The following is a 142,439-nucleotide window of genomic DNA, read 5'->3' as shown; positions in this document are numbered from 1 at the left end:
TATTTTCATTTCTCTTGGAGATACACCTGGGCATGGAATTGTGGGGTCCCCTGATAACTCTATATTTAATCATTTGAGGAATTACCAGACTGTTTTCCAAAATGATTTCATCATTTCACATTCCCACCAGCAGTGTATGACGGTTCTGATTTGTCCAGATCCTGGCCAACACTTGTGTGTGCATGTGTGTGTGTATGTGTGCACGTGTTTATTCTAGTGATCCTAGTGGATGTGAAGGGGTATCTTACTGTGATTTTGATTTGCATTTCCCTACTGACCAATGATGTTAAACGTATCTTTATGTGCTTTTGCTATTTGTCTCAATTTATTTCTTATTGCTATTAATCTTATTAATCTTAGCTATTATCTTATTTAATCCTCTTAACAGTCTTCCTTAGAGCCTCTTAACAGTCAATATCCTCATTTTACAAAGAAGAAACTGATGCACAGAATTAAGTAGCTTGACTAAGTCCCACAGTCAGCAGCAGATCTGCAATGATGTCACTCTTCTTAAAATCCTTCAAAAGTGTCCCAAACCTGCAAAAGTGGAGGGGCTTTGGGCTCTGGTGCCTATATGCTTTTTTCTCTTTTTCTTTTCCAGTAGGCCTCCACAGGTCCCATGTCTGTAGCCATAGCAGCATTTTTATCATCCCCAAAGAAGGCACACTGTTTCATACCTACCTGTGCCTTTGCCCGTGGTGCTGTGCCCTTTGACCTCTGTTTCCTGAATGAAATTCTACTCATGCTTCAAGACCCACTCCACTGGTGCTGCCTTTGGGAACTTCTGGACACTTCTAGACACAGTCATTTACTTCATTGGTTTCAGAGTTCCCTTGTGCTAGGAGTATTTTCTTCATCGTAGTGAAGCTTAAAAGCTTCTATCTTCTCCATTTTGCTCTTTCTCTGACTCTTTCTCCTTACAGATACTGAGGTGTTCCAGAGCACTGACCTTTCCCAGAGCCAGAGAGAGCCTGGCACAGAGTTGGTGCTCAATGATTATGTATTGAGTGGATACATTTCTCCTTTTTTTGAATATATGCCCTTCTCCTAAAAATAGTATAAAAGATCTTTGCTTTAAAAAAGGATAGGAAAAGGAAACATAGATAGCTATGTGGTGTTCAGAACAGTGTAAAAGTAATCATCGAGTCAAAGGTTGAAGTTGCTCTCTTTCCATTGTTTTTCTAACCCTGCAGAAAGGCCTCCAGTGCTGTCGCATGCTTGGCTCTCTGCAGTGTCTGAGCCATCAAGGGTATGACAAACACCTTTGTATCCGCTTCAGTTCCCCCTATCTCACTGGTCCTCTTGGATAAGTTGCAATAAAAGGTTCTTATGGTTTCAGAATATTTGGGGGAAGCTTTTTTTCAAAATCTGCCATGTATTTTCCATCATCAGAAGATACTTACAAACCAAACAAGGCCATAATTTTATCTAAGATCTTCTTAATATGTACATTAGAATAGTATCCTATGCCTAAACACTAAAATTTTAACTTTCAGATAGCAAATCTTGTGGAGTACAGATCCTATTCTCATGAAATCTCCTCTGTAATAACATTATTTTTAAAGATTTATTTATTTGAGGGCACCTGGGTGGCTCAGTGGGTTAAGCCTCTGCCTTCGGCTTAAACAGGTCATGATCTCAGGGTCCTGGGATCGAGTCCCAGATCGGGCTCTCTGCTTGGCAGGGAGCCTGCTTCCTCCTCTCTCTCTCTCTGCCTGCCTCTCTGCCTACTTGTGATTTCTCTCTGTCAAATAAATAAAATCTTTTAAAAAAATAAAGATTTATTTATTTGAGAGAGAGCTCACACACGAGGAGGAGGGGCAGAAGGAGAAGAGAGAGAGAGAATCCCAAGCAGACTCCATCCTGAGCACAGAGCCCAACATGGGGCTCCCTCTCAGGACCCTGAGTTCACTACTCAAGCTGAAACTAAGAGGCAGACACTTAACTGACTGAGCCACCCAGGTGCCCCTGTGATAACATTGAAAAAATCTGAGTAACAGAACAGCCTATGTGTCTGCTAAGGGATGGATGGGTAAAGAAGATGTGAGATGTATGTAATGGATTAATATTCAGCCACGAAAAAGAAAGAAATCCTATAGTTTGCAACAAGAGGGACGGACCCTGAGAGCATTATGCAAAGTCAAATAAGCCAAATAGAGAAAGACCGATAGATACTACAGGTTAACACTTATATGCGGAATCTCAAAAACAAAGCAAAACTCCTAGAAACCAACTAGAAAAGTGGTTGTGAGGGGCTAGAGGATGGAGGAAATAGGAAGAGGCTGGTAAAAAGGCACAAACTTTCAGCTATAAGGTGAGTAAGGCCTGAGGATCTAATGTATAACACGGTGACTATAGTCAATAACACTGTTACTGTATAATTGAAATTTGCTAAGAGAGTAGAGCTTAAGTGTTCTCACAAAAATAAACAAACAACAACAAGAAAACGCACCAAACCCCAATACCGGTGATCAGTGTGAGTGAGATGATGATGTGTTCATTATCTAGATGGAGGGACTTCTTTCACAGTGTATATGTATCAGAGCATCATAATGTACCTTTAAATACCTTACAGTTTTGTCAATTACATCTTAATGAAGCTGGGGGAAAAAATCCGCATAGCAAACACCCTGATTCCTAGAGCATAATTAATGAGGCAGTGTTTGAAATGGTAATGTGGCAACAGTCGTTTCTACAGAATAACTCTTCCTTGGGGTGAGGTCTACAATAGCTAGTTAGAGTAACCTTAACCGCTTGGCCCGCTAGAACAGAGCTTTGCCGACTTCATGTACACTGTGATTTTGAAAAGATCACTCTCTCTGAGCACACGAAAATGAGGGACCCAGTCATGTTTTCTTCTGCGTCCACTTTTGTGTAAGTTAGCATTTTACAGGCTTCAAGAAAATCTGTGGTAGTAAAGTTATAAAATGTTTACGTTTTCTATGCAGTTAAAGAGTTTAAAGGGGTCTGTGTAATTAATAATAGTCATGATGATGATGATGATGATGATTACCATAATAATAACTAGCATCCATCAAGGGCTTGGTATAAGCAAAGCGCTGTTGTAAGCACTTTACTTAGATGATTTTTCTCTTTTACTCTGTCCTGTAGCTCTAGAAGGTATTTCTTTCTTTCTTTCTTTTTTAAGATTTTATTTATTTATTTGACAGAGATTGCAAGTAGGCAGAGAGGCAGGCAGAGAGAGAGGTGGAAGCAGGCAGGTTCCCTGCTGAGCAGAGAGCCTGATGCAGGGCTTGATTCCAGGGCCCTGGGACCGTGACCTGAGCCTTAGGTAGAGGCTTTAACCCACTGAGCCACCCAGGCGCCCTAGAAGATATTTCTATGATTCCATTTTACAGATGGAGAAACTGAGGCTCTAGAAGGTTAACTTCCCATGTTATCTAGTTAATGTGTGGCAGAGCCAGAATTTGCACCTTGACAGTCTGAGTCGAGCCTGTACCCCGGCATACTGACCAGTCCTGCTGTTCACACACTACTCGCCTGTCTGCTTAAAGTTTTAGGTAATTGATGTATTAGTATGTCATCTGGGCCTCGTGGCAGGAAGAAGACACCACTCTAAAGTTTTAGCTGGTTTACTAAAGGGAATTGAGTGCTTACAAAATTACTGGAAAGGCCGGAAGGAATGGGCTCCAGGCGGGGCCTGCAGAAATCATTCCCAGAACCAGACTGCAAGCAGGCCCTCCAGGAGGAGGGAATCAGGAGGCCACCACTGGCCCTGCTGTGTTCCAGATGGCATCACTAGCTGCAGTTCAAGAGTCAAGAGATTGCTTCCCTGGGTGGCTCAGTGGGTTAAAACCTCTGCCTTCAGCTCAGGTCATGATCTCAGGGTCCTGGGATCTAGCCCCGCATCGGGATCTCTGCTCGGCAGGGAGCCTGCTTCCTCGTCTCTCTCTCTTTGCCTGCCTCTCTGCCTCCTTGTGATCTATCTCTCTCTGTCAAATAAATAAATAAAAATCTTAAAAAAAAAAAAAGAGATTGCTTCCCTGAAACTGCCCCTCAGTACCCACCAAATAGGGACGCTTGTCTCTACCAAACTTGTCTCTAAACAGCCATGAAGCTCTGGACCCTGGAAGGCTTTGCAGGAAGATCCAGTGTTTCCATAAATGTACTTGCCAGCATTAATGCCTAAGTAGCAGAAAGATGGCCCCTGCCTCATTTCTGTCTTCCAGATCTCACAGAAGAACATCTGATGGATGAATTCTGTTTCACATGGGGAAACTGAACCATAAAGGAGTCTGGGAAATGTGCTTTTTTATTTTCCAAAAGGAAGTTGGAAAGGATGCTGAAGGTTAATACACAAACCAGCTAACATCTGCTAGGGTAGGGGCGCCTGGCCGGCTCTGTCAGTAGAGCGAGCATGTGACTCTTGATCTCAGGGTGGCAAGTTCAAGCTCCATGTTGGGTGTGGAACCTACTTTAAAAAATTTGTTTTTAAAAAATATCTGCTAGAGTAGAACATGGTGGTTATTCCTAAAAATGATATGTCATCAATGTGTAAAAACTATGCAGGGCATAGCCTATGTCCAGAAATCAGTTTTCTTAAAAGCCACAGAATTAACTTTGCTTGTCACTGCACAGACAGACCCAGTACTAGTTAGTGTGCTGTTAAGAACCATTGTTGAGATAGTAAAGCTATAGTTCTCCCAGTAAGTACTCTTTCCTGAGTGCTCAGTGGGGCTAGGTGATAGATGAGCTTTTAGTGTTGCAAGGAGTTGTTCTCAAAAATTATTAATTTGTTCCCCCGACCAGTTTTCTGCTCAAAAAATTTTGTAAGCCTAAAGGCAACAAAATGTTTTGAATGATTTAAGTTGCCAGAATCCAGACCTCCTACAAGTGGGTAGTTAATGGAATCGTTTTACTAGTTTAAATATATCTGAGCAGCTTTCCTTTCTCTGGGTGTTTTCAGGATACTCATTTAAAAATTAATGGGGCGCCTGGGTGGCTCAGTCGGTTGAGCGACTGCCTTTGGCTCAGGTCATGATCCCAGGGTCCTGGGATCGAGCCCCGCATCCGCTCTCTGCTCAGCAGGGAGCCTGCTTCTCCCTCTCCCTCTGCTGCTCTGCCTGTTTGTGATCTCTCTGACAAAATAAATAAATAAAATCTTAAAAAAAATTATGTCAGTTTAGGGGTGCCTGGGTGACTCCGTCAGCTAAGCGTCTGCCTTTAGCTCAGGTCATGATGCTGGGGTCCTAGGATCGAGCCCCATGTAGGGCTCCCTACTCAGCGGGAAGCCTCTGTCATTCCCCCTACTTGTGTTCTCTCTGTGTCAAATAAATAAATAAAATCTTTAAAAAAATAAAATTATTTCAGTTTGTTTTCTTCTTTCTACTTGCCTGTGTTTTCTAAAACTTTGTGTAAGTATACGGTACTTTTATATTATAATCAGAAAAAAATACATATTGTCTTAAAAAGTGATGCTATTACTTTAGTCAATAAATTTTTGGTGAGCACTCTTAGCTTAATTGATTGGTTTAAAAAGCATCAAATTCATTTTCCACTGCCTATGGACCTAAAGCCTCACACTCTCCTTGATTAACAAAACTTCATGGCCAACAAAGAAAACAATCCAACTTTTTTTTTTTTTTAGTAATTAAAGATGTCTGGAATAGAGTAAAAACTGAAAAATTGTTAACAGGTTGTTACAGCTGAGATTACAAATTGTGGTATACTCGGGTGCAATCTGGCAAACTGAGTAAGTTATAAAAGATCTGGGTGACTCCAGTAGGACTTTCTGAACATATGTGGTAGGATTTGTTTTTCCCCCACTTCCTGCAACCATACAGTCTTTCAGAAATGTTGAATTTTTCAAGTTGAGTCTTTAAAGCTCTTCTGTTTGGTTTTCTTGCAAATCCTATTAATGGCACTTGCAGGAAAAGGGTGATGTGACATATGTTGCTATTGTCATAACCTGATCTGCTGGCCCGCCTTTGAACAGCTGTTATCTTCAGAAGTTTATTTTATTGTCAAAGTTAAAAAGTATGTCTGCTTGCCATTGGCTGTAATCCACTGTAATATTAGAAATCACTTCTTGAAGATTTTCATATTAAGGTTTCTGTTAAAAATAAGCCAATCTGTTTATTTCTGTTCATTCATCATCTGTGCCGATGATCTAGTTCACTGGAACAGTGCTGCCATGTAGTTTTATTTAAATAAGTAGCTATTAAGTACCTTAGCAGATGTTTCTGTCTCTAATTACAAAAGTACATTATAAACAGCTATTTGCTTTCTCTACAGGACAACCCTTCATATACAGAGTGTGTTTGACTTGGAATCTTCCCTTTTTTACTCCACTCAATTGACTTAGCAGGGTTTCAAGAGCAGCGTTCGTAAATTTTCAGGTATGAGCCATTTTAATTCTTGTATTATACCTATCTTAAATATATGGAGAGAAGGTCGGGTTTTGCAATTATAGGTTTTATATAATCAGAGTATGGATTTGTTGCTTGAGCAGTTACTATATAAAACACTCAACGTTCTGGTTTTCTTGGCCAGGTCTCCCTGTTCACTTATTGCTAAATTTTTAATTCATTGCCTCCCTTGTGGGTGTATCTCCTCCATCCTACCTTAATCAAAGATTCATCTGACGTAAGAGCTAGAGATGATCTAGACCAGTAGCCTCAATTTGTAGAGAAGGAAACACAGCCTGGGAAGGTAAAGGTGAAGTCCGTGGACATAGAGCTAATTGAGTGGTAGAGCCAGTGTCAGGTCTCCCGGCCCTTGCCCCGACAGCTGTGCAGGACGGCTCAGCAGTTAGGTCCTGCGGCTTTGGAGTCACTGTCTTGGTTAATATCCTTCTCTGTCCAATGGGGAGAATAGTGGCACCTACCTGATAGGTTGTTGTGTGTGAAGATTAAAGGCAGTATATGTTGCTGCTTTTATTATTGTCTTTGGCCCTTTTTCTCATTGAGTTGATTCCTTCACTGCTTCTTGAAACTTCCCGCCTTGGCTAACGGTCACCAGGCTCTCCCGATTCTCCACGTAAGTCTCTGTAGAACTGGCTCCTCGTCCCCATCTCGCGCCACAGTCAAAGGCAGTCCTTAGGTTCTCATCTCTGCCTCTGCTTCCGGTGATCCCCTCCATCTGTCTTGGCAAATATCTTCTACTTCTCTGTCTTCAGGTCCAACTTATCCCTGAGCTTCGGATCAGCATTTCCAGTGGCCCTTGCTACCTGATTTCCCACTCAAAACCAAAGTACTTGAAACCAAAGCCATTCCTTTCCCCCTAAACCAGTCCTTCCTCCCGACTTCCTAATTTCTGTTAGTGATACTACCAAACACCTAGGCTTTACAAATCACTGCGTTCTCTTTATAGCCTTCTAGCCTTCCACAGCCAGTGACAGGTTGTGGTACCCTCTAGTACAATCTGGCAAATTAAATAAATTACAGAGTATCTGGGTGACTGCCATGAGGCTTTCTGAACATATGTAGTAGAATTTTTCAATCAGCCATCAAGACCCATGGATTTATTTTTCCATTCAGGTATTTTGCATCTTTTCCTTCCTTCCCATTCCTGCTCTCCTCATGGCCTTCACGCCATTAACTGGACTGACAGTTGTAAATAGAGTAGCTGTTCATTTACCTGCAAGTGGCTGGGTTCCTTTTCTCTCTTTCTCTCCCCCAAGAAATACAGCCTCTTGACTTTGCATGATGGAGTGTCTATTTGTCGCTTGTTCATTTAGCACATGAATCTTGACTTAAGTAAAGATGCAGAATATCATTATTCTGGCTGCTTCCAGTATGTCTTAATCTTAAATTACAGCCTCGATCTGGCTAACTGTGAGACTCATTAATATTGTACCCTTGTTTGACAAACTCTAAAAAATTTTTATTTTTGAATATACTTTTATTATTCAGATCTCAAAATATTTAAAAGTATACCATGTAAAGTCCCCATCCTATTCTTTTTTCCTGCCTCCTGAAGCTCATCTCACTTCCGGCTCACAACCACTGTTCTGTTTCTTGTTAATCTGGTTCAGAGTTTCTGATTTTTTTTTTCCCTTGCATATGTGTGTATACATATACATAATATACACACACAGAGATATATATGTGTGTGTGTGTGTATATATATGTGTGTATACACACACACAGAGACATATTTATATGTATATATATAGAGAGAGTATGTGTGTATATATATATATATATATATATATATATATATATATATATATATTCTTTGCTTTCTAAAAAACTTAACTATGTATCATTGCCATCTTTCCATATAACTATACCCTAGTCATGGACTTTTTTCTGACTGTTCACTATCACAAACACTTCTTCAGTGAATAACCATGTACATGTATGTATCATTCTGATCATGTACCAGTGAACCTGTAGGATAAATTCCCAGAAGTGAAATTGCTTGGTCAGAAAATATATGCATTTGTAATTTTGAGAGCTATTGTAAATTTGACCCCATGGGGTCGTACTAATTTATATTAAGTAGTATTAATTTATATTCCTACCAGTAATGATTGAGGGTAACTGTTTTCCCACATTCTTTTTTTTTTTTTTAAGATTTTATTTATTTTTTATTTTTATTTTAGAGAGAGCACATGAGTTGGGGGTGGGGAGGGGCAGAGGGAGAGGGAGAGAAAGAATCTGAAACAGACCCCACACTGAGTGTGAAGTCCCATGCGGGGCTTGATCCCACAACCCATAATATCATGACCCATGAGACTGTGACCTGAGTGGAAACCACGATTTGGATGCCCAACCAACAGAGCCACCCAGGTGCCCCCGTTTTCCCATGTTCTTATCAATATTATCATATTTTTGGATTTTTTGCTGCCTTGAGAGGGGAAAATGATCCATCAGTGTGGTTTTAATGTGCATTTATATTTTTATAACCAAGGTTAATCATACTTTCCATATGATAAGGGACATTTGTGTTTCTTTTCCTGGGAACTGTCCTTTGTCTCATTTTGTCTTAGGGTTATTGTTCTCTGACTTGCCAATTTCTTAGAAGCTCAGTGGAGGTGACCCTTTTCTCTGATAGACTTTTTTGCCACGTTGTCATATGTCTTTTGCCTTTGCTTCTGGTGTGTTTTGGCCATGCAGGATTTTATTTCATCTTTATGTAATCAAGTGTATCAACCTTTTATTTTATGGCTTCTGCATTTTGAGTCCCAGGCCCTTCCCACTCTGAGTTTATCGTCTCCCATATTTCCTCTTAGAACTTCTATGGCTTTGTGTTCACACTTCCAATCTTTGATCCATCCATATGGAATTTATCCTGGTATGAGATGGGAAGTGTAAATCCAGCTTAATTTATTTTTTTCTGGAAAGCTAAAATTGCCTCAGTGCCACTTATTAAACTGCTCATCTTTTTCACCACAAGTTTATCATATATTAAATTCCCACCGATACTGGAGCTTATGTCTGGATTTTCAAATATACTCCACTGGCCTTTTTCTTTATCACCAGCATCACGGCTTTAATTAATGAGGAAGTATAATTAAATAGATGTTGGTGCTAATTCCTTCTCTTTGTTCTTCTTTTATTTATTTATTTTATTTATTTGACAGAGAGAGAGAGATCACAAGTAGGCAGAGAGGCAGACGGGGGTGGGGGGGAGAAGCAGGCTCCCCGCTGAGCAGAAAGCCCAATGTGGGGCTCGATCCCAGGACCCTGAGATCATGACCTGAGCCGAAGACAGAGACTTAACCCACTGAGCCACCCAGTTGCCCCATTTGTTCTTCTTTTTCATAATTCAACTAGCTATTCTCATTTATTTATTTTTCCATAAAACTTTAGCAGCAACTTGTATTGATCTTAAAATAACCTGCTTGGGCGCCTGCGTGGCTCAGTGGGTTAAGCCGCTGCCTTCGGCTCAGGTCATGATCTCAGGATCCTGGGATCGAGCCCCGCATCGGGTTCTCTGCTCGGCGGGGAGCCTGCTTCCCCCTTCTCTCTCTGCCTGCCTCTCTGCCTACTTGTGATTTCTGTCTGTCAAATAAATAAATAAATAATCTTTAAAAAAATAAACAACCTGCTGGTGTTTTTGTTACGGTCATGTTATTATAATATATTTTAGGAAGAACTAACACCCAATATGTCAAATTTTTTAGTTCAAAAGTCTTGACTTTCCATAGTCTCCTCTTATGTCTCTTAGTTTTCTTCTTATGAGTCTTATGCACTTCTTGTTAAATTTATGCCCAGGTATTTTATAATTTTGGTGCTATAGTAAATGAGAGTCTTTTATTCCATGTATCTCTTACCTAATGTGGGGGTTTTTTGTATATATGAAAGTTACTGATTTCTTAAAACTCATTTTATAACCTCTTTCCCCTGCTTCTTGTTTGTGGTCATTTTGCTTTCAAATCTCTTGCATTTTTCATGTACAATCATATTACCTGCAAATGATGATAATTTTACCTCCTACTTTCCAGCGGTCCTTTTTGTTGTTTCTTTCTCAAGTTAATTGCTTTAGCTAAAGCCTCTAGAACAGTGTTAAGTAATAGTGGTATTAGTGGGCATCCTTGTTCTGTTGCTGACTTTACTGGAATGTTCTATTCAGATGCTGGGTTTTAGACTGAAATAAACATATTTTATCACCAACAAGCTTTTATTGAGACCAAATTATAGACCAGACTCTGTACCATAAAATACAGATTAAAAAAAGAAAATGAGTATGCCCCTCCCTGCCTTCAAAGAATTTGCAGGAAAAGACAGATATAAAAATTAGTGTTCTAGATGTCACAGTAATGTTATACAGAGTATCGTGGAGGCGCAAGAAAGATTGATGGCTCATCAGCTCGAGCTCCATGTCAAGATCAAATTCCAAAGAACAAGGTACTAAAGCTTATTATTAGTTTGCATTGTATCGCTTCTCGGCCTTTTGGCTAAGATCAAGTGTAGTTTGCATTGTAATATTTTCATTAAATCCGTTAGAAGCTGTCCTTGACTTTAGAGGCAACATACAGGGAAAGTCATGTAAAGAACCTTTGTTAGGGGTGCCTGGGTGGCTCAGTGGGTTAAAGCCTCTGCCTTTGGCTCTGGTCATGATCCCAGGGTCCTGGGATTGAGCCCCACATTGGGCTCCCTGCTCAGCAGAGAGCCTGCTTCTCCCTCTCCCTCTGCCTGCCTCTCTGCCTACTTGTGATCTCTGTCTGTCAAATAAATAAATAAAATCTTAAAAATAAAAATAAAGAACACTTGTTAGTTCAGTAAGGACACCGGTGAGGATACTGATTGAGTGCCTCCGACATACCAAACATGAAACTAAGGCCAGGTATACATCTAGACGTAGTCTCTACTCGAATGGATATTCCAGTGTCACAGGGAAACATGCGTTACAATGGACAGATGCAGTCCAGCGCTTGTCACGAAGTACATGTGTATGGTACAGTATATAGGAAATCGGAGTTAACATCAGCCCAGGGAAGTCAAGGAAAGCTTCCCAAGGGAGGTGCTGTTTGAGCTGACTCTGAAGAAGGGGCAAGGGCGTCTCGGATGGAGAGGGATGGTTTTACTGTAGCATATGAACAATATGGACAAAAGGTTGGCGGCATGAAGGGTACCGTGTGCCCAGGAACTGCCGTGTAGCCTGAGGACGGGAGGCAAGATAGGTGGTAGGAGATGAGCGAGGAGAGATTGGCAGAAGCAGGGTCCCAGAGAGTATTAAATCCATTCATACAGAGGCGCTTGGGTGGCTCAGTGAATTAAAGCCTCTGCCTTTAGCTCAGGTCATGATCTCAGGACCTTGGGATTGAGCCCCACATCAGGCCCTTTGCTCTGTGGGGAGCCTGCTTCCCCCCTCTTTCTACCTGCCTCTCTGCCTACTTGTGATCTCTGTCTGTCAAATAAATAAATAAAATCTTTTTTTAAAAAATGCATTCATACAAACAGGGACTTTATCCAGTAGGCTATTAAAGAATTAAAGAAGCTATTAAAGAATTTTAAGCAGTAGAATCCAGGAAGATAACATACTTCAGGGTGGACTGAAGGGAGAAAGAAAAAGACAAGGAGACCAATTAGGAAGTTTATTGTATTAGTTCACATACTCTCTCTAATGACATTTAGCATCCTCATATAAGGATTCACATGACAAATTCCTCCTACAAGTTAGTGCCAGAAAAATGCTCATTTTTACTGGGGAAATGATGTGAGCACTGTATAAATTATTCGCTTCCCAGTTTTTTTGGTTTTGCCTTGGGTTCCAGGACAAATGGTGTTAAATGCAAAAGTACAGAAATATCTCACCTCCATTTAAAATTTCTAATTTCTAATTTCTATTTTTAAAAACATTGTATATATGTTTTATTTTAAACTACTTGAGATTGCTTTTGAAAAGATAGGTAATCACCTTGGAAAAGGATGAATATAAAGAAAAAAATATAAATTCCTGAAATCATGCCGTCCCACCTCTCCCCAAGTGCATTCATCCTAAATCAGTAAAATTCTGTCTCCAATACAACAGAAATAGAGGACTCATTCCCCTGCGAGGGGGCAAATTCTGTTGTTGAACAGCTGAACCCGGTACTTCTCAATTTGTTTTACCAAAGCCCACAGTAAGAAATGTATTTTACATCATGACCCAGTACACACGTATTTGTGATTCTGCATGTTAATCTATCTGAAGGAAAAAATTCATAAAAGAATTCTTACTCCTTGCAGGAAGCTCTAATATTTTAAATTCCATTTTGTGTTCCTTAAAGCCTAGTTGTGACCCACTAGATTGATTTCAAAACCCACTAATAGATTGAGACAAGCAGAATGATAACTGCTGACTTAATACTTAGCAAACCTCAGTTTGCCTGCATGGAGGTATGAAAGCGCTAGATGGGGACACCTGAGCTCAAAAAATTCCATTAAGTTCTCATTGTTAAAAAGCTGTTCTTGGGGCGCCTGGGTGGCTCAGTGGGTTAAAGCCTCTGCCCTCTGCCTTTGGCACAGGTCGTGATCTCAGGGTCCTGAGATCGAGCCCTGCATCGGGCTCTCTGCTCGGCAGGGAGCCCGCTTCCCCATCTCTGGGCCTGCCTCTCTGCCTGCTTGTGATTTCTCTCTATCAAATAAATAAATAAAATCTTTAAAAAAAAAATGTTCTTTAGACTGAGCTAGTCTGGCTTCTGAAGCCCCATCCATTGGTCCACTTTGCTTTTTGGAACCACTCTGAACGTCCATTCAGTAAATACTGATTGAGTGCTGTGTGCCAGACATTCTGCTGTGTTCTAGGGCCACGGAGGTGAGCAAACCAGAGTCCTTGCTCTCTGAGGGCTTACAAGCTAGTGATCGTGTCCAGATGACTTGTCTGTTGGAGCAACTGAAAGAAGAATTCTGCTTCTTCTTCATAACTGCCCTTCGGTATTGGAAGACAACTCTCATGTCTTCTTTGAATCCTTTCCCCCAGTTTCGAAACCATGCCTCGTAGGACATAGTTTCTCTGACACTAGCCAGTGAGCTGTAGTGAGCTATAGTGATACAGGGACACTCCTCCCCGCTGCAGATGGGCTTGTCAAGATAACCTCTGAGAACGTGACCCTGAAGGGAAGACTTGTATCTAGTGGGAGGAAGGGAGATTTCCAACTTTTCTGGACCAGGGTTAAGATTTCGGATTCCTTTCCAAGTGGTGGTTTTGAAGAGAGGAATGCCATGCTCTGATTAGGTTTGAGTAGATCCCTCTGGAAAAGTCAGGGACCAGCGAGGAAGTTAATACAGGAGGTCTGTCTACTCAGGTGTTCTTTTATGATCCTCAGTAGGGTTTTGCCATTTTTGTTGCCTACTTCCTGTGGTTATTAAAATATTTCATTTCAACTATTTTTGTGAAAGGGATCTTCCGTTGTATCTGCTACCTACCTATTTATTTTGTGTACTAATTTTATAAGTGGCTGTCTTACCAGATTCTTTTGTTTCTAAGAGTTTTTACTTAATTCAGTTTATTAAGGTATAATTTACATACGATAAAACGCACCCATTTGAAGTGTACAATTCAATGGGTTTTGACATATATTCGTGTGTAACAGTCACCATAAGTAAGATATAGAACATTTCCATCACCCAGAATTTCCCTCCTGTCTTCTTTTTCCCCCTTTTGCCTTTTTGTAGTTAAAACCTCCTATCTGTCTCACTCGCAGCCCCAGGCAACTATTAATCTCCTACTTTTGTCACTCTGGATTAGTCTCGCCTGTTCTAGAATTTCTTATAATGGGGATCTCCCAGTATGTAGTCCTTTGTCCCTGGCTTCTTTTGTTGAGGCTGACACTTTGGAGATTCGTTCAGGTCATTGTGTGTATCCGAGGTTTGTTCCTTTGTATGGCTCAGTACTGTTCCATGGTAGGGATGTACAGCCCTGTAGCTATTCACCAGCTGATAGACATTTTCTTTCCAGTTTGGGGCTAGTATGAATGAAGCAGCTGTGAAAATTCTTGTGCAGGTCTCTTTGTGGACGTACGTGTTCATTTCTCTTGGGTAAATACTTAGGAATGAAATTGTTGGTTCAAAAGCAGGTATAACTTTATTAGAACTGCTCAACAGTTTTCCAGATTGTCTCATTTCATATTCCCACTGACAGTGGTGAGACGTGGTTTCTCTATATTCTTGTCAGTACTTGATCCTGTCCGTCTTTATAGTTTTAGCCATTATAGTATATGGGTAATGGCTTTGAAAAAAAAAAAAAAAAGATTTTATTTATTTATTTATTTATTTATTTGAGAGCGAGAGAAAGTAGAACCCAAGGCAGGGCTCAATCCCATGACCCTGAGATCATGACCTGAGCTGAAATCAGGGTCAGAGGCTTAACCAACTGAGCCTCCCAGGTGCCCCTGTGTGTAATGACATTTAATTGTGGTTTTAATTTTCATCTTCAGTATGAAGTATATGAAGAATGCTGTTAGGGACACCTGGGTGGCAAAGTTGGTTAAGCGCGGGACTGGATTTGGGCTCAGGTCGTGATCTCAGGGTCATATAGTTGAGCCCCTGGTCAAGCTCTGCCCTGGGCATGAAGCCTGTTTAAGATTCTCTCTCTGCCCCTCCTCTCCATGCTTGGGCCTTATGCTTGGCCCACGCAAGCCCCCCGACCTCAAAAAAAAAAAAAAAAAAAAAGATGTTAAGCATCTTTTCATGTGTTAATTTGTATATCTTCTTTTGGGATCCGTCTGTTCAAATTATTCAACAATGTCATATAGTTTGCCCTATTGTTGAATTGTTTGATGTCTATGTATTCTGAATGTAAGTTTTTTGTCAGATACATATATTGCAAACACTATATTCTATTTCATGGTTTGGCTTCTCATTTCCTTAATAGTATCATTCAAAGTGCAAAATTTGACAAATTTTTCTTTATGGCCCATGCTTCCTGTGTGCTAAGAAATCTTTGTCTAGGGGTGCCTGTCTGGCTTGGTTGGAAAAGTATGTCTCTCTTGATCTTGGGGTCATGGGTTGAAGCCCCATGTTGGGTGTAAAGATTACTAAAATATATAAACTTAATTAAAAAGAAGGGGTGCCTATGTGGCGCAGTCTTTTAAGCTTCAGACTCTTGGTTCAGCTCAGGACATGAGCTCAAGGTCATGAGATTGAGCCCTGCCTCAGGTTCTGCGCTGAGTGGAATCTCTTTGGAACTGTCTCTCTATCTCTCCCTCTGTCCCTGCCCCCCAACCCCTGCTCTCTCTCAAATAAATAAATAAATCTTAAAAAAAAAATGAGGGGTGCCTGGGTGGTTCAGTTGGTTATGCAACCAACTCTTGATTTCAGCTCAGGTCATGATCTCGGGGTCGTGGGATTAATCCCCATGTCAGGCTCTGTACTGAGCGTGGATCCTGCTTGTGAGACTCTCTCTCCCTCTCCCACTGCCCTTCTCCCCACTCACACGTTCCCTCTCTCTCAAAAAAAAAAAAAGAAAAAAAGGAAGAAAGAAATCTTTGCCCACCCCAATGTCCTGAAGATTTTCTCCTATGTTTTCTTCTAGAAATTTAACTTTTACATTTAGTTTCGTGATCCATTTTGAGTTTAAAATTTGTCTGCGGTGTAAAGTAAGGGTCAAGGTTCATTTTTATCCCCAATGGATACCCAGTTGTTCTGGCACCATTTGTTTGAAAATATTAGTATTCCCATGTTGAGTTATTGTAGCACCTTTTAAAAAATTTGATAAAATTGATAATATATTTGTGTGTTTATTTCTAGGGGTTTTTTTTCTTGCTTTTTAAAAATTAACATATATTACGTGTTTCAGGAGTACAGGTCTGTGATTCATCAGTCTTATACAATTCACAGTTTTCATCACAACACATACCCTCCCCAGTGCCCATTACCCACCCACCCCATCCCCCCACCCCCTCCACTGCAGCAGCCCTCAGTTTGTTTCCTGAGATTAAGAGTCTCTTATGGTTTGTCTCCCTCTCTAGTTTCGTCTTGTTTCATTTTTTCCTCTCTTCCCCTATGATCCTCTGCCTTGTGTCTCAGATTCTACATATCAGTGAGAGCCTATGATAATTGTCTTTCTCTGATTGACTTACTTCGCTTAGCGTAATACCCTCTACTTCCCCCCCTTGTCGCTGCAAATGGCAAGATTTTGTGCTTTTTTTTTTTTAAAGATTTTATTTATTTATTTGACAGAGATCACAAGTAGGCAGATAGGCAGGCAGAGTGAGAGGAGGAAGCAGGCTCCCTGCCAGGCAGAGAGCCCGATGTGGGGTTCGATCCCAGGACCCTGGGATCATGACCGGAGCTGAAGGCAGAGGCTTTAACCCACTGAGCCACCCAGGCGCCCGATTTTGTGCTTTTTGATGGTTGCATAGTATTCCATTGTATGTATATGCCACATCTTCTTTATCCATTCATCTTTTGACGGACATCTAGGCCCTTTCCGTAGTTTGGCTGTTGTGGACGTTGCTGCTATAAACATTGGAGTGCACATGCCCCTTTGGGTCACTATGTTTGTATCTTAGGGGTAAATACCCAGGAGTGCAATTGCCGAGTTGTAGTGTAGCTCTATTTTTAACTTCTTGAGAAAACTCCATACTGTTTTCCAGAGTGACTACCAGCTTGCATTCCCATGTGTGTATATTTCTGGACTCTTCTATTCCATTGATCCACGTGTCTATCCTAATGTTAATACTGCACTGGTCAGGGAGCCTGGGTGGCTCAGTTGGTTGAGCATCCTACTCTTGATTTCAGCTCAGGTCATGATCTCAAGGTTATAGGATCGAGCCCCAAATAGGGCTCTGCACTCAGCATGGAATCTGCTTGTCCCTCTCCCTCTGCTCCTTCCCTCCCCCATCTCTAAAATAAATAAATAAATAATCTTTTAAAAAATACTGTACTGTCTTGGTCACTGTTGTTATATTAAATCTTAAAACCTTGTAAGACAGGTCCCTTTTTATTCTTTTGAACATTGTTTTGACTATTCTAGGTCCATTGCATATCCTATAAATTTTAGAATCAGCTTGGTAATTTCTACAAAAAGAAGCTTTTTGGATTTTGATTAAGATTACATGGGATTTCGTCGGTTAATCTGAATAGAATTGACATATTAACTGTTTGGTCTTCTGATTCATGTATATGGCCTGTCTCTCCATTTATTTGGATCTTTGACATTTCTCTCAGCCATTTTGTGGTTTTCAGTATACAGAGTTTGCATATATTTTAGTAATTCGATCCCTTAGTGTTTCAATTTTTTTAAAGGCTTTTTTTTTTTAAAGATATTATTTATTTATTTGACAGAGAGAGAGGGAATACAATCGGGGGGGCGGGAGAGGGAGAAGCAGGCATCCCGCCGAGCAGGGAGCCAGATGTGGGCCTCGATCACAGGACCCTGGGATCATGACCTAAACCTAAGGCAGCTGCTTAACGATGGAGCCACCCAGGTGCCCAGTGTTTCATGTTTCTTAATGTTTTTATGAATGTGTTGTTTTTTTTTATTTCATTTTCTAGTTGTTCGTTATTAATTGACACAAGTGGAATTAATTTTTATATGTTGACCCTATATCTTGTGACCTTGTTAAATTCAGTTATTAGTTCTAGGAGAGTCTCTGTAGATCTCTGGGGATTTTTCATGTATATGATTTCTCTTGGGATTTACTTATTTGTACAGTGAGTAAACAGTGATAGACTTTTTTTCTTCCTTTTCACTCACTTTTATTTATTTTTCATTTCTTATTACATTGACCTGGGTCTTGACCCAGGTCAATGTTGAATACAAGTGGTGAGAGCACAGATCTTTGCCCTGTTCCCTATCTTGGAGGGGAAAGCATTCAGTCTTTTGCTTTTTGTACTCTTTACCAGTTCCCTTCTACTCCTATTTTGCTAGAGTTTTTATCATGAATGCGTATGTTTTTAATGAACCCATGTTTAATTTTTCAAATGCTTTTTTAGCATCTATTGATTTTTTTTTAAGGATTTTTATTTATTCATTTGAAAGAGAGAGTGCATGCACGTGCATGGGCGGGGAAGGAGCAGAGGGCAAGGGAGAAGCAGACCCCTTAATGAGCAGGGAGTCTGTTGTGAGGCTCGATCCCAGGACCCTGAGATCATCATGACCTGAGCTAAAGGCAGACACTTAACCGACTGACCCACCCAGGCACCCCTCTGCATCTATTGATAATATTTTTTTTTCTTATTTATTCTGTTAACATTGTTAACATGATGAATTGTGCAGATTGATTTTCAGCGATTAAACTGTCTTGCCGTCCTGGAATTAAACTTAGTTGTTGTTGCCTTTTTATATATTTGATTTACTAATATAATATTGTACATTTTTTGTGTCTGTGTTTACAAAGGGTATTATTCTGTAGTTTTCTTTTGTTAGAGTGTCTTTGGTTTAGGTACAAGTATACTGGCCTCATAAAAAGAGTTGGGAAGTTTTCCTCCTTCCCTATTTCTTGAGTGTTTGTATGGGATGTGTATTATGTCTTCCTTAAATATCTAATATAACTTAACATTGAAGCCACTTGGGCCTGGAGTCTTTTTTTTTTTTTTAAGATTTTATTTACTTATTTGACAGAGAGAGATCACAAATAGGCAGAGAGGCAGGCAGAGAGAGAGGAAGGGAAGCAGGCTTCCTGCTGAGCAGAGAGCCCGATGTGGGGCTCCATCCCAGGACCCTGAGATCATGACCTGAGCCGAAGGCAGCATCTTAACCCACTGAGCCACCCAGGCGCCCCGCCTGGAGTCTTTTTTGTTGGCAGATTTTAAAATTATATTTTTTTCTTTATTATTATATGTTCAGTTTCTTTAATTGGTATATGGCTGTTCAGACTTTTAATTTTTTCTTGTATCAGTTTTGACCATTTATATCTCTTAAGAAATGTGTTCATTTCAGGGTCCCTGGGTGGCTCAGTCAGTTAAGTGTTCTACTTGATTTTGGCGCAGGTCATGTTCTCAGGGTTGTGAGACTTGAGTCCTACGTCGGGCTCTGTGCTGGGTGTAACCTGCTTAAGATTCTCTCTCTCTCTCTCTCTCCCCTTCTCAGTCCTCCCTTCCCTCTCTCAAAAAAAGTGTTGGGGTGCCTGGGTGGCTCAGTCATTAAGCATCTGCCTAAACCTCATGGTCCCAGTGTCCTGGGATCGAGCCCCATGTTGGGCTCCCTGTTCAGCATGGAGCCTGCTTCTCCCTCTCCCACTCCCCCTGCTTGTGTTCCCATTCTCGCTGTGTCTCTCTCTGTCAAATAGGTAAATAAAATATTTTTAAAAAGGGGTCATTTTGTCTAAATTGTTGAATTATTGACAAAGAGTTGTTCATAATATTTTGGGGTTTTTTTTAATGTCTGTAGGATCTGTAATGATGTTTCCCTCTTTTATTCCTGATATTGGTAATTTTGCATTTTTTTCCTCACTCTCTTTTTTTGTTGTTGTTAATTGGCCAAGCTAGAGGCTGATAAATTTCATTGATATTCATATCAGTTTTATTGCTATTGATCAGTTTATTGTTATAGAGAACTAGCTTTTGGTTTCATTGATTTTCTTCTCTCATTTGCTCAGTTTCTATTTCATTTATTTCTGATCTTGTCTTTATTTATTTTCTTCCTTTTCCTTATGTTGGGTATATTTGATCTCCATTTTCTAGCTTCTTATGTAGAAAATTTAACTCACTGAGTTTTAGAACTTTTTTCTTTTCTCTTTTTAAAAATTTTATTTATTTATTTATTTTTAAAGATTTTATTCATTTATTTGACAGAGAGAGAGACCATGCACGCACAAGCAGGGGCAGTGGGTGGTAGAGGGAGAGGGAGAAGCAGACTCCACACCAAGCAGGGAGCCCGATGCAGGACTTGATCCCAGGACCCCAGGATCATGACCTGAGCCAAAGGCAGACACCAAACCAACTGAGCCACTCAGGTGTCCCCTTTTTTCTTTTTTAATATAAGCATTTGAAACTATACATTTCCCCCTAAACACTGCTTTAACTGAAAACAACAAATTTTGATATATTGTTTCATGCAGTTGAAAACACTTTCTAATATTACTTGTGATGTCTTTTATACATAGGTTATTTAGAAGTTTAATCTTCAGTTTCCAAATTTTGGGGGATTTCCATTTGCTATTGATGTCTAATTTAATTCCATATGGTCAGAGAATATACTTTATGTGACTGCAATCCTTTAAATACGTTAAAACTTGTTTTATGGCCAGCCTATAGTCTATCTTGGTAAATGTTTGAAATACACTTAAAAAGAATGTGTATTTTGCTGCTGTTGTGCAAAGTGTTCTATAAACATCAATTTGGTCAAGCTGGTTGATCGTGTTTGTCAAGTGTTTTATACACATCGATTTTTCCATCTATTCCCTCTATCAATTACTGAGGAGTGTTGAATTATACAACAATAAATATAAATTTATTGTATTTCTCTTCACTTCTGTCAGTTTTTGCTGTCTGTATTTTGAACCTCTATTATTAGGTACATAGATACTGTTGGTTCTATTTTCTCAGTGAATTAATACTTTTAGAACTATAAAATCTTTTTAGCTCTGGTATTGGCTTGAGCCTACTTTGATATTAATATAAACTCCATCTCTCTTACAAGTAGTGTTTTCATGGTATCCTTTTTACGTTTATTTACTCTTAATATCTGTATCTTTGTATTTAAAGTGGATTTCTTGTAGATAGCATATATTTGGTCATTTTTCATCCAGTCTGATAATCTTTTTAAGTGGAGTTGTGCATATTTGCATTTAATATAATTATCAATATAGTTGGATTTATATGTACCATCTTCCTGGTTTTTTTTTTTTTTTATGTCCTCTCTTTTTTTTCCTTTCCCAGTCTTTTCCTGCCTTTTCCTTATCCTGCCTCAAAAAAGACTATTGAGGGGCGCCTGAGTGGCTCAGTGGGTTAAAGCCTCTGCCTTCGGCTCCGGTCATGATCTCGGGGTCCTGGGATCGAGCCCCGCATCGGGCTCTCTGCTCAGTGGGGAGCCTGCTTCCTCCTCTCTCTCTCTGCCTGCCTCTCTGCCTACTTGTGATCTCTCTCTCTGTCAAATGAATAAATAAAATCTTAAAAAAAAAAAAGACTATTGAGTGATTTTTGTATTCTCCACTTTATCTCCATTTTATCTCCACTGTTGGCTTATTAGCTTAAACTATTTTTTTTACGTTTAATTGTTGCTCTATGGGTTACAACATGCATTTCCCTCATCACAGTATACATTTATCACTCATCACATATCACACCAGTTCAAGTATAGCAGGAATGGGCAAACTACAGTCTTCAGGTCAAGTCTGGATCCCTGCCTCCTTTCATAAGTAAAATCCCAGCCATTCATTTATGTGTTGTTTATGGTATATTTTGTGCTACAGTGGCAGAGTTGAGTTGTTGCAACAAGACCATTAGCCTGTAAAACCTAAAATATTTACTATCTTGCCTTTTACAGCAAAAGTTTGCAAACCTCTGATGTATAATATAGTTCTGTTTCTCATCTTTTCTTCAAGTGCTTTTTCTGCTTCTGTCTTTTCCAGAACCTCAATTACAAACATATTAGACCATTTAATATCGTCCTACATGTCACTAAGGCTCTGTTCATTTTTTAAATCATTCTTTTTTGTTTTACATGAAATAATCCAGTGTTATATCTTCGCATGCATGGATTATTCTTCTGTAGTTCGTAACCTGCTGTTACTAAGCCCATCTAGTGAGTTTTACATTTCCGCTGTTGTATTTTTGTTTCTAGGAATTTTACTTGTTTTTAATATCTTCTCTTTCTCTATATTCTTCATGTTTTTCTTTAAATTTTGAATGTATGTATAATAACTGTTTTTACGTCTTTGCTTGGTCTAGCATTCATTTCTGGATCTATTGACTAATTTTTCTCCTGATTCTAGCATGACTTTTATTTTTCACGTGTCTAGTACTTTTTGAAGGGATGATGGGCAAGGTAAACATGTGTTTTTGAGTGTCTGAATTTCGTGCCTTTATTTTATTTTATTTTATTTTTTAAAGATTTTATCTATTTATTTATTTAACAGAGAGAGACAGTGAGAGAGGGAACCCAAGCAGGGGTAGAGGGAGAGGGAGAAGCAGGCTTCCCGCTGAGCAGGGAGCCTGATGCGGAGCTTGATCCCAGGACCCTAGATCATGACCTGAGCGGAAGGCAGACGCTTAATGCCTGAGCCACCCAGGCGCCCCAATTTCATGCCTTTAAAGACCTTGAATTTTTGCTTTACTTGCTAGTTAAGTTGCTAAGGGATCAGCTTGATGATTTATGGCCTGTTTTTTAGTTTGGGGGACAGTTCTAGAATGATCTTTACTGTTGAGTTAGGTTAGTCCTTCTACTTAAGTGTTACTGTTTTAGTTTCTCTATTTAATGCCTTAGGTGTTCAGTGAAGAATTCTCACTCTGGCTGGTCAAAACTTAATTGTCTCTTAACTCTCTGTAAGCTCTGGGAATTCTTCTGCTTACACTTCTGTTTACTCAGACTCTGGGAGTTTCACACTATATGTACAGATTAGTGTTTAGGACAGACTTAGAATACGCCTCTACAGATTTATTGACCCCATTGCCTGTGTAGTTATCTCGTCTAGTACTTTACCCTACAACTTCCAGGTACCTCAGCCATGGTGAACTCAGCCCCTGTCCCCCACTTCCGCTTTTTTTAATAGGCTCCACACCGAACATGGAACTTGAACTCACAACCCTGAGATTAAGAGTCACATTCTCCATGGACTGAGCCAGCCTGACGCCCATGTTCAGTACCTTTTGATTTCCCCTTCCAGTATCACAATCTAGAAAGCCAAAATGATTGGCTAACCTCATTTAATTCTCAGAGATCATCACCCTACTTTTTCTGTTTTTTATTGTCCAAAAACAGTTTTTTCATGTATTTTATCCAGTTTTCAAATTGTTTATAGCAGAATGCCAAGTCTAATACCAGTTATTCCAGCATAGCAAAAGCCCAAGAATTTTACTTTGGAAAATAGTTTTCTAATTTGATTTTTGCATTTTTTTTAAAGATATTATTTATTTATTTGACAGACAAAGATCTCAAGTAGGTGGAGAGGCAGGCAGAGAGAGAGAGAGAGAGAGGAGGAAGCAGGCTCCCCACTGAGCAGAGAGCCCAATGCGGGGCTTGATCCCAGGACCCTGAGATCATGACCTGAGCCGAAGGCAGAGGCTTAACCTACTGAGCCACCCAGGCGCCCCGCTTTTTGCATTTTTTTTTTTTAAGATTTTTTTTTTTTTTTTTTTTTGACAGAGAGATCACAAGCAGGCAGAGAGGCAGGCAGAGAGAGAGGAGGAAGCAGGCTCCCTGAGAGAGCAGAGAGCCCGATGCGGGGCTCGATCCCAGGACTCCGAGATCATGACCTGAGCCGAAGGCAGCGGCTTAACCCACTGAGCCACCCAGGCGCCCCTTTGCATTTTTTTTTTAAGTAGGCTCCATGCCCAGCGTGGAGCCCAATGTGGGGCTTGAACTCAAGACCCCGAGATCAAGACCTGAGCTGTGATCAAGAGTCAGACACCCAACTGATTGAGCCACCCAGGTGCCCCTACTTTTGCATTTTAAAGATACATAATATCACCTATAACCAATAGCAGTAACTATTTCATCATTTCCAATATTCGTATTTTATACTTAATCATCTTGCCTAATTCATGGACTAGTACATCCAGGTATTTTTTTGATACTTTCCTGGTATTTTTCCCTAAAGGTAGATGGGAAAGCACATATAGAGATAACATTGGGAGTTAATGTAAGCATTGGAGGAAAAGACGCTGTCCAGTGGTATTGGTGAAGATATAAACTGATATAATGTTTGGGGAAGGTAATCTGTACCCACTCAGCAACTCTACTTCTAGGAATCAGGTTATCTCACAAGTGCTCAAAGATCTGTGTGCAAGGGTGTTTGTTGCAGCATCATTTATAATAGCAAAAAATTGTAAAGTCATAACCCATGACCATGTTTCAGATGAGAATAGAGGAAGTATTAGATTTTAGCTGACAGGATATGATAGTAAAAAATTGGATATTGATTGATGCTTCTCTAGCAGTATTCCCGGGTGTCTTGATTTGGCAGGGGTATGGCATAGCACTGAGAATGTTCTCCTTCTGTTAGCATAGTGTCCTTGTTTGTCTGTGCTTTGGCGATGTACAAGAACACAGAGAAGTCTGGGTCTTTGGGTGTAGGACGAGAATATGAAGGCCCCGATCTCTGACCACATGATTCAGCCTTTTTTATATAATAATTTCTGGATTTTGAAGGAATTTTGAAGCCCACTATTAGCCAGACTCTGGATTACATTAAACATGGAAGAAACTTCATTATAGAAACAGCCCCTTGAACATTAATTAATTAGAGTGCTCTTCAGCTCTAAATATGTTTATATTTGTAAATTTGATACCATACTGAATTGTAGTTAATGCATTCTTAAAAGAACTGCCCAGCCAGTCCAATACAGTTCACCCTGATGAGAGCTGATTTAGCAGCCGGTGTGTTCCTGAGTTTGAGAGGCTACACTAATCTGTGTTCCCAGGTCATGGTTTCCCCTTCTATCATTATTACGTGTTTTGCTAAATGATTTTGGCCCATAATGATTTATCACAGGTATGCAGGTTTTAAGGCTAAAATTACTGTAAGAGTATTAAACAGAAATTTTACTTCGGATTTTATTTTTTATTTTATTTTATTTTTTTTTAAAGATTTTATTTATTTATTTGACAGAGAGAAATCACAAGTAGGCAGAGAGGCAGGCAGAGAGAGAGGAGGAAGCAGGCTCCCTGCTGAGCAGAAAGCCCGATGTGGGGCTTGAACCCAGGACCTGGGATCATGACCTGAGCTGAAGGCAGTGGCTTAACCCACTGAGCCACCCAGGCGCCCCATTTACTTCGGATTTTAAAGTGGGTACTTTAGGGGCGCCTGGGTGGTTCAGTCGGTTAAGCATCTGCCTTCGGCTCAGGTCATGATCCCACGTCCTGGACTGGAGTCCTCCCTCAGGCTCCCTCCTCCTCCTTCTGCCTACCACCCTCCCTGCTTGTGCTCTCTCTCTTTGACAAATAAATAAATACAACCTTAAAAAAAAATAAAGTGGATATTTTACAGTGGCTTGAGCCAGGGAAACACCTTCAAAAGACTTGTCAGCTGTTAATTCGAGATTGGTGGAAGACTTCTGACATCATGGAAATTACCCTAAAGTTATTGTAGCCTGCAAAGAAATGATTCACGACTGTGTACGTGAACAAAACTGAAGGAACTTGGCCCGCAGGCATGCTAGGACTTCAGGGGATATGAAGGAAAAAGATAGCTGCAACAGAGCTTCACCAGAGACCATGCTCTAGTGATATGATAACCTGAATTGCACTGAGGACATTAAATTAATGTTCCCATTTATGAAAATGTGTTCTCTCTGCTAAATAGAGTATTCTTGAATGGGCTACAGGTGCAGCCTTGGAGAGTGGCACAAATTAGAAATAAATGACTCTTGGTCACACATTATAGAAACTCAAATTTCAACACAGAAGGAAATGTGAGTCGCCTGGGTGGCTCATTCGTTAAGTGTCTGCCTTCGGCTCAGGTCATGATCCCAGGGTCCTGGGATTGAGCTCTGCATCAGGCTCCCTGCTCAGTGGGAAGCCTGCTTCTCCCTCTCCCACTCCCCCGCTTCTGTTCCCTCTCTCACTGTGTCTCTCTCTGTCAAAAACAATAAATAAAATCTTTAAAAAAAAAAAAGAAAAAAGAAAAGGAAATGTATTGACCCTTGTAACTACAAACGAGCATTGGCTCTAGGCGCTGCTGCGTCCAGGAATTAGGCTAATGTCATCAGGACTCTCTAGAACAGTTTTGTCTGGCTTTCCTCTGTGTTAACATCACTGTTAGGTGGGTTAATCCCTTGTTGAAGGTACCTTTTTATAGTTCTAGGCTTTTATGTTTCTTAAGGCCCAAGCTCTCATGTTCTCCATGATACACCCTGAAGGAGGACTCAGACTGATCACTCTGGTCCGTGTGCCCATGAGCTCAGCAAGACCAAGGAATAAGCAGCACCACAAGCTGTGGAAGGCAGATCCCAAAAGAAAAATAGGAATCCCTTGCTGCGGAAGAGAAAAGGATGCTCTGTCCATGAAGATGACAGAGGTCTGAGTGTAATAACAGAAACGGAAGGAGGGTCATGTAGAAGTACCCTGGAAGGTTATGAGTGACGTGACTTAATGCCTGTGATCTGATTTTTAAATATTCTGGGGGAAAAAAAGTGTAGGCCAAGAGAAGACAAAATTATCAAAACTGATCGGCATTAAAGCTGGGTAGTAAATACACAAGCATTCCGTATATGTCCTCCTCTGCTTTGTTGTGTGTTTAAAGTTCTACTTAAAGAAGTTAAAGACAAAAATAAGTGCAGTTTCTAGTTGACTACGATTGTTTCTGTTTCTAAGAAAGAAAAGGTAAGAGAGATGCTGAGAGGAAGGATTGTATGTCATTTGCCCAGAAGGGCAAGTCTCAAGATAGATCCTTTTCTTAGCCGATTTATCTATTTTGGTCCTAGAAATGTTATCAGTCAGGGTCTACTCAGGAAAACAGAAACCACTCTGGGTATTTCAAAGAGAGGTAACTGAATATATGAAATTGGTTCTGAAAGTCTGAGAAGGGCTAGAACAGCAAAATGGAAAAGAGGGCCCAGGGAGAGCAAGAAGGATTCTTAATACATCAGAAGCTGCCGTGCCCCTGACCTGAAGCCCACAAGTCTGTGCTGGCCGCTGTGCATTTGAGCTGCTGTCACGGTCAGGTCTGGATCTCCCAAGGACCTGCCACTTCTATCAGAGATGGAAAGTTCAAAGAGTAGAAAGGCCATGGAGTCCAGAATCACCGACCCCTACGCCACTACACCCAACAGCCAGCAGCCACCAGCAACTGCTGCATTTCCACTGTCCCAGGCAGGAAACTTCTTTTCCTTTGACTGACTTCCTATTGGTGCTTCCTATTGACAGACTCGAAAAGGAAGCCAGCTGCAAGGAAGGAAGCCTAAGAAATGTTGTTTGTAGAATTCCATTCCCATCAGTAGAGAGTAGAGCATGACCGGGGTTGAGCGGGGAGACGACATGTAAAGGACTAGCATAGTCCATCCTCTGGGCAACTTGGCATCTGTATCTACCACTCTTCCTATATTTAAAACTTTTTATTTTAAAGATTCATTTATTTTGAGAGAGAGAGAGAGAGAGAGAGTGTGTGTGTGTGTGTGCGCGCGCGCACGTGCACGAGCGGGAGAGCAGAGGGAAAGGGAGAGGGAATCTCAAGCAGACTCCTCGCTGAGCATGAAGTCTGGTGTGGGGCTTGATCTCATGACTCTGAGACCACCATCTGAGCTGAAACCAAGAGTTACAGCCCCAACCGACTGTACCATCTAGGCGCCCCCACCCCCAATATTTATGAGTCTGCTTTACATTATGTAACTATCCTTAGTACAAAAAAAAGATGGCCTCACCCTCTCCCAAAATGGGAGATGTTAATTCCTCTTTTAGGTCAGTCATAATCAAATTTAATGGGATCAGGACACCTAGGTGTCTCAGTCAGTTAAGTGTCTGACTCCTGATTTCTGTTTGGGTCATGATCTCAGGGTTATGAAATGGGGCTCCATGTCAGGCTTGCACTGGGCATGGAGCCTGCTTAAGAGTCTCTCTCTCTCTCTCTCTCCCTCTGCCCTTCCCCCCATAAAAAAGTTTTTTTAATGGAATCATGTGATGATTCCCTGCTGGAAGTGTTCCTATCTTGGGAGCCAAAACCTTAGGAGAGAGAGAAGGCAAAAATTCTGTCAGTGGGTTACTAGAAGTAAAGGTGAAAAAGCTTCCATCTCTTAATTTCTGTGAGAATGATTTCGAATGCATTTACCATTTAAATTGATGGTAAAGCAGATTACTCTCCCTAATGTGGTGAGCCTCATCCAATCAGTTGAAGGCCTGCATGGAACAAAAGGCTGATCCTCCTCCAAATAAGAGAGTATTTACTCCTACCTGACTACCTTGAGCTTGCACATTGGTTTTTCCCTGCCTTTGGACTCAAACTGAAACACTGGCTCTCCCTGGGTCTCAAGTCTGCCAGCCTTGAAGCTGGAACTCACCCCATTGGCTCTCCTGGTTCTCAGGCCTTTAGTCTTGGACTGGAACCACACTGTCAGCTCCTGCTTGCCAACTGCAGATTTTTCGACTTGTTACCCTCTATAATCATTTGAGCCAATTCCTTGTAATAAATCATATATGTATTCTATTGGTTCTGTTTCTCCAGAGAGCCCTAACTAATACAAGAACTGTCGTATTTTCTCTCAAATTCTAAGGGCTATGATTCCCCTGTTGGGGTTGGTCATAGGCTCCATACAGCATCCCTGTTCCCCACAAACCTCTAACACCACTCGAGTTGCTGTGTCTTAAGGCCTACATAGCAGAGCAACCTCCACTATAGCCTGGACCTTATGCAGAATCTTTTCTTGCTCTGGCCACAGTTAAAATTTGTCATCTTGGGCACCTGGGTGGCTCCGTCAGTTAAGCATCTGCCTTCAGCTCAGTTCACGATCCCAGGATCCTGGGATGGAGCCCTGTGTTGGGATCTCTATTCAGCAGAGAGCCTGCTTCTCCTTCTCCCTCTGCCTGCCTCTCTGCCTACTTGTGTGCACTCTCTCTCTCTTTGTCAAATAAATAAAGAAAATCTTTTAAAAATAACTCACCATCTTATGAGTTACTCAGTATAAAGGTTGAAATAGAACCTATATGCGGTATAGTGTTGCTCCCAGACCAGAAGATTCCTACAACTTGTTTTTCTTGATGGGGAGCATAAAGTACAACAGTTTGTCTTTTACCTTATCATGGGCTAATCCCAATTCATCCCAGATCATGTGACCCCTAAACCTTTCAACAAGGAGGCAGGACCCTCAACCTTCATGGTCTTTGTCTCCTACCTTCAGTCATGCATTTGTCTTACTAAGGTATCAAGGATAGTGGCCGTGTTCTGCTCATTGTGTCTAGTCGGCATGGTATCACCAAGTGTGATGTCCCTGGCAGGTAAAAGCAAACTGTTGCTCGTGCCTCTTGCTAATCCATATAGAGACAAAAACATCTCTCCACATCAATGGCTGTCTTCCAGGTGCTGGTTACTATGTTGGTTTTTTCCAGTGGAAAGATCACATCTGGGAAACAGCTACAATTAGAATTACTCATTGATTAAGGACACTGTAATCTACAGTCAGCCTCCGGGACCCATCCACCTTCTACAGAGGCCAAATGGTGAATTAAATGCAGAAGTGATGGAAATCACCACCCTAACATCTTTGAAGCCTTTGCTGCTGGCATTAGTCTCTGCTTATCCCCTAGAGATGTAGTATGGGTTTTAGTTTATCCTGGTAGGGAGGGGAAGTTTGTTCCTTCTTACCGTAATAGCCCTCACATCATGATTAGGGAGCAAATGTGGGGCTTCTGCCAGTTGCTAAGTGGGACTTTTTGGAACTATACTTTAGAAACCAGAGAAATTGCCGTAGGGTGAGATCAACTCAGGCCAGAACCCCATTTATCACTTGACCTCAATGAGTCACTCCCTTGACTGGTGGATCAGATGGTGTTCTGGGTACCTAGGGATTAACACCAGTTCAGAACCAGTATCTGGCAATCCCTGGAAGGCCCAGATATTTCTCTTTCAGAGAAATTTCAGATATTTCTTCAGTCATCCTACTGCATGGTTTCATTTACATTCATTGAGTAATGACTTACTAGGACATTATTTCAGGTCTCTTTGAGGAAGACATGAAGGAAGTGTTCTAGTATGTACTTGTGGTAGTATAGTACTACTTCGATCAAAGGTTCAGTAATGCCAGTTCTATAAATTGGAGTAATTCTGAAGTGTATATGACAGGCTGTCATGCTCCAATATGGCAAACCAGGTCAGCGTCTTCCTCAAGGGACCTAGAGTTTCTAGTTGTTTTTGCTTTTGTTTGTTGGTTGGATTTTTTGGTTATATAGATCAGTTTCATACTTTAGTAAACTGTTCATCTAGATAATTCCTAGAGACAACATGATCAACTAGCCATCACCAAAAATCCACCCCTGCTGTATATATATGGTAATTGTGTACACGTTGTCTGTGGCTTTTAACCACTGTCACTCGGCCTTTGCCACCCTGGGACCTCATCATCCCCATTTCAGTAAAGACATCTCCTTTTGTGCCATTTCCATCCTATAGGTGACAGCCACAATATCTTAGTGAAGGAAGAATCCTCTGGACATCCGGGTTTCTTCCACATTATGCCAGAAGTTCTGGCGTCTCAGCTTCACTGAATATAGTCCACCCTTGAGTTCCAGTTGTGGTCTGCCCATGAAACAAGTTTTTAGAACCATTCCCAAGTGTTTGAACTAACACATAAAATCCACAATCTCTGGTAAGTGTACCCCCAGCAATAAACCCAGCGTGTTGCAACATTGTTATCCCTCAGAATCCATTACTAAACATATTCCCATGTTTGTGCCAAGGTGAATTAGGAAAGTCTTGCAATATTTTATGTATAAATTATCTCCTCCCACGTGATACTTTTTCATTATCCCCTTGGGAAATGCTGATTCTGGTTATGGTCTGGTGACAATGAGGGGTGGTGAGGTGAGTCTGGAGGAAAATTGGCATCCCCTTGCAAGGTCATTGCCTCAGGTGTGTTATTAGAGTCTTCAAGCAAGGGAAAGCTCGTCTCCTTAGACAAAGGATTGGCTGCTTCCTGGCAAGGGGGAGGCTCCTGGGAATGTAGACGCTCAAGTTTCTCAGATCATCGGAATCCATTCACATGTTTCCCTTCCAGGTCTCGGGGTCTCCTTCACCATCAATACCCATCACATAAGAGACTTGGTCAGATGTAAAATCAACTTATGTTGTAATTTTACAACCCACACAATTACATTTAGTGTCTAGGTTTTAGCTCTGTCCGTCCTGTGGCTTCACAGAGGCTCCTTTGGGGCCACCGTCGAAGTTTTCTGGTTTCCTAACTGTGACTTGAGCTGGGTTTAAAGCTTGGAGCTTATCATTTCCTTTCTGTTATTGCCCCAGTACAATCAGAAGCAGCTCACCTGATGAGGATGAGTCCTTGTAGTTGTCATTACTAATTCATGGTCAAATACAGCAGCCTCCAGTCACCCAAAGTGTGTAATCATCATGCCACTACGTGACATGGATTACCAGCATTTCCATTCTTCAGTGGGAATAAGGCCATCATTCTGTTCTGGGTCTGTTCAAGGTCAAAACAGTCAGCGAACCAATCCCCAAACCCTACTTTGGACAGGGACAGTCTATTTCCTCGGACCTTTTCTGTTACCAAGATGATATAATAAGAGTCCCATCAAAGGGCGCCTGGATGGCTCAGTGAATTAAGCCTCTGCCTTCGGCTCAGGTCATGATCCCAGGGTCCTGGGATTGAGCCCTGCATCAGGCTCTCTGCTCGGCAGGGAGCCTGCTTCCTCCTCTCTCTCTCTGCCTGCCTCTCTGCCTACTTGTGATCTCTGTCTGTCAAATAAATAAATAAGATCTTCTTTAAAAAAAAAAAAAAAAGAGTCCCATTGAGAAAACAGAAGCCAATCGAGATATTCCAGGCAAGGATAATTGGGTACTGGAAATTAGACAGGTGTGAGAAGGTGTGGAAGGGCACAGATGAGGATAGGGGCTGGAGGAACAAAAAGAAAGAAGGGATTGAGACTCAGGATCAAAAGCTGCTGACGCCCCTTTAAGCTGGAGCCCACGAGCACGTACCCGCTGCTGCGCTTTGGAGACGCAGCCAGTCCTGGATCCACTAAAGAGGCCCCACTTCGATCTGTGCTGGAACTACCAGAAAGATTCCACATCTGCCTGAGCTGCCGTTGTCCACAGTTACGCCCGCCGACTGCTCTGCGGCAGTCACCTGCAATGGGGAGCACTGGAATGGGAAGTTTCCCTCCTCCTCTGGTCCTCTGAGTCCCATGTTCCATATCCTGCGGGAAGCCAGCTGGTGAGAGATCCTGGGTCATGTAGTTTGCAGCCTTTCATCCCCATCAGAGCAGAGCAGAGAAGCACATAAAAAGGCAGTTTGGGGGCTTAAAAACCATAGGTAAATAACCGGTACAGAACCTAAAATCAGTTGCTTTAGTTAGGAGGGCATTGCTTCCTTATAGGGGCAAAGAAAAACTTATTCACCCATAGATGGGTAGGTTAAGGAAAGACAGCGGCTTCTCCTGCCTGTCAATTGCTATAGTCTACCAATGAAGCAGTTTCCCCGGGAGAAGTCCCCTAAATATTTACTGAGCATCACCATCCTATAAGCTGAGCTCAAGCTGTAACACTTTAATCTTGTGATTTAAGTGGAAAGTCTAAATCAGAGTAGATTAGAAATCAGATACACATTTTTTTAAAGGATTGATTTATTTTGGAGAGAAAGCACAGGAGCGAGAGGCAGAGGGAGAGGGGGAGGAGAACCCCAAGCATTCTCCCTGCTGAGTGTGGACCCAACTTGGGGCTTGATCTCTTGCCGTGAGATCACGACCTGAGCCGAAGTCAAGAGTCAGATGCTTTGGGACACCTGGGTGGCTCAGTTGGTTAAGCAGCTGCCTTCGGCTCAGGTCATGATCCCAGGGTCCTGGGATCGAGTCCCACATCGGGCTCCTTGCTCGTCAGGGAGCCTAATTCTCCCTCTGCCTCTGCCTGCCATTCTGTCTGCCTGTGCTCGCTCTCTCTCCCTCTCTCTCTCTGACAAATAAATAAATAAAATCTTAAAAAAAAAAAAAAGAGTCAGATGCTTAACCGACTGGGCCACCCAGGCGCCCCATCACATACACATTTTTTTTAAGATTTTTATTTATTTATTTGACAGACAGAGATCACAAATAGGCAGAGAGGCAGGCAGAGAGAGAGAGAGAGGAGGAAGCAGGCTCCCCGCTGAGCAGAGAGCCCGATGGAGGACTCGATCCCAGGACCCTGAGACCACGACCGGAGCTGAAGGCAGAGGCTTAACCCACTGAGTCACCCAGGTGCCCCCACATACACATTTTTATAGTAACTACTGTAATTCTATCATACTTCCCATATCCTCATCATTTTCACAGATAATGCTATTTTACTTAGAGATCAAAGGCATCTGAAATGAACTCCGATATCATCCTTTCCAGTGATAACCACTTTAGTGTGTTCTCAGTCTCATTCCTTCCTGCTTTATCTGGGAATTTATTTCTTCAGGGACTTTTTTCTTTCCAAAACATTCACATTCTTCTTCATGTTGACCACACCTCCCCTTACTATCACTGTCTCCCTTATTCTTTCCCTATAGGCAAAATTCCGTGAAAAGAGTTGTGGGTACTTGTTTCTCTCATCCCATTCTCCCTGAAACCCACCTTAACACAGACACACACGCACACAGAACACAGGTGCACACACACAACCGGCCCCCACACACAAACACACCCCCCACTGATACATCCAGTGGTTGACTTAGTCCCCGACTTACCAAAGCAAACACAGCTGATCGCCCCTTCTCCTTGAAACGCTTTCTTCGGGGCGCCTGCGTAGCTCAGTTGTTAAGCATCTGCCTTCAGCTCAAGTCATAATCCCAGGGTCCTGGGATTGAGCCCCGTGTCGGGCTCCCTGCTCAGCGGAAAGCCTGTTTCTTCCTCTCCCACTCCCCCTGCTTGTGTTCCCTCTCTCGCTGTCTCTCTGACAAGTAAATACATAAAATCTTGAAAGAAAGAAAGAAGGAAAGAAAAGGGAGAAGGGAGGGATGGAGGGAGGGAAGAAAGAAAGAAAAGAAAAGAAAACGAAAGAAAGAAAAGAAAAAAGAAAGAAACACTTTCTTCACTTCCAGGGTAGCTTTCTGGTTTTCCTCGGGTATCTTTGTCAGGGCGAGGGGCTCACCTCTGTTCCATGTGGCCTGCCTCCTTTGGTAGACACATCTAGTTTCATGACTTTAAATACCATCCAAATGCTGATTCCCAGTCTCACATCCCCAGCCTGGACCTATTTCCTCAATTCTACTCATGTATTCAACTGCCCACCCTTTATCTTTGTTGGATGGATAACAGGACCCAGGAACCGTGTCCAAACGTGAGCTGCAGAGACTAGTCCCCACAGGTTCCTCTCCTAGTCTTTCCCATTGCAGCAGATGGGACCTCCGCTCGGCCAGTACTCACGCCTGTACACCCTGGGGTCACCCCTGTTGGTTCTCTGGCTCTCCCTGCCGTACGTGTGTTACCTGGTCTTGGTCCTGGTGTGTGTCCACTGGAGTGTGAATTGCCTTTTCCCTTTTATCTATTCAGAGTCTTTTTATTAAGCCTCTTAAACTTATTCTTAATCCTATCTTGGAATTACAGCCTCTTTTTCGGGACTCGGTATCTGGTACTGGGAATTCAGCTGCCAGTGGGCATTTCACTTGAGGTAATAGTCCTGTGACTGCCCTTTGATAAGGTCTGTTCTGCTGGTCATTCCCCCATGCCTCAGCCTTCTTCCGAGTTCCTCTGTTTCTCCTTCCGCTTGTCAAAGGCAGTGCTCAGGTCTCTCCTGTCTTGTTTAACAGCGAAAGCAAATTTCCCACTTCGCTTTCACTGTTAAACATCCTCCCACTATCAACTCTCAGGTGCCTGTTTGAATTTGCACGCAGCGACTACTGTTTGCAACACTGAACAGTACTGATGCTCACTCAAATCGTCTATAAATTGCCTGGAAAGCAAATTCTTATTGAAACTTAAACTAAAAAAAAAAAAAAAAAGTTCCATTTTTTTCCCCCAAGGAATTAACTTTTCGCTAAAACTTTTAAGAATAGAGTTAGTGTTTTTATAACACTTTCTCATTTGAAAAAGAGTGGGCAATGTCTTGGACATCAGTGAATCATTCCTCTGTGAAACCAACTTTGATTCCTTTCAGAGTTAGGAGTAGATTTTAAAGAAAAGTTGCACTAATAATTAGATGAAAGTTATCAAAGAATTCAGAATCTTTAGAAATAACTTATAAATTGGGATTCTCTGGTTACAAACAAAAGGAAAGCCAATTCATATTGGCTTAAGAGAAACGACATTTATTGGGTCAGGTAACTGAAAAGTCCAAGGATAGGTAGATACAGCCGAAGGCATGGCTGGGACTAGGGCTGGTGTTGGCAAAAGGCAACCTGTGGCTGTTTTTGTAAATAAAGCTTTATTGGAACACTGCCACACCCATTGCTTTTCCTATTGTCTGTGGCTGCTTTCGTGCTACAGTGGCAGAATCGAGCAATCTGGTGGTGAGGTTGAGGAGTTATGAGAAGGACCTCTGGCCCACTATGATGTGTGGGTTTTTCCTGCAAATGAAGCAATTCTCCAACACTAATTCAACTCAGTTCTGACACTGTCTACGTGGAGATGGCTTCGATTCACGGGTTAAGGGCTCAGTCCCACTTAGGTGCCCATCGCTGGTCCAGGTTGTCACCACCTATGCACCACTGATGCTGTAAATCAGAGGACCTCCTCCTTGGGTTCGATTAGTTTGCTAGATTAGAGTGGCTCACAGAACTAAGGAAACCCGTTTACTCACTAGATGACCAGTTCATTACGAATGATATTAAAGGATACAGATGAATAGCCAGATGAAGGGATACACAGGGCCAGGTCCTTTCAAATGTAGGAACTTCTGTCCCATGGAGTTTGGGGCCAGCAAGTGGATGTGTTCTGGTTCACCAACCTGGAAGCTCTCAGAACCCTGTCCTTTTGGGGTTTTATGGAGGCTTCATTACATATGCGTGATTGATTAAATTATTGGCCATTGGTAACTGATTCAACCTCCAGTTCCTCTCCTCTCTCCAGAGGTCATGGGGAGGGACTGAAAGTACCAACTCTCAAGTCTAATAAATCCAATCTAATGGTTGGTTTCCCTGCACACCCCACCCCTGCATCTTAGGAGACTTCCAGGAGTCACCTCATTAACATAAATTCAGCTGTGGTCGATTGGGACTTACAGTGAATAGCAAGGCACCCATAGCACCTCTATGGCTCTGAAGTGACTTCAGAAATTGAGGATGAAAGACCAAATATTAGAACAAAAGATGGCTCCTGTTGCTCTTATTGCTTAGGAAATTACAATGGTTTGGGGAGCTCTGAACCAGGAACCATAGGCAAAGTCCAAAATACATATTTATTATACATAATAATCTCATACCTACAAGTCCTAAAATATTTCCTGTCTGGCCCTTTACAGAAAAAAAAAAGACCAACGTAGGGAACAAAATGATGTCAGTGGATCTGGACTTTCTCTCTTCTCTCTGCTTTCCTCAGGGATGGTCCTTTCTCATGAAGTCTCCATCATGGTGGCAGTCCGTCCACAGTAAATAGCTCTAGGAGAGCTCTTCTTTTCCGGTTGCTCCAATAAAGATGCTGGGTTCACTTTAATTGAACCTCCTTTGCTCCCTTTGTTTGGTGCATCCATTCTAAGCCAGTAACTGGCCATGGGAACGCAGTGCTCTGATTTGTCAAGTCTGGGTCCATAGGTTGGTCTCTGGAGTGATGAGTCGAGTCAGTATCTCCCAGACCTAAGTACTAAAAGAGGTGATGGGGTGATCCTCTTAAGAAAAGCTGGGGAGGGGCGCCTGGGTGGCTCAGTGTGTTAAGCCTCTGCCTTCGGCTCAGCTCATGATCTCAGAGTCCTGGGATCGAGCCCCACATCTGGCTCTCTGCTCAGCAGGGAGCCTGTTTCCCCCTCTCTCTCTGCCTGCCTCTCTGCCTACTTGTGATCTCTCTCTCTGTTAAATAAAGAAATTTTTAAAAAATCTAAATTAAAAAAAAGAAGAAGAAAAGCTGGGGAGTGGGGCGCCTGGATGGCTCAGTGAGTTGAGCTTCTGCCTTCGGCTCAGGTCATGATCTCAGGGTCCTGGGATTGAGCCCCACATCGGGCTCTCTGCTCAGTAGGGAGCCTGCTTCCCCCTCTCTCTCTGCCTGCTGCTCTGCCTACTTTGATCTCTCTCTCTCTCTGTGTCAAATAAATAAATAAAATTAAAAAAAAAAAAACAAACAACCCTGGGGAGTAATTACCAGAAAATGGTATTGAGTGAGAAGAGGGAGGAGTCAGAATAGAATAATGAGTAAACAAAAGGGAAATTTTATAATAGCCTGGTAAACAAAAACCTCCACTGAAAGAATGAAAATAACAGCTTTTATTTTTTTTTAATTTTATTTATTTATTTGACAGAGATCACAAGCAGGCAGAGAGGCATACAGAGAGAGAAGAGGAAGCAGGTTCCCTGCTGAGCAGAGAGCCCGATGCGGGACTCGATCCCAGGACCCTGAGATCATGACCTGAGCCGAAGGCAGCGGCTTAACCCACTGAACCACCCAGGCGCCCCGAAAATAACAGCTTTTAAATAGCTACGGATTCTTCTGTTAATACAGAAATACATACTTCTCCCTTTCACCAGTTCATTTGAAATTGAGATTTTAGGTCAACTATATGAAATTACTATTTCTATTGGTCGAAACAGTTGAATATTGGCAATTTCATGCAGTTTGTTTTAGTATCCTAGGGCTGCTACAACAAAGTACCTTAAACTGGTTGCTTAAAACAACTGGAATTTATTCTCTTGGTTCTGGAGGCTAGAAGTCAGAAATCAAGGGGTTGGCAGGGCTGTGTTCCCTTTGAAGGCTCTTGAGGAGACGGCTCCCAGCTTCTGGGGGCATTATGTTTTCTTGGCGAGTGGTTGCATGACTCCAGTCTCCAGCTGTTCTTTCAGAAGGCTTTTGTAATTCTGGGTCCTCTCTTCTTCTTATAAGGACACCAGTCATTGACTACAGGACCCACCTTAGTCAAGTGACCTCATCTTAACTAATTACTTCTGCAAAGACCCTGTTTCCAAATAAGGTTACATTCTGAGATTGCAGGTAAACCTGAATTTTGAGGGGACAGTATTCAATCCACTATTAGTTCAACCTCATATTTTTGGAGAACTGAAAAATTAAAACATTTTATCTTTTCAGTCTCTAGAAAAACAAAAGTAAAGACTGAATTAGAGTATTCTAGGAATGCAAAGATCATTCAGCACCCAAAAAAATGTAACATACCATTTTAACAGATTGTTGTGGGTTGCATTGTGTTCCCCCCAAAAGATACGTTGAAGTGCTAACTTGCAGTACCTTACTTGGAAATAAGGTTGTTGCAAATGTAATTAGTGAAGAGGAGGTCAAATTGGAGTAGGGTGGGCCCTTAATCCAAAATGACCCGTGTCCTGGGGCACCTGGCTGGCTCAATCAATAGAGCATGTGACTCTTGATCTCGGGGTAATGAGCTCAAGTGCCACATTAGGCCTAGAGCTTCCTTTTTAAAAAAAAAAAATGGCTGTACAAGATGACTAGTGTCCTTATAAGAAGAAACTATGAAGATACAAGGAGAGAGTTCCTTGTGAAGACACACACACACACAGAGAAGGCAACCGTAAGAAGATAGAGACAAAGATTGGGGTATTGCTGCCACAAACCAAAGAACGTCTGGGGACACTAGACTCTAGGAATAAGCAAATAAGGGTTCCTCTCTCACAGGTTTCAGAGAGAGGATGGCCCTGCTGACAGCCTGATTTCAGACATCTGTCGTCCAGACTGTGAGACAACAAATTTCTACTGTGTGAATTCACCCAGTTTATGGTACTTTATTACAGTAGCCCCAGGAAATAAATATACAGGTTAAGAAGAAAAAAATATAATACCAAGTAAACATTTAGTAAAGTTTAGCACTCGTTTATGATAAGTATTTTTAGAAAATTGGAAACAAAAGGATATCCATCAAACACACCTGTACTAGACATCATTCTTAATGGTGAAATTTTGGGAGCATTTCCATTCAGCCGATGAGCAGTAGAAATAAATCTAACAAAAATATGCAAGATCTTAATAAAGAAAATAAGGAAACATTGCTAAAGACTATGAAAGAAGGCCTAAATAAGTGGAGAACTATCCCATGTTCGTGTATGGTAAGACTCGCTATCATAAAGATGTGAGTTTTCCCATAAATTAATATATAAATTAAATTCCAAAATAAATGCCTATAAGATATATTTTTTCTCTTTTTAGTGAAACTTGATAAAGTTATCCTAATATTTATATGGAAGAAGAAAGCAACAATTAGAATTTTTTTTAAATGTTATTTGAAGAACTAAGTGGGGGAATTCATTTTAAAGTTTGGTAATTAGGGGCGCCTGGATGGCTCATTGGCTTAAGCCTCTGCCTTCGGCCCGGGTCATGATCTCAGGGTCCTGGGATCAAGTCCCGCATCAGGCTCTCTGCTCAGCAGGGAGCCTACTTCCCCCTCTCTCTCTGCCTGCCTTCCTGCCTACTTGTGATCCATCTCTCTCTCTCTCTCAAATAAATAAATTTTAAAAAAAAGTTTGGTAATTAATAGTTTGCAGTATTGATCCAGAGATAGACAAACAGACCAGCTGAACTGAACAAAAAGCTCAGAAGTAGATCCATGAATTTATGTAAACTAGATGTATGACAGAGACAGTATTACCGATTAATGGGGAAAGGATAGACTGTTCAAAAATAGTGCCAAAGGGGTGCCTGTGTGGCTCAGTGGGTTAAGCCTCTGCCTTCAGATCAGGTCATGATCCTGGGGTCCTGGGATCAAGCCCCGTGTTGGGCTCTCTGCTCGGCAGGGAGCCTGCTTCCCCCTCTCTCTCTGCCTTCCTCTCTGCCTACTTGTGATCTCTGTCAAATAAATAAATAAAATCTTAAAAAAAAAATAGTGCCAGAAAAATTGGGTATCTGCATGAATAAAATTAGAATATGATATGCAAAATAAATAGTGGATTAAAGCCCTAAAAGTGAGAAACAGAACTTTAAAAAATATCTTTATGTCCTTGAGACTAAGGAATTTCTTTTTCTTTTTCTTTTTTTTTTTAAGATTTTATTTACAGGGGCGCCTGGGTGGCTCAGTGGGTTGAGCCTCTGCCTTCGGCTCAGGTCATGATCTCAGGATTGAGCCCTGCATCGGGCTCGCTGCTCAGCGGGGAGCCTGCTTCCCCCTCTCTCTCTGCCTGCCTCTCTGCCTACTTGTGACCTCTCTCTCTCTCTGTCAAATAAATAAATAAAATCTTGGGGGAAAAAAGATTTTATTTATTTATTTGACACAGAGAGAGTGACAGCATGAAAGGGAACACAAGCAGGGGGAGTGGGAGAGGGAGAAGCAGGCTCCCCACTGAGCAGGGATCCCAATGCGGGGCTTGATTCCAGGACCCTGAGATCATGACCTGAGCCGAAGGCAGACGCTTAGTGACTGAGCCACCCAGGCACCCCGAGACTAAGGAATTTCTTTTTTTTTTTTTAACATTTTTATTTATTTATTTGACAGATCACAGGTAGGCAGGGAGACAGGCAGAGAGAGGGGGGGAGGCAGGCTCCCCGCTGAGCAGAGAGCCTGATGTGGGGCTCGATCCCAGGACCCCGGGATCATGACCCGAGCCAAAGGCAGAGGCTTTAACCCACGAGCCACCCAGGCGCCCCAAGACTAAGGAATTTCTTAAACAAGTTATAGAAAACACATTAGTAGATTGATAAATTGGACTGTATTAAAACTAAAATCTTCTTTTTAATGAAAACCACACTAAACAAAGTTTAAAAAAAAATCAAACCATAGACTGGAGAAGATATTTGCAAAGCATATACCTGATGAAGGATTAATATGTTGGATACTTAAAGGATACCTATAAATAAATAAGAAAAAGACAAACAACCCAACTTGAAAAATAAGAAAGGATATTGTGTAGATAGTATCATTGTGACCATTCATCACCTGCTACCAATATTCGCATCCTTTGTTGTGTGACTTCACAGTTCTTCCCACTAACAGGGGAAAAGGTCTTCTTCTCTTTTTTATTTTATTTTATTTTATTTTATTTTTTTAAAGATTTTATTTATTCATTTGACAGAGAGAGAGATCACAAGTAGGCAGGGAGGCAGGCAGAGAGAGAGGAGGAAGCAGGCCCTCCACAGAGCAGAGAGCCCGATGCAGGGCTCGATCCCAGGACCCTGGGATCATGACCCGAGCCAAAGGCAGAGGCTTTAACCCACTGAGTCACCCAGGCACCCCAGGTCTTCTTCTCTTGACTCTACCTTTGGCCATGTGATTTTCTTGAGACTGTTACAGTCGGGTAGATGTGACAGTGTGCCAGTTGCAAGCCTTAAGAGGCTTAAGAGGCTTCACATATCTCCCCTTGGTCTTTTGTACTTTTGGCATCGTCATGAGAAGAAATCAGCCAGGCCAGCCAACTGTTCCCAGGAGGAAGCTATGAGACCATGTAGTAACACAACCACCCTGGAATTGGTTGACTCCTAGGCGTGTGATTGGGCCCAGGCAAGATCAGCAGAGCTCTCCTAACAAGTCCACCCAGATCAGCCAACACACAGGCTTGTGAGCTAAATAGATACTTATAAAATTATTTTTTGTAGTTAATTGTTATACAGTGTTAGTTAACAGTATTGTAAGGTCCATATGTACAATGGAGTATTATGCCTCCATCAGAAAGGAGGAATACCCAACTTTTGTATCAACATGGACTGGAGGAGATTATGCTGAGTGAAACAAGTCAAGCAGAGAAAGTCAATTATCATATGGTTTCACTTACTTGTGGAGCATAAGGAATAACATGGAGGACATTAGGAGAAGGAAAGGGGAAGTGAATTGGGAGAAATCGGAGGGGGAGACGAAGCATGAGAGATTGTGGACTCTGAGAAACAAACTGAGGGTTTGGAGTGGAGGGAGACGAGGGGATGAGTGAGCCTGGTGGTGGGTATTAAGGAGGACATGTATGGCATGGAGCACTGGATGTGGTACATAAACAATGAATCTTGGAACACTGAAAAAAAATAAGATAAAATTAAGATGTTTTTAAAAAATGACAAAGGGCACGGGTGGCTCAGTGGGTTAAGCCTCTGCCTTCAGATCAGGTCATGGTCCCAGGGTCCTGGGATCGAGCCCCGTATTGGGCTCTCTCCTCAGCAGGGAGTCTGCTTCCCACTCTCTCTCTGCCTGTCTCTCTGCCTACTTGTGACCTCTCTCTCTTTCTCTGTCAAATAAATAAATAAAATCTTAAAAAAAAAAACCAACCAACATTGTAACAAGCAAGCAGTTCACCGAATCATAGTACACATTCATTGTTCAGTTCACGCAAATAAAAGCAATGACAAACCACTGCATATTTGTAAGATTGGCAAAATTTAAAAGTCTGATGATATTAAGTACTGACAGGGGCACCTGGGTGGCTCAGTAGGTTAAAGCCTCTGCTTTCAGATCAGGTCATGATCTCAGGGTCCTGGAATTAAGCCCCGCGTCAGGCTCTCTGCTCAGCAGGGAGCCTGCTTCCCTTCCTCTCTCTCTGCCTGCCTCTCTGCCTACTTGTGATCTCTCTCTGTCAAATAAGTAAATAAAAGCTTTAAAAAAATATTAAGGACTGACAAAACCAAGAAGTGGTAATTGATATATATATACATTAATGGGAGATACACTTAAATACTAGGTGATATGGTTCTGGCTATTGAGTTGCAAGTATAAGTCCCCTGGTAAGGCTCCAGAAAACCTTCTTTTCCCTCTGAATTTAAAAAAAAAAAAAAAAAAAGACAGGCTGGGTTGATAATTGTCTTTTGTCCTTTCCTCTTCTTCCTGCCAGGAATGTGGACATCAGGCTGCAGATGGGGCAACCATCTTGTAACGTGAAGTGTCTTAATCTCATTAATGATATTTTTTGTACATTCAATCTATTTGGTTCCTCCTCAAACCTACCTCTTCTCCCCTGCCCCCCGCCGCCCCCAGTTTCTTTTCTTGTGGATAATGACAAAGCAAAAGGAGAATGGCTAACATTCATGAAGTCCTTATTACTCGTAGCTTTGAGTGCCATGTGTGCAACAGCTCATTCTACCCTCACAATAATCCTGTGAAATAAGAGCTATTTCTTGTTCCAATTTACAGATAAGGAAATGGATGCAGAGGTTAAGTAAATTACCCAGGGTCATGCAGCTATTAAGTGGTAGAGCCAGAATTCCAAATCGAGCTCCCTGGCTGTAGTGTCTATGCTCATAACTATATGCTACTCTCGGGGCACCTGGGTGGCTCAGTCAGTTAAGCCTCTGCCTTCGGCTCAGGTCATGATCTCAGGGTCCTGGGATCAAGTCCCACATGGGGCTCTCTGCTCAGCAGGGAGTCTGCTTCTCCCTCGACCTCTGCCCGTCCCCACTGCTTGTGCTGGCTCGGTCTTTCTCTCAAGTAAAGAAAAATAAAATATTTTTAAGAAGCTACATGCTACTCTTTATATCTTTTCTCTCTCTGACCTTCTTAAACATACTTAGTTTATAGTCTATTAGATTTTTATTCTGTTTTCTAAAATTGTGGGTGTTTTGCTTCTCCTGTTTGTTCAACCTGCTGATTCTTCTTTATGAAGAGTCATTTCCTTGTATGTTTTAGCATGTTTGATGCACATTCAGCGACACGGAGCATGTATCATGTGCTCATGGGCTGCTCCAGGAGCTGGGAATAGATAAGTAAAGCAGGCAAAGTGTCTGCTCTCGTACCTTAAATTCTAGTCAGAGAAAACAGACAGCAAACAAATAAAAGGCTAGAGAATGGGTGATTCTATAGGATGGTAAAGGAAGGCTCTCGGATAAGGGTACATTCCAATGGAGACCTGAAAATGTGAGAATGCGAGCTACGTGTATCCCTAGGAGCAGATTCCCAAGCAGAAGGATTGGCAAGGACAAAAGCAGCATGGCAGGAATAGGCCTTGAATGTTAGGAATGAGCAGAGGTCTTTGTGGCTGGAATGCAGCGTAGGAGGGATAGAGCAGAGGAGACTATGAGGGCAGAGAGATACCTGGACCGGGTGGTGCACATCAGGCAGGGCCTTTGAGGTCATGAGAACTTTGAGGCTGGCTGGGGAGCCTCTCAAGGCTTTCTTAGTGGGGTCATAAGCTCAGGGATGGTATTTAAAACTATGAGGCTAGCTGGGCTCACCTAGGGAATGGTGTAAGTAGGCAAGAGGTCTGAGCCCTGAGGCCTGGGGCATTCCAGCAGTAGGGGAGGAAAATTTTTCCTCCACCTTCTTCCTGGCTGGGTCTGGAAATTAAACTGACACAGACACATTAGCGTGAGAAATGCATACAAAATGACTCCATAGAAGTTTCGCATTACTCTGACACCTTTATCGGGAAATGAAGAGCCGAAGTATCAGTTAGGCCTGAGTATATTTTTATGCTAGGTTCCTCGACAAGTGGACTGTCACCGAGGAATATGGTAGGTGAAGGGGTGTGAGATAAATTTAGTAACCAGGGAAGCTCGGCAAAGCCTGTTTGTTCAGATTCTCTTCAGCATCCCTTTATCTTCTGAGATAAGGAGGCTCTTTCCTCTGGGTATAAGGAGGGCACCTCTCACCTGGGGGTTATTTTAGTTGCAGGGAGAAGGGAGGAGGGTTCAGACTGCCCTTTCTGCTTCTGCTGTTTTCTCAAACTCCTACAAAATATTCAGTATGCCAAGGTGCCATAGTTTGCCGTAGCATGTCCTGAGTCCCCTAGCATTCGGAGGCTAGGAAGATGAAGGACCAGCCGAGGACACTGAGAAGGAGTGGCTGGCAGCCAGGGAAGAACAGGGAGCAGAGGTGTCCGGGCATCAAGTCAAGAGAGTGTTTTAGGGTGAAGACAGTGACCCCACTGCCTGCGTAAAATGAGGACAAAGAAATGACCATTGGATTTGACATGCAAGTTACTAGTGATCTTTTTAAAAAATGATTGTGACGGGGCGACTGGGTGGCTCAGTGGGTTAAGCCGCTGCCTTCGGCTCAGGTCATGATCTCGGAGTCCTGGGATCGAGTCCCGCATCGGGCTCTCTGCTCAGCAGGGAGCCTGCTTCCTCCTGTCTCTCTGCCTGCCTCTCTGCCTGCTTGTGATCTCTCTCTGTCAAATAAATAAATAAAATCTTTAAAAAAAAAATGATTGTGACGGATGGGGATGGAGGCTGATCAGAAGAGAACGGGGGAAGTGAAGACAGCAAATGAAGAAGCAAACCAAAAAAGTCTTTCCGGGCTCAGTCGCTGGAGGGTCCAACTCTTGATTTTGGCTCAGATCATGATCTCAGGGTGGTGGGATCCAGCCCCATGTGGGGCTCCCCACTCAGCGTGGCATCTGCCTGAGGTTCTCTCTCTCTCCTTCCTCCTCTACCCCTTACCCCCTCAAATAAAGAAATAGATAAAATCTTAAAACAAACAAACAACCTCTTTCAATGAATTTTGTGTGAAGGGAGCAGAGAAATGAGTAGTAAACTGGGGTACCCGGCTGGCTTAGTGGGTAGAACATGAGACTTTTGATCACAGGGTCTTGAGTTCAAGTCCCCTGGGTGGTGTAGAGTTTACTTAGAATTAAAAAAAAAAAAAAAAAAAAATATATATATATATATATATATATATATATATATATGAAATGAGTTGTAGCCAGAGGTGCATGTGAAATCAAGGGAGGTTTTGTTTGCTTGTTTCTAAGATAGGAAATAATAGACATCGTGATGGTATGATATTGGAAATGATCCACTTTATAGGAAGAGGGGAACGATTTTGAGTTGTGTCTAAGCAGAGATCATTTCCCACCTGGCTTGGGACCTGGGACCACCTGTCCCAAGCGGTTGTGCATTTCCTTCTGCCAAAAGCCCAGGAGCCCCACCAACCCAGGACTAATTTCCACATTAAATTTACACCTTGAGGTTTCTCACACCAAACAGGTAGAATAAATTTGAATTCCAGAACCTCAAAAAGCACAACCTTGGGTCTGCTAGCTCACTTAGGTACTTTTTTTTTTTAATATTTTATTTATTTATTTGACAGAGATCACAAGTAGGCAGAGAGGCAGACAGAGGGAGAGGTTCGGGAAGCAAGCTCCTCGCTGAGCAGAAAGCCCGATGTGGGGCTCGATCCCAGGACCCTGAGATCATGACCTGAGCTGAAAGTGGAGGCTTTAACCCACTGAGCCACCCAGGCACCCCACACCTAGGTACTTTTTTTTTTTTTAATTTCCCCAGTGAAGGCCCTGCAAAGACAAACTTTGTGTGTTTCCGGGATTTATGGGCAAAGTTCACTAGTTTTTCTTCATGAAGGTCGTGGTCCCTAGAGGACGCCAACTTGTTACTGATAAAAACCTGAAGCCACACTGGGGCTCCGGCTCTGCTCCTTCTCCACCACCGGCATCTCGGGATTTCTCATTTTCTTACAAGCCCCACCATACATTTAGAACATTTGGGTATATTTTAAGGGGGGGGAAGAAAAAATAGAGAGAGGGAGACAAGCCATAGGAGACTCTTAACGATAGAGGGCAAACGGAGGGTTGATGGAGGTGGGTGGGGGTTGGGCTAGCTGGGGGATGGGTATCAAGGAGGGAATGGAGCAGAAGGCCTGAATCATAGAAGATGCTCGGTAAAGGTTGGTGACTGAACAAATCACTGTCCAAAAACCACACAACTCGTAGTACAGTACTAAGTGATTTTCTGCATCTTGGAGACTCTGTCCTCTAAGAAGAAAGTGGTTTCCATGGAGACGAGAGAGAGGTTTCTGATGGTTATTTCGGTTGACTCTGCTGGGAAAAGCCATGTCACTTTGGTCTGGTAACCACGTGTCTTTTCCTCTCCAGAATGGAGATCTCCTCTCACCAGTCCCACCTCCTGCAACAACTGAATGAGCAGCGCAGGCAAGACGTTTTCTGTGACTGCAGCATTCTGGTGGAAGGGAAGGTCTTCAAAGCACATCGAAATGTATTATTTGCTAGCAGTGGTTACTTCAAAATGCTCCTTTCTCAGAATTCGAAGGAGACAAGTCAGCCAACTACAGCTACATTTCAGGCCTTCTCCCCTGACACTTTTACGGTCATCCTGGACTTCGTCTATTCTGGCAAACTCTCTCTCACGGGTCAGAACGTTATAGAAGTGATGTCAGCCGCCAGCTTCCTTCAGATGACTGATGTCATTAGCGTATGTAAGACCTTTATTAAATCTTCGCTAGACATCAGTGAGAAAGAAAAAGATCGCTATTTCAGTCTCTCCGATAAAGACGCCAATTCTAATGGTATAGAACGTTCCTCCTTTTATAGCGGCGGCTGGCAAGAAGAAAGCGGTTCTCCGCACTCTCACCTGAGCGCAGATCAAGGAACAGGTGTCATAAGTGGGAAATCTTGGAGTAAGTATAATTACCATCCAACCTCCCAAAGGAATACTCAACAGCCTTTGGCCAAGCATGAACAAAGGAAAGACTCCATTAAAAAGTCCAAACATTTGAGGTTGTCACAGCCTTCTGAAGTCGCTCATTATAAGTCCAGCAAACGAGAAGCACGAACCTCAGATTCTTCCAGCCACATTTCCCAATCTGAAGAACACGCACAGATTGATGCTCACATGGACTCCACGCCTGTTGGCTATCCGTATGGTCCAGGATCTGATGTCACATCCAGAAGCTTTCCAGGTATCAAAAAAAAAAAAAAAAAAATCAGTCCCCTCAGTGAGTCCTAAGGCTCCTGTACTATACAAACCAATCCTATCTCAACATGCCCTTACTTTGAAGTGTTATGGGCAGTTGAGCCAAGTGAAAATTTTTTTTTTTAAAGTCATTCTCCTCTAATCAAATTTATTTCATAAAACATGAATTTAAATTTCTAATTAAAAATAGTATTGGATAGGGGTGCCTGGCTGGCTCAGTTGGTAGAGCACATAACTCCTGATCATAGGGTCATGAGTTCACGCCCCACATTGGGCATGGAGCTTACTTTAAAAAAAAATTTAAAAAAGAATAAATTTAATAACAGTCAAAACAATAGAGTTCTGAATTTCAAAGCCAAAGATTTTCCCAACCTGTGTCATCAGATGATTAGATTACTGTTAAGCCCCTATAGCTCTTTTTTTAAATGGCTCAATCCCTAAGATGCATATCTTTACTTTAAATTACATATTTTTTTTCCAAGTATTTACTCAGGAGGAGCATTTTTATACAGAAAAGTTAAACAGAGCATTCATGCATATTTACAAAGGTTCACAGACCCAAGACTTAAAAAAACTGGACTGCATCTGATTTTATTGAGATATAAAGACATAATTTAAAAACCACACACAACCCATAACATAACACCTGTGTAATCCTGTGTGCAACAACAACCGGAAACATCTCATTTTTATGATAGTAGTAAAATGCAGAAAGACTATGGAGGTGTTGGTTTCAGTAATCCACCCCTTACCATCAGAAGACTGTAGTAGAGAACAGGAATTAGAAATGCATGTCATGGGGCGCCTGGGTGGCTCAGTGGGTTAAGCCTCTGCCTTTGGCTCAGGTCATGATCCTGGGATCCTGGGATCGAGCCCCGCACCCGGCTCTCTGCTCAGCGGGGAGCCTGCTTCTCTCTCTCTCTCTCTCTGCCTGCGTCTCTGCCTACTTGTGATCTCTGTCTGTCAAATAAATAAATAAAATCTTAAAAAAAAAAAAAAAAGAAATGCATGTCATACTGGAGGGCCTGGGTGGCTCAGTCCGTTAAGCAGCCAACTCAGTTTTGGCTCAAGTCGCGATCCACAGTTGTGGGATCGAGCCCTATGTAAGACTCCATGACATCAGACTCTGTGCTCAGAGCTCAAGCTCAGTCTGCTTGAGATTCTCTCTCTCCTTCAGCCCTTCCCCCTACTCATGCTCTCTCTCTCAAAATAAGTAAATTTTTAAAAATTATTTAAAAAAATGCATGTCATATAGTTCTGCCCCAATTAATCAGGTAGCAAACTTGCTTAATAGCTTACGTGTGAATTTAAAGGAAAATTATAAGATGAAACACCTGAAGATTATAAGATTCAGATTATATATTTAAAATTATTTTTATTTTAGGAAAATTTCAAACATACACAAAAGGAAAGAGAATAGTGTAATTCATCTCCATGTATCCCTTACCCAGTTTGTACAACTTCCTACTCACTGCCAATATTGTTTCATCCGTATCGTTACTCCTCACCCCTCCCTTTATTATTTTTAAGCAAATAGCAGACGTCATAAGTTTTCATCTATAAATATTTGAGAATGAATTCCTAAAATGTAGTCTTAAAAAAGGTGGGGTGGGGGCCTCAGTGAGTTAAGCATCCGACTCTGATTTCAGCCCAGGTCATGATCTCAGGGTTGTGAGATCAAACCCCACATCCGATTCCAGTGCTAGGCATGGAGCTTGCTTAAGATTCTTTCTCTCCTTCTGCTCCTCCACTTCCCTAAAAAAATACCAAAACAGAATGGGACATGCGACTCGATCTCAGGGTTGTGAGTTCAAGCCCAATGTTAGGCATGTAGCCTACTTTAAAAAAATAAAAATAAAGTTGTCTTTAAAAAAAATAAATAGGGGCTCCTGGGTAGCTCAGTGTGTTAAGCCTCTGCCTTTGGCTCTGGTCATGATCCCAGGGTCCTGGGATTGAGCCCCACATTGGGCTCCCTGCTCAGCAGGGAGCCTGCTTCTCCCTCTCCCTCTGCCTGCCTCTCTGCCTACTTGTGATCTCTGTCTGCCAAATAAATAAATAAAATCTTTTATAAATAAATAAAGAAAAACACTATAATACCATAATTGTTCCTAAACGAATTAACAGTTCCTTAACATCAGTAAATAGCCAGTCAGTATTCACATTACCTCTGTTGTCATATAAATTTTTAAAAAAATAATTTGGTTGCAGATAACATACTTTAGAATAAGAGGCAACTGTATTTTCCCGTAGTACTAACTGGAAAATACGTGAAATTGTAGCCTGTCACTGAGCTTACTGAAAGTCTTGCCAAGCTCTGACCATTGACCAAAATCATCAGAGCAAAAATGAGAAATCTTTGTTCCACTTTAAAACAGCACAAGAGTGATCTTTTCTCTGTTTGGGTTCTGTATTTTTATAATTCTAGGTTATGCAAACCTAACTTCAACAATGAACCACTGAATTTAACGGCTATTAAATTGATGAAGTTTGCCTCCAAACTAATATCTTGAGTACATGAGTTTTATTTTATTTATTTTTTTCAACTTTATATATATATATTTTTTTACTAATCTCTGCACCCAAAGTACGGCTCAAATCCACACCGCGGAGATCCAGAATCACGTGCTCCAATGACTGAGCCAGCCAGCCAGGCGCCCCTTGAATACATGAGTTTTAAAATAAAAAATTAAATAGCCTTGACAGTTTTTCCCCCTTTTTTTTTTTAAGATTTTATTTATGTATTTGACAGAGGGAGAGAGGGATCAGAAGTAGGCAGAGAGGCAGACAGAGAGAGAGGGGGAAGCAGGCTTCCTGCTGAGCAGAGAGCCTGATGCAGGGCTTGATCCCAGGACCCTGAGATCATGACCTGAGCTGACGGCAGAGGCTTAACCCACTGAGCCACCCAGGCGCCCCAGTTTTTCCCCTTTAAAAGTGTTACAAGTGTACAGGAAGTAGAGGCAAGGGGATAAAAATATGTCAATAAAACACATCACTTAAAAGCTATAATATGAAATACTTTGGGGTTGTACCTCCACTTTTGCTTTTGTTTTTGTCTTTTTTTTTTTAATTTTATTTATTTGACAGAGAGAGAGAAATCGCAAGTAGGCAGAGAGGCAGGCAGAGAGAGAGGGGGGAGGAAGCAGGCTCCCTGCGGAGCAGAGAGCCCGATGTGGGGCTCGATCCCAGGACCCCGGGATCCTGACCTGAGCAGAAGGCAGAGGCTTTAACCCACTGAGCCACCCAGGTGCCCCTTGTCTTTTTTTTTTTTTTTTAAATCTCTAGTTTTAAAGTCCAGCACTCCCTTTTTACATTTCAAATCCAGTGACTCCACAACGCAGAATGAGAGGACAAGGGCAAGAGTCTAAATTTACCCCAACGTTATACATCTCTCAAATGCTCACGTTACTGTTCTGGACTCAGGGGTGCATGGACAATGGAGTCTTTTTTTTTTTTTTTAAAGCTTATTTATTTATTTATTTATTTATTTATTTATTTATTTATTTGCCAGAGATCACAGAGTAGGCAGAGAGGCAGGCAGAGAGAGAGCGAGGGAAGCAGGCTCCCTGCTGAGCAGAGAGCCCGATGTGGGGCTTGATCCCAGAACCCTGGGATCATGACCTGAGCCGAAGGCAGAGGCTTTAACCCCCTGAGCCACCCAGGCACCCCTGGACAATGGAGTCTTGATGACATCTCTTCCTTCTCCTTTCCTCCTGCCTTTGCAAGATCCGACTCACCAACTCCTTTGGGATTCTTGATGTTAGATTAGAACTGTTGTGGTGAACTTTCCAGTGATTTAATCAAACTGTCTCCTGACAGATGATCTGCCCAGGATGCGGTTCAAGTGTCCCTACTGCACCCATGTGGTGAAGCGGAAAGCAGACCTCAAGCGCCATCTTCGCTGCCATACAGGGGAAAGACCCTACCCGTGTCAAGCCTGTGGGAAGAGATTTAGCAGGCTGGACCACCTCAGTAGCCATTTCCGCACAGTACGTACAGGACTTTTCCTCATTTTACTTCTTAAGAAACGTGTGCATTCACCTGCTTTCGGATCATCTTAATTTACTGAGGGAAATCTTTTTCTACAACTCTGCTCTGTTGGAAATGTTTCCAACCTAATGATTTCACTTTGCACATAATGCCTCATTTAATATATATTTTCATTCTCCTTTGAGACCGTGAAGTAGGAGATATTCTTTTGAATATCCATTTTGGTTTCTAAATTTTTTTTAAAGGATTTTATTTATTTGGCAGACGGAGATCATAAGTAGGCAGAGAGGAAGGCAGAGAGAGAGGAGGAAGCAGGCCCCCTGCTGAGGAGAGAGCCCGATGCAGGTTTCGATCCCAGGACCCTGGGATCATGACCCGAGCCGAAGGCAGAGGCTTTAACCCACTGAGCCACCGAGGCACCCCTGTTTTTTAAATTTTTTATTAATTTTTTAAAAATATCCATTTTAGTTCATTTAAAATCGAGTATGTTTTTATATACCGGTCTTGTCAAGAGCCAGAGACAATGTAAACTAAAGATATCTGGATCTCCAGGTCAGAATGACCACTGCGTGTGGCGATTCTGCATGTCCTGGTGGTTCTCTGATGCTTACCTGGTAGGATCTCGGTCCAGTTTCTGCTATCCATCCTCTGTCCCCTGTGTCCCTTTTGAGTCTCTATCTGTAGTCTCCTCAAGGAAGGGAGCAAGGTGGGCAGTAGAGCTACTTCCACTCGAACTAGACTGTCAACAGTCGGGAAAATCTCAGTGAATTTGCTCTTCAGTGCTCTGGCAGGCTACTAAGGCAGGGACGTTGGAATTACTCTGCTGTTCATCTTGCTGCAAGAATGTTTTCTGAAATCTGTGTTCTATTATGCTTCTATTCCCTTTGTATCAGCCCCTTTCAACTTCAAAGGACAATGGGTCACTGAGGGTGATTTCTTCATGCATTGCTCTGGACTTAGTTTTTAGCAAATACAGACTGAGCACCCATGTGCCAGCCCCTTTTTCTCAGAGCTAGGTATCCAGCAGTGGGCAAAACAGACAAAATCTCTGCCTTCTGACATCTGGGTGGCTCAGTCTGTTAAGTGTCTGCCTTTGGCTTGGGTCATGATCCCAGGGTCCTGGGATCGAGCCCCGCATCGGGCTCCCTGCTCCCTCTCCCCATTGCTTGTGCTTTCTGTACCCCCACAAATGAATAAATAAAATCTTTAAACAAATCTGTGACTTCATTAACCTTATGAAGCTAGGATTTTTAAAATTAAAAATAACATTTTATTATTGCAAAAGCAATGAACATGCATTTTAAAAAGTAAAAATAAGAAAATAAAAATATTTTTACCACCAGACACTACCATCCCCCCCCGCTTTTTTTAAAGATTTTATTTATTTATTTATCAGAGAGAGAGAGAGAGAGTACAACCAGGGGGAGCAGCAGGCAGAGGGAGAAGCAGGGCTCTCTGCTAAGCAAGGAACCCGATGCGGGACTTGATCCCAGGACTCTGGGATCATGATGTGAACCGAAGGCAGATGCTTAACACACTGAGCCACCCAGGCATTTTCAGATACCACCGTTCTTAAGACGGTATCACATGCATATAGATGGTTTTTGTTTTTGTTTATTTTTTACCAAATTAGATCGTACTGTTTGTGCCTGCTATCTTTATGAACAAGCTCTACCTTTCCATCTCAATGGAAATTTTGTCTAACATCCAGTTCAATTTCAAACCTCCCTGTAATCCCCCAATACCTTTTAGAGCTTGTTTGTCCAAACCAGTACCCAGTGAAGGATCCTGTACTACATCTCATTAAGCCCCTTAAATATGTTTTTAAGAGAGCATAGTCCTCCCTGCCCCCCTTTTCATTTCTGTAACACTGACTTACTGAAGATGCAGAGATAATTTACCTACCTCTCTATTTCTCTGCTTGCTTTCACAGGTGTCATTTAGCTTGTTCCTCTGTCCCCCTGCATTTTCTATAAACTATATGTTTTTTTCTTTTTTAAAGATTTTTTGAGACAGAAATCTCAAGTTGGCAGGAGGCATGCAGAGAGAGAGGAGGAAGCAGGCTCCCCACCGAGCAGAGAGCCTGATGCGGGGCTCGATCCCAGGACTCTGGGATCATGACCTGAGCCAAAGGCAGAGTCCTCAACCCACTGAGCCACCCAGCCGCCCCTAAACTATATGTTTTATCTAAAGGCTTAATGGAGGGACGCCTAGGTGGCTGAGTCGGTTAAGTGTCTCCCTTCAGCTCCGGTCTTGATCTCAGGGTCCTGCTGGGATTGAGCCCCTCGTCCAGCCCCTCAGTGGGCTCCCTGCTCAGTGGGCAGTCTCCTTCTTCTTCCTCTGCCCCTCCCCCTGCTCACACACATTCTTTCTTTTTCAAATAAATAAAATCTTTAAAAATAAATAAATAGCGGGTGCCTGGGTGGCTCAGTGGGTTAAGCCTCTGCCTTCGGCTTAGGTCATGATCGAGCCCGCATTGGGCTCTCTGCTCAGCGGAGAGCCTGCTTCTCCCTCTCTCTCTGCCTGCTTCTGCCTACTTGTGATCTCTGTCTGTCAAATAAATAAATAAAATCTTTTAAATAAAAAATTAAAAATTAAAAAAAATTTAAATAAATAAAGGCTTAATGGATTCAAGGTAAATACTTTCAGCTAGAACACATCAAGGGTAAAATTATTTAACTCATAATGTGTCACATTAAGAGACACAATATCGGGACGCCTGGGTGGCTCAGTTGGTTAAGCGGCTGCCTTCGGCTCAGGTCATGATCCCAGCGTCCTGGGATCGAGTCCCACATCGGGCTCCTTGCTCAGCGGGGAGCCTGCTTCTCCCTCTGCCTCTGCCTACCACTCTGTCTGCCTGTGCTCATGCTCACTCCCTCTCTCTCTCTCTCTTTCTAACAAATAAATAAATAAAATCTTAAAAAAAAAAAAAAAAGAGAGACACAATATCTGGTGGACCCATCATTCATATTGTTATGATTGGTCACTAAAGTTAAGGTAATGAGACTGTGATCCCACCATTTTTCAGTTAAAGGTGCCACCTTGTGATTAGAAAGGAATATGTGTGGAGCTGTTTTGGCATTATGCTACTATCCATTTCCCTATCAACCATTCATTTCATGGTATTAATATCAGTTGATAAACTCTGTCCAAATTATTAATTTTACTTGGGTTGTAGAATGACTTGCTAATTTTATCATTTCTTCTACCTTATTAGCTAGAATTCTGTAAAGTAAAACTTTCCTTCATCACCTGGGACTATTCAGTTACTTTGAAATACAGTTACTACAGGAGAAACAGGATATTTAATTCTTTCCCTTTAATTATCACTTTTCAGACTAAAGAGTTGATTTAATAGCAATTTCAAATGGCAATATGAATATTTTCTGTTTTTTTTTTTTTTTTTAATAGCATATGGTCTCATGAATTCTCATTGGTTCACTGTGTTTGGATCTACAATTATTATTCTTTTTGATACTCAAATTTTCGGTTTTGTCCAGTGAGGACAACTTGAAGCTATTTCTTGCATCCCTTTGTCATAACTCCGGTAAATATTCAAGGTGGCTTTATTCTCTGGCCCTCAAATTTCTCCAGGCTTACCTTGTATTTTCCCTGGGAAATACAAGTCGCAAACCTGGAATCAGCCATTTCTCAAAAGACGCTTGGTTCCTTTTAATGGGGAGTAAAATTAGAAATCAAACTTTGGATACCTGGAGTGCTCACTACTCATCGTTACTAAGGGGTCATTCCTCTTAGATTATTTCAGTGGATAGAGCTAGAAGATACATGTTTTTAAAATAGTGAGTTTGTGATGATATTTTCAATTTTTTTTTTTGTATTTTCAAGTTTAACATTATAGTGTTTCACTTAATTTCTTTGACTTAGTAAGTATATTGGAATTGAGGGGATGGGGGATAAACACAAATCTGCCAGAACTTTCTAAGAAAACACCACCACATAGAATACCCATAATATTACTATCTCGGCAACAATAAGGGCACATTCAAATTGTGTACTTCTGATATTTACTGATTAATATCTCAACAGTTAAGCAGAAAATAATAACTATACTATACGTTCTTAGGTATTTTACCAGACCGCATTAGTTTTCTTGGTTTTTTTTTCTTTTCGCTATTCGTGTTTGGTGGCCTACTTCCATATTGTTCTAATTTTATCTAAATGAATATGCCATAAATAGTAATTCAACAGTATAAAATTAATTGTAATGGTTTTTGAGTAGAACCCATAATCTGCTCCTGACAGCTGTTAAAAAAGTTGTTTATTAGTAACTGTAATTATGTAATTATCATCAGTTACAAATTTTTCCCAAAGCATTTCACACATAGTAACTCATTTGGTCCTCAAGACCTGAGTTGTATTCTCATTAGTAAGGTGGAAGTAGGCTGAGTTAGTAATAGGCTGATACATGGCAGAAGTACCACAGTTGTTATGACCAGTTTCCATTTTGATTGGCACCCTTCCATTCTGTTTGGGTAGTGTCCATATCTTACTAGTTGTTAAATATTTTGCCTATCGAGGTGACTGGGGGCTCATGGGGCACCTCTGTGGCTTAGTCATTGAGCGTCTGCCTTTGGCTCAGGTCATGATCCCAGGGTCCTCTGATTGAGCCCCGCATTGGGCTCCCTGCTGGGCGGGCAGCCTGCTTCTCCCTCTCCCACTCCCCTTGCTTGTGTTCCTGTTCTCGCTGTTTGTGTCTCTCTCCAATAAATAAATAAAATCTTTAAATAAATAAATAAAGATTTTGCCTGTTACCCTGGAAGCAGGTTTATATTGTTTTCAATTACTTGCTTCGAGATACATGGCTAGTAAATGGCAAAAGCAGGGCTAGAGCCTAAGCCTTCCTGTTCCTACTTTAGTTCTCTTTATACAGGATCTTTCATTAATAGAAGTGGCAAGTAATCCTTCTATCCAAAAATAGGTTCTGATGGGGAACCTGGGTGGTTTAGTCGATTAAGTGTCTGCCTCCGACTAAGGTCATGATCCCAGAGTTCTAGGATCAAGCCCCACATAGGGTTCCCTGCTCAGCAGAAAGCCTGCTACTCCCTCACCCTGTGCCTGCCAATCTGCCTACTTGTGCTCTCTCTCTCTCTCTCTCTCTCTGTCAAATAAATAAATAAATAATCTTTAAAAAAAAAACCCTCAAAAATAGGTTCTGATAAACAAATTTGGGACAATAGATTTTTCTTTCTCTAGCTGGTAGCAATAAATTAACATGAAATGAGGTTTCTCCCTTGCCAGAATAAAGGTATATAAAGTCCTTAGAATAGTACATGTGATATATTTAGTGTTTGCAATTATTATTATTCTGGGACGGTGTCCCTTGTTACCTCAGATATCAAAATACTGTTGGGTTAAAGGATAGGTGAGATTGTTAAGCATGTTTTATTAAACATAAAAATGTTATATCCGTCATATAGAGAAAGGTGGTGTTTTATTTGTGTTGTCAATTCATCATCAAAACCTGTGATCTTTTTCTAATAATTAGAAGTTAATTTAATATTAGCGCTTGGCTTTGGACATCTTAAGTTTGTAAACTGGAACCTAGATATCGAACTGTTCTGCTTTCGAAAAAATCCTTTTTTATAACTATTTCCATCTCTACACAGATTCACCAGGCATGCAAATTAATCTGCAGGAAATGCAAACGCCACGTGACTGATCTAACAGGGCAAGTGGTCCAGGAAGGAACCAGGCGCTACAGACTCTGTAATGAGTGCCTTGCTGAAGTGGGCATAGACAGCCTCCCCATTGATCTGGACGCCGAACAGCATCTTATGTCCCCATCAGATGGAGATAAAGATTCCAGATGGCACTTGAGTGAAGACGAGAACAGATCATATGTGGAGATCGTAGAGGATGGGTCTGCTGATCTGGTCATACAACAGGTTGACGATAGTGAAGAGGAAGAAGAGAAGGAAATAAAGCCCAACATTAGGTAGCTAACATGCGAACCAACAGCGCTGTCATGTCTGCAACTTACGCTGACTTCCTGTATCTCTCTCTTTCCGTGGTCAGAGTCTGGCTCACAAAGGCATCAGACTGACATTAAGGTGATGGCCTAATAGAACTTGCATGCTTTCCGAACAGGTCATGGTACCCATTCTGAACTTTGTTGCCCTAAAATGTGTTGCTGCACTGGAAAGAAAGACCTAGCTTGAGTTGGCATGATGGACAAACAATTAATCCTCTTCCTTTTATTACAGAGATACATTTTTTCTTTTAATATTGAAAGATCTACTTAGCAAACTTTTCTCAAAGAAAATATTTTAAATAAATTTACCACAACCAAACTTTATGTAAGATAATTTCAAGGTGTTTCAAAAACACAAACTACCAATATTGAATCACAGGGAACCAAGGAAGAGCACATTTAAGAGTCTGGCACCCTTACCTGACTGAATTATAAGTCTTTCTATTAATTTCAGATCTAATTTAATTTCAGATCTAAAACAACCTTTCAGTATCCCAATATCCTAGATATTGTTTTAGGATTATGGCAGATGACAAATCTAAAATGTGTGAAACCGTTCATAGTTGAATTTTTTGTCATTAAGGTAAAGATGACTCTTGTGTAGTCAGTATTGTTTAAAAAACAAAAACCTAAAATAGAGGAAGACCAGAGATTACATACAGACATCATCTTCTAAAGCAGGAAACAAATACTGCCTAAAAGTTAAGGTAGTTTGTGAAAATCTGTCAGTATAATTCTCTTCCTCTCTAAAGGAAAACAAGCAAACAAAACAAAAAATGATGAACAAGAAAATTAGAGGTTACAAGTTCTTAAGAGTAATTTCTAACATTTATTGTTCTGCTATATTATTTCTAAAGTGCTCTCTCACACATTTTCTCACTTAATCAGCAAGTGAGATATTACTGTCTCAAATTTACAAGTGAGGAGGTTAATCAGAAAGTTGAAGTGGTGGGACTGGTGATGGACAGGTCTTGATTTTAAACAGCCTTCTTTCAACTGTCCCCATATTGTCTCCTAAAATGGTGAAAACTTGAAGTCAAACCTCACCAATCTGCAGTAATCAGAAAAAAAGCCTATTAGAATTAGAAAGTATGAAAGAACTTAATAAGCTTCAACAACACATAATAACTTGGACAAGAGTTATCCAAGAGTGCTCAGTGATGTCCCTCCAGTGTCTACTGACATGTTTTTAATGTCAAGTTATTTATATGTAAATGTTATATATAACACTCTTTGAACAAGTTATTTCTTACGTTTTAAGCATTTTTCTTATCTTGTTTATATCATTTTTCAAAACAAACTTTTCTCCTAGGGCATAAAGTTGTGTTTAAACCCCACCCCTGTAAGGGGTGCCTGGCTGCAACTCTTATCTTGGGAGTTGTTAAGTTTGAACCCAACTTGGGTATAGAGATTACAAAAAAAACAAAAAACAAAAAACAAAACTTTAAAATAAAATAAACTCCTCCCCTTTATGAATTATGAAACATTCTAAAAGTACAGTTCAATCAGAGAAGCATTGTTTTAGTTCTGAAGTTAAAATCTGAATCCTGGAAAAACCGACTTACTGAAGGTTGCTTCAAATTATTACACTTAAGCTTGATATAATTTAATTTTGATAGAAGCTCCAGGTATTTTACCGTATTTCTAAATGTCATGATGTCCCTCAAAATGATACTTTCCATTTTATTTTTTCTCTGAATTACTGATTGTCCTTGATACTGACTGGAGGGCTAAAATGGTTAATTTCTAAAACCTTTCTTACAAATAGATGAGTAACCATTTGTTTTTGTTTTATGGTACTTAATGCTGAGACCTTTCCAAGATTCCCTGATGGTAAATTTCCAGTTGCTTCAAGACTGGATGGCACGCACCGAGTTCACTGTTCTCCCAACATGACTGGTCCTGAATCAGGAGTCTTCACAATTAAGTTGTATCCAAATGAGGGAGGGAAGCACTTGTCATTCCTTAATCTCACCAAATGGTAACATCTTCTAAAATTGTTATCTAGTGTTTAGTCCTTGGAGCCAATAGGAAAAATGAGTGATTGGAGCTTTATTCATGAGAATGAAGTAGTGCATGTATTAGGCTCTAACGCACTTTAGTCTGTGATCTAAATGTTCTCTTATGCTTCTGCATGCAAACATCAGCATGGATGTCAGCCAAGTCCACGGAACACACTGCCACCAGCACCTGTACAGCCTTACCTGAAATAATGCTTTCTCGTTGTTTATAACAAGCATCAAGCTCTCCCACAAAACAGCTATCAAGTTCATCAGACTAGACAGCTTATCTGTTCTACCATTTTAGTATCATAAAAGAAGAACATTTGTGACATTTGTAAGCTGTAAATAATAACTCCAGTTATCATATCATATGTATCTGAGACATTAGAGACCGATTCTTTACTAGAGTGAGACTGTCCATTAATGGTTTCTGCGAAAACAAAATTCTTTGGCTTTTAAATGTGGGAAACTGTTACATGGGGGTATAATCTGTTAATATAAGCTTTATTTATGCCAAGGATTTTTTTTTTAATATTAGCAAAATAGTGGGAGTTCGTTAGAACAAAGTTTGCTCTTACAGTAATGCTGCTTATCAGCTTCTGAACGCCCTTCTAACCCTGGTCCTCAAGAGTGTGTGGTGATAGGAAGACGTTTTGCAAAATAAAACAACATTGCAATCATGCCTAGCGGCTGCAGAAAACAAAAAGAACAAGATCACTGTTTGAAGAGGGTTTTTTGCCCAAGAAACCCTTTCTTCAAAAGAATGGTTTCAGGGAAAAGCTCACCATTTAAGGGAGAAACTCTAAAATCAGAGCTACTCTAGTTATAGCCTCCAATGAGCTTCACCAGACACCTCTGCAGAGCTCAGGAAGGCAGCACTGAAAACCTTGGAACCGGGGAGCTTTTTGAATTCCCTTTGAGGACTGGGCTCTCGATTCATTACCTCTATTACTGTGCTTATAACCTGGTAATCAGAGGGTCTCCTAGAGGAGCAGGTCACATCTGTAGTCTATACAATGATCATTCTATAGTTATCTTGTCTCAAGACTTTTTCGAAAAACATATTTTTCAACAATGTATTTTTGAGTAATGGAATCAAAACATAGTAACTGCTTTTATGCTACCAAGTTACTGCTTAATGGATGAAGAAAGTTTGGTGTGTCAGTTACTTTAGAGCTCAGAACTGAATTCATCAGAGTTTTTTTGCAAAGTCATGCTAAGATACATTGAAATTTCCACTCGTATTGGATATATATATATATATACATATATATATATATATATCCTAAATTAATTAATACTGTGGAAATTTAATACTATGAAAAATCACTAAAAGCAATATAGTATAAGATGTATTTAACTGGGAAGGGTGATAATAGGTACTGGAGGACCAAACTTTAGATTATAAATGGAAAGTTCTATGTTATTTTATATTAGAGTGGATCAGTATTACTATTTATCATTTATATAGCATTTTATATTTGCAAAGTATTTAATAATTTTTATGTTATTCTTTACATATGTGCGAAATAGGACAGTTATCTCACATGACAGGTAAAGAAACTGAGGCACAGAATGGGAAAGCAACCTCCCTAAGGCAACCCAGTGAAATAATGGCAAATATAGGAATTAGGATGGTCAGATTTTCTGAGTCCTAGAGTATCAGCTGAATTCACTGAGGTGTGTTGTGTGTTACCCTATTTTATAAGATGCCTTTATACAAATAATAGTCAATTGTCTTCAAGTTGACGTCATTGTATGTGGATAAATCCTATACAGAATAAATATTATGTAAAGGATATGACTTTAGTTATAAGAGTTTTAATGATAAAATTCAGGTTATCACAGAAACAGCACTATTTAGCCAGCGACTTTATATATTGTGAAGTATAATTAATGTTTTATTTTGATGTAGGAATTCCTTAACTATTCATGCTAACAGAGCCATGAATAGACCAGAAAAGTGAAATCCACAGAGGATCTATCAACTTCACCTTCTACATGTTAGTCTTTCCCCAGAATTTGTATTCATGCCAACAATAGGTCAAATATATTAATAAGCAATAAACCACACACCAGAGAACCCAGCGGCCTCTTAACTTTTCATGGCTTTTTCATACTGAAATAGCATGATATACACTTTTCTCCATCTTTTTTTTCCCCCCACACCTGTTTCAAAAGCCATTGGAAACTTACCACCTTTAGATTGGAAACCAGTGGCCAAGGTGATGCCAGTCACCTCTACCTTTGGTCTTGATTAGATCACTTACAAACATTATTAAATGGAATACAACTTATAAAGGACATCTAAGAATTTATTATACTTTGCTTTGCTCCTTCAGATTTCTAGATACATGAATTCTTTATATAGTTCCTTGATTTTTCCTATTGGGAAAATCTTTTAATTCCTTGTTGTTATTTACAACTGCTTAGTTTCTTCATTAAAGAGTAACTTATTTTCATTCAGAGGAAACTGGAACATTTCTGCCCAGACCATAGTTCTCAGCCTTGGCTGCACATTAGAATCACTTGTGGAGCTTTTAAAAATACAGATGCCTTGGGGTGCCTGGGTGGCTCAGTTGGTTGGGTGGCTGCCTTAGCCTGGGTCATGATCCCAGAGTCCTAGTATGGCTCCCCTGGTCAGGCTCCCTGCTGGGTGGGTGAGTCTGCTTCCCCTTCTCCCTCTGCCCCTCCCTATCTCATGTTCACTCTCTCTATAAAATAAATAAAAATACAGATGCCTAGGCAAATCACAATCTTTGGCAGATGGGGCCTGGATGAAGTATTTTTTAAAAACCTTCCCAATGTCTTTTGTGCAAAACACGTCCTCTATTCAAGGTTTCCTTCTGTCTTCCTCATACAGATGCTATGAGGGGCATTCAGACCATTTGACCTTCCAGTTTACTGGTCCTCAACCTTAGGAACATATTAATTTTTGTGAAATGTCAAGATACTGTATATGTTCACTTATTTAAAGTTTTTATTGGGATAAATAATGACACTAAATTATTGGGTAGTCTTAAATAGCCCATTTTTACTTTGGGATGCATTTGGATTTTACTTGAGTATGGGTATTGCATCCTGGGAATTCACACAGAACTTCACATTACTAAGACCTGCATCAGGAATAGGTGGCTGAAATATTATATCCTGAAATTTTACAAGCTTTAATGTTTCTTTGTTTTTATTTATTTATTTATTTATTTGACAGACAGATCACAAGTAGGCAGAGAGGCAGGCAGAGAGAGACAGGAGGAGGAGGCAGACTCCCTGCTGAGCAGAGAGCCGGATGCGGGACTCGATCCCAGGACCCTGAGATCATGACCTGAGCCGAAGGCAGAGGCTTTAACCACTGAGCCACCCAGGCACCCCTGTTTCTTTGTTTTTAAAGAAGGAACCAGAACACACTCTAAGCACTATGGAACTTCATTGCCACACATTCGAATTCCATCTATGAATTGAGTTAAATCATTTTTTATTCAAGTTAAATATCATATGGGAGAGGTAGGACTCCATACTAAGATGTGTTATTTAAAGAAGGTGGAGGACAAATTTGGAAATAAAAGTAAATTTCTTCCAAGTTTTGCCATTAAAAAACTTTTTTTTTTTTTTTTTAAATAAAGTGCCTTTGAGTAGAGTACCATCCTCATTCCCACCTTCAAGGTTGGGCTTGCAATTCAAACAGGATAGGCCTACCCCTTCGGCAGTATTGTACACACACAAACATTCCCCAGCTTAGTCTACAAAAGAGTTTCACCCAGTAGCAAAGTGGCACTTTTCTTGCATAGTTCAAAAAGACTAAATGCAGAAATTAAATAAAAATAGATAATGTGCTTTTGTTGGGTATTTGAGTTGACTTAAAACTTTTTTTTATCTCTGGAGGAAAAAAAATCCACGAGGAACACAGCAGTGGAAAGCGGCGCCTCTGAGCACTGGCACTTAGACACTCCAGTATTAGCCCCCCTATAGCCATCCGCGACATTTATTTGAGCTCAGGTGGGTGACCCGCATGGCTTTCTCTCTTCTTTTCAGGAAAGACTACAGGTAGCAGTGAGTAGTAGGAAACTCCCTTTTCCTTTTCAGTCCTGTTTCCCCCCAAAACTACTTCTCCTGGGGGCGCCTGGGTGGCTCAGTGGGTTGAGCCTCTGCCTTCAGCTCAGGCCATGATCTCAGGGTCTTGGGATCGAGCCCCGCATGGGGCTCTCTGCTCAGCGAGGAGCCTGCTTCCCCCTCTCTCTCTGCCTGTCTCTCTGCCTACTTGTGATCTCTGTCTGTCAAATAAATAAATAAGTAAAATCTTAAAAAACAACTACTTTTCCTGGAAAGTAGACCACATCTTGACCCTGAGAGAGGCCCCGACCTACCAGACACCCCAAGGCTACATTCTGGGGGGAGAGGGAGGACAGAAAAGTCTGCCGTGCAAAGTGGGTGCCCAACTGAAGAGCCCACATTTGCTGAGTGTCTAACTGGATCCCAGTCCTCTGAGGTAGGCATTCCCGCCGGACCCATTTGGTGCCTGCAGTCCTGGTGAGGACCCAGAGGGGGTCCTAGGGAACCAGTCAAGAGGGGTCCCTGGCTACTCCCAATCTAGAAATCTAACTGGAGGCAGCAGGAGGTGGAAGAGTTTATTGAAGCTGTAGAGAGAATGCAGGCACAAAGTGTCTGGGAGACTCAGGAGAGGAGAGAGTCCTGGTCTTGGCTTGGGGTCTGGTGTCGGGTCCTCGCAGGCATCCGCGAACCCTGGAACAAAGACGAGGGTCCAGGTGTTACTCCTTAGAGCCAGGGGTCTTGGAGCCGTGCAGCGCCAGTGGGGCTTCCGCGGGGCATTCGCCCCTGCTCCTTCCTTACACGGTGTCTGTTTTAAGGAACTCATTCATTCTTGCCCCTTGCGAGGCGCGCATACGCTATCTGCATGACAAGGCATGTGTAAAGTCGGGGTGCGGGTCTTGGCAAGAACAGAGCCAGGAAAAGGAACAATAGATTTTATGGAGTGCTTCAGTGTCCCGTCAGAGGAGGAAACAGGCTTGAGAAGTTGAATGACCCCGGAGCCACCCTGACAGACGGCGGGGCAGGGATTTGAGTCCATGCGGTAGGACACCCCCAGGTGCCTCAAATCGTGGCCAGGCCAGGGACAGCTAGCCTATTTTATCCCGACTTCCGGCTAGCATGCTGCGGTGTCTGCGACAGAACGCTTCACTGCGTCTGCGTCCCCGACCCTCACACCCAAGCAGCGGACACCCCCACACAGCAGAGCCCGAGGCGCCTCGCCAGCCTCGGAGTTGGAGAGGCGGGCCTTGGCGGCCAATGAGAGTCTCAGGCGCTCCCGGGCGTCCGGACTCCAGCCAATAGGAGCCGGGCAATGACGCCTGGGGCGGGGCCGGGACCCACTGCTGGCCAGACCTCCTGCCACTCCAGAACGTCCCACGGGTCAGACTCCGCCCGGACCCTGCTGCGGTGCTCAAGTTTATCCAGCGACCCTGTCCCTTCTCCTTTCTTTCTTTCTTTGCTCCTCTTCCCTACTCAACCCCTGCTTTCTTTTTAGGAGGTCCAGCTCTTTTAAGAGAAACACTGAGTTGGGTGCCTGGGTGGCTCAGTGGGTTAGGCCTCTGCCTTGGGCGAGCTCGGGTCCTGATCCCAGGGTCTTGGGATCAAGGCCCTCACCCATTGGGCTCTCTGCTCATCAGGGCCTGCTTCCTCCTCTCTCTCTGCCCGCCTCTCTGCCTACTTGTGATCTCTGTCAAATAAATAAATAAAAATCTTTAAAAAGAAACAAACGAACACTGAGCAACAAACGTTTTAACATGCCAGCCCTGTGAGGTAGGGCTATTATGGCAGATGAAGAAAAAGCCTTAGAGTGAAAAGACTTGGCCAAGACCAGAACTGGGAAGTTTCCGGAAGGAAGCTGGAAGCAGAGCTTCACGTTCCTACTTTTTTTTTTTTTTTTTAAGATTTTATTTATTTGACAGAGAGAGAGTAGGCAGAGATGCAGGCAGAGAGAGAGGAGGAAGCAGGCTCCCCACCGAGCAGAGAGCCCCATGCGGGGTACGATCCCAGGACCCTGGGCTCATGACCTCAGCCAAAGGCAGAGGCTTTAACCCACTGAGCCACCCAGGTGCCCCTGTTCCTACTTTTATGTAAATATTGGAAGGTTAGGCATTTAAAATGACTTAGAGAACCCCTGTCACGTGCAAGGCAGAGGAATGAGATGAAATGAGCAGAAAAACTTTACATTTCACGTGGGGAGACCTACCTATGGCCAATAATGATGTGACTGAGGTAGAAAGTACCAAGGGTTAGAAGCACATCCATTTGTTCATCCAATAGATATCTTAATATCTACAATTTGCAGCCACTTCCAAGCACACAGATTCCTAGATGGAATTTAGACAAATAATTTAGGGGGGGGGGTGGAATCACATTTATTTTGTTTTTACACGCAAAAATGAATATATATAACAAAAATCTTCATTCATCCCAACATACAAATAACATCTGCTGATTTAAAAAGAAAAGATTATTTTGAGCGATGCCTTGAATGGAAAGGACATCTAACTAAGAGACACAAGGAAAAAATGGGATTGATCAACATAACTAAGGAATGAGTGCAGGGAATGGAAGTGTAAGAGGAACCCAAGACAGCTGTAGACTGGGGAGGGGGAGGCCAAGGGCTCTATACATAGAAATAAGGAATATGGAATTTGGATATGAAAACATGACATTAAGGATCTCCTCCTAAGGAGCATGGCGCCAGGAGCTTTGGAATCCAGGAAGACTTGGATTAAGTGTCACTGAAACAGACCACTGAAGATAGAAAGTTCAAATAAGGTACATATTATAACCAGAAGCCAGTTCCCTTCCTTAAGGAACAACTTAAAAGAGGAGTTGTGACTTCATATAATGACTTAAGGAGCTTTATGCAGCAATGTATCCAAATACTTAGAACATGGTGTAAGTATTTCTTTGGAATGGAGGGAACCCAGTAAAGCTGGGAACAAGCAGGTGGGATGAGTCCAAATAGCTTCTGAAAGGTAAATTTCCAGCCATTTTGGAAAAGGACACGATTGGGACATCTGGATGGGGACGTCTAGATTGCTCAGTTGTCTGCTTTTGGCTCAGGTCCTGATCCCAGGGTCCTGGGATCAAGTCCTACATCAGGCTCCCTGCTCAGTGGGAAGCCTGGTTCTCCCTCTCCCTCTGCTCCTCCCCCTGTTTGTGTTCCCTCTCTTGCTGTCTCTGTCAAATAAATAAGCAAAATCTTAAAAAAAAAAAAAAAAAAGAGAGAGAGAGAGAGAAAGAAAAGAAAAAGGACAGAATTGGTGGGTAAGAATCTGGGCAACAGAATAGACAGATATAAAGAACAGAAAGTAGTTTAATGGTTGCCTAGGGGTGGGAGGTGGGGACTGAGTGCTTAAGACGGTAGCAGGTTTCTTCTGGAGGCGAAAATGTTTTAAAATTGATTGTGATGATGATTGCACAACTGTGAAAATACACTAAAAACCATTGACATGTACATTTTCAGTGAGTGAATTGTATGGCATATGAATTACATCTCACTGAAGTTGTTATAAAAACAATTAAGGTAAAAAGTCAAAGAACTGGTGAGTTATGTGAACTTAGCTGGTGGTTGATGGCAGGCTGCTCTGGTCCCAAGAGGGCTCTGAAGGGGCCAGGGGAACCAAGATAAAGGCAGAAAGTTGCCCAAACTTCTTCATCTCCCTTCTCATTACACCCTTGAATGTACCTACTGTGAGCTACAAGGAGATCAGGAAGGGACAAAGGGGTGGGAGCTCCTTAGAAGGGCAACCGGTTTGGCATCTAGAGATGGGCGCAGTTGATGGAGGGTTTGGGCTCAGGTCAAGATGGATGCTCAACTCCCATGTGGAAGAAAGAAAATTAGATTAAACAGGAAAAACTTGGAGCAGAGAAGCAGGAAAGGAAAAGAAGTCTAAACGGAAGAGGGAAGAAGTAGAAAGAAGTGGCTTTTTTGCTGTTCTTAATAAATAAACACAGACCTTAGCAGAACAGCACTGGCCAGCAAGGTTGTCTCTCGGCTGGCTGCAGCCCCCACCCGAACACTGTGGACATTTTTTTTTTAATAAGGAGAAAGAGTAAGGGAGCTGTTAGCATTTATGCTTGTCAAAGTGATACTAGCCTTTACCCCTCACTGATAGAGCATTTACTATGTGTCCTGTGCCGTCCTAAGAGCTTCATGTGTATACATTTATTTAATCCTCTCCACAATGCTACAAGTACTATCATCATCACTTAAAATGAAGAAATTAAGGCACAGAGTGGTAAAGCAATGTTTCCAAAGTGGACAGTTAATAAATGGCAGAACCAGGACTTGACCCCAGTGATATGGCTTGTTTGTGCTCTTAACCACTACACACCCCAAGTCCTCAAAATAATGTTAGCACAGTCGTTTAAATTCCACAGCTCCAAGTTTCATTCCAAAGTGACTCCTTTTTCTTCATTTACAAAAGAAGGTTCTTAACTAGCATAGCAATGCCGGAGCGCTGCAGCCTGGTCTGACAGTCGTTGTCCTCCCCATTTCAGAGTTGAGGAGACTAAGCCTCAGAGAGGTTGAGGAAATTTCCCAGAGTCCATTAGTTCATGAATGACAGGGTCAGCATTGGAATCCAACTCTAACGTACTCACCATTTATATTTGGAAGCAGTTTAAAAAACACACATCGGTGGGGGGGGGCGCCTGGGTGGCTCAATGGGTTAAGCCTCTGCCTTCGGCTCAGGTCATGATCTCGGGGTTCTGGGATCGAGCCCCGCATCGGGCTCTCTGCTCAGCGGGGAGCCTGCTTCACCCTCTCTCCCTGCCTGCCTCTCTGCCTACTTGTGATCTCTGTCAAATAGATAAATAAAATCTTAAAAAAAAAAAAATAAAAATAAAATAAAATAAAAATAAAAAACACACACCGGGGAGCCTGGATGGCTCAGTCAGTTAAGCATCAGACTCTTGATCTCAGCTGAGCTCTTGATCTCAGGGTTGTGAGTTCAAGCCCCACATGGAGCCTACTTCAAAACAAACAGACAAACACCACACACACAGAGTTGTGTATTTATTTGGCAGTGGGAAGAAACAACAGAAATCCACTATTCTTTATTGTCTTGTCCTATGAAACTAATGTTTCTACAGTTCAAGTGTTTCTGGGGCACCTGGGTGGCTCAGCTGGTTAAGTGTCCAACTCTTGGTTTTGGTTCAGGTCATGATCTCAGCATCGTGAGATCCAGTCCTGTGTTAGGCCCCATGCTCAGCACAGAGTCTGCTTGTCCCTCCCTACCCCTCTGCTCCTCCCCCTGCCTCAAATAAGTAAATCTTAAAAAAAAAAAAAATGTTTTTGCTAAATAACATTAGCTTTTGAACTTTTAAAAAAAAAAGATTTTATATGACAGAGAGAGAGAGAGATCACAAGTAGGCAGAGAGGCAGGCAGAGAGAGAGGGGGAAGCAGGCTCCCCACTGAGCAGAGAGCCCGATTCGGGGCTTGATCCCAGGACCCTGGGATCATGACCTGAGCCGAAGGCAGAGGCTTTATTTAATCCACTGAGCCACCCAGGTGCCCTAGCTTTTGAACTTTTAGAGTGTCAAACAAAATGGCACAATCTTTGTCAGTCATCCTCTTTTGAGTTGTATCTTACAAATATCACCCAATATATATACACAGTGGAATACTATGCAGCTGTCAAGAGAAACAAAATCTTGCCACTTGCAATGACGTGGATGGAACTAGAGGGTATTACGCTAAGCAAAATAAGTCAATCAGAGAAAGACAATTATGATATGATCTCTCTGATATGAGGCATTTGAGAGGCAGGGCAGGGGGTCGTGGGGGGTAGGGAGGGAAAAAATGAAACAATTTGGGATCGGGAGGGAGACAAACTATTACTCTTCATCTCATGAAACAAACAGGGTTGCTGGGGGGTAGGGGGTTAGGGTAGAGTGGTTGGGTTATGGACATTGGGGAGGATATGTGCTATGGTTAGTGCTGTGAAATGTGTAAGCCTGATTGATTCACAGATCTGTACCCCTGGAGCTAATAACACATTATATGTTTAAAAAAAAAAAAAAAAAACAAAAACAAAGATCACCCAAACATGAAGTGTTTCCTTACATATAAAACATAATAGCTGCTATACTAACCTCACAGGATTTTTACCTGGATCAAAAGAACAACAGAACATAAATGTCATTTGTTACATATTAAAGGATGTTTTATGAAGACAATGAATAAAGTCCCATATCTGCCCCTTAACAGCCAGGTAGTTTTAGGTGTTCCTAACTTCCATATTCATAAAATGCAGGATAAATGCACTACATATAGAAATACTGGAAAGACAAAGAAGAAATAAATACTGGAAGGACAAATGGGCAACACACTGAAAGCAATTGGGAAGTACCGTTGAACCCAGGATATGCGTTTACGACAAAAGGACTATGTTGGCCTTTTTTCTAAGAGTACTTTCTTGTATGTTTGGAATTTGACATTGTTCATTTTATAGGTCACAAAATAAAAACTATTCACAGAACATTCGATGGGAAACATTGACAAAGTACTATAGTCACTAAATTCTGTGGATGTTTGCTCTGGAAGGAGCTTTTGGAGGATATGTTTTCCAGTTTTCTGGTTTCTTAGATGAAGAAATAACTCTCAATTTGGAAATTCTCAAGCCTTCTGAAGCCCAGACTTCAGAAACAGGGAGGGAGGCAGAACTCTAGTTCACTTGGTGCACATGCCCCACTAAATTGCTCTTTTCCCACACTTTTTGAACATTCTCTTCCAAAGCCCAAGTGGTAATAGCAAGATAGAGAATTGGTAAGAGTGGTCGTAGGGACACATAACCACTTACCCCACTTGGAGGGAGAGGCACCAATGAGAAAAGGTCACCTTGTCATGATGACTTTCCTGGAAAGCCACTGCCATCATGGGACACGCTGCCATACTAATGACAAAGGTCGTCTGATTGGAGTGAATGAGAAGATGCTGATGGTGTGATTTGGACCTTTTAGGTTAAAAAACCAAAAACTGTTCCAGTAACAGAAAACTTCTCGTTCTCAGCTCAGTTGTTTATAATTCAGTATTACAGGATCACAGAAACTTAGAATGGAAAGGAATTAAGGAATCACTAGCACTCCTAAATAGATGAGGAAGTAGGTCCAAGGTTAGACAGCAGAGTGAGGACTAGGAAGAAGCTTGCAACGTGTGCTCTTGTAGATCTGCTCAAGGAGCTGACCCGCAGGCTCTGCCTGAACTGATGTAGCTCCAAGATGCTTACTTAGCCCAGGGCCCGTTAGGTAGTGACTGGCCATCTATGCCACATGGGAGCACTCCTTCTATTCAGAGGGACAAGGCTAGCAAACACTTAATAATTATAAAATTAAGATGGCAGATCTTTAAACCTAACTAGGGACATGTAGTTTAAAGACCGTGAAGGTTGGAATGGTTAGGGAAGCTTCGAGAAAATGTGACTTGAGCTGTGCTTTAAAGCAGAGCTTTCTGACCAGCTTTCTGACCTGTGGACAAGATTCAGCCCACCCACAACTTGTTTGTACTCCACTGTGATGACCCATAGTAGTTTTTAGTTTTTTTCCCCTAGCTCAGGAGCCTTCATATAAAAATCCCAATTTTGTATTATCATGTAAACTGCAACACACTAGGCCTATATTCACATTAGCAGTAAGGGCAAGAGTTGAGAGGCAGCTGTCCCCTTAGCCACCGCATAAATGCTCAGCTAAACACCCACGGTTTGTACTCATTACCCCTCTGACTCCTTGGGCAGTGAATGTGCTCTTCATGTTTTGGGAAATGGGAAAGATAGCCCACATAGGAGAATAAGACACAAAAGTGAATATGAGTGCTTATATATGCTTATAGGGTGGGGGAATTGCTTTGCAAAGAGGAAAATGTGTTCCCCAGACCAAGACACATACCTGAAACTAGCAGAAGAGTCTGATGAGAACCTGGTGCCACCATCTCAATAAATAAAAGTAAAGCGTGAGTTGCTGCTAGGTCAAGAATGCCAACTTCACATACAGAGGACAATATACTCATTTTCCTTCTACTCAGTATCTTCGTTTTGGCATATTTAAAAACACAAACATTGGGTGGGGGGTGGGAGGTTGGGGGCACCAGGTGGTGGGTATTGTAGAGGGCACGGATTGCATGGAGCACTGGGTGTGGTGCAAAAATAATGAATACTGTTATGCTGAAAAAAAAAATAAAAATTAAAAAAAATAAATAAAAAAAAATAAAAACACAAACATTTTATTTTTAAAAAAAGATTTTATTTGTCAGAGAGCAAGAGAAAGCACAAGCAGGGGGAGTGGCAGGCAGAGGGAGAAGCAGGCTCCCTGCTGAGCAAGGAACCCAACCCTGGACTCAATCCCAGGATCCTGAGATCGCGACCTGAGCCGAAGGCAGACGGTTAACCGACTGAGCCACCCAGGCGTCCCCAAAACACAAACATTTTAAAATTCACATAAAATTGTTACAAACTATATGTTTATTATCAACTTAAAGAAATATAATTTTATCTCATAATTACAACTGACTTGCTTTTACTGAACCCCATCACATAGCACTGGTGGTTAAGAGGCGTAGCTACTCTTTTTCTCCTGGTCAAGTTTGTACCCTGCATGGCTTAATATATCCCAGGAGCTCCTCCTACCCTGGATTCAGCTCTTCCACCAGACTCACTGTATCCCATCACTCATTTTCACAATTGACACTCCAAATAGCCCATGATGTTCAGAGGAGTCCATGAAAAAAAGACAGCCCCACGCCAGCCTAGAAATTCATCCTAACAAAAGGTAAAGAAGTTCTTCTAGACAGTTTCTGCTTGGAGGACCACAATTCAAATTTACAAAATATGCCTAACAATTAAGAAGGTCAAGAAACAGTACCCCAGCGAGACTGCTCTGTATTATTTGAAGCTACTATTCAGACCATGGTTCTTGGCCTAGTTCCCATTACCTCTACTTTCTGTTAAATACGGAGACAAAAAATACTACAGTGCTCAGAACACTTAGGAAGCTCACAGACAATCTCTTCTTCTTAGGTCAAGTTTAGCGTGCTATAATGATATTTGGCACCACCCAGTGGCAATCTTTTCTCATCGATGTATGAATAAATAACAGCTCTGCAAACTCGTGGCAACAAAGAATACCTCAATCAATGAACAGAGAATAGAATAACACAGCAAATGAAACAAAAACAGTTTCATTTTTTTTTTTTAAAGATTTTATCTATCTGCCAGAGAGAGAATGAGCACAGGCAGACAGAATGGCAGGCAGAGGCTGAGGGAGAAGCAGGCTCCCCGCCGAGCAAGGAGCCCGATGTGGGACCCGATCCCAGGGCGCCGGGATCATGACCCGAGCCGAAGGCAGCCGCCCAACCAACTGAGCCACCCAGGCGTCCCAACAGTTTCATTTTTTTAAAAGTTACCTCCTTTGAAAGGTTCAGATCATTTTTTTTAAATTTTTTTTTTTAAAGATTTTATTTATTTATTTGACAGAGAGAGAGCACAAGCAGGTAGACAGGCAGGCAGAGAGAGAGAGAGGAGAAAGCAGGCTCCCCGCCAAGCAGAGAGGCCGATGTGGGACTCTATCCCAGGACCCTGAGATCATGACCCGAGCCAAAGGCAGAGGCTTAACCCACTTAGCCACCCAGGCGCCCGGTTCAGATCATTTTAACACAGTTTTCCCACAATGAAGAACTTAATTTTAAAAAATTATTTTTTTCTCTAAAATATAAATATATATTTATATTTATATATATATATAGAGAGAGAGAGAGCAGCTTTTTTTTTTTTTAAGATTTTATTTATCTGACAGACAGAGAGAGAGAGCACAAGCAGGAAGAGTGGCAGGCAGAGGAAGAGAGAAAAGCAGGCCCCCCACCAAGCAAGGAGCCCAATGCAGGACTCCATCCCAGGACCCCAGGATCATGACGTGAGCCGAGGGCAGATGCTTAATGACTGAGCCACCCAGGCGTCCCTACACAGAGCAGCTTTAATATAAAATTACCTGTGAGAAGGGCGGGCCTGTTTGTAAGGGTGTTTAAATTTTCTTATGGGAAAACAGTAAAGTATACACAACATTAGTGTTTTAAAAATGTGAGAGAGACTCAGAGCTCTTTCTAGGTAAGTCTCCCAATTTTTAAACTATAATTATTTCTAATAAGAAAAACCAAGTGGAATAGAGGATGGCTCTATCCCGCAGAATGTAAAACACAAGCTCTCAATGCGTATACAGAAGATGTGTGTGTCAGGGGCACCTGGGTGGCTTAGTCGGTTGAGCATCCGACTCCTGATCTTAGCTGAGGTCTTGATCTCAGGGCCGTGAATTCAGGCCTGCATAAAAATGTGTCTCTGTGTGTGTGTGTGAGAGAGAGAGAGAGAGAACCAATGTGGGGGAAAAAGCAAAGCCCTGGTCATAGGATTTTTCAAATTATTATTATTTTTCTCAGACCGGATTCGGTGAGAGTATGTCAGATTCAGAGCCTCTGGGCCGCTGCTTAGATTACTGGTCCTTTTGGGACCAGGCATTCCCCTGGAAGGGGCTGAGTACCTGCTCCTACAGTGCGGAAATAAGACACGAGATGCCACGCTTGCCACCCGAAGAATTCTTTCAAGTCTGAATAGCTGGGTAACACGGACCAAGGCTGCACCTTGCTGTCCCACTTCTGACTTTAAGTTAAAAGTTCCATTCGTAGGGCGCCTGGGTGGCTCATCGGTTAAGCGTCTGCCTTTGGCTCAGGTCATGATCTGGGGGTCCTAGGAGAGCCTGCTTCTCCCCCATCTCTGCTGATCTCCCGCTTGTGTTCTCATTCACTCTCTGACAAATAAAGAAAATCTTTTTTAAAAACTTCTGTTCTGCAAATCTCCATATAGCAACAGATACTGTAGAATTTATATCATAGGATCTTCTGAAAAGGAAGAGGAAAAAAACCAGTTCTTCGTAGAAGGGGGTTCGGTTTTGTTTTGTGTTTTGATATCTTAAATGTCAATGATCACAAAAACTTCTGGCTTCTCTTCATTATAGACCTGCATTGCTGAGTAGGTTATTGCCTTGACTTCAGTTCCCTAAAGCAGGGGTTAGAGAAAAAAAACAAAAAAGAAAAAGTGAACATCAAAATCAGAATCATTAACTCTAATGACAACTGGCAGAAAGGCCAAATTTTACCATTATTCTGAAAACTAAAAACCCACAGGAGACAAGCAGTTACTTGTGTAGCATTCTACACTCATCCAGCAACAAAGCAACATGTGCCCAGGGGAAGTGAGCTGGCTGGACAGTGAAAGCTGCAGCTCCAACCTGGCTGTGTTTCCACAGAGCTCCTCGGGCTGTCTGACCTCCCCAGCACCCTGCTTTCAGTTTACCGAATGGCTTGAGTGGAGGAGCCCAAAGCTCTCCCACTGCCTGGCCCCGGGCTCCTCCTCAAGACCTGCTGCTTGCAGTGGCCCGGGCCCTAGGAACACAGACCCTTCTTTTCTCCCCCGCTGCCCACTCACTCTACATTGTGGAGTTCTCGCTCCCCATGTTTGATACATGACAATCCCCCCTCCCCTGCCCCGGTTCAGAACCACAGGATGAGATGTCCTCTTAGTTCCTTCCTGTTCTAGAAAAGAAAATACAAGAACTAGGTGCAGCACAAAATGTATCAGGCAATAGGTGACTGGCATCCACTGGCTCTGCAGCACAAAGGAAATCTGAAGATTTCACGGACAGATCTGAAAGGCACTGACCTGTGCTCTTCTTCCCTCTGCCATCATTACCTGGTGAGACCATAACCTAAACCCAATTCAAATTTCTGCCTCTGGCAGCACACACCGTGCTCACTGGTATCACCTGAAATCATGTCCACAGTCTACCATCTCTCAAGTCTATACTCACATGAGCTTTGCCTCCTGTTACAATGAACTGTCCGGCCCTGTTCCTATCAGAAGGCTGACCCTTAACCCTGGACGTTCTATCCTCTATCGCTTTCCCAACTTAATGTCTTTGCTCTGAACTTACTCTCTCCCTCTCCAGCATGATCAATTTGCCCCAAGTTCCTAGATCACTTCCACGGAGCCTACACTGGTGTTATAAAACCTCCTTGCTGAAACAAGACAAAACAAAAAAACTTTTCCCTTCCCTACCACATTCCCCTCTGGCTATTACTGTTCTAAGCCATATGTTCCCCTTTTCTCAAACTCTGTCTCAATATACGGCCTCCACTTCCCTATCTCTCATTCATTCGCTCTCTGACCCACACATCTTTCCACTGATTCGTAAATCCATGGTCAATCGTCAAGCCTCAGCCCACTCAGTCTCTGAGCAATCTCAAGGGCATTAGATATCTGGCTTTGGGGCTCCCCTCTTCTTTGGCTCCCTCTTATAAGGCTCTCCTCCTTTCCTTTTTGGCTCCATCTTTTCCAAAGTTAGTGCCCCAGAGCTCAGTCTTCTCTATACTCTCTCTCTTATCTACACCTCCCTCCTTGGTAATCTTATCTAGTCCTATGGCTATAAATATGATGGTTTCCAGACTGAGATTTCCAGATCTACCTATCTCCTGAACAAGTCATCCTACAGACAAGTGCCTATTATGTGACATCTCCATTTAGATATCTAATATACACCTCAAACACAGTATGTTCAAAAGAAAGTTCCACTGTGTCTTGTGTATTATAATTCACATAGCCCCTCTCTTGGTTTCTCTTCTTTAAGGCTTCTCTCCCAAGGTTCCCTCACCAGGCTTCGTTTCATTATGTTGTGCTTGAAGAAATGGTACTGCAGCTCCTAGAAGCAACCAGGAGTCCTCAGTCACCCTCATCTAATTTAGGCCTCCTTGGCCTCAACACAGGAGTCAGCAAACTACAAATCATGGGCCAAATCTAGCCTGATACCTGGTTTCGTACAGCACCCCCACACTAATGGTTTTTTTTTTTTTTTTTTGAAGTACTTATTATTTGACAGAGAGAGACACAGTGAGAGAGGGAACACAAGCAAGGCAAGGGGGAGACGGAGAAGCAGGGTTCCTGCTCAGCAGAGAGCCCAATGCGGGGCTCGATCCCAGGACTCTGGGATCGTGAGAGGAGCCAAAGGCAGAAGCTTAACAACTGGGCCACTGAGGCACCCCAAGAATGGTTTTTATATTTCTAAGTGACTGGGGGGGGGAACCCACAAGAGAATATCTCATGACATTTGAAAATGATATGAAATTCAGATTTCAGCGTCCATGACGTTTATTGGACTACAACCACGGTCGTTCATGTCTGTTGTCCGTGGCGGCCGCAGTGTTACAACAGGGGAGCTGAATACTGCTCTTCTAGCACTCTTGTTCCACGAAGCTTCAAACATGATTCAGCCCTTTACAGAAAGCACGTATACGCCTGCTCCTAGTCCTCCACACACATTGGATTGGGAGAAAGTAAAGCCATACTGGGTGGCAAATACAGAATGTGGAGATGTACAGAAAGTAGAAGGTGAGAACATCCAGTCCAACACCTTCATTAAAGGGAGAGACACCGAAGTTTGAAAAGGCAAAGGGACTTTGAAGTCTCACAAAAGTCTGGAACAAACCTGACCCCAGAACTCAAGCACTGACTCCTAATCTACCAAGTCAGATGTGTGAAGTCCCAGTGTTTAGACATAATAGGGTCAGAGACGTCTGAGGAAAACTTACAACTTTACACCAATTTATTTCTTAGAACTTACTGAGGTTTACCATCATATACTGACTTTATGGTAAGAAGTATAAAATGTTTTTAATGGTTGGATTTAAAAACATACCTGAGGGGCACCTGGGTGGCTCAGTGGGTTAAAACCTCTGCCTTCAGCTCAGGTCATGATCCCAGGGTCCTGGGATCGAGCCCCACATCGGGCTCTCTCCTCAGCAGGGAGCCTGCTTCCCCCCACCCCTCTCTGCCTGCCTCTCTGCCTACTTGTGATCTCTGTCAAATAAATAAATAAATCTTAAAAAAAAAGAATAAATAAATAAATAAAATAAAAACATACCTGAGGGTGCTTGGACAATGAAAATTCTTCTCCCCACCTTGAGAAGGAAAATTAAAACATGATTAAGACTTCCAAGATTTAATATTTATTTATCCTTTACATACTTGAACATAAATCTTATAAATGTGGTTAAGATATGAGAAAGCCACAAGAGCTGGGAGGAGTAAGGAAGCTACAAATTTCAGTTTGATTGCCAGTAAACAGAGCTGCTGAGGGGCATATGTGCTACAGCTATTACAACAAGGTTGATGGTTGCCTTAAAAAAAAAAAAGTGTGGGGGCACCTGGGTGGCTCAGTCATTAAGCATCTGCCTTCGGTTTAGGTCATGATCCAAGGGTCCTGGGATGGAGTCCTGCACTGGGCTCCCTGCTTGTTAGGAAGCCTGCTTCTCCCTCTCCCATTTCCTCTGTTTGTGTTCCCTCTCTCACTGTGCTTCGCTCTATCAAATAAACAAAATCTTTAAAAAAAAAAAAAAGAAAGAAAGAAAGCAAAGGAGGGGAAATAATAAAGACTTCATTTTACAAAGAAACACATCAAATTCGACATAAATTGGAAAAACAGACTTTATATAGAAATAACCTAAAAGATATCCTTAAGTGACTGAAGAGATTTGGGAAACACGAAGTCCAATCAAAGAGATCTAACCAAGTGTTTGCAATCTCTGGAAGGAAAAGTATAATTTGTTAATAGAAGGAACCACTTTGAACAGAGTCCAGGTGTGAGGATCTACGAGAAGAAAGTATCAGTGCTTCATGTCACCAAGCCAGGCTTCACACACACAAAAATTTTTTTAAGATTCTATTTATTTATTTGACAGACAGAGATCACAAGCAGGCAGAAGCAGGCAGAGAGAGAGGAGGAAGCAGGCTCCCTGCTGAGCAGAGAGCCCGATGCAGGGCTCATCCCAGGATGCTGGGATCATGACCTGAGCTGAAGGCAGAGGCTTTAACCCACTGAGCCACCCAGGCGCCCCCACACAGAAAATTTTTATGCTAAAAATCAATAAATTGGGAATCAGGTTCGAGAACCAGTATCAACTTTGTTCTGTCAAAATTCTGGTCCTCCAAAGTTGAGGTCCAAAGCCCTTGCTCCTAGGGCTCACACAGCTTAACCTACAGAGCTCCACTGGGATGAGACTGGACCTCTGATTTTATATTTGTCTTCCTGCCTACTAGGTTCAGTGAAGAATTTTAACAACCTTCACGTCTTGCTACTGAAAAGATCTGCATATATGCGCTGCCAAACTGAGCACAAAAAGATTTTCAAAACATACCCAATTGACCGTAATTTGAAATTTCTTTGATCAATGTGAAGTACTTTCACTTCCTAAAGAGGAAAAAAAATTAATTTAAAAAAATGTTCATAACAGACCATCTACTAAAACATATCTAATAATTGTCAAAACACTATGTTGTACACCTGAAACTAATATAATATTGTATATCAATTATACTTTAAATTTATGAAAATATGTCTAGGTTATCCCTTTTCCTAGAAAATAACAGCATATGACTTCTCTGAAGCAAAGAAAACTAAAATGTTAACTAAAGTAGAACAAATGAAATATATTTCAAGGAAATAAGGGTTTTTTTCTTAAGTATTTGAGGGAAATATTCTTGAAAAAATGTACAATCCAAAAACATGAATCAAGAAATTTCTCTGTAAAACAGAATAGGATGATACAGGATTTCAATCATTCTCAGCCCATTTGTAAGTAATACTGTAGGTTCTTGACCTCTGTAGGACAAGTGACCAGTCAGAAGAGGGTACGTAGTGGGGCTGGGAAGGGACAGAATGGAGGGGTGTGGAAGCAGGGAGGGCCCTGTGTGTTAGGTTAACAATGATGTTGGAGAGGGTTCTCTCTTTGAGGTGGATGGTAACAAGCAATCTCCATTTGGCTGTTTCCTTTGTCATGTTACGAAAAGCTGAGAACAATTTTTAAATTTAGGCCAACATGGCACAGCTACTAAATTTCACATGGGACAAAGGAACATACGGATGGACATAAATATAGTTCAAACTTGGGAGACATAAAAAGTGTAGGTGAAGATAGCAGGTGCATTCTTATTGTATAATCCTGGTTACTGACAAGTATATGGTAACAAATCTAAAAATTAGAAAATGCATATACATAGGCAAAGTCAGGTTAACCAAGAAGTCCCTATTTTCTGCAAATCAATATCATCTTATACATCTGTATGGCTTGGTTTTGCATCACGTGTTCTATTCTCAATCATTTTTCTTTTAAAATCTGAATTAAGAACCCATTTGCTCAGTAAAAAAGAAAAACCCTTGCTTACCCGGGGTATGAAGAATTCGTCAGCACTGAACTTATAAAGCCACTCATCCAAAAAGTGAAATAGTAGGGATTCTAAGTCATCTCCTATAGGATCAAGAAGGATCATGATAGTATGACATTTAATAATTCTAGTCTCTAAAAACTTGCTTGAATTTAGAAGTGCAAGGAATTTCTTAGGCTAGCTGAAAGAGGAAGAACAGGCTCACAATTAATTTTATTGTTCTTATTGTGAAAATGTACTGAAGTTATATAGAACACTGCACATTTGCATGACAATTTCTTCCCTGGAAATAACTGGTTACCTTGGGTTTCTACTTGTACTGTCTGCAGGGGCTCCACAGTCCCAGTATCTGTCATGTAACCGAACATGGCCATTGCACATTGTTCAAATGCTTCCTCCAGAGTATCTCCCCACGCATGTAACCTAAAGAAATACATTCATGCCCTGTGTAATAAAATCTACAGCAAGAGAGAAAACTTGACAGCAAGGTCAAAATAAAATCAGCTGATAAGTACAAATCCAAAGGCCTCAATCAATCTAATGGCACGGAAACTGGGTTCTTTTAAACTACCTTTTTCATATTGTAAAGGAACCAAAATAGGAAGAGAGAATTAAAACTAGGGACATCAAGATTAAAACGTCAGGGGTGCCTGGGTGGCTCAGTGGGTTAAGCCGCTGCCTTCGGCTCGGGTCATGATCTCAGGGTCCTGGGATCGAGCCCCGCGTCGGGCTTTCTGCTCAGCAAGGAGCCTGCTTCCTCCTCTCTCTCTGCCTGCCTCTCTGCCTGCTTGTGATCTCTGTCTGTCAAATAAATAAATAAAATCTTAAAAAAAAAAAAAGATTAAAACGTCAGCCTTCCTATTTAAGAACACGATTTCAAAGGCATAAATTGTAGGTGTACTCACTGGACATCTGCTGTATGATCCAAATCTGAGGGAGAGAGGGAAAAACACATATGTCATTAAACTTAACTTGCAAATCACAAGAAGCTCTAGTTCGTTATTAAGAACATTATCTTTTGGGGCGCCTGGGTGACTCAGTTGGTTGGGTGGCTGCTTTCAGCTCAGATCATAAACCCAGGGTCCTGGGATGGAGCCCCTGCATTGGGCTCCCCACTTAGTGGGGAGCCTGCGTCTCCCCCTCCTTTTGCCCCTCCCCCGCCCCCACTCATTTTCTCTCCCTCTCACATAAATTAAATTAAATTAAATTAAAAAATTGTCCTTCAAAGGCAAGAAAATGTGGGGCAGGGATGCCTGGGTGGCTCAGTCAGTTAAGCATCTGCCTTCGGCTCAGGTTCCTGGGATTGAGTCCCGCACTGGGCCTCCTATAACCAGAGAGCCTGCTTCTCCCTCTGCCTCCTGCTCCCCCTACCTGTGCTTGCTCTCTCTCTAATAAATAAATAAAATCTTTGAAACAAATCACTTAAAGAAAATGTGGCACAAACCTCACCTTTTGCTATCCATTTACATAGGAAAGTTAATTGCTTTGTTAAAGGCTACTTTTTCAAAAGTCAAGATTTGTGTATAAATGACAATTTCTAGAAGGCAGCAGGGCCAGGAGCTTCTAGGTGATCTAAAGTGTCTAATACATTAGTATATCTCAATAATGCCATTTCCTGACATTAGTTACTTTTCCTCAACAAAACAAATCAGTATCTATTCTAAGTATCTGCTCTGTGAAAGATCAAAATTCTAGGAACTACATCATCATCAGAGATATAAAATTCCAGATTTCTCTGTCTTACCTTTTCATGAACAGCTAATCAGATCCTATACAAAATAGGTTTGTCTCTTTGAAATAAGAGCCAAGGGGACACCTGGGTGGCTCAGTCGGCTCAAGTCATGATCCCAGCATTGTGGGATCGAGTCCCACATCGGGCTCCTTGCTCAGCAGGGAGTCTGCTTCTCTCTCCACCTCTGCCTGCCACTCTACCTGCTTGTGCATATTCTCTCTCTCTCTCTCTGACAAATAAATAAATAAATGAAATCTTAAAAAAAAAATAAAATAAAGAGCCAAGTTTTTTATTCGTTAATTTCTTTCATTTAAAGAACTCCTCAATGATCCCGCTGGCTAATAAAGCAGTTTCAGAAAGTAAACTCTATGTTTATGAGCTTTTTCCTGATATCCCCACAGGAATACCCAACCACTCCTATCACAAACTCCCATTGGATCTGTTCTCTCAACATTTCGCAGTCTATTCTTCACTGGTATCATGACTTTAATCAGTTCTTCCCACTTACGATAATAGAATATTCAGGCTAGAAGGAGAGGTGATAAACAAGTTAAAAGAAAATGACAGGTATTAACCCTATAGAAATGAACGCCTGTGTCCAGAATGCTCCCAGCAACTTATTCCCCCAAAGTAAACACCAAATATCAACCAAGAGAAGAACAGATAAACGAAGGCACAAGGGAGTACTGCTCAGTGATAAAACAGTGCAAGCTACGGACTCATGCATTAACATGAATCTCAAAAACGTTAAATGAAAACTGCAGGGGCCCCTGGGTGGCTCAGTGGGTTAAGCCTCTGCCTTTGGCTCAGGACATGATCCTAGGGTCCTGGGATCGAGCCCTACATCGCGCTCTCTGCTCAGTGGGGAGCCTGCTTCCTCCTCTCTCTCTGCCTGCCTCTCTGCCCACTTGTGACCTTTGTCTGTCAAATAAATAAATAAAAATCTTTAAAAAGAAAGAAAGAAAGAAAGAAAAGTGCACAACTCTCAGCACCTAATACCTCTATCCAAAAACCCTGCGCCAAGAGTGATCAAACTTGAGCACAAGTGGGCTTCTAACAGCATAAGTAAGCCTTGTTCTAGAATCACTCCGGCCAGAGCACAGTAGACGACCTGCTGGAGAAAGCGCTACACAGCCAGAATTTACTGTTTGTTCCAGCCAAAACCTGACAATAGGCTCTTCACCTCCCTTTCTTACAGCATTTACTAAAAAGGGCTTACAACAGTGAATATTTATCTCTACAACTCAGCAGGGTCTTTCTTCAGGACTCCACAGCCATTCTTTTAAAAATGTAATCATCGGGTAGGACTCCCAGTCCCCGTGGGAGGATAGAATTGAACTTTGGTAACTGCTTGCTACCAAATACTGGAGGCCTAACTGAATTTACAGCCTAACGGTTTGGAATTTTTCATTTCTCTGACTCTACTGAGCTCTGGCTCTCCCCTCTTCTACATTTGCCCTTTAAAAGGTCCCATCACCTCTGTGCAATTCGGAATGGAGCTCAGCTCTTTCTCCTACTGTAGTTACTGAATAAAACCCCATCCACCACTTTAATGTCCAGCTGAGTTTATTTCTGATACTGAGTGAAGCCGCTAGGCATAAAAGAATCCAAACCATGGGGATCCACTTGCGTGGAACTCTTAAAACAGGCAAAATTAAGTTCTGGTGATAGAAATCCAAACTGTCTGCCTCAAAGTAAGGATGTGGGGGCTTATAGGAAAAAAGTAAAAGGGAATTTTCTAGGGTGATGGAAATGTTCTATAGCCTGACTGGAGTTTGGTTACAGTCCAATGTATAACATACTGGAATGATAAATACATGTACATATCTATTTGCAAAACTTTTTAAAAACATTTTAAATGAATCTCTAGACCCATTGTGGGGTTCGAACTTACAACTCTGAGATCAAGAGAGGCATGCTCTTTGGACTGAGCCAGCCAAGGGCCTCTGCTTATCAAAACCTACTGGACTTTATGCTTAAGATCCAAGCCCTTTTACTATATTTATGTAAACCTTAATTAAAAAAATATAACAACAACAATTGGGATGCCTGGGTGCCTCAGTCAGTTAAGCAACTGCCTTCCGCTCAGGTCATGATAATACCAGAAATTTTAACTGAAAAACTTTCAAATATTTATTCATTTAAAAATAATGCACCTGACTGACTTAGTAAGTAGAACATGCAATTCTTTTTTTTTTTTTTTTAATTTATTCATTTGACAGACAGAGATCACAGGTAGGCAGAGAGGCAGGCAGAGAGAGAGGAGGAAGCAGGCTCCCCGCGGAGGGGAGAGCCCGACGCGGGGCTTGATCCCAAGATCCTGGGATCATGACCTGAGCCGAAGGCAGAGATTTTAACCCACTGAGCCACCCAGGCGCCCCAACAGAACATACAATTCTTGTAAGCTTTTATAAGTTTGAACTCCACGCTGAGGATAGAGATTACTTACAAATAAGACTTTTTAAAAATAAAACTATTTCATATTGCATATCATTATGAAAAATAACCATATTTCCCCCAAAATTTTAGTGAGAAGAGTGCCACTGTTTCTGCAAGTATTTTTAATATTTGACTTCAGTGTATTGATTTAGTTGAAGTACATACATAAAATGAACCTAGGGTGATGGAAATGTCCTATAGCCTGACTGGAGTTTGGTTACAATCCAATGTATAACATACTCCAGTGATAAATACATGTACGTATCTATTTGTGTAAAGAGAGGGGTGTCTTAATAGCTCTTCAAAAAAACTAGATATAGTTTTCCTTGATGTTACACCAAAACTAGAAACATGTTAGTTTTTTATTTCTTTTAATTTTTTCTAAAGATTTATTTATTTGAGAGAGAGAGAGAAAGAGAGTGAGAGCACGGTGGGGAGGGAGAGAGTCTTAAGCAGATGTCATGCTAAGTTCACAGTCCCACTCAGCGCTTTATCTCACAACCCTGAGCCAAAACCAAGAGTTAGACACTTAACCAACTGTGCCACCCAGGTGCCCTTGAAATATGCTGGTTTTTAAAAAGGTTAGTTGCAATGTGGATTTTGAGCTGTGACAATGAACTTTTTGTGCTCTGTAACATGTGCTCTGTAACATTAAAATCCATTGCTCTACCTTGTGCCTAGAATGGCTCTAATTTGTGCCTGACTATGTAACATCAAAGCACTGGTCCTCTGAAAAATACCAGTTCAGGGCACCTGGGTGGCTCAGTTGGTTAAGTGGGTAAGAAGCTGCCTTCAGCTCAGGTCGTTATCCCAGAGTCCCCGGATGGAGTCCTGTATTGGGCTCCCTGCTCGCCAGGGAGTCCGCTTCTCCCTCTCTCTCTACCCCTCCCCCCAGCCCATTCTCTCTCTCTCTCTCTCTCCCCCCGCCACGGTCTCTCAAATAAATAAAATCTTTTTTTTTAAAGATTTTATTTATTCATTAGAGAGAGGAAGAGGGAACACGTACTGGGAGAGACAGAGGGAGAGGGAAAAGCAGACTCCCCACTGAGATGGGAGCCTGATGTTGGCCTCAATCCCAGGCCTTGGAGATCATGACCGGAGCTGAATACAGATGCTCAACCACCTGAGCCACCCAGGCGCCCCTCAATAAATAAAATCTTAAAAAAACAAACAAACAAACAAAAAACAAAACAAGGGCGCCTGGGTGGCTCAGTTGGTTGAGCAGCTGCCTTCGGCTCAGGTCATGATGCCGGACTTCCAGGATCAAGTCCCACATCAGACTCCCAGCTCCTTGGGGAGTCTGCTTCTCCCTCTGACCTTCTCCTCTCTCATGCTCTCTCTCACTCATTCTCCCTCAAATAAATAAATAAAATTAAAAAAAAAAAGTTCGGCACGCCTGGGTGACTCAGTTGTTAAGCATCTGCCTTCAGCTCAGGTCATGGTCTCAGGGTCCTGGGCACTGGGGTCCCCGCTCAGCGGGAAGCCTGCTTCTCCCTCTCCCACTCCCCCTGCTTGTGTTCCCTCTTTCGCAGTCTCTCTCTCTCTGCCAAATAAATAAATAAAATCTTAAAAAAAAAAAGTTCATTGATTTGTACAGATAATGTTGATATATTTAATTATACAGAATGATATTACATATACATATATATTTGTAAATATAACCACCAATTTCATCAGAAAGATCTTTAATTACTGAGAAACTGTCAAGCTCATGATGGTAGATCAAGCTTTTCCAAAATCTGAATTTCACTCAAAACTTTGAATTTTGGGTGCCTGGGTAGCTCAGTTGGTTAAGCGACTACCTTCGGCTCAGGTCATGATCCGGGAGTCCTGGGATCAAGTCCCCCATCAGGCTCCCTGCTCCATGGGGAGTCTGCTTCTCCCTCTGACCTTCTCCCCCCTCACGCTCTCTCTCAAATAAATAAATAAAATCTTAAAAAAAAAAAACTTGAATTTTATCATTGCCAACAAATATTGTGTTATTTTGTGACAGCACTTTATTTAAAGAAATTATCTGCCAAATAGCCCTGTCTGAGCAACAGTACTGTATCTTTCAGTCATTCATTCTTTGGAGAGAGAAACAACAACAAAAGCAACAGGTGTTTCCTGAAAAACAAAAACACACAAAAACCCAGCTCACAACTCAATTACGCAGGTTCTTTTCCTCAAGGTAATCGTCAATATTTGACAACCAGCAGAAATACTTTATGTATAATTTTCATTTTGTTTCACAGAATATTAAAAAGACATATACTCAGTGGTCAATAGAATTGACAGTCCTTACTCATTCAAAGACATCTTTAAGTCAAAATGACTTTTTCTTTTAGTTTTAAGTACACGGTGGTAAAGAATAAAGTGTCCTCCAGCACAGTTCAGTGCGGCGGCTTCAGCCTGTGCTCAAGGGACAGTCTTCCCCCTTCCAAGGCTTCTGCACCATCAGCACAAACAGCAACACAGTAAAAGAGCAACTATCCCAGTATTATTATGAAAGCAGTTTTGACATCACAGATTCTCTGAAAGGGTCTTGGAAACCCCAGGGGTGCAAGGACCACACTTGGAGAACTGAAAACTATGGAAGAGAACAGGAAATAAATTTAACTTGGACCGAGAGGTTCAGGTAAGAATTCCTAAAGGAGGGGCGCCTGGGTGGCTCAGTGGATTAAAGCCTCTGCCTTCAGCTCAGGCCATGATCCCAGGGTCCTGGGATGGAGCCCCACACTGGGCTCTCTCTGCTCAGCGGCAAGCCTGCTTCCCCCCTCTCACTCTGCCTGCCTCTCTGCCTACTTGTGATCTCTGTCAAATAAATAAATAAAATCTTAAAAAAAAAGAATTCCTAAAGGAAATAAGACCTAACAGTGTAAGAGCCAAGAGACTAAGGGTGATCTGAATCTGTTTGCTCATTCTCTTATTCCCCATTTCTGCTCAGTGCCCAATACACAACAGGTGTTCAATCATATTGCTGAATGAATACATGAGATGACAACTATGCTGGGTCTAAAAGGAAAAACAGAGCTACAGGAGAAGCATGTGGGGAGGTCTGGGGGCTGTCTGTGGAAAGAAATGAAACTGGGAGATAACACAGACTAATCTCACATTACATCATTTCAAAGGCTGTACAAAATGCTGGCAAGTGGAATCCACTATGACCAAGTGGGATTTATTCCTGGAATGCCAAGATTCAATTATTAGGAAACAGATTAATGGAACTCATATAAATATATGATCCTCTCCATAGATATAATCATGAAACATACCATAAAAATATTAATAAATAAATAAATAAATAAAAAATCTTTTAAAAAAATAAATAAAAATAATAGGAAAGGAGGTAAAAGGATGCCACTCTGTCACAAAGATTACTTTGAGCAGAAGACTAATGAGAGAAGATACAAGATACAAGAAAAACTCTCTGCCTTTCCCACTATATGCCTAAAACATAAATTTGTAAAGGTGCTCCCCATCACCTATCAGCAAGGAAAGAAATTAGTCATCAGAGAAAATTCTAGACCCTTATCCACCCAGAGTCAGCACCAAAGGAATCTACATAATAAAGTTTCCTAACTAGCCCTCATCTTCCATTAGTTCACCCATATATTTATCTTCCTGCAATTGGCTGCCCCACAATTACAAAGTGCTTTTCCATTGTCTTGTCATTTCTCTACAAAATTACTGTTCCTGTCAAGGTGCTATGTAAGTTCAAGTTCTTCATTGCTAAAGCTGAGTGATGTATACATGGACGTCATTGTACTATCCCCTTAATTTTGTATATATTTATATATAGCTCGTGTTTTATCTACATACAGAAAAAAAAGCAAGATTGGCAAGTAGGGCAGGGGGCACCTGAATGGTTCAGTCAGTTAAGGATCCCATCTTGATTTCGGCTCATGTCATGATCTCAGGGCATGAGATGTGAGATCAAGCCCCATGTTGGGCTCTGTACTGGGTATGGAGCCTGCTGAAGATCTTAGATTCTCAGCTTCTGCCCCTCGCCCATGGTCTCTCTCTCAAAAAAAAAAAAATTAAAAGATGGCAGGAAAGGGGCAAATAGTGAGGGGAGAGTGTCCTACAAGATACTAAAAGATAGAATAAAGCCTCAATAGTTAAAAGTACAGCACTGGCACATAAAAAGAAAAACAGAACAAAGGAATAGAACAGTTAGGTCCAGCTACAGACCTAAATATAGGTAGGGGAATTCTGGATATAATAAAGATGACCCATTCCAATCACAGGAGAAAAGACAGATGCTGAAGAAACAAAGTCAGGTCATCTGGAAAACAATTAAATCAGATACTTAATTTCTACCTTACTCTAATTCTGGTATATTCAAGTTTAAAATGTTTAAAAAAATACTAGAAACAAGAATAATCTATAACTATCAGCAAAAATATGGTTCTCACAAATATGAGCAAGAAAAAGCCAACACAAAGGAAGACATACTGGGTGTGCCTGGCTGACTCAGTCAATAGAGCATGTGACTCTTGATCTCTGGGTTGTGAGTCTGAGCTCCACGTAGGGTATGTTGAGATAGAGAGACAGACAGAAAGAAATGCATACTGTATAATTCCATTTATATAATGTACAAAAACAGGCAAAGCTAATCTATGATGTTAAAAGTCAGGCCAGTAGGGGCAGGGGCCTCCAGACTGGCTCAGGGGTGGAGGGTGAAAGTCTTGATCTAGGAGTTGTGAGTTCAAGTCCCACGTTGGGTGTAGAAATTACTTAAAAATAAAATCTTAGGGGCACCTGGGTGGCTCAGTGGGTTAATCCTCTGCCTTCGGCTTGGGTCATGATCCCGGGGTCCTGGGATTGAGCCCGGTATCGGGCTCTCTGCTCCGTGGGAAGCTGCTTCCCCCTCTCTCTCTGCCTGCCTCTTTGCCTACTTGTGACCTCTCTCTCTCTGTGTCAAATAAATAAATAAGTAAAATTTTTTAAAAATTAAAAAAAAACTTAAAAAAAAAGTCAGGCTAATGGGAATAGGGAGAATGGTGGTGACTGGAAAGGAGCATGAGATGGGCTGCTGGGATGCTACAATTTTTTTTTTAAGATTTTATTTATTAATTTGACAGAGAGAGACACAGCGAAAGAAGGAACACAAGCAGGGGGAGTGGGAAAGGGAGAAGCAGGCCTCTTGCCGAGCAGAGAGCCCAATGCAGCATTCTATCCTAGGACCCTGGGATCATGACCTCAACTGAAGGCAGACGCTTAATGACTGAGCCACCCAGGCGCCACTGCTATAATAATGTTTATCCATCTGGTCACTAGCTATACAGGTGTATTCAGTTTGTGAACATTCACTTATGATATATGCACTCTTAGTACATATATTACTTCAATAAAAGTTTTTATTTCCAGGGGCACCTGGCTGGCTCAGTTCATAGAGCATGCAACTCTTAATCTCAGGACGTTGAGTTCAAGCCCCACACTGGGTGTAGAGCTTACTTTAAAAAAAAAAAAAAAAAAAAAAGGTTCTCATTTCCAAATGTGCTAGGAGAAAACACAGGAGATTATTTTACATTTTCAGGAGGGGCAAAGCCTTCCTAAGTATGACTTCCCACAAGTCATAAAAAGAGTTAATAAATTTCACTACATAAAAATAAATTTCTACAGTGTTAAAAACACACACACACACACACACAACAAAAACAACCCAATAGAAAAAATGGTAAGAATATGAACATATGCATCCCAGAAGGGGACATACAAATACCTCCACACATATAGAAGTATATTCAACCTCACTTATAATTAAAAACAAACAAACAAACAAAAAGCGCTGGGGCGCCTGGATAGCTCAGTGGGTTGAGCCTCTTGACTTCGGCTGAGGCCATGATCTTAGGGTCCTTGGATGGAGCTCTGCATCAGGCTCTCTGCTCAGCAGGGATCCTGCTTCCCCTTCTCTCTCTGCCTGCCTCTCTGCCTACTTGTGATCTCTGTCTGTCAAATAAATAAATAAAATCTTTTTTAAAAATGCAACTAACATGACAAGATATTTAAATTGGAACAGACCAAAAAGTATGGTTATGCAGTAAATGGGTAGAAGTGTGAGGAAAGAGGCATGCTCATACAATGCCAGGGAGAGTATAAATTGGCATAACCTCACTGGAGATCAATTTAACAAAAACCGTTAAAATTAAAAATGTACATATCCTTTGATAAAGCAGTAACTTCTGGAAGTTTACAGATATACTTGCACATGTGCAAACAACAGATGCACAAGCATATTCCCTGCCTCATTGTTTCTAACAATGAAAGACTAGATAGAAATAACATAAAGGTCTATCAACTGGAAATTGATTAAGTAAATGTTGTAACAGCTTTGCCTGTATACATAAAGAAAATGGTAAGGACTGTTGACATTGACATGGAGAGTTAAGACTAGATGGCTGGGGATCAGGGGTGAAAGAAAGACTTACACACTGCATACCTGTTATACTCTTTGCATCAGATACAAGATTTATTAAAAGTAATTTTTAAATACTGTTTTCAAGGGGTGCCTAGGTGGCTAAGTTGGTTAGTCGCTGCTTTTAGCTCAGGTAATGGGATGGAGCCCCCAGTAGGGCTCCCTGCTCAGTGGGGAGTACGCTTCTCCATTTCCCTCTGCCCACCCCCTTCCCGCTCATGCAAGCTCTCTCTCTCTCTCTCTCTCTAATAAATAAAATCTTTAAAGAAACTATTTTTAAGAGAAAAATTAGCTAGATGTGGGTTGAGAACCCAGTATGCCATGGTAACTATACAGAGGCACTGGGGTGGCTCAGTCGGTTAAGCCTCTACCTTCAGTTCAAGTCATGATCTCAGGGTCCTATGATCTAGTCCTGCTTCTCCCTCTCCTTCTCCCACTCCCCTGCTTGTGTTCCCTTTATCACCATCTCTGTCAAATAATAAATAGAATCTTTATTAAAATAAAATAGGACAGAAAAATAAGTCATATTTGTGCTCCCCAAACCATAGCAACCTTTAGGGAGGATAGCTAAACATTTATATAGAAGATCAGAATCTGCACTATAGGGGTGCCTGGGTGGCTCACCGGGTTAAGCCTCTGCCTTCGGCTCAGGTCATGGTCTCAGGGTCCTGGGATCTACCCCCACTTCAGGCTCTCTGCTCAGCAGGGAGCCAGCTTCCTCCTCTCTGCCTGCCTTCTGCCTACTTGCGATCTCTGTGTGTCAGATAAATAAATTAAATTTAAAAAAAAAGGAATCTGCACTATACTTTCAAGTTTATTATCTCATTTACTCCTCAGATGAAGGAACTAAGGTGCAAAGAGAGGTTATGTATTTGCCTTAAATTACTAAGCTGTTCATGCAAAAACCAGATCTTTTGCTAAAACACAATCCAGGTAAAACACTAAGTTGTAAGTTTCCTACTCAACTTTCTAAGTCCTCTAACGTAACCACACTCATCACCCTACAGCTGGAGATACCTACCGGCGACAACCCGGCGAACGCTTGAAAATACTGTTGTCTTTAGAACGAATACGCTGGTAAAATTCCCACAAGGTAATGTGACTAGGTAAATGTGGAAAGAGTTCAAGAGACCATAAATGTGGCAGCCCAGGTTCCCGACTCTCAGACTATTAGGCTTTTTTCCTCAGCATCCCCCCGACAAGGACCTACAATACAGGACGAAACGGCATCAAGCCTGAAGCACCTTATGGGGTAAAACGGATGGCTAGGCCGGAAGACCTGAGCAAGGAGACAGGGGATGACAGAAGTGAGCCACCTACTCACACTCGTACTTCCGAATGACTGGGGGATATTTGGCCTTGATCGCCTTCTGCTCTTCAGTCAAATTGTAATCTCGAATATCTTCCTCTTCCTGCGCCATAATTGCAGCACTGGACACTCTACTTCCGCCCTTCATTAGCCGGACTTCGGCCCTAATTTATAACTTCCGCCCTAGACTCCGCCCCCCCTTGGCACGCCCCCTTAAAGGACCAGGACTCCATTCTCTCAGATGTACTTTATACCCTAAGAATTCTATCCTACGGCCCGCCACTGGGAGCACATCTTTAATAGGCTTAGGCCCTATTTTCTGTGTTTGCTTCATCCGTCCTAAGAACTAAGGAAAAAGAAATTGGAAGACCTGGGAGTATGGAGAGACTTGAACTAGACACCCTGTTTCTGAGTGTTTAGAAGCCTTTTCTTTCCGCCTTACTCCCGGGGTTGTTAACTAGACTCAAAAGCATTCTATATTTCTCATCTGAGCACTTTGACAGTATCTGGAGATGAAAAGCCTTTAAGAAAATGGCTGCCCCCTGGAGAGCGCGGACTAAACCTGTCACGTGACCCGGCGGTCGCACTCCCACCGGCTCCGCGCGCGCGCGATCGAAGGAAGTCGGATCCCGGCCTTGTGGGGGCAGGGGAGGGGCGCCCGCCTCAGATCCGCAGAAAGCGATTCTGCGTGTCTGGATAGGCTGCGAACGCGGATTCCCCGCCCACTCTACCATTCGGGACGCTCCGATTGGCCAGTGTTGGCGCGAAGGTGCGCGAGTCAGCCCTCACGCAGGGGCAGCAGGAAACAATAGAGGCCGCGCGCGCAGAGCTAGCGCCCGTAGCCTCCCCGCCCCTCCCGCAACGCTCGACCCCGGGATCCCCCCGGCTTGCCTGCCCGCCATGGCCGACAAGGAAGGTGAGGGTGCTGGGCCGCCCCAGGAGGGCGGGGGGTGCCGGGCTAGCGCCGCGGCCTCGACAGGGCCTAGCAGTGACTACAAGCCCGACTCTTGAGTGCTGTCCCCACCATCGAAGGCGTGAGGAGAAATCGCCCCCCGGGGCGGGCTAACGGCGCGCCAGTTTCTCCGGCGCGGAGGCCGGTCCCCGTGGCGTGGAGCTGGGGCGGGGGGTGGGGGGAGCCCGGGCCCGGCCGATGTTTGGTATCTCTCCGCGCTCCCTGTCCGTCTGCCCGCCTCTCCCGGTTCTGCCTGAGCCGTTCGCTACCCCAGGGGCCAGGGAGGCCCGCGCCGGTATTCCGTAGACTCGGCGGGGACGGGAGCGTGCTTATGAGGCCCGGCCGCGTCGCGCGAACGGCTAACGGAGTGACGGGCCTGGCTAACCCGAGAGAGTAGTTGCGGGCCCGCTCGGGTGGAGAGCGGTGTGGGTACCTCCGCTGCGAGGAGAATTCCACATACCTCCTCCATTTCAGAATCTGGACTCGAGCAGTGCCGGTAGCTTTGGAAGTGTTGACTCGGTTTCCCTTTGTGTTCGCTAACTTAATTTGTTTTTAACTTTTAGCAGCCTTTGATGACGCAGTAGAAGAACGTGTGATCAACGAAGAGTACAAAATATGGAAGAAGAACACCCCTTTTCTCTACGATTTGGTGATGACCCATGCCCTGGAGTGGCCTAGCCTAACTGCGCAGTGGCTTCCAGATGTAACCAGGTGATGTGAACCTTTTGAACGTTATCTTGTTGTGTCCTCCTCGGTGTAGATTTCTCACGTTGATTTTCCCTGTTTTCCTCCAGTCACCCAAAGAGAGCACGTGATCAAAACCCAGTTGGTGACCTTTTTTCCTAGCCCAAAAAATAAGACAAAAATGTAAAAATAGTTTTGCAATGTACCTGATAAGAGAAAACTTGTTTTCTTTTCCTGATAACGAATTGAATAGTCTGTTGTAACTACAGTTGACGAAATAATGTAAAATGTGTCAGCTTTCAAGAAAATGCTGTGATGAGTTCAGCTTTTTCAGCAACACGTTGGAACCTAGAGGTAGTAGCTGGTTAGTACAAAGATTTATGTGACATGGTACCTGCCTTCAAGGAGCACAGGCATAGTTGAAGAGGCTGATATAAGCTAATAGTTACAGTGATGTGCCAAGAGCAGTTTTACAGAGATACTTAGGGTGTTTAGAACCAACACCTGAGGGGTGCCTAGGTGGCTCAGTGGTTGAGCCTCTGCCTTCTGCTCAGGTCATGATCCCAGGGACCTGGTATGGACACCCCCCCCCCCTTGCCACGCGCGGCATTGCTCAGCCGGGGACCTGCTTCCCCCTCTCTCTCTGCCTCTTTGCCTATGTGTGATCTCTGTCAAATAAATAAATAAAATCTTAAAAAACAGCAACTAGCACCTGAAGGTGGGATGGGTTTTATATAAGGGCATTATGCGTAGTGAGAGATTAATCACTTGTAGGATAGGCCTTACACATGAAAAGCTTACCTCTAACAAGATAAAATAGTACTTAATTTACCCCATTTATTTAGGGTCTGCTAGGTACCACATGTCAGGGTGTGCAAATTTAGATAGACACCTTCCCTGCCTTGACTTTTTGTGTGTATAGTATGGTACATACCACCCCCCTTTAGTTTAGGGAATATGGTTGAGGATCCCCAGTGGATGCCTGAATCTGTGGATAGTGCTGAACTCTATATTGTGTTGCTTTTTTCTCATATATACATAGCTGCAATAAAGCCTCACTTGTAAATTAGACACATAAGAGGGTAATAGTAAAACAGTGTTTATAGTAATATAGCATAATAAAAGCTATTTGATTGTGGTCTCTTGCTGTCAGAATCTCTCACTGTGTACTCACCCTTGTGATGTTGTTGAGAAAAATGCCTGTGTGATGAAATGAAGTGAGGTGAATGACATGGGCTTAGTGATGAAGTATTAGGCGGCTACTGACCTGATGATAAGTCAGAAGGAAGATCCTCTACTTCCGGAGGGATTGTGGTTGACCATGGGTAACTGAAACCACGGGTTGGGGGGCTGCTGTATTACAGTAAAAAATAATTATCCTAAGAGTGGCACAGATCAAATGATCAAGTGATCAGGGGAAGGAAAAATCACCTCAACTTAGGGTATCATGAAAGGCTTCCAGGAGGAAGTGACAATGCAGAAATGAAGGTGAATTTAAATAATACAGGATTTTATCAAGACCAGTATACCTGTTGGGATATTGAGTTTTCTTTTATAAAATTGCCTCACCATTCAGAATAGCATTTTAAAAATGGTATTACAGGGGCACCTGGGTGGCTCAGTGGGTTAAGCCTCTGCCTTCGGCTCAGGTCATGATCTCAGGGTCCTGGGATCGACCCCTGCATCGGGCTCTCTGCTCAGCAGGGAGCCTGCTTCTCCCTCTCTCTCTGCCTGCCTCTCTGCCTACTTGTGATCTCTGTCAAATAAAATCTTTTTTTAAAGATGGTATTATATGCTAAATAACCAAATTTCTTCAGAATTCAAGATCTTGCAGAATGTGGCTATGTTTCAGCTCAACAAGTAATAGAAATTTGATGCAAATTTTACTAATAACTCAGAGGTTACTACCTTCACAGTGGCATTAAAAAATGAGGAAATCTGCCCTAATGATGTTTACAAAACTCCTAATAGATGCCCAGAAGTGTAGAGTTGAAAGCTTTGTCATTCATGACCAGGAGTTCCCATGTTTAGCTGATCGATCAGAATCGATCAGGGTGCCCTGGTGGCAGTTGGTTAATCATCCAACTCTTGGTTTCTGCTCAAGTTGTAATCTATAGAGCCCCACCTTGGGCTCTGCATGGAAGTCTCTTTTCTCTTCCCCTCTACCCCTCCCTCCCCAACCCTCGCTTTCTAAAAAAAAAAAAATATATATATATATATATATATTTTTTTTTTTAAAGAATTACTTGAGTTCAGATTAAGTGGAGTCATTGCTCTCAGAAGTTCTCAGTGATAGTCAAACAATTTAGGAACTGGTGGCAGAGGACTTGTTGAAAAACAGTTGAATGGTGATTCCACAGTCATGAGCTGTATCATGAGCCACCCCAGACCTACTAAATCATCCTGGAGCCATATTTTTAAAAACCTTCTTATATAATGCAGTAATTAGCTCAACTTGGAAAGCAGTGAATGAGACTAAATTCCCCAAGGTTGAAATCTGTGTTATCTTGGTAGTTTCTACTTTAGCAGACGTAGGTAAATAAACCTTTTTGCAATGTTTGACATTGGTCCAAACACCCAGTCTTTACCTTCCTTTTTTTATATTCTACACATATAACAATGCTGATTTTTTTTTTTTTAAGATTTTACTTATTTATTTTGAGTGAGAATGGGGGGGAGGCAAATCTTCAAGCAGCCTCCTGCTGAGCACTAGAACCCCACGCAGGGCTCAATCCCACAACCCATGAGATCATGACCTGAGCTGAAATCATGAGTTGGTCTCTTAAACTGACTGAGCCACTCAGGCATCCCAACAGTACTAATTTTCTTTTTAAGAAGAGGATTACTTAGAAGCAATTATGTAGTGTCAGCTGTTTGATTTTTTTGTGTCTTTTAGCATCGTCATGGCAGGGGGTGGCAGTGGTGGTATTTATTCATACCCTTTTTAAGAAAAATAAAATTGTAGTTCCGTAATGCTCTTCTGCCCTCACTTCCTGTGGTTCCTCTACCCTAAATTCAGGCATTCCCAGTTTTATGTTGACAGCTCTCTTCTTTTTTTTTTTTTTTTTTTTTTTAAGATTTTCTTTATTCATTTGAGAGGGAAAGACAGAGCACAAGCAGAGGGACAGGCAGAAGGAGAGGGAGAAGCAGGCTCCCAGCTGAACAGGGAGCCTGCCGTGGGGTTTCACCCAGGACTCTGGGATCATGACCCTAGCAGAAGGCAGACACTCAACCATCTGAACCACCCAGGCACCCCTTTGCTCTGTTTTCTCTATGTAGGATATAGATATCTATTGCCTCTGTGCAGAGGAATTCCTATTGGCTATCTCTAGACCCAACTTCTGAGCTTTTCTGAATTTTCAGCTGCCTGCTGGTGTCTTCTCTGGAGTATCTTTCTGTCTTCCCCAGCATCACATGTTCCAAACTGAGTATATTCTTCCCATAGAGTCCCACTCCAGCTTTCTTCTCTTGTTCCTATTTCTCTTTATCAGAGTTGACTTTGATTTGACATTCCTAGATTTTTCTCTTTTTTTTTACTTGACAGTTCATTTATAAGCCCCAGTGGATTCTGTGCGGTAATATCTTTCTTTTCTAGACCAGAGATTCTCAAACTTGAACATGCATCATAATCAGTTAAAGGAATTACAAGATAGATCATTGTACCAGCATCTCAAGTTCTTAATTTAGTAGGTCTGGAGTGGATTCTGAGATTTAATTTGCCTTTCTAGCTGACTTCCTAGATGATGCTGATGTTATTGGTCCTGATGCCACACTTGAAGAACCTCTGCTTTACACTGTTAGATTAATCCCTCTATGGTAATTCAGATCAATAAGATCTTTAAAAAAAAAAAAAAAAAGTCAGAAATTGTAGCTTTTTTTTTTTAAAGATTGATTTATTTGACAGAGTGAGCACAAGCAGGGAGAGCAGCAGGGAGAAGGAGAAACAGGGAGCTGGATGCAGGGCTCAATCCCAGGATCCCAGGATCATGACCTGAGCCAAAAGCAGATGCTTAACCAACTGAGCCACCCTGGCACCCCAGAATTGTGGCTCTTAGTTTTTCTTCCCCAAACCTGGTTATAATAGTGCCTTTTGCGTACATGTATATCACTGACTTCATTGTTTCTCTTAGAATTACAAATCTGAATAGTGACCATGTATTGTTGTTACAGACCAGAAGGGAAAGACTTCAGCATTCATCGACTTGTTCTGGGAACACACACGTCCGATGAACAGAACCATCTTGTGATAGCCAGTGTGCAGCTCCCTAACGATGATGCTCAGTTTGATGCTTCACACTACGACAGTGAGAAAGGAGGTAGGAATCTTCAGATTGAAAGGAGGAATGATGTATGGGTTATATCTTTTGTATCTTTGAATTCCCATGGAAAGGGTATAAAGTTTGATTTTAGAAATAAGATAATGAGCTGTGGAAAGCCTGAGTTTGCAATACAGATATTAGATATTAGAAGACATACTTAATGCACACTTGGTTCTGTCTTTTCTAGAAACCTTCCTCTACTAGATTGGGGGGAGTGTTCTAGAATTGAAAGAAGCCAAAATCTGCTATTAATTTCTTTTTTCTTTTTCTTTTTTTTTTTTTAAGTTATATTTATGTAATCTCTACATTCAGCATGGGCTCAACTCAACCCTGAGATCAGGAGTCATAGGCTCTTCTGACTGAGCCAGCCAGTCTTGCCTTTATTGTGGTTTTTTTTTTTTTTTTTTAATTTTTTTTTTTTTAAATCCCAGCTTTATTGAGATATAATTGACGTATAACATTGTTTAAGTTTAAGGTGTTTAAGGTATTGACTCATATATTGCAAATTATTACCATCATGGGTTTTTTGTTTAAGATTTTACTGGGGCTTGAACTCACAACCCCAAGATCAAGAGTCACATTCTCTACCAACTGAGCCAGCCAGGTGCCCCCAAAGTCCACCATTTATTGCTATGCATGCATGGATGCATGTGTGCATTCTCAGCATGGGAGGTAATTGCCCCGAAGGTGAAGAAAATTGGTTCTTGGAAAGAATGGCATGCATGAAAATAATTTTAATTCTTAAATGTATAAAGCACAGATATATGGTATACATAAATACACAGGATATCTGTGGTATTAAAATTTCATCAGGAGTGTCAGAAAAGATGTCTTTTTTGTTTGTTTGTTTTAAAGATTTCATTTACTTAATTGACAGAGAGATCCTAAGCAGGCAGAGAGGCAGGCAGAGAGATGGGGGAAACAGGCTCCCCACTGAGCAGAGAGCCCGATGTGGGGCTTGATCCCAGGACCCTGAGATCATGACCTGAGCCCCCCAGTGCCCCCAGAAAAGACGTATTACAAGGTTTGGGGGGTGGGGGGGGGGTTGAGAAACACTGGCTTAAATTACCCTTTCCATTTTGAAGTGGTAGAAATGACAACCATGGTACTTGATATATATATAAAAATTAAGTGAGCCATTTAATTATATTTTATATGAGGAGATTGCCTAAGGGTTTAGCTATTCATGAAATACTTAACTCTCTCCCTTTTAATAGAGGTGGAAATGGATGAGTTACGTTTGTTGTTGTTCTTAAACTCAAATTATTACCCAGAGATAAAGGACACACTGTCATTGAGATATATGATCTAAAAAATTGATGTTTAATGTTTCTTGAATTTCTCTTCATTAGCAGAATCCATTCTTTTATCTCAGTTCTTTGAGCTCCAGTTACTTGCCAGGATTGTTATGTACAGTTGGTCTTTTGATCACTGCATATTTGCCTTAGGGTGTTACAGAATGCAGAGTAATAAGTTTTTTTTTTTTTTTTTTTAAGATTTTATTTATTTATTTATTTGACAGGTAGAGATCACAAGTAAGCAGAGTCAGGCAGAGTGGGGGGGGAGCAGGCTCCCTGCTGAGCAGAGAACCTGATGTGGGACTTGATCCCAGGACCCCGAGATCATGACCGGAGCCGAAGGCAGCGGCCCAACCCACTGAGCCACCCAGGCGCCCCAGAGTAATAAGTTCTTAAGATAAAGGTCCACAGATACGGTTTGTGTCACTGACCCAGCTGTGCGTGATACAATTACTGGGAAGTTACTCTCTGGGTAGACATTAGTGTTGCGGTGGGGGCGGGTGGTGGACACTGAACTTAAAGAGTCTAAGGAGTTGGGCTTAAGGTCCTGTTATGCCACTCACTAGCTCTGTGGTTTTGGATAAATCATTTAGCCTCTCTGAGCATCAACTTCCTTTTTATTAAATGAAGATAAATTGTTTTTAAATAGTATTTTGGGGGCGCCCTGGGTGACTCAGTGGGTTTAAGCCTCTGCCTTTGGTTCGGGTCATGATCTCAGGGTCCTGGGATTGAACCCCGCATAGGGCTTTCTGCTCAGCGGGGAGCCTGCTTCCCTCTCTCTCTGCCTACTTGTGGTCTCTCTCTCTGTGTCAAATAAATAAAATCTTTACTTAATAAATAAATAAAATTTTTGGTGACAATGTAAATACTTTGATTGGTAATGTAATAATTTTTTTTTAAGAAATCAAATAGGAAACTGGATCCTGGCCACTGCCATAAACCTATCCTCTACATATAGATCACTGTTAAATTGATTGTTTTCTGAATGATTTATCTGTCCCATTTATTAGCTCAGTCATTCAACATATATGTTGAGTACTTACTATACCCCAGGCTTTTTTCTTGGTTCTAAGAATGCAGCATAGAATATGCTTTTCTGGCCGATGTGTCTTGGACATCTTTTTGTTTAAGATGTATCTCCTTTTGATGGTTGTGTACTATGTCATAGTTAACCATCCCTTACTTGATATTTAAGTGGCTTCCAATTTTCTGGCTTGAAAAACAGTTCTTGTACCATATGTCTTGCATATTTTTGCTATAGAGTTATTTTCTAAGTGGACTGCTGATCAGAGGGCAAGAACATTTTCAGGTAAAATTAATACTGCTAAGTTGCCCTTCGAGAAGGATTCCCAGTCCCACCAATAGCAGATGTATTATGTATGTTTTGTGTGTTTATCTTTATGCCTCCGCCAGCATTGGATTTACTTGTCCCAACTTTCCTCTGATACCCTTCAGATTTTGTGTCGTTCTTGGAAACGCCTTTATTATTCCAAGATTTTAAAGTATTTACCTGTTGTTTCTGGTGCCTTTTTATGTTTGGCCATTAAAAACTGTAATATTTCTGGAATTTGTTTTGACATTGGGTATGGAGTAGGAATCCAAACATTTTTTCTTTTTCTTTTTTTAAGATTTTATTTGTTTATTTGACAGAGATCACAAGTAGGCAGAGAGGCAGGCAGAGAGAGAAGAGGAAGCAGGCTCCCTGCTAAGCAGAGATCCCAATTCGGGGCTTGATCCCAGGACCCTGGGATCATGACCTGAGCTGAAGGCAGAGGCTTTAACCCACTAAGCTACCCAGGCTCCCCCAAGCATTTTTTCTAAGTGGTTAACAAATTTTTTTTTTTTTTTAAGTTTTTTTTTTTTTTTTTTTTTTTTTTTTTTTTGGACAGACAGATCACGAGTAGTCAGAGAGGCAGGCAGAGAGAGAGAGGAGGAGGCAGGCTCCCCGCCGAGCAGAGAGCCCGATGCAGGACTCGATCCCAGGACCCTGAGATCATGACCTGAGCTGAAGGCAGAGGCTTTAACCACTGAGCCACCCAGGCACCCCAACAATTTTTTTAAAATACCATTTGCTGGGGCGCCTGGGTGGCTCAGTGGATTAAGCCGCTGCCTTCGGCTCAGGTCATGATCTCAGGGTCCTGGGATCGAGTCCCACATCGGGCTCTCTGCTCAGCAGGGTTCCTGCTTCCCTCTCTCTCTCTCTCTCTGCCTGCCTCTCCGTCTACTTGTGATCTCTCTCTGTCAAATAAATAAATAAAATCTTTAAAAAAATAAATAAAAATAAAATACCATTTGCTGCGAGCACCTCAGTAGCTCAGTCGGTTACACTTAATTAGGACTCTTGTGTGTTTTTTTAAGATTTTATTTATTTATTTGACAGATCACAAGTGGGCAGAGGGGGAGACAGCCTCCCTGCCGAGCAGAGAGTCCAATCGAGGCTCGATCCCAGGACCCTGGGATCATGATCTGAGCTGAAGGCAGAGGTTTTAACCCACTGAGCCACCCAGGCGCCCTTAATTCAGACTCTTGATCAACTCAGGTCTTGATGTCAGGGTGGTGAGTTCAAGCCCTGTGATAGGCTCCATGCTATACATGGAGGCTTCTTTTTAAAAGATGCCATTTGCTGGCAAGTAGTTTCTTCACCGGTTGTTGAGGTGGCATTTTTTTAACATACGTACTTTTTCTGGTAATGGTTTTTTGAACAGCATCAAAGCAACTTTTGCTTTATCCCCCCCTTAATTAATGTAGAGGAACAATTAAAAATACTGGTAATGATGGGTGATACATTTGTAAAACTCTATAAATTACTCTGTTTAATCCCCATAGGGAACTCTGTAGTTGTTTTGTAACTTGCCCTAAGGTTACACAGCTTATCTCCCTCCCTCTCTCTCCTCTTCCTTATACTCCCCTTCCTTTCCCCCCACGCCCCCATCTTCAGATCACTGGATATGTTTGGTGCTTTAAAGAGGGGGCGCCGTACTCTCTTCTGTATGGTCTTAACAATGGTGGAAGCAGATAATACCTAATGTCTCTTGGGTGATTATTAGGTAGATAAGCTTACTAGTCTGTCTTGTTCTCAGATGAAATATCCTGGGCTCTCAAATTGAACTATTGTAATAAGTTACCATCCACTTGACCGCATTTGGTTTTAGGTATTAGATGGCAGATATCTTCAAAAGATTGGTGAACTTTCAAAGTGAAAACTGAAAACTGGCTTCGTCCTGTTTTGACATTTAAAAGAATTTGTGCGGGTGGCTCAGTGGGTTAAAGCCTCTGCCTCTGGCTCAGGTCATGATCCCCGGGGTCCTGGGGTCCTGGGATCTCCTCTGCTCAGCGGGGAGCCTGCTTCCCCCTCTCTCTCTGCCTGCCTCTCCGCCTACTTGTGATCTCTCTCTATGTGTCAAATAAATAAAATTAATTTAAAAAAGAATTTGTGTGTTTATATTAGGGTCATCCTGGCAATAGTCGCATTTTAAGCCCATGTAAAATAGAGTAGATGTAAAATTTTACTTATGACTCTATTACCAAGATCTTTCAATATCAACAAGTTTATTTTTAGCAGCTTATTTGGAGAATATTTTTTTTAAATATCTTTTTAGTCTTTTATCTGAATTGTATAAAATAAACATTAAATCATGATGAGGTAATTGAATATTTGTTGTTAGAGTTTACTCTTTTTAGTAAAAAGGTGTTTATGGACTTAGTGGCTTACAGGTAGAAATCAATGCTGGTTACCTCGTTTGTGGGGGAGGGGTAGATACTAGTTGGGAGGGACATGATAGTACTTTCTGGGAAGCTAGAGATCTTGGTGCTGGTTTTCCTGGTGTATACATTTGTAGAAATTTGTCAAGCTGTGCCCTATAGTTCATAGTGTTTTATATGGAGAGACATAAACAAAATAGGAATACAACTGGACCTTGATGGTCATTTAATTCATTGTACTTGGATAGCTCAGTCTTTGTTTCCTACTTGAGATTTGGCCTTTCGTTTATCAGCTTCCGCTTGGGAGCCCCTAATTATATTTTAGATAGATAAATCCTCATCTTTGTAAAAACTCAATTGTGAATCCTCTAAGCTGACTTATTACTGTGTTTTGTTTTGTTTTTTTAAGATTTTATGTATTTATTTGACAGACAGAGATCACAAGTAGGCAGAGAGACAGGCAGAGAGAGAGAAGAAAGCAGGCTCCCTGTGAGCAGAGAGCCCGATGTGGGGCTCGATCCCAGGACCCTGGGATCATGACCTGAGCCGAAGGCAGAGGTCTTAACCCACTGAGCCACCCAGGCGCCCCATTACTGTGTTTTAACCACAGTTAAGGAGACCCTCTGTTTAGTATGTATTCGATACCAAAATACCCTGCATTATGTAATTAGTACCCTTGCTCTGCAGGCTCACTGCCAGCTTTTGCTCTTCCCTTGTTACTGGGATCTCTTTAATGGCAGTTAGGCTTTTTTGTCATAGTCATCTGTAGTTACAGTTTATCTCTGTGTTTGGACTGAAAGTTCCTTGCAGTCACGTACCTTATCATGCCCTCTTTTTTTTTTTTTTTTTAATTTATTTTAGATTTTATTTACTTATTTGAGAGAGACAGTGAGAGAGAACATGAGAGAGGAGAAGGTCAGAGGGAGAAGCAGACTCCCCGTGGAGCTGGGAGCCTGATGGGGGACTCGATCCTGGAACTCCAGGATCATGACCTGAGCCGAAGCCAGTTGCTAACCAACTGAGCCACCCAGGCGCCTATGCCTTCTTTTTTTACATTGTAGATACTCGTGGTCTAGAGTTCTGGGGTTTTGGGTTTTGTTTTGTTTTTTTAATATATTTTTTAAAGATTTTATTTATTTATTTGACAGAGATCACAAGTAGGCAGAGAGGCAGACAGAGGGGATGGGGGGGAGCAGGCCCCCTGCTGAGCAGAGAGCCAGATTGGGGGGCAGGGGGCAGGACCCTGGGATCATGACCTGAGCTGAAGCAGAGGCTTAACCCACTGAGCCACCCAGGCGCCCCTAATACAGCTTTGCACTGGTTTTCTTTTCTTTTTTTTTTTCTTTTCTTTTTTTTTTTTAAGATTTTTTAAAATTTATTTGACAGAGATCACAAGTAGGCAGAGAGGCAGGCAGAGAGAGAGAGAGGGAAGCAGGCTAGGCTCTCTGTGTTTGGACTGAAAGTTCCTTGCAATCATGTATCTTATCATGAGTTCTTTCCTTTTCTTTTTTTTTTAGACTATTTATTTATTTATTTATTTGAGAGAGGGACAGTGAGAGAGAGCATAAGAGAAGGCAGAGAGCTTTCTGAGCAGAGAGCCTGATGCAGGCTCCATCCCACGACCCTGAGGTCATGACCTGAGCGGAAGGCAGAGGCTTAACCCACTGAGCCACCCAGGCGCCCTGCTAGAGTTCTGGGGTTTTAATGTGAGCTTTTTTTTCTCCTTCAGAGTCTATTCTGCGCTTTTGTTTTTAGATTTTTAGTCTGTGTGAAACATTTGCATTTCAACCATTAAAAGTTATTTAGTGGAAATTGAAAGTTACCTAGTCTGCCAGCCATATTATCTATGTCCTTGCTTTTTAAAAAAAATATTTTATTTATTTATTTGACAGAGATTACAAGTAGGCAGAAAAGCAGGTGGGGTGGGGGGAGCAGACTCCCTGCCGAACAGAGAGCTCGATGTGGGGCTTCATCCACCCCGGGATCATGACCTGAGCCTAAGGCAGAGGCTTAACCCACTGAGCCACCCAGGCGCTGCATGTCCTTTCTTCTTTGGTTTGTTTTGGTTTTGTGGGCTTTTTGTCTTTTTTGTTTGTTTTTGTCCTTGCTTTTTAAAAGATTTTTGTCCTTCAAAGTATAACACTTATATATCGGTGCTATTGACAGTGTTTTCATTTATAAGTTACTGTCACAACTTAGCTTTATGGAGAAGGTGTTTGAGACTCAGAAATTGAAGGCCTTCCTCAAATGACCAAGCTCTGGCAGTCAGTTAGGCCAAGGTCTGACTCTTTCTTAGATATCTTATCATGCTGCCTTCTGTAATTCTTTCGACTAATCATTAACTACCTTTGTTTATATGTTGCTGTGCCAGGATTTACATAACCACAAATTATATTTTTACACATTTTATAATGGCACTTGGGAAAACGAAGTGCATACAGTAGCCAAATGTGAATAAAAAATATTTTTATCTAGTCCTTGCCTGCCTGGTTTATTTCAGCCAAGGATTGTAGTTGGCATGTATAAGTGGGTGGGGGAGGTGGTAAAGGGAAATGGAACTAGCTATTGTGGCTCTGTTTTTCCTCACTGGGCTAAGAGAAATGGTATAGGGAAAAGATAATGGTGTGATGGTATTTCAGGAAGGTCATTCCAAACTATAGCTTCAAATAAATGGTATATAAAGGGGACTCTTTAGTACCTGGTATACTGTGTACTTTAATATTTGTTAAAATAGTAACTTAAAGAGCACATGGGTGGAGTAGACTGTTGAGCTTAAAGGGCCTATGGGTGGAGTAGACTCTTGAGTCTCTGAGTCTTGATTTAGGCTCAAGTTGTGGTCCTAGGATCTGGCCCCATGTGGGGCTCTGCACTCAGTGCAGAGTCTGCTTAGGATTCTCTCTCTCCTCTCCTCCTGCTCATTCTCACATGCGCATGCTCTCTCACTTTCTCTCTCAAATCTTAAATAGTAACTTGGGTTTTACTTATTCAGCACTTTTTTGGTACTTAGATTAGATTTGAAAATTGCTTATTGAGAATCTCCTTTTGAAGTGGAATTGGTAGTGTTCCCTGCTTTTTAGATAGTATTCATATTTTTTAGCTAGGAATCAGGAGAATGAAAATTTTCACTAGGTTCAGTTGTAGTCCTGTCACTAGGAATGGTAATGTAGGTATGCCAGATTTCTATTTTTCTTGGTAAAATTTGGGGGGATACTGTCTTCCCGTCTATGTAGGGTTGTAACAATCAAATGAAATAAGAGATATAAAAACACTGTATACTGTTAACAAATGTCTAGATTATTTCTAGTATTTACCAGTTTGCTGATAAAAAGCTTGCCTGTGTCATAATTTGAGTGACAGAGTAGCTCTTGCTTTGTCCTCATTTGCAATTTCTTATATATTTACAGAATTTGGAGGTTTTGGCTCAGTTAGTGGAAAAATTGAAATAGAAATCAAGATCAACCATGAAGGAGAAGTAAACCGGGCACGTTATATGCCCCAGAACCCTTGCATCATTGCAACAAAGACTCCATCCAGTGATGTTCTTGTTTTTGACTATACAAAACATCCTTCCAAACCAGGTACCTGCCGCCTTCAGTTCAGATACAGATAATGAGTCATTATGGGAATACACTTTTCCACTCAAACTGAGTGTAATTGCTTGTTAAATGTATATTCTAACATCTTGTGATGTATACTGGTATGTGTTGATATTCTTCTTTTGCGTTCTTACCTAGGTGGGAAAAAATGCTTTTTTACACAGAACAGAATCATGGTGCATTTTAAGTGTTAACAATTTGATCATAATGGGTCTCTATTGCTGTACATATGAAGAGCTTCATACCTCTTCCATCAAAATTCCATTATGCTTTGTAGACCCAAAGAGGCAGTAGACTCTGGATAGTTTTGATATGTGTGTTAATTTACAGACCCTTCTGGAGAGTGCAACCCAGACTTGCGTCTCCGTGGACATCAGAAGGAAGGCTATGGACTTTCTTGGAACCCAAATCTCAGTGGGCACTTACTTAGTGCTTCAGACGACCACGTGCGTATCCTCATTTTGAAGCAGATCTGGGCTAGTTATCAGTTGGTTTCTTTTCTGGGGTATGTGGGGAAGTGAGAATCTTCCATTTATATAATAGTTAATTTTACATTTAAGACCATCTGCCTCTGGGACATCAGTGCTGTTCCAAAGGAAGGAAAAGTTGTGGATGCGAAGACCATCTTTACAGGGCATACAGCAGTAGTAGAAGATGTTTCCTGGCATCTGCTCCATGAGTCTCTGTTTGGGTCAGTTGCTGATGATCAAAAACTTATGATGTGAGTAGAATCCATGTTTGAGTTTTTTCCTTGTTGTCTAAGTTTTATGTTACCCATTTTAAGCTTTTTTTCCTGTTTTTTCTTTTTTATTAAAGCTGGGATACTCGTTCAAACAATACTTCCAAACCAAGCCACTCAGTTGATGCTCACACTGCTGAAGTGAACTGCCTATCTTTCAATCCTTACAGTGAGTTCATTCTGGCCACAGGATCAGCCGACAAGGTCAGTTTGGTTCATTTTAAGAGAAAAAAAAAAATTTCTTTTGCTTCCTTTGAGTAAACGAGATCTTTCAGTTGTGGGTTTTCTTTTCATAAAAAACTACTGATTGCTCTTGCTTTCCTTTTTGTATATAGACTGTTGCCTTGTGGGATCTGAGAAATCTGAAACTTAAGTTGCATTCCTTTGAATCACATAAGGATGAAATATTCCAGGTAAGAGAAACTAATGCTACATTTGTTTATTTTAAGGAAAACCTGGATGTGTGAGTAGGCGCACTTGTGCTTTATCCCATTATTACCAGTAATAGAACTCTATGGATCTATGCTCATCTCTATAGGAAATGTGATTGTTAATTCTATACTTCCTCAGACTGGTCATTGGTGACTTACACTCTTGAGGTATTAAGAAAATCAGTGCTTAATAATTCATGTTCCTGACATTGTATCTTGCCTTATTTCCAGAACTTGCCATGTCTGTTGATTTTGCAGTTGAAGCCTAAAGTACTAGCTCCATGTTTTCTGCCTCATCAGTTTAAGCTCCTTTCTTAACACGCAAAAAGCTCTCTGACTCAATTCAAGAAATGTGGCACTATGTTCACCACTTACTGCCAACACACTGTGAGGAATAGGTTATATATAGTCTTTGCTATTAAAGAGCTTACAGTTTTATAGCAAGGGAAGGCCCATTTAGATTCACCGTAGCAGAAGGTTGTTAAGCATTAGAACTTAGGGGTGGGGCACTGGGTGCTTTAGTCAGTTATGGGTCTGCCTTTGATTCAGGTCATGATTCTGGGGTCCTGGGGTTTAACCCCACATTGTTCTCCTTACTCGGTGAGAAGTCTGCTGCTCCCTCTGCATCTCCCCACAGCTTGTGCTCACTCTTTCTCAAGTAAATAAATAAAATCTTTAAAATGGGGAGAGTGGGCGTCTGGGTGGCCCAGTAGATTAAGTGGTGCTTCTCCCTCCGGCTGCTCCTCCCCCTGCTTGTGCACTCTATACTCTCTCTCTCTCTCTCAAATAAGTAAGTAAATCTTAAAAAAAAAAAAAAAAGTGCGGTCAAAGTTAATTTTGGTGTGTGAAAGTGGCCTCTGATTTAGGCTCTAGGTGAGCCATACTCCTCTGCACTTTGTCTCACTTAACCTTATTTTCTACTCTTGGCTTGCTCCAGTGAACATTTTTGTCTTTATCCTCTTTGTCCTTGCTTGTAGTGGTGTTCCTGCCTGGAGAGTATCTAAATTCTTCCCTAAGTATTGGTGACTAATGCCCTTTTATCTATACCATGATGCTAGGACTTTCTTATCAGACAGTGTAACAGTATGTGATTGTTGTATGTGTGGTAGCTAACTTTAATAAAATCATTATCGTAAGGAGTCAGTTTTTTATCAGTTTGGGTTTGTTTTGTTTTGTTTTCTTTTAGTTTTTAATCCGTTTTATATGTAATACTGAATTCATAATAAGTACTTGAGAAAATAGATACTGTATGTATGTGTTCCGTACTTTAGTTCTAAGGTTGGATCACATTTGGCCAGAAGCCAGAATTAGTAAGAGTAGATTAAGATCAGAGCTTCAGAAATATAAAATGAGGGGCACCTGCCTGATTCAGTCAGTAGAACACGTGACTTTTGATCTCAGAGTCACGAGTCCCAGCCCCCAGTTGGCGTGGAGTTTATTTATTTAAAAGTTAAAAATCTTAATATGAAATATTTTACTTTAAAAATCTTGGGCAGGGGTGCCTGGGTGGCTCAGTGGGTTAAAGCCTCTGCCTTCGGCTCAGGTCATGACCCCAGGGTCCTGGGATCGAGCCCCACATCGGGCTCTCTGCTCCACGGGGAGCCTGCTTCCTCCTCTCTCTCTGCCTGCCTCTCTGCCTACTTGTGATCTCTGTCTGTCAAATAAATAAATAAAATCTTTTTAAAAAATAAATAAATAAATAAATAAAAAATAAAAATCTTGGGCACCTGGGTGGCTCAGTTGGTAAGTGTCTGCCTTCCGCTCAGGTCATGATCTCAGGGTCCTGGGATTGAGCCCGGCATCAGACTCCTTGCTCAACGGGAAGCCTGCTTCTCCCTCTCCCACTCCCATGCTTGTGTTCCCTCTCTTGCTGTCTGGCTTCTCTGTCAAAAAAATAAATAAAATACTTTTAAAATTAAATTAAAGGGGTGCCTGGGTGGCTCAGTTGTTAGCCGTCTGCCTTCTGCTCAGGTCACGATCCCAGAGTCCTGGGATCGGGCCCCACATAGGGCTCCCTGCTTGGCAGGAGGCATGCTTCTCCCTCTCCCACTCCCCCTGCTTAGGTTCCTCTCTTGCTGTGTCTCTCTCTGTCAAATAAGTCTTAAAAATTTTTTAAATTAAAAATTTTTACCACACACACACACAAATAGAAATAGAACAAAAGGTTTAGTGATAGGTTATCTTCATAAAAGAAACCATCTTCTCTATCTGTCAGGTTTTTTGTTGTTGTTAAGATTTTATTTCCTGGGGCGCCTGGGTGGCTCAGTGGGTTAAGCCGCTGCCTTCAGCTCAGGTCATGATCTCGGAGTCCTGGGATCGAGCCCCGCATCGGGCTCTCTGCTCAGCAGGGAGCCTGCTTCCTCCTCTCTCTCTGCCTGCCTCTCTGCCTGCTTGTGATCTCTCTGTCAAATAAATAAATAAAATCTTTAAAAAAAAAAAAAAAAAAGATTTTATTTCCTGGGGCGCCTGGATGGCTCAGTGGGTTAAGCCGCTGCCTTCGGCTCGGGTCATGATCTCAGGGTCCTGGGATCGAGCCCCGCATCGGGCTCTCTGCTCAGCGGGGAGCCTGCTTCCTCCTGTCTCTCTGCCTGCCTCTCTGCCTGCTTGTGATCCCTCTCTGTCAAATAAATAAATAAAATCTTTAAAAAAAAAAAAAAAAGATTTTATTTCCTTATTTGTCAGAGCACAAGCATGGGGAGCAGCAGGCAGAGGGAGAAGCAGGTCCCTGCTAAGCAAGGAGCTGATGTGGGAATCAATCCCAGGACCCCAGGATCATGACCTGAGCCAAAGGCAGATGCTCAACCAGCTGAACCACCCAGGCACCCTTTTTGGGTTTTTTTGTTTGTTTTTTTGTTGTTTTTGTGTTTTATTTTTTAAAATAATCTCTACACCCAAACTGGGGCTTGAACTTTAAAACCCCTGAGATCAAAAGTTGCATGATCCACCAACAGAGCCAGCTAGGCACCCCCTCTAGCTGTCAGTTTTAATTATAATGTCTAAAATACTTTGATTTCTTTTTTATGAAATTTTTAAATTGTTACGTATAATTTAGGTATTTTCCCCTCCGTTTTCTTTCTTTCTTTTTTTTTTCCTTAAGATTTGATTTATTTATTTGAGAGACAGAGAGCAAGTGATTGAGAGAGAGCGTGTGCTGGGGCGAGAGGGAGAAGCAGGCACCCCGCTGAGCAGGGAGCCTGACGTGGACTTTATCCCGGAACCTTGGCATCATGACCTGAGCCAAAGGCAGATGCTTAACCAACTAAGCCACCCAGACACCCCGACCCTCAGTTTTCTAAGTTACAGTTTTTCTGTTTCCTTCATTTTTACTGTAGGTTCAGTGGTCGCCTCACAATGAGACCATTTTGGCTTCCAGTGGTACTGATCGCAGACTGAATGTTTGGGATTTAAGGTAAGTCTTGTATTGGTTACTCTTAGTGGAGATATTTTCTTTATTTATACTTTTCTAAAGTAGTTACTTGGGACAAATCTGTTTTAACTTCTTGTTTTGTTTTAACTTTTTAAAAATCTTTTTGTGCTAGTAAAATTGGAGAGGAACAATCCCCGGAAGATGCAGAAGATGGGCCACCAGAATTGTTGGTATGTTCTGCACATTGAGTAATATTGAGATACTCTGTTACTTACTGCTCTCTATCTGCTTTTCATTATCTTTGTTTTCCTCCCTCTTCAGTTTATTCATGGTGGTCACACTGCCAAGATATCTGATTTCTCCTGGAATCCCAATGAACCTTGGGTGATTTGTTCTGTATCAGAAGACAATATCATGCAAGTGTGGCAAATGGTAAGTGTTATCCTTTATTCAGGGGACATGAGGTCAGTGAGCTGGAGTATCACTTCATATTTACAGACTTCATAAATGGCATCTCTGGTTAGTTTACTCCCAAGTATGACTTTAGCACTTGCTGCACGTTATCATTTTCACATGCCTGCTCATTACCTTTATCTGCTTATCCCACTGGTGTCTCAAACTCAAGAAGACCAGACTTCTCTCCCCTTCTTCTTATTCCCGTTTTCTCCTGTTTTCCTGTTTTGTATATGGCTCCAGTGTCATCATCCCCCAGCTCAACCAACTTGAAGACTCAAGAGTTCTTTTTTTTTTTCTTTTTCTTTTTTAAAATTTATTTGGCAGAGATCACAGAGGTAGGCAGAGAGAGGAGGAAGCAGGCTCCCTGCCGAGCAGAGAGCCCGATGTGGGGCTCGATCCCAGTACCCTGGGATCATGACCTGAGCTGAAGGAAGAGGCTTTAACCCACCCAGGCGCCCCTCAAGAGTTCTTGATTATCTATTTACCTCTAGTTCTCGTTTACTTTCCAGATTTTGCATTGTCTGTCTGCATTGTTTCTTGTATCTGTACTCATCTTACAGATAAACACTTAGTGCCCAGCTTTCCTATTTCTACTTCACACCCTGAGTTTTTGGTCAGGTTCTCATTACTACTTGCTAAACTATTGCAATAGCCTCCTTGCTGGCCTCCTCCTTTCCCCACTACTAGCAGTTGAATCTTTGGGAATGGTCATTCCTTTGAAGTGACTTGTGGCTTTGAACATGCCTTGTACAGTTTCTACCACAATGGTACAGCATCAGATACTGCCATTTCTCTGTGAAATATTACTAGATTCTAAAAACTTCCCTGTTTTTTATACCCCAAATGGGAAATGATTACCCTTTTTTGAATTTCCAAAGTGCTTGGAATTTAATAAAGATAACTGTAATGTCTAACATAGAGCAATATAAGAAACACTTGCTTTCTGGAGGTGGATGGTGATTGATAGTTGCACACAGGGTGAATGGACTTAATGCCCTGTACACTTAAAAATGGTTAAGATGGCAATTTGATATGTATTTTTGTACCACAATTTTTTTTATTGCATAACTTGAATGATGGTAGCCTGATTAATGAAAAGATTTGGGAAAAAGTTTTTGTTGTTTTAGCATAGATCTAGAGGCAGGGATAATCTCCAGAAGAAAGTTTTTGGCTCAACATGAGGAAAAGTATTTTAATAATCAGAACTTCTTTGGGATGCATGGGTGGCTCAGTTGATTGAGCTGTTGCCTTCGACTCAGTGGGGAGCCTGCTTCTTCCTCTCCCTCAGCTGTTCCCTCTGCTTGTATGTGCATGCGTGCTCTCTCTGTCAAATTTTTAAAAATCTTTGAAACAACTTCCTTAAAGAATAGCACTATTAATCAAAGTTAAAGAAATAAAATGAAAAAGAAATGCGTTTTTGTGGCCTATGAGATTAACAAATTATATGGTATATCCAGACTTCTTTATAAGATATTCATGACATAAAGTACGAAAAAAGCAGATTATAGAACAATGGCATGTTATAATTCCTCATATTAAAAATTACTGTAGCTAGGAATGCCTGGACAGCTCAGTTGGTTAAGCAGCTGCCTTCAGCTCAGGTCATGACCCCAAGGTCCTGGGATCAAGCCCCACATCAGCCTCCCTGCTCCATGGAGAGTCTGCTTCTCCCTCTGCCCCTTTAACCCTGCTCATCCTCACTTGCTCACACACACACGTGCTCTCCTCCCCACCCCTATCCTCTCAAATAAATAAATAAAATCTTTTTTTAAAAAAATTAAATAAAATTATTATAGCTAGTCTTGAATTTAATTATATGTAACTGTTTAGAAGCTTGTTTGCAGGGCGCCTGGGTGGCTCACAGGGTTGAGCGACTGCCTTTAGCTCAGGTCGTGATTCTGGAGTCCCAAATCAGGTCCCACATCGGGCTCCCTGCTTGGCAGAGAGTCAGCTTCTCCCTCTGACCTTCCCCCACCTCGTGCTCTCTCTGATTCTTTCAAATAAATAATTATTATTTTTTTTTTTTAAGGGCGTTTAAAAAAAGAAGCAGCTTGTTTCCCTTAATGTGGTTGGTATATTTAGGGAGTTTTTGGATATCTTCTTTATACCTTTCAATATTATAATTTGTAATAGTAAATGTGTATTACATGTGTAAACAGAAAATCTACCTCATCTTTTTCCTTGTAATATACCCACGTATAATTAATATAAAAACTACAGAGTTCTGACAGGAAGGTGAAATATGCTGCCTTGAGTAGCCTGTCATTTAAAGATATTTAAGTAGTTGCCATGGGAATGTAGGAGATCGAACTACATCACCTTCAGGCCATGTTGTTCTTTACTCGGTTTTTTTAGAATGGTGGTAAAAGAAAAAATAAAAAAGAACTATAAAACAAGTAACTATTTGGTCTTTGTCCCAAGTTCCTAAAACCCTTGGGGTTGTCTGAGTGATAGAAGTCTCTGTTGCTGTTTATAAGGAGCCCCTTTTGGCCACACCTGAGTTTAGGCTAAGGAGGTAACTTAGGGCCCCTGGAAAGCCTCGGGATGGGGCTGGTCTCCTGAAAGACCAAACAGGTGATTGGAGAACTTTACAGTCCCTCCTACCCACAGGCAGAGGGGATTGAGTTGTGTAAAACTTTTGAAAAGGCTCTGTGTAATCTCTGGATGTGATGAGCTTCTGGGCCGTTGGGTATAGTGACGGCTACCCAGAGAAGACCTAGAAGCTTTGTATATTTCCTTCTCACCTCACCCTGTGCTTCACTGCCAAGTTGGCTCTTCCTGAGTTGTAAGGCGTGTAGTAAACTGGTAATAGTAAGTAAAGCATGTTCAGGATTCCATGAGTCATTGCAGCAAATCATCAACCCTAAGGGGGCGAGGAGTGGGGGGTGGGTCAGCGTGTGGGAACACCTGAGTTGATAACCAAGTTGCGCAGAAGTGCATGGGTAGTCTGAGCACTCTGGGCTTGACACTGGCCTCTGAAGCGAGGATCATAGTCTTGCGGGACTAGCCCCTTAACCTATGGGGTCTAACACTACTTTCACATGCAGTTAGTGTCAGGATTGAATTGAATTGTTGGACAGCCAAAAAGACTACATATTTGTCATCAGAAAACATCACACAATTGTATACTTTCTTATTCCTGCAGTCAGATCACAGGCTCTTTAAAGATAAGACTATCCCATCCTTTGCAGCACGTAGCCTAGTGATTTGTGCATAGTAAGTTTACTGTTCTAAGAACAGTAAACTGCGCAAATGAAAGTGTTTTCTCTATTTAAGATTATGCCTTTGGATGCAAGGTTTTCATCAAGTAATAGAAGTACAGTTTATGCTAGAGCAGTTTTCTTTTTTTTTTTTTTTTTTAAGATTTTATTTATTTATTTGACAGAGAGAAATCACAAGTAGGCAGAGAGGCAGGCAGAGAGAGAGGAGGAAGCAGGCTCCCCGCTGAGCAGAAAGCCCGATGTGGGGCTTGAACCCAGGACCTGGGATCATGACCTGAGCTGAAGGCAGCGGCTTAACCCACTGAGCCACCCAGGCGCCCCTAGAGCAGTTTTCTTTTAAAAATATTTATAAATTGATTTTGAAACCCATGGTTTGGGGGGGCTCTTAATGAAGACTTTCTAATTTTTTTTTAACCATAATCACAGAATTATACAACCATCATCACAGTAATTCACCCCTCAGAAAAACCCCCTACCCATTAAGCATTACTCCCCATTTTCCTCCAGTCTTCCCAGCATTAGGCAACCCCCAGGCTACTTTATGGATTTGTCTGTTCTGGACACTTAGTATAAATTAAATAATGTAATCTGTGACTAGCTTTTTTTTCATTGCCAGGTAACATTTTTATTTATTCATTGGTCATTTGATGGACATTTGTGTTGTTTTTACGTTCTGACTCTTGTCAGTAATATCCAGTAGAAGGACTCCTGAAGGTTGAGTATCAGGACAAACAGTTACCATACTTCAGTTTTGTGGGAATGTCCTAATCTAGTTGGCCTATGGGCCAGCTGCCTGTTTTTATTGGAACACAGCCACCCATACCCATTCATTTTCAGATGGTCCCTGGCTGCCTTCATGCAGCAGCTGCAGAGTTGAATAGTTGCTACAGAGACTGGCTCACAGTCTCTCTCCCTGGCCACCTCTGTTTTTGAAACATTAACTTCAAGAAGGATCCTTCATGTTTACTAAATAACCTTTTCTTGTTTTTGGGCAGGCAGAGAACATTTACAATGATGAAGATCCTGAAGGAAGCGTGGATCCAGAAGGACAAGGGTCCTAGATATGTCTGCACTTCTTGTGATTTTAGACTCCCCTTTTTTTCCCTCTCAACCCTGAGATTGATTTAACACTGGTTTTGAGACACAGACTTTGTTTGGCTATCCCTCTATGATAGGTACCATCAACGATGTTACTAGCCCAAACAGAGGGTGTTTTCTAAATATTAACTGGGGGACTTGATTCAGTAAAGCCACAGACTTATATTTAAATTTTCTTTAGGAATTTTCTAGTAACAAAGGTCTAAAGTAGCCACAGAAAGGGGAATATTGGGTGTGGTTATTTTTCTTCTTAGGCTATATCCCCAAGTTTTACAGACTCCTTTTAAGTAAAGGCTAAAGTGAGGAAGGATAGAGCCAAGTGAGGTAGGTGTCTGAGCCATGAAGTATAAATACCACAAGATGTCGTTTTTATTCAGGAAATGGGGGAGATTCAAGTCATATAAATTCCTATTCTAAAGTTTTCACACCTGACTTTCCAGGATGCACATTTCCCTATGTAGACCAGTCTCCTCTCAGTTTCTTCAGTTAAGTCAAAACTATGTGTTCCTCTTTCCCCATATATTTTTGCTTGTTAGTGTATTTCTTGAGCTGTTTTCATATTTCTTTCCTTTCTGTGAAATGGTTTTTTTAAAAAACTTGGGACCACCAAGTTGTAAAGATGTATGTTTTTACCTGACAGTCATACCACAGGTAGACTGTCCAGTTGAGTTGAGAAGAGTGCATTGATAGCTTGTATTTGTTTTTAAAATTAAATTAATCCTGGATAAGAGTTGCTTTTTTTTTTTTTTTTTTTTTTTTTTTTTTTTAGGAGTTAGTCCTTGACCACTAGTTTGGTACCATCTCTATTTTGGGTGACCTGTTTCACCAGCAGGCCTGTTACTCTTCATGACTAACTGTGTAAGTGCTTATAATGGAATAAATTGCTTTTCTACGTAACCCCATGCCGATGGGTTTTTTGTTTTTTTTTTTTTTTTTTGGTATATAACATTCATCAAACACCAGTCTGGCTTCTCGAAGAGTTGTTCAGAGGACTGTTTTACTGTATATGGTCTTTGACTATCAAAAGCAGAATTAAATATAATAAACCCAGAGCGATAGAAGAGCTTCACTCCTTCCCAGGGAAAGTGCAAGGCATAAAACACTGAGCCAGAGGTACATGGATTAGTCTTTGACAACATAACATCTTTTTGAAGTCTGTCCCTAGAGAACTACATGGACTTCTAAGACTGTCAAAGGCAATGTGGCAGAGAGCATTTAAGGCAGACTTTAAATTTGGAAAAGGTGTTTGATTGAACCTTTTCCCATAGAGAGGTTGAATCTCCCCAGTATGTTTTTCACTGGGGCCTGTATTTAGAAGTTAGAAATAATAGACTCTTGAAAGCCTTTATCACCAAGTGCCATAACCAGATAAAATGCCTGGCTCTTTGCCAGTCACTCAGTTTAAAAGAATACATCACTGACTGAAAATCATTTTCATGAGCACAGTCTTTGGGAAAATCTCAGTACCCTTAAACCTTTCCGTTCAAATCTAGATTGGTTTCTTTTTTCCAAGTCAATAGTTCTTTTAGAGTGTAGTGAAAATTATCTTGACACAGGAGTAAACTGTATGAGTCCACACAGACTTAAACTTTGTAGAAGAATTCATTTAAAGTCTAACACTCATAGCACAAAGGAATTCAAATTATAAACCCATATCATGAAAGTCGGCTGCCTTTTTTGACCCTACCTCCAAAAAAAGGCTTTTGTTTTGGGTCAACACAAGGCAAGATACATTCTTCACAACACTAAAGTGTGTCTGTCCGTACATCCATCCTTTACTCTGTGCACGTGGGAGTTGCTGCCAGAGGACAGAAGACTCATTTTTCCATTCCTGCACGCACAGAGATTGGTACCAGCAGCCTATGAACTAGACTCCACTTAAATCCTGACTGATGGCATTCTGCCTCCAGCCAGCCTTCAACTCTTTAAACAGGTCAGCCAGTATTTGTAACTTTCCCAGGGTGAACTGCTTGCCAAGTCCTTGGCACTCCCTTCTCTGGAAAAAAGTATGTCCAAAGGGTACTTAGTTATCCTTTGCTAAAAAGTTTTTTGCGGTTGTTTCTGGGTTACAGATTCGGCCATACATTTCTAAACAGCCCCTGTAAAATTGAGAAAAGAAAAATAAGTTCATACTTGGGTCAACTTGAAATAATACAGTGTAAAGTTCATGACAACTTCTGAAGTTTAGTTAGTGCTAAGGTGGGGAGAGATTGCTAGAGTGTAATTTACATAGGATTAGGGATGCATTTCTCCGTGCCAAATGCCTATTTGGGTGCCTGTTATTTGCAGAACTGAATGAATGGTAACCTGTGTGGTGGTGATGGGAGGGCCTAGCTAGAGATTTTCTCTGCCCAGGTTAACCTTACATGGGTATTAGAGTAACTGGGATTCTGTAGTTTCGTTTCTTAAGAGGAGTTGTTGCCCTTTCCCTATTGTACTTTTAATCTGATCCGCACAAAGGTGTTTGACATATCACTTTCCTCAACTACAAGGTTCTCTAATCTCCCAAACAAGCATAATCAGTCATGCCTGGATAAAACACGGTAAAAGAAAATGCTACTAAGTTAGGAAAAGTATTGGTTAATAATTGTTATTTGTGAGTTTGTACCCAAGACACAAGATTAACTGGGAAATTAAGAATAAAATTTATGGGCATCTGTCTAATATACAACTTGACCCAGACCTTTTTTCCTTAGTTTCTTTATCCGAAAGAATCCAGGACTTTATACAGAATATAAGAACATTAGTATATAAAGAAATTAATGGATAGGTATATTGCTTGTTTCCTATATTATGCAGTAATCCTGTCCCACAGGTTATGAACAACACCCACTTGAGCCTTTTTTATGACTTCCAGATTAATTTAGCCTTTTGGCCTCCTTTGTCATAGTCTGAATTAGGTAGCATAACTGTCTTCTTGGCTATTCTAAGGAAGCTATTTATGAATAGCAGATGGGGTAGGATAGGCCAAGGAAAGTAAGAATGCATAGAGCCCGGATGTGTCATCCTGTTACCAAATTCCTGGCAATAATTAGAGCATATTTTGAGTCCTGCTAGAAACTGAAACGTTCCAAGTGACCCCAGGCAATGTGGACTTGTCATTTGACACACTCTAAGTTTTCTTGAGGCATTAGTATTGTTAGGAGCAGCAACAGTGCAGACACCACTCTTGTACCCTCAAGGATCACCTTGGGACTGAGTCTCCATTCCACCTGCCTGAGAAGTGGGAGCGTTAGCCTGTCCCAGGCTCTTGGGTAGCATAGCCCTTTAAAAAAAGAGATCCATTTTCCATCTGTCATGGGTGAGCACAATTCGAATATTGTCCCAAGCTGTTGTTCTGCTTTTCCCTGTTCAGTGAAATTTCCCCTGAGCAACACCTGCCCTCCCCACCATCCCCTCTGCCAGCGTCGGTTAAGAGCGGGGCGCCAGCGAGAACTGACTTATAGGTGGAGAGCTCCCCGGCGAGGCTGATCCGCAGCTGCTCCAGCTCTTTGTTCTTCTGCTGCTGGAGTTGCAGGCCGCTCCTCAACTGCCTCTGTCGCTCTTCCATTTCCTCCAGCTGTTCCTGCAGCAGGAAGGCCAAGAACGTCTAATGAGCAGAACAGTAAAACAACGAACACTGTCAGTTACAGTTGATAAAACACTTTGTTAACATGGTTTAACCTTCACACCAGTGCTAAGGTTGAGAAACAAGTTCAAAGAGGCGTTTGGACAGAGCGATCCTGTTTTTGCCGATGGGGACCTGACAGGAGTCTCGTCTGTACCTGCAGAGGACTGTTTAATAGAATCCTGCAGAGGGTGTGTGGGTGCTCAGAGGATTTTTGTTTGTTTTGCAGTGTTAAGTGTGGGGGAGGATTTTGGTCCTCTCATCGGTGTGCTGAGAGTTTTATGGACCTCTGGCTCTGTGCAGGTTTGTTTCTGTTAGGATAATCCTTTTTTATATCATCCTGCGACTTAAAACAATTTAACTTAAACCAAGTCTTCGGGCCCCCAGCTGGCTCAGTCTGTGGAACATGTGACTCTCGATCTCGGGGTTCTAAGTTCGAGCCCCGTGTTGGGCGTGGAGCTTACTTTAAAAAGACAAAAAGAAATCAATTCTTTGTAAGCAATTATTAACTAATTCCAGAAGAGTTCAACTACTAGAAGTCCAGTTGTTCACAGGAAAACAGTAGATACAAGTTTCGTATTTGAACCTCCTTGAACTCTAAGATAGCGCTACCTGGTACTTAACTGTAACATCCTATGCAAATAGGGGCTTTATTAGGATGTTGGCTGTCATAATTGTTAATTTCCTATATCCTGTACTCATTACACTAAAAGACTGAATTCATTCCAAAGTGCTAAGTTGGAAGATGAAGAAGCAATGCCCTGGAGGCCCTCAGGAGCCTTAAGATAACTGTTTCCCATTCTGCCAAAACCAGACAGGATATGTTCTGTAAACTGTCTCTGCCTCGAATTAATGCCTGAGGAGTGAGGTAAGGAAGATGTCAGCAAGTCTGTCTCTGGCATAGTTGCTAGCTGGCGTGGATCCTTGGGAAGCATGAGGGAGACGGGAAGGGAAGGTTGAAGTCAGAACGTCTATTTTAAAGGGGTAATAACTTCACCTCAGATTTTGAAGAATAAGAAGATAGGAATCCAGTTTGGGTACATGCTGTTACTAGAAGGATCTAAATAATTGGTTCTCTGAGCCATCCTTGGTGGGCCTATAGCACAGCAATCTGCGGCGTTTGATACTCGCTGAATCCTGACTTCCACCAACCTTATCGAAAGGCCTTTTTTTAATGCCTTAGCCATACTCTGGCACCACATAGAGATGCAGCCGTACCATCTAAGCTGTCTTCTGAAGGGAAGCATCTGCATACCTCTGTGCCCCAATTTCCCAAGCCTCCCTGAGATCACCAGCAAACCTGTATTTTGGCGAGGCGTTAAAGTACACGCTTGGGAAGGCAATCTGTACCATGAGTGATAAATTGACAGGAACGATGTCACAGAAGGAAGTAAATATTGCCATAGTGACTGGCATTAAAGACATCCAGTCTCAATGCTGTGTAACACCAACTAGATTCGCTTTCCAAAAACTGCTTTATCATCTCAGGCTTTCAAAGGCTTTCCACCTCTTTAGTCTGGCATTCAGACCCCCTCTGGTTTGACCCCTACCTCTAACTGGAACAAATGTTATTCTTCCATACGAACTCTTTGCTCTATCCTGCACTGTGTTGGTATGGATGCCACTATGGGCCTCATGTGGCTCTCGAGTACTAGAAATAGGGTCTGTCACCTAGACAGCATCTGCTGTGTTGTCACTATCTTTTTTATTCATGTCTAACTCCCAGTCATATTGTAGGTTTCTGTCTTAGCACCCTACCCACAATGCTTGATGTGAAATATGTAGACAGTAGACATTCCATAGTTCAGCATAAGTGACCTCCCAATTTCAGCTAAAAACCTCGACAACATTCTCAGCAAGTTCCTCATACCACCTACCACACCAGTCACCAAATCCTACCCAAATATTTTACTTCACGTATCTTACATTATCTCTCCCTCATGAGTGGTCTTTCCAGGCTCTTTAATTCATCCCACACACTCTGTTTTTAAGAGCATGTACGGGGGTGCCTGGGTGGCTCAGTGGGTTAAAGCCTCTGCCTTCGGCTCAGGTCATGATCCCGGGGTCCTGGGATCGAGCCCCACATTGGGCTCTCTGCTCGGCAGGGAGCCTGCTTCCTCCTCTCTCTCTCTGCCTGCCTCTCTGCCTACTTGTGATCTCTGTCTGTCAAATAAATAAAAATAAAATCTTAAAAAAAAAAGAGCATGTACGTATGTATGTGCCAGGCACCATTGCAAGGGCTTCACAAACATTACCTAGCTCATCCACTGCACCAGCCCTGTGCTGTGTATTATTATTAATCCCGGTGCACATGTGAGGAACTGCAGTCACAGGTTAAGTAATTTGTCCAAAGTTACCCAGTTAGAAGTGGTAGAGCCAGGGGCGCCTGGCTGGCTCAGTGGGAAGAGCCGCTCAAGTGGCTCTTGATCTCAGGGTCATGAGTTTGAGCCCCATGTTGGGTATAGAGATTAGTGAAACAAAACTTAAAAAAAGTGGTAGAGCCAGGATTTGCCACTGGCTTAGAGCTCATGCTCTACAGCTCACTTTGCTGCCATCCTATCTAATGGCTCGTCAGTGGTCCTCAAACTTCTCCCTGAAATCCCAGGGGGAGGCCATATTGAAGTGCCCTTGCCACAGAAAGTGGCTCCTTGCTTTTACCTTTCTATGTAAGATTCTGTTTGGGGAAAAGGGTCTGTGGCTTTGGAGAAAAGCTTTTTTTGAAAACCACTGACTGAATACATAAAAAACCCTTTACAGTCTGGTCCCAGTCCACCTCTCCAGCCACATCTGTCTACTGCTTACATATGATTCAACTACACTGAGCTCACTTCCCTTAACAATGTCTTTTTGTCTTTCCACGCTTTTGTGTAAGCTGTTCCTCTCCCTGGAATGCCTTTCCCTTGTCTACCCAATGAATGTATTCAAGGCTCAGCTCAAACACCTTGTGAAGTTGAATGTGAACTTGAGCTAGATTGCACAAGGTCAGAATCCTCCTTCCATCACTTCCTAGCCATATAACCCTGAACAAATGACTTAATTTCTCTGTCTCATCTCTTCTCATTTTTCTGGTGACCAATGACTAATTCATACCTATGTCACAGACAGGTGAGGAGTAAATGAATTAATACATGTAAAGAAATAAAAATACATGCCAGCTATTGTTAATCATGAAATTTCCCCTGTGCTTCCCCAGGCAGGAGTAATTATATCTACTTCACTGGTACAATGCCTTATTCCTACAACTATCACTGTATTTATTAGATTGAAGAATATTAATTTCATTCATTCTAAGACTTTCACATTTTAACATCTCAGGTCAGGGTGCATCTTAAAATCAAGTGTCTTAGGGGCGCCTGGGTGGCCTAGTTGGTCAGTTAAGCATCTGCCTTCAGCTCAGGTCGTGATCTCAGGGTCCTGGGATCAGGTCCCACATGGGGCTCCCTGCTCAGTGGGGAGCCTGCTTCTCTTCCCTTTGCCCCCCACCCACACTCTTCCTCCTGCGCTCTCTCTCTCTCTCTCAAATAAGTAAAATCTTAAAAAAGAAAATCAAGTGTCTTAGATTTTATGAAATGTATTCATTTTATCCAGTATCCTTCCTGGACTATAAATACTGACTATAAACTATATATCCCCGCCCCCATTTCTCATCTCCTCTCTTCTGCCAGTACCTAGCTCACTGCCTGCCACATGGTAAGTAGGCATTAAGAAAGTATTTGTTGAATGAACAGATAATGGCAATGAAAGAGGCAAAGTTTACAACCACAAGAGTGAAGGGTACCCTTGAAAAGTAGTCCAGTGCCGTAAGTGAACTTTGGCAGTCCGGGAAGCCATTTCAGAAAGAAGAATTTGCTCACTTAGACCTTGATTCCCACTTTATGGTACAGCAGTAGGAGACATTTCATCAAGAGTGTTTTTCATAAAATGATTTTTGGGAAGCTGCACTGACCATCAGATCTGAAACAAACCCAGTTCAGAGATGAAAATCACCGTAGGAGGGTGGGGGAGGGTGGGAAATTGTACAACCCTCATTTTGTGTCAGAAAACTCCCCCAGAGGGGGCGCCTGGGTGGCTCAGTCGGTTGGGTTGGGTGCCTGATTCTTGGTTTTGGCTCAGGTGATGATCTCAGGGTTGCGAGATCGAACCCCGAGTCTGGCTCTGCACTCAGCACAGAGTCTGTTTGTCCCTCTCCCTCTGCTCCTCTCCCTGCTCATACACTCTCTCTCAAATCTTTAAAGAACAAAAAAGCACCCCCAGAGGATTCCTTGTTGATGGCTCCACTGTCCCAGTTGGCCTTGCCTGAGGTCTCAACACCCCTGGTGACTTCTCACCTCTACCCTCTTTAGTTGGTGGCCACATTTATCCTGCATTTGTTCTTGAATCCGTCCCCTTCCTCGTATTCCCACTACCATTTTTTACTCTTACCTATCATAGCTTCCTCATTAGTCCCCTAGCTTCTAGGTCTTCGGCCCATTTTTGCACACTGCCACCAGTACTTTTTCTAAAAGCAGAGAGGCAGTCTTGTTACTCCCTTAAATCAAATACCTTTACTGATACAGCCGTCTGCTGAAGGAAATCCACATTCCCTACTCTGGATTTCAGACTACCCAACCTGCCTTTGCAGTTCAAATCACCTTTCAGGTTTTTGGGTTTGTTTGTTTTTTAAGATTTTATTTATTTATTAGAGAGAGGGGGAGACACACACACATATATATACGTACATGAGTGGGGGGGAGGGGCAGAGGGAGAAGCAGACTCCCCACTGAGCAAGGAGCCTGACAGGGAGCTCAATCCCAGGACCCCAGGATCATGACCTGAGCCACTCTGGCACCCCAGCTTTCAGTTTTTCACCTCTCACATGGAGCCAAGTCACTATATATTTTGCATATCTTGTGTTAAATATATCAAAATTACTTTCACCTATTTCTTACTGTTTCAATGTGGCTACTAGAAAGTTTAAAATTCTGTATGTGGCTTGCCTACTTCTTTTGGACAGCACTGGTCTAGATCTTGCCTAAACTTCAATACCCAACTCAAATAACACCTGTTCTTCTATGAAGTGTTCTGTGACTTAACCGATGACTAAAATAATTTCATTATCCTATAACACTCTCATCTTCACCTCTCTTAAATCCCACATGCTACTTTCTCCCCCCGGGTTACAAATATTAATGTCTGTGTGAGTATAAGCTGTTAAGGATAGTATTTATTAAAAAATAAATAAATAAAACTCTTTCACTAGATTGTGAACCAATAAAAAAGCAGTGGGGGAGGGGATTGAGGGTCGTACACCATATATTCACTATTAGGACCAAAAACCCCATTGTTGTCATAATACAAGCTACAGAAAGCATGACAAAATCTTGAATGACGTGAATGCAGCCATTTTCAACAGAGGATCTGTTCCTTGTAGGATGTATCAGAATCTCTGGAGGGACGTAAGCTTTTTAAGTTTATCCAAAGGAATGTGTGTTTCAAAAGATGAAAATACTGCTCTGAGGGGCTTTCACAGTGGTCAGTGATGCTTACATCAGCATTAAACTGATGTGTCCTCTGAGCTGGAGTGTCAGAAATAAGTAAACCATACTCCCTTCTGAAAGCTCACAGTCTGTGGGAGAGACAGACAAAATTGTGTTTTCAACTTAGTGTTTATATCCCACTCTGTCTATAAAGAGATTGGGGGCGCCTGGGTGGCTCAGTCGGCTAGGCATCTGCGTTCAGCTCAGGTCATGATCCCAGAGTGCTGGGATGGAGTCCCACATCCGGTCAGTAGAGAGCCTACTTCTCCCTCTGCCTGCAGCTCCCCCTGCTTGTGCGTGCTCTCTCTCTCAGTCTCTCTGACAAGCAAATAAGTAAAATCTTAAAAAAAAAAAAAAAAGAACTGATTCAGACTTAATCAGAAGTAACTCAAATGCAAGTGAAATGGCGACAACGCACAAAAAAGAAAATGAGGAATAGAGCTTTATAGATTTCATCCCAGTTGTGTGTGTTTTTAAGAAATCTCTATACCGGGGCGCCTGGGTGGCTCAGTGGGTTAAAGCCTCTGCCTTTGGCTCCGGTCATGATCCCAGGGTCCTGGGATCCTGGGATCCCGCATCGGGCTCTCTGCTCTGTGGGGAGCCTGCTTCCTCCTCTCTCTGCCTACTTGTAATGTCTGTCTGCAAATAAATAAATAAAATCTTAAAAAAAAAAAAAAAGAAAAGAAATCTCTATACCCAGTGTAGGGCTCAAACTCACAACCTTGAGATGGAGAGTCGTGTGCCCTACCAAACAGAGCCCGCCAAGTGTCCCTCATCCCAGTTTTACAACTGGGAAGCTTCAGGCAGAGTTAGGACAGGTAGGACCCGGGGGTGGGGGGGGGGGAGTACAGAGGGAGGGAGAGAAGGAACATCCCGCCTAGCCTCCGCCCCTCCTGCTCTCTCTACCCAAGCCCGATGCCATTAGGCGGGAAGTGCACTGGAATATCAGGGTCAGACCAGCGCACTGAGCCTGTCTCATCTTTGAAAGCGCCAATACTTGACTCGGAATATTAACGAGAGGACTGAGTGTCGGGGTGCTGCACGCACTAGGGGTGCAGACAGCTTCCAGCCCCTAGCCCGGGCCTGCCTGAGCGCAGTGAAGACTGGATGGAGCAGGGAAGGGAGGGGCCGCCCAGGGGAGGAAGCCATACATCCCCTGCGGGAGAGGAGCCTTCCGAGCGCCTGCAAGGCCACTGATCGGGTCATCGGTTCCTGCCCTGGGCTAACAGGCTGCACTTCTCGGGGTGCCCGGGGGGCCTACCCGGTATTGCTGCACCTCCTCGTCCCGCTTCTGCCTCACGAGCGTGATCTGGTCCTCCAGGTTCCTGTTCTGCAGCTGCAGCTGCCGGGCCTCTGCCTGCAGGGGTCTCAGGGCCTCCTTCATCTCCTGGATCTCCTCCTGGGTCTTCTGGAGGGCTTTGGCCGCCGCCTCCTTCCTCTCCAGGAGGCGCAGCAGCTGAGGCTCGTACTCCTCCTCCAGGCCCTGGCGGCTCTCGGCCATGAGGTTCTCAAACTGGGCAGAGAGCCGCCGGCTCTCCTGCAGAAAGTGCCCGTCGCTCTGGCTTGGCGGCGCTTCCAGCTGTTGCCGTAACTGCTCCTTCTGCTTCTGGTAGCCCTCGCGGAGCCCGGCCAGTTCCTCGGAGAGCTGGGCCGCCCGGGCGGTCAGCGCCTCCCGCAGCTCGGCGAACTGGGCCACGTCCTGCCGGCGGCACTCCAGCTGGTACTGGTAGGCCACACACTCCTTGGTCACCTTGAAGAGCCTCTGCTTGACCAGCCGGATCTCCTCCCTCAGCCCGTCCCTCTCCAGCTCGGCTTGGGCGTGCCGCTTGTAGGCCGCCTGGATGTCCTCATGGACCCGCTGCACCTCCTGCAGGGCCGGTTCCCGGAGCAGCACCAGCTCGTGGATGAGCTGGTCCCGCTCCTCTTCCAGCTGGGCCACGGCTTGCACGCACTGCTGGAAACGCTGCTCCAGCAGTTCCAGGTCCTCTATGCTCAGGCTCTCAGTGCTGGGACTCAGCCCGGCGCTGAGGCCCTCCTCAGGGCAGGGTTTCTCCTCGCTCGTGACGGTCTCTCCCCCATCACCGGTCTGCTCTGGGCTTGCGCTCTTTTCCGGCTTCGCGGGCTCTTCCACATGGAGGATCTCCTCTGGCTTCACAGGCTCGTCCTCGTGCAGGGCCTCACCTGGCTGCCTGGTCTCCTCAATGTACAGGGTCTCCTCAGGCTGCTCCGTCTCTTCCACACACAGTATCTCGTCTAGCTCATCAAGGTCACCTGTGTCCCCCAGGTAGAGAATGTCCTCTAAGTTCAAGGTCCCCTTCAAAGACAGAGTCACTTCTGGGTCCAGAGTCCTGGCCTCATGGGGGGATTCCAAGCTCTCCCCTTCAAGAGGAGAAGTGGCTTCTACTCTTGTTTCCCTGCAAGAGAAATGACTTAAAGTGAGAGGACAGCCACCATCCCAGGATGGTTGGCAACGGCAACCATTAGGGTTATATCCATATCCGGGTTCCCACATCTCAGAGAGCACTTGTCTGCTCCCTCCCATCAGTCTGTCCCCCTACACGCATAGTTCAGGTCCCCCGACAACACCCCTGTGATGTCAGTGTTTAGACCTTCAAGGCCAGGAAACTCACACCTGAGCCACCACTATTTGTTCCACTATCATAAGAAAATTCTAGTGCTGAAGTAAAACCTTCTCTGCGATTTTTTTTTTAATTTATTTTAGGGGCGCCTGGCTGGTTTAGTCGGTTAAGCATGACCTGCCTTCAGCTCAGGTCATGATCCCAGGGTCCTGGGATTAAGCCCCCTTGTCAGGCTCCCTGCTCCCTCTGCCTGCTGCTCCCCCTGCTTGTGCTCTCTGTCAAATAAATGGTCTTTAGCAAAAAAAAAAAAAAAAAAAAAAAAAAAAAGATTTATTTGTTTTAGAGAGATAGTGAAGATGGTGGGAGGAACAGAAGGAGGAGAGAGAAACTCAAGCAGACTCCATGCGGAGCCCAGAGCCCAACTCGGGCTCGATCTTGATCTTCAACCCTATAGTCACACCCAAAGCAGAAACCAAGAGTCAAACATTTAACCAACTGCGCCACCCAGGCAATGCTTGTCTGCAATTTTTACCTAGGCTTGATTCCTCTTTCTAGAATCAAGACAAACCTACCTCCTTTCCCATGTAAGTTCTTTAGACACCTAAAGAAAACGAACATCTTTTGATTATTCCATGCATGCCAAAATGTCCAGTGCCCTCCTCATTTGGGTCACTTCCTTTTGACTAGGCTCCAAATTGTCGCTGTCCCTTGGTGATGGGTTTTGGAAACAGCACCCGGGTGTGTTCTGAGCAGTGAATCTCTGGACACTATACTCCTATTGCTAAAGGCCAGTATAGAACAGCTCTATCATATTGTTGGCAAATACTGAGTTTGACTAAAAGCCTTAAGAAGTCTTCACACACACACACACACACACACACACACACACACACACACACACGACTTTTCCACACCAAGTGCTTTTAAATCACTCTCTTGTTCCTGTAAAACTTCATTCATCTTCTTGGGGCATCAGGGTGGCTCAGTCGGTTAGGCATCTGACTCTTGATTTTGGCTCAGGTCATGATCTCAGGGTTGTGGGATTGAGCCCCACCCCCGTCGGGCTCTTCTCTGGGCATGGAGCCTGCTTGAGATTGTCTCTCTCTCTCCCTCTGCCCCTTCTAACCTCCCCTGCACCCCCCCACCCCCACGCACTCCAAAACAAAACAGAACAAAATGAAACAAAATTTCATCTTGTTAGGATTGGCCACTCCTCTGGTCTGTCAAAGATTCTTTTTTTTTTTTTTTTAAGATTTTATTTATTTATTTATTTTTGACAGACACAGCGAGAGAGGGAACATAAGCACGGGGAGTGGGAGAGGGAGAAGCAGTCTCCCTGACAAGCAGGGAGCCCCATGTGGGGCTCGATCCCAGGACCTTGGGATCATGACCTAGGGTGGAAGGCAGTCGCCCAACAACTGAGCCACCCAGGCGCCCCCGTCAAAGACTCTTGAATTCAGATTCTGTGATTCTGGCTGAGAAGCTCCTTAACCCAGCTGTCGGCTCCCTGCTAGCTTAACCAGTGCCTCTTACAGAATAGCCTCCTGTTTCTTTGGCCTTTAGATGGCTTTGGTCCTTCCTGTTTCAACTGCATTTTACCTACCTTGGATCTCTAAGCAATTCTTTGAAAATATAAAATACCATGGAAATAACAACAATAAATGACACTTATGAAAGTCTTACATGTGCCAGGCTGTGTTCTGAATGGTTTATGTTTATCAACTCAGTTAATCCTCATAACATTTGTATGAGGTAATTGTATTTATTTACCCATTTTACAGATCGGGAAAATGAAGTTTTTTTTTTGTTGTTTTTTTTTTTTGTTTTTTTTTTTGTTTTTAGATTTCACTTATTTATTTGACAGACAGAGATCACAAGTAGGCAGAGAGGCAGGCAGAGAGAGAGAGAGGTGGAAGCAGGCTCCCCGCTGAGCAGAGAGCCCGATGCGGGGCTCAATCCCAGGACCCTGGGACCATGACCTGAGCCGAAGGCAGAGGCTTTAACCCACTGAGCCACTCAGGCGCCCCGTGAAAATGAAGTTTAAAGAGATTAAGTAGTTTGCTCAAGGGAACTCAGATACCCCATGGGCACCAGTTAGAAGACAGTCTAAATTTGAGTATAGTTTTCAAGAAAGCTACCTTAGCTATAATGTATAAATGAAAAGCCCCTGTATCAAATAATTTCTCTGTCTTGGGGCGCCTGGGTGGCTCAGTGGGTTAAAGCCTCTGCCTTCGGCTCAGGTCATGATCCCAGGGTCCTGGGATTGAGCCCTGCATCGGGCTCTCTGCTCAGCAGGGAGCCTGCTTCCTCCCTTCTCTCTCTCTGCCTACTTGTGATCTGTCTGTCAAATAAATAAAATCTTTTAAAAAAATAATAATAATTTCTCTGTCTTGAAAAAGCCTACTTGTGGGGTGTCTAAGTGGCTCAGTCAGTTAAGCATCTGCCTTTGGCTCAGGTCACGATCCTGAGGTCCTGGGATCGAGTCCCAAATTGGGCTCCTTACTCAACAGGGAGCCTGCTTCTCCCTCTGCCTATGCTCCCCCTGCTCGTGCGTGCTCTCTCTTTCTGACAAATAAATACTAAAATCTTTAAAGATTACTTAAAAATAAAATCTTAAAATAAAAGACAAGCCTACTTATGTCCAGGTTTTAAGCTCTATATCTTAGCTCCAAGTTCCCACTACAGATTATTTTTATTCTAAGATTTGATCTATTTATTTTGAGAGAGAGAGAGAGAGAGCACTGGGCAAGTAGGGAGAGGAACAGAGGCAGAGGGAGAGAGAGACTCTCAAGCAGAATCCACGCTGAGCACTGAGACCGACGCGGGGCTCAATCTCACAACCATGAGATCATGACCTGAGCTGAAATCAAGAGTCAGATGCTTAACCGACTACACCACCCAGGCGCCCCCAGATTTCTTCTAAATCGTTGTGTATTCTGTCCTCCTCTCTAGCACCCCAGGAATCCTTGTCTTCCCATTCTGTGTCTCACGGTGGTCCTTGGGAAACCACCAGTGTGACTTCACCAGGCCCCCGACGTCACTGGCTTCCCAGAACCCAGCACCTGCGCTGAAACCTGAAGCTTGGAGACAGCCCCAAGCGTCACCTGGTTTGTCCCCATCACTCAGGGTGTTGTTTAGATCTCTTCACCTGGTGTCACCTGGTATCTCAAGCTACCCAGCTCCCCGGGCTCGCTCCCCTCGTATTCTCCAGCACAGAGAAGCACAGCCTCATACAGCAGGTGGGTGAGGCAAAGAATCCTTAAGCAGGGTGCCTGGGTGGCTCAGTGAGTTAAGCCTCTGCCTTCGGCTCAGGTCATGATCTCAGGGTTCTGGGATCGAGTCCCGCATCGGGCTCTCTGCTCAGCAGAGAGCCCGCTTCCCCCCTCTCTCTGCCTGTCTCTCTGCCTACTTGTGATCTCTCTCTCTGTCAAATAAATAAAAACTTAAAAAAAAAAAAGAATCCTTAAGCAGCTCTTTCCCTCCCTCACAGAGCCAACTCGCTGAGAACTAACTGATCTCAGAAAGTCTCCAGTCTCTGTCCCCTCCTCATCCCCTTGCCAGGGCCCTACTCCAAGTCATCCCCTCGCATGCTGGCACTCCCATGCCCACCTTCCAACGGGCTTTCTTCCTTCTCACGCCAATCCATTCTCTACAGTGCCACAGCTTGCTCGAACATAGCCTTGCCGCCCCACTTCACGCACACACAACCCACTGCCCAGCATCGATTCAAAGCCCTTAATGATGTGGCCCCAACATACCTTCGCAGCCTCAACTCACTCTACTCCCCACCGCCCACCCCGTGCTTGACAATCCAGAATATGCACTAACACTTTCACACCTCCTACTCCTAGCCCACTGTGTCTAACAGATCCAGCTGAGAAAATACAGCGCGTTGTACATCATCTCATTAGCGAACAGTCCTGTGCTACCTGGAAAGGTAGCGCTCCTAGGTGCCCGGAATGCTGCACCTGCTTAGCCAGCCAGCCCCCCATTCGATCCTCAGAAGAGCCCCCACTTTCCTAGCAGACAGCCCCCGCATGCTCCTGCTGAGTGATCGCCCCTGGAATGATGGAACGGCGCTCAAGGCAGGATTCCAAGTCTTTCACACAAATAGTCATGTAAGTGATGCTCATCTTTTACCTCCATTTTGTACATGAGGAAACCGAAGCCCCAAGCAAAGCACTCACTCAAAGTTCCACCACTTGTGAGTGAGTGGCGGAGCCTGGAAAAGATGGCATCCAGCTCCAAGGCTGGACGGAGCTCCCGTTGACCCCTCTGTTCCCAGAACAGGCACGAGTTCTAAAACAGGTGCAACAGGGGCGCCTGGGTGGCTCAGTCCTTAAGCATCTGCTTTGGCTCAGGTCATGATCCCAGGGTCCGGGGACTGAGCCACGCATCTGGCTCCCTGCTCAGCAAGAAGCCTACTTCTCCTTCTCCCACTTTCCCTGCTTGTGTTCCCTCTCTCGCTGTGTCTCTCTCTGTCAAATAAATAAATAAAATATTTAAAACAAAACAAAACAAAACAGGTGCAACAGCTACAGCAGGTCTAATGGAGCTTACCGATCAAAATAGACTTATTTACCTGCTTGTATGTGTCTACTCATCCTTGGAGCCCTGCTCAAACTGCGTCTCTCCTGCGAAGTATTTCGCAGACAAGCCATTATCCTGTTCTCAAGGCCCTCTGTGTGCAGCTCATCTTTGCACCTAATGCTCTGTGTTATAGCAGTGAGTGTGGCGTGTCCCCTGAGAGTCTATTTCCTAAGGACAAGTAGTTTTCATTCCCTGTGGACCCCAGGGTGGGGCTCTGTAGATGGAAGGCAGGCAGAAGCCCGCTGGGATCCAAAGAGGAAACTTGCCCAAGGTCAAGTGGCCTGGCCGGACATGGAACCCCATCCCCCTGACTCCTAGGCAGCACTGTTACCCCATGCACTGTGGTTGCCTCCCTCACCCCCCCACCCCAGCGCCTGGCCACTGCTAGACGCTGCCCTCACTCAGCTAGCTGCCTCTCTCTAAGGAGCTGGGGAAAAGGAGAGAGTATGGGCGGAGGCTTAAGGCCTGAGGAGCCCACTCAGCTGGGACCCTTGACCTCAGGCTTCCTTAGACCCCAAGCAGCCTGCCCCTGCCAGCCCCTGAGGGTCCTAGAAAACTCCAAAGGCTCCCAGCTCTGCATCAGTGCCGTGGCCAGGAGTGTCTGTGGCACAGTGCGGGCAGGAGTTGGTGTGTATCTGCCTGTGTGTGAACCTGAATGTGTACACAGCAATACAGGTGATTGTATGGGTAAAACCACACTCCGCTGGGTGCTGTGTGGGACACTGAAGGAGGGCACGGCGTGTGTATTTGGACCTCTACCTTCTCAGGGCTATAGTTGGACCTGGGGCAGAAATCCTCCATATTGGCCCCAAATCCCTGAGCCACAGGCCCTTTCCCCCTGAGCAGTGGTTATGGGGCAGTGTGGATGACTGGGGGAGGGCCTCCCCTCCAGGGCCCCCAGGCCGCTGCCAGGACCCCCCTACTGGTCTGGGAGGGGCGACCCTCCCCACCCCGACCTCACCCCCATCCCAGGCCTCAAACAGGAGAGAGGGAGCCGCCAGAACAGACTCCTAACTCCCAGCTGGCAGCCGCCCAGCCTTGCACCAAGTCCCTTCCACACAGCGAATTCAGCAACCGGAGGCCTCCATCTCCAGTTGCATTTGGGGTGAGGTATCAAGGAAAGCGGGGAGCGAGCGTCCTCAGCCAGTCTGGCCCAGTGGCATTTGATGATTGATGCCCACCAGTCCGAAAGGGTTTCTTCTCACCCAGCCCCAGGAGGAGCAGTGGGCACTATAAAAAGCCACGGACAAACGAAGGTGCGGGGACCCCGGGCCTCCCCGGTCTCCCCTCGGCCGGTGGCTCCGCCCGATGCCAGGGCCACACCCCGGCTGGCCCACCACCCCCAGCCAGGACAGAAGGTGCTAGCGGGGGTGGGGTGGGGTGGGGTGGGGGGCTCATCCAGCGCCCCCTCCCCCACGGGACGGCCACGCGGGCCCTGCACTGTCCTACCTCGCGGCCTGGGCTGCGCCGTCCCCGCCGTGCCGGGGCTCCGGGCTTGCCATGGCTGCGCGACCCCGAGCTGGGCGGCCGCGTTATTAATAGCCCGCCCCGCGGGCCGCTTGCTCCGCGCCCGCGCCCGCCGCACTGGCAGCTGCCGCCGACACCAGATCCCGCCCGCCCCGGGCCGGGCGCGCCCACTTGGCCCCAGCTCCCCGCCCGCGGGAGGAGCGTGCAGGCCGTGCGGCCTGGGGCGGGGGCAGGGGTGGGGGGTGGCCGACCGGCGTCTCCCAAACCGGCAGGCCCCGAGATCTTCCCGAACCTTCTTTCTCTCACCCTTTCTTTCCAAGAGTCCAGTTGCGGGGGCGGGGGGGGGGGGGTAGGGTGGCTCTGCGGCCCCCGGAGAGCACTTCCCCCGCCCGGCCGGCGGGGGCAGGGCTCGGGAGCTGGGGGACTGAGAGGCACCCAGCACTCCAGCGCGCTCAGGGGTGTGTATGGGGGGAGAGGCCGGAGCGCCCTGTCCCCCGCAGCTGTCCTAAGGGCTGGGGGGGGGGCGGGGTCACGGCCACACCCCGTGCGTTTGGGGACAGTCGGAAGCCTGTTGCCGGTGTTAGGGAAGGGCTATGGGTTTAAGCCTATAAGGTCGAGTCCAGATTTAACACCGAGGGCCACCCCCATGCTGCGAGATTTCCTGGAGTCTCTCCTCCTGCGCCACCTGTCACCCCGACCCAGCCCCGCTTTTGTCCCCTCCAAGGCATGCCCCCTCCCCCAAGGCCTTAGACCATTAGAGTCAGGGTCAAATTTCAACACTGATGTCTTTCTCCCTAAGCCAGAAGCTGCCGGCCCCATCCCAGACATGGGCCTCGGGCATTCTCCTTCTGATGCCTTTTTCCACTTAACCCCTCCGTCTGGGGAGGTCTTTGACTCAATCACAGAAGAATGCTCTCTCCGCACTGTAAAGAGCGAGGGGCTGGATGTGTGTTTAATCAGAGAGGCCTTGAGTACCCGAGGGGGGTGGGGGAGGGGTGGAGGGGAGGGAGTGGGGTGGTGGGAGGCAGTGGTACCGCTGTGTTGAGCTTATGTGGGTTGTGTGTTGCGATCAGTGTGCCCACTGGAGGCTGTGTGAACACTACATGGGTGTGTGTGTGTGTGTGTGTGTGTGTGTAGGGGGAGAATGTGAGTGCATGCCTGTGTGTAACTCTGGGACAACGGGGGGTGGGGGTACTGTGTGTGGTTGTGTGCTTGTATAATCTGGGGGCTAGAGAGTGGTTATTATGTGTGGTGATGGGTGGTTGTGGACTATACATGGGCCTGCGAGTAACCGTGTGCCTGTGAGGGACCAGGGCTCCCGCCTGTGATACGGGAGTGGGTGCTCACAAGCCCACGCCTGGAGTGTCCTCTGTGACTGGGGTCTGCACACGGCAGCATCAGTCAGTGTGTCTGAGTGTGCCGCCTGGGGCTGTGTATTTATATCTCTCTGTTTAATGCTGGGGCTGGGAGATTAACACCCAGTGTAGCCAAGTACACCCTTGTAAGGCATGCAGGAGAAAAAGCTGGGTTTTAAGGAGGCGGCTGGTCATTTTCTGACTTACCCCTAAAATATTCCAGGGGAGGAGGTTGGCAAAGCCTCAGCTGCTGGTCATTTGACAGCTGCTGCCAGTCAGAGAGCTGCTAAGGGAGAAAGGGCAAGCCTGCCAGCAGCACTGTTTGCTGTGGGTGCTAGGCAACAGGAGGCAAGGGTGGCATTGAGAAGAGCTATCTCTTCCCCTTCCACCCCCCAGCCCAGGAGCTGGCCACTGGGCTGTCCCCAAGACCAACCCCTCACCCCCTTTGACCTCCCCTGAGGCCTCCTTAAAGCTGCAACTCGGAATCTCCCAGGGTCCCAAAAGCGCTTGTGCCTCCACACCTTAGTTTTCGCTCTTCCCTCTGCCTGGAATACCCTTTCCAGCATTTCGCATCCCAGTTGCTACCCTTTCTGGGTCTCAGCTGACGTGGCATCTCCTCAGAAAACCTTTCCCTCACGTCCCCTGCCCCGGGCATAAATGTCCATCCATGTACTGTTTATTTTCGGGACAGCACTTATCACGGTCTGCGATCACACCGTTGGTCTTCCATTCCCTCCTAGTCTGCTGTCCCCGCTAGAATGAGGCCCTGTGAGAGCAGGGACTTGGCGTGTCTTGTTCACTGCTGTGTCCCCAGCGCCCTGCGCAGGGCCTGGCACATAATTGGATCTCAGATAGATAAATAAATAACTAAATAAGTAAATAAATAAAGGTTATTGAATGAATGAGAGAAAGAAGAAAGGTCCTAACTAGGCCAATCGTCCCAACATCTGAGGCCCACTTTGCGCCAAGCCCGCCCTGCTCGCCGCCACCACCACAGAGCCCCCGTGTACTTGGGGAAATAGGTATTCACATGTGCTCAGATCATGTCTACCGAGGCAGAGCGAGGTGGGTGAGGACACGACTCTGTTCCCTTGGCAAACAGTGGCCCTAGGCCTGTGCAAGGCCCACGTCGGGTGATTAGCCCTATTTGGCCCAGGCTGCTGTTTGCAAAGAGCTCGCAGTGTAGAGGAGGCAAGAGCTGTTGTGGGGGAGACAATCGCTCGCACGGAATAATGCTCAGTCAGGAGCTGAGCGATGTAGACAGTGCGAATTGGGGAAGCCAGGGATGGGAGAGATGAACTCCCGGATAGGGACACCCTCACAGACAAGGGAACCTGGACCCGGAAGGAGGCAGAAGGGTGAGGTGTTCGTCCTAAGGCCAGCATAGCCATTCTGTCTCTCGGGCGCCTCCACAAAGCCACGTCCAGAAGAGCAGAGCAGGCCCTGGGCTGGCTGTTCTTTGCCGGACCTCCACTCTCCAGGCTTCTCTGCTCTGCTGCCCGAGCTGAGGCTAACCCCTGCCGAGAGTCTCATCTGGGCCCCTTGCCTTATAGTTTCCGGTAGGGTCTGGCCAATAGAAGACCCTGACAGGAGATCAGCGTGAAGGAGCGGAGTTAGACTGAGTTATTTCTACCACCCGCCTCCCCCTGTGATGTTGGCAGTTACTAGGTTCCTCCACGGAAAGCCATAGCCCTTGTAGGACCCCTGCACCCATGGGTCCAACTCCCTCCAGGTTCATTAACAAGGTTCCCTACCCTGGCCGTTCAGGTCCCTGGGGCCATGATTCCATTCCACTGTTGTGAGCCCCAGGGTGCTTCACTGCTCCTGCCACACCTCTGTGAATAGTTCCTTCATTAAACCATCTCCTGGATCATGCTTTGTGTTCCCTCTTTCCTGCTGAGATCCCTAAGGTTAAGAACTAAACCAAGGGGGGGGGTGTGTGTGCCTGGGTGGCTCAGTCATTAAGCGTCTGCCTTCGGCTCAGGTCATGATCCCAGGGTGCAGGCTCCCTACTCAGCGGGGAGCTTGCTTCTCCCTCTCCCACTGCCCCTGCTTGTGTTCCAGCTCTCACTGTCTCTGTGAAATAAATAAATAGAATCTTAAAAAAAAAAAAAAAAAAAAAGAACTAAACCATGGGAAAATGAGCCCTCGGCAGAGAATTCAGGAAGAACTTTTTTCTAAATTGACACCAAAATCAAAATTGGGAAAGTTGTGAACTGGTCGAAATCCCATCCTTGATGAACAGCACTCTCCTGGCCACCACTCCAGGCAGGAACCCAACCCAAGAGGTTCCTCTTAGCTCCCCTTACTCAAGCTTCTGCCTGTAGTTACCTTGGCCAAGAGAAGGGGGCAGGGAGGGGGCTGAGCAGGGAGGAATGCCAGGGATGACTGGCAGAGGGATGATTTTGGAAGTAGAGAGGGCTGCACAGCAAGGGGAGCCTCAGGAGCAGCCTCTGTCTTATTCCAGAGCATTCCCTGTGAGACCTTGGGAAGCCAACCTCCTGGATCCTCAGTTCCCTGTCCATGAAGTAGGCAATTAACACCCTCTTCACAGGATTGTTGTGAAAAGCAATCAAATGTGAGGTTCAGCACATGAGTGAGTTGAGTGAACTTGCTCCAAACGCTGAGGGTAGCACATTCCTCATTATTACTGGTGCAGGTAGAGGCCATTCTGCTGCGTTTCTGTGTGCCAAGAGCTCCCATCTAGAGGCAGAAGGAGGATAGGAAGAGCCCGCTGCTTCAAGGGAGCCAGGGTACAAATCCAAGCTAAAACTCCCTCTGTGATTAGTCACCTTGTGACCTTAGGGAGGGCACTCTACCTCATTGTTCTCAGTAAAATCAGATGACACTTTTAACCTCCTAGGTTTGTTGTGAGGATGAACTGGGAACATAGAAAGCATTGTCAAGTACCTGATGCATTCTAAAAGATAATTTATTTATCTATCTATTTATTTATTTATGAATGAGAGGGAGTGAGCACACAAACAGGGGGAGCAGCAGGCTCCCTACTGAGCAGGGAGCCCGATGTGGGACTCGATCCCAGGACTCTGAGACCATGACCTGAGCCGAAGGCAGACACCCAACAACTGAGCCACCCAGGCGTCCCCGAGGCTTATCTTATAGTCTAGTGAGTGTCTGGTGGCCTTTTCCTCTTCACACCTACCTAGGAGGGGCCCAGGCATGGTGCAGACTTGGGTTCAAATCCAGTTCTGCATGGCTGGGCTGTTTTAACTTCTCTGAACCTCAGCTTCCACCGCTGGGAAATGAGGATGAGTGGCTGTCCCACCAGAAAATGCAGAGGGAATGCCCAGCACCTTGCCCAGTATACAAGAGTGGTTTAATAAATGTTCTCCTCTTTATTTCCTCCTCCCTCCCTGCCTGCCATGGCCGCTGTCTGGGGGTTTTTTGGCCCGCAGGGGTGCTAAGCGCCCGCGGAGGACCCAGCGTTGGACGGTGGGGTTCTTGAGACAATTCCGACAGATGCCTCCAGGGGGCGCCACCACACAGACCCCGCTCCTGGGGGGTGGCTGTTCCCACCGTCGCCGCGCGGGGCCGCTTGGGCCCGGAGTTCCTGGGGGAGGAAGGCACACGGGCGGCAGGGACGTCTGAACCCCAGCTGGACCAACGATGTCTTCGGCATCACAGTCATAATTAGTAATAAACAGTAATAATAGTTATAGCATCAGATCCACCGGGAGCCAGCAGTGACCAACTCAAGAGGCGTGTTCGCTTGCTGGAGGCTGTGGGACTCAAGGGAAGCAGCCAGGTTTAGACTCAGACCAGGGTCCAATCCACTCCAGCCCGCTCACTCTCACGCTGCGCTCTGCAACCTTGGCCCTCTCTGAATCCGCTTCCTCAGCTTTAAAAGGGAAAGTAGGACAATATAGTTCTTGCAACAAGTGAGCTTCTGGAGAGCTCACTGAGAGCGACTTGGGAAAGTGTACTTACTGTAATCCTTACCTCTACCCTGTGAGAGAGCTGTTGTCACATCCCCCTTCCAGACTGAGAATTCACTGGGGTCTTTTCCCAGGCTCCCCCGGCCTCCCTGGCGCTCGCTCTCTCTCTCCCCCAACACAGCCCAGAAGCCCCTCTAGGAGCTCATCTCTCAACCCACCACCCAGGAGCCTCTCCTGTCCTCGATGGAGTTGCTCCGTCACCTTCAGACCCCCAGGCTCCTGGGGACACTGTCCTTCGGTCCCCAGGTGCAGGCTCTGACCAGAAAACTCCAAACTCTTCCCACTACAGCCAACCCTACCCCTCACCCTGAAGCTAGGACCTGCCTCTTGCCTGCCTATCTCTTCTAAAACCCCTGCAGTTACCTCTTCCCAAAAAAAACTGTCCTCAGGTCTCTCTCCCCAGGTCGGTAGCCTTTGCATATGCTGTTCCCTCTACCTGCACACCCTTTCCCAGACCTAAAGCCTGTTACTCAGGGCACAGCTTAAATATCCCATCTTCTAGGACATCGCCTTCCCCTACGTTCCTACGTTCCTGTACTTCCTCTAAATAGGTCACAGCATAAAGGGAATTTCTTGTTTAAGGGCTTCATCCAGCCCCATTACACAGTGGTGCCTTGAAAGCAGGAGCCACACCCTACTGAGGGCTCCGTGGTGTCACAGGGCCCAGCCCAGTGACAGGCACAAAGTGCACGCTCAGTAAACGCGTGTCCTGTGAATGAGCGACGGACCCAGCCTGCTCCGCTCCCAGAGCCACCTCAGCAGCCTCTGCCCTGGGGCATATGCACAGTCACAGAAACAGAAGCACACACTCAGAGGCACGTCACACACAGGGTCACACGCACACACAGTCGCAGAGAGTCACATGCAAAAGGCTGAATTCATCCCTTGCTCATTTCTGCTTCTGTGTGTTTATGGACCTTTGTGTCCTAGGTATGCATTTACTCTCTTCTTTTGTGACTCGAGGTCCCTGAGAACAGTGTTGTGTCTCCTTATCTGCCCTGTCGTCCCTCAGGGGCTGGCCAACTGTTCCCATCAGCCTGGGAATGCCAAGGGAAGTGTTATATTCCCCCAACTAGTTTGGGGGGCTGGGCCAGGGGACTCTCTTCCCCACCAGCCTCAGCGCTCTTGGAATAGTCTCCCATATCAGACTCAGAATCCTTGGGGCAAGGCCTTTATCTCCCCCACTAACTGGCCTTGGGGATCCAAGGTCAGAATGGGTCTAAGCTGGGTACTCCAGGGGCAAGGCTGAGCTGGATTTCCCCATCAGACTGATGGCTCCCCAGGGTCTGGCTGTCTCTCCCTGACCCCTCTCTACCCCTGCCACCTGCCCACCAACCAGGCCCTCCTACCGCCAGGGCTGGGTGGGGCTGCCAGGACTCTGGGAGCAGCAGGAAACCTAAGAGCGGCCCACACTACCAGAAACTCAAGTGCAGAATCCCCCCGGAAGCAGCAGAATCAGAGAGGCTCCAGCAAGGGGTGAGCTGGCTTGGGGCTTTTTTCCCCTTAATTCCCTTGCCAATCCAATCTTGGGAGACCACCACCCCATTTATAGCTGAGTGAGCCGAGGCTCGGGCAGCAAGGGAATTGCCCTAAGTCACAGAGCTGGGAAGGAGCAGAGCTGGGCTTCACCCTGCACAGGCCACCTCCTACCCTGGTCGGGGAACACTGAGGGATAAATGTGCCAGGGAGCAGGGACTGTGCGTGCGTGCATGTGTCACATGTCCAGGTCTTTGGCTTGGCCCTGTGGTGCCTTCGTGCCAGAGGATGGGAGTGCCTGCTGGGGAGACCGGGAACACTGAGGACTGGCAGGTCTGACAGGCAGACAGCCTGCGCAGGCACAACGAAGGCCTGGAGCCCAGTCTTCCAGGTTCCCGGTTCCCAGCAGGAGCATCCCCTCCCCACAAGGCTCCTGGAACTCCAGTCCCGAGTTCAAGTCCCATTCACCATCGGACCCCCTCTGTGGGCCTCACTTTCCCCGTCTGAGAACAAGGCAGAGACCCGATGAGGTCAGCGCTTGGGATTCCCGCTCCTTTAAGCCTTCCTGGGCCAGGGCGCCACCAGCCCGCAGGTGAGCACGTCGTTGCCACATCAGCAAGGGCACGCCCCGCCCCCTACCCTTACCCCTCCCCCAGCCCCGGAGGGAGGCCCCAGAGGCCCCAGAGGACAGTGGGAAGTGGGTGGGAAGAGAGGGCTGAGCCCGCCCGCTGCATACTGGGGGCATGGCCGCAGGGGTGGGTGGGAGAGGATGTGTGTGCGCGTACCTGACCGTACAGGGGTGTGTGTATCCGTGAGGTTGTCCGAATGTTCCAGCGTACACAGGAGTGGGTACGGCGATAAGTGCGTGCCTTTGACTGTGAGGAAGTACTCAAGTGTGCAAGCTGGTGCGCAGGAATGTGTCTTTGTGTCTGTCTGGGTGGGTGGCCTTGGCTGGGCAGGAGTGTGTGTATGGTTGTGTCTGAGTGTGTTCCTTTTCGTATCTGTGTGAATGCACCTGAGGGTACAAGTGTGTGCGTTTGTGCGTTTGCCCTTGTTTCTATGGATGTCATGTACACAAGCATGTGTGACTGTGTCGGAATGTGTGCCTTTGTGTGTGAGTATACTTGAGTGTAAAATGCGTGAGGCTGCGTTCACGGATGTCTCTGAGTGTGTCTTTGTGTCTATGACTGTGGATGTCCCTGAGTGTACAGGAGCGTGGGAAGGTGTCTGTGTTTCCAGAGTGCCTTTGTGTGACCACTTGGACAAGTGTGTGTGTCGCTAGCAGAGTCTGCTCAGAGCAGGTGTGAGCCTTGGAGAACCTCCATGGGGCAGACCCCACCAGCTGAGGGGGGACCCATGGAGGCAGAAAGCCTGCCCCAGCCTTCAGAACAGTCACTTCCTGGTGACTCACCTCCCTGCTGTCTCTATCCCCTCCAGCCTCCTGCCTTAAAGGGCAGTCCTCTTCCCCAGTTTGCCCTCCTCCCACCCAAGGAGAGTCTTAGTCCTTTCTTTCAGTCAGCCTGCTGTGACCAGAGGAGGGGGACCAAACCCCAGCAATGCATGTTCTATGGAACGTCACTTGACAGGCTCAAAGTACGGCAGTGACCTGCTGGAGGTCACACAGTGGGCACATATGTTTAATCCGTGACTCCTAAAGCTCAGGGTAGGACCCCTGGGCTCCTCTAGCCCCGTGAATGGATGGCCCCAGCCCAGGGCCCGAGACCTGGCAAGGAGAAAGAGAACTGACGTTCAGGGAACCCTCCAGCCACTTGCTTGGCGCTTCCCATGATGTCATTTTAAAGGAGTTTTTTAAATTAATGTATTTATTTTAGAAAGAGAGCACAAGCAGGGGGCGGGGGGCAGAGGGAGAGATAGAGAGAATCTCAAGCAAACTCAGAGCTGAGTGTGGAGCCTGGCACGGGGCTCGATCTCACAACCCTGAGATCACCACCTGAGCCAAAACCAAGAGTCAGACCCTAAACCGACCGCGCCACCCAGATGCCCCTCA

General features: G+C 43.5%; 4 protein-coding genes across 27 annotated transcripts in view; 2 read left to right on the top strand and 2 right to left on the bottom strand.

The window, feature by feature from the left end:
• ZBTB8A (zinc finger and BTB domain containing 8A) overlaps positions 1-61,105 on the top strand; it is a 66,883-nt gene extending 5,778 nt beyond the window's left edge. For 2 of the 12 annotated variants that reach the window (XM_047728817.1, XM_047728815.1), the window contains 8 exons: positions 3,360-3,521; positions 6,256-6,359; positions 29,507-29,646; positions 30,596-30,791; positions 41,606-41,767; positions 47,013-47,836; positions 51,667-51,836; positions 57,465-61,105. In XM_047728817.1, coding sequence (XP_047584773.1) covers positions 47,014-47,836; positions 51,667-51,836; positions 57,465-57,797 — 1,326 coding nt within the window. In that variant the 5' untranslated portion in view covers positions 3,360-3,521; positions 6,256-6,359; positions 29,507-29,646; ... (1 more) ...; positions 41,606-41,767; position 47,013 and the 3' untranslated portion in view covers positions 57,798-61,105. The remainder of the gene's footprint in view (positions 1-3,359; positions 3,522-6,255; positions 6,360-29,506; positions 29,647-30,595; positions 30,792-41,605; positions 41,768-47,012; positions 47,837-51,666; positions 51,837-57,464) is intronic. The other 10 variants (XM_047728811.1, XM_047728810.1, XM_047728816.1 and 7 more) reach the window with 9 other exon arrangements.
• A 13,717-nt stretch (positions 61,106-74,822) lies between these two features.
• Positions 74,823-92,571, bottom strand: ZBTB8OS (zinc finger and BTB domain containing 8 opposite strand). 6 transcript variants are annotated; one of them, XM_047728826.1, is made up of 7 exons: positions 92,038-92,190; positions 81,048-81,072; positions 80,444-80,565; positions 80,143-80,225; positions 79,116-79,168; positions 77,843-77,879; positions 74,823-77,617 (listed from the first exon to the last, which is right to left on the bottom strand). In XM_047728826.1, exons 1-7 carry the CDS (start codon positions 92,168-92,170, stop codon positions 77,606-77,608), a joined length of 465 nt encoding a protein of 154 aa, XP_047584782.1. In that variant the 5' UTR covers positions 92,171-92,190; the 3' UTR covers positions 74,823-77,605. The 6 variants fall into 6 exon arrangements, with proteins under 6 accessions (XP_047584782.1, XP_047584781.1, XP_047584784.1 ...); XM_047728825.1 differs by having other exon boundaries at positions 74,823-74,925; XM_047728828.1 differs by having other exon boundaries at positions 74,823-74,925; positions 92,034-92,150.
• A 188-nt stretch (positions 92,572-92,759) lies between these two features.
• RBBP4 (RB binding protein 4, chromatin remodeling factor) lies at positions 92,760-116,613 on the top strand. Of its 3 annotated transcripts, none has more exons than XM_047728824.1 (12): positions 92,760-92,938; positions 93,541-93,685; positions 97,829-97,974; positions 106,382-106,555; positions 106,904-107,019; positions 107,134-107,294; positions 107,390-107,516; positions 107,648-107,725; positions 111,076-111,152; positions 111,283-111,340; positions 111,432-111,542; positions 115,783-116,613. In XM_047728824.1, exons 1-12 carry the CDS (start codon positions 92,923-92,925, stop codon positions 115,846-115,848), a joined length of 1,275 nt encoding a protein of 424 aa, XP_047584780.1. In that variant the 5' UTR covers positions 92,760-92,922; the 3' UTR covers positions 115,849-116,613. The 3 variants fall into 3 exon arrangements, with proteins under 3 accessions (XP_047584780.1, XP_047584779.1, XP_047584778.1); XM_047728823.1 differs by having other exon boundaries at positions 92,762-92,938; positions 93,538-93,685; XM_047728822.1 differs by lacking the exon at positions 92,760-92,938 and adding an exon at positions 93,221-93,363 and having other exon boundaries at positions 93,538-93,685.
• On the bottom strand, positions 116,586-140,532 carry SYNC (syncoilin, intermediate filament protein). Of its 6 annotated transcripts, none has more exons than XM_047728803.1 (5): positions 140,383-140,532; positions 126,270-127,422; positions 119,326-119,450; positions 119,074-119,150; positions 116,586-117,984 (listed from the first exon to the last, which is right to left on the bottom strand). In XM_047728803.1, exons 1-5 carry the CDS (start codon positions 140,499-140,501, stop codon positions 117,974-117,976), a joined length of 1,485 nt encoding a protein of 494 aa, XP_047584759.1. In that variant the 5' UTR covers positions 140,502-140,532; the 3' UTR covers positions 116,586-117,973. The 6 variants fall into 6 exon arrangements, with proteins under 6 accessions (XP_047584759.1, XP_047584764.1, XP_047584762.1 ...); XM_047728808.1 differs by lacking the exon at positions 140,383-140,532 and adding an exon at positions 133,951-134,076; XM_047728806.1 differs by lacking the exon at positions 140,383-140,532 and adding an exon at positions 133,627-133,926.
• Positions 140,533-142,439: the final 1,907 nt, after the last annotated feature.

This window comes from Lutra lutra, chromosome 4 (assembly GCF_902655055.1).
Source record: "Lutra lutra chromosome 4, mLutLut1.2, whole genome shotgun sequence".
Classification (NCBI taxonomy): Eukaryota; Metazoa; Chordata; class Mammalia; order Carnivora; family Mustelidae; genus Lutra; species Lutra lutra.
This window is presented reverse-complemented; position numbering and strand designations above follow the sequence as displayed.

Coding starts and splice junctions, on each gene's coding strand:
- ZBTB8OS (XM_047728825.1), bottom strand. CDS start 92,170: ATGAAGGGCGGAAGTAGAGTGTCCAGTGCTGCAATTATGGCGCAGGAA. Junction 80,226..80,443: donor AGTACAAGTAGAAACCCAAG/GTAACCAGTTAT, acceptor TTGATCCTATAG/GAGATGACTTAGAATCCCTA. Junction 77,880..79,115: donor TTCAAATTACGGTCAATTGG/GTATGTTTTGAA, acceptor TTCCTTCTCAAG/GTGGGGAGAAGAATTTTCAT.
- RBBP4 (XM_047728822.1), top strand. CDS start 93,306: ATGAGGCCCGGCCGCGTCGCGCGAACGGCTAACGGAGTGACGGGCCTG. Junction 107,020..107,133: donor TTAGTGCTTCAGACGACCAC/GTGCGTATCCTC, acceptor TTTACATTTAAG/ACCATCTGCCTCTGGGACAT. Junction 107,517..107,647: donor CCACAGGATCAGCCGACAAG/GTCAGTTTGGTT, acceptor TTTTGTATATAG/ACTGTTGCCTTGTGGGATCT.
- SYNC (XM_047728803.1), bottom strand. CDS start 140,501: ATGGGGTGGTGGTCTCCCAAGATTGGATTGGCAAGGGAATTAAGGGGA. Junction 127,423..140,382: donor CTTCCGGGGGGATTCTGCAC/TTGAGTTTCTGG, acceptor TTTCTCTTGCAG/GGAAACAAGAGTAGAAGCCA. Junction 119,451..126,269: donor AGGAGGTGCAGCAATACCGG/GTAGGCCCCCCG, acceptor TTCCTGCTGCAG/GAACAGCTGGAGGAAATGGA.